At 55.8% G+C, this 121,292-nt stretch overlaps 10 protein-coding genes across 51 annotated transcripts in view; 5 read left to right on the top strand and 5 right to left on the bottom strand.

The window, feature by feature from the left end:
• The window catches only part of TPM3 (tropomyosin 3), a 20,259-nt gene extending 1,219 nt beyond the window's left edge, over positions 1-19,040 (bottom strand). Inside the window, exons 1-11 of one of the 23 annotated variants that reach the window (XM_048288630.1) lie at positions 17,661-19,040; positions 17,185-17,310; positions 11,565-11,698; positions 10,618-10,735; positions 10,302-10,372; positions 9,438-9,513; positions 8,333-8,395; positions 8,114-8,183; positions 6,266-6,344; positions 4,376-4,439; positions 492-612 (exon numbers count right to left, since the gene is read on the bottom strand). In XM_048288630.1, the coding sequence (XP_048144587.1) occupies positions 535-612; positions 4,376-4,439; positions 6,266-6,344; positions 8,114-8,183; positions 8,333-8,395; positions 9,438-9,513; positions 10,302-10,372; positions 10,618-10,735; positions 11,565-11,698; positions 17,185-17,310; positions 17,661-17,954 (1,173 nt within the window). In that variant the 5' untranslated portion in view covers positions 17,955-19,040 and the 3' untranslated portion in view covers positions 492-534. Of the gene's footprint in view, positions 1-491; positions 613-913; positions 1,449-4,375; positions 4,440-4,824; positions 5,617-6,261; positions 6,345-8,113; positions 8,184-8,332; positions 8,396-8,872; positions 8,949-9,437; positions 9,514-10,301; positions 10,373-10,617; positions 10,736-11,564; positions 11,699-14,929; positions 15,152-17,184; positions 17,311-17,660 lie in introns of those variants that run through there. The other 22 variants (XM_048288629.1, XM_048288632.1, XR_007200291.1 and 19 more) reach the window with 22 other exon arrangements.
• A 2,948-nt stretch (positions 19,041-21,988) lies between these two features.
• C29H1orf43 (chromosome 29 C1orf43 homolog) lies at positions 21,989-25,311 on the bottom strand. The gene is made up of 7 exons (XM_048289065.1): positions 25,160-25,311; positions 24,590-24,691; positions 24,280-24,388; positions 24,053-24,106; positions 23,609-23,775; positions 23,428-23,486; positions 21,989-23,056 (listed from the first exon to the last, which is right to left on the bottom strand). Exons 1-7 carry the CDS (start codon positions 25,226-25,228, stop codon positions 22,858-22,860), a joined length of 759 nt encoding a protein of 252 aa, XP_048145022.1. The 5' UTR covers positions 25,229-25,311; the 3' UTR covers positions 21,989-22,857.
• Positions 25,312-25,370: 59 nt separating this feature from the next.
• UBAP2L (ubiquitin associated protein 2 like) lies at positions 25,371-55,876 on the top strand. 13 transcript variants are annotated; one of them, XM_048288386.1, is made up of 29 exons: positions 25,371-25,438; positions 29,403-29,532; positions 30,101-30,178; positions 31,322-31,456; positions 33,851-34,019; positions 34,343-34,438; positions 35,146-35,191; positions 35,471-35,583; positions 37,153-37,227; positions 40,570-40,622; positions 42,088-42,173; positions 42,612-42,783; positions 43,640-43,841; positions 45,039-45,316; positions 45,599-45,771; positions 46,491-46,680; positions 47,283-47,337; positions 47,788-47,962; positions 48,143-48,215; positions 48,847-49,042; positions 49,149-49,237; positions 49,872-49,925; positions 50,511-50,592; positions 51,728-51,945; positions 52,045-52,150; positions 53,278-53,345; positions 53,628-53,825; positions 54,286-54,336; positions 54,840-55,876. In XM_048288386.1, the coding sequence occupies exons 2-29, from the start codon at positions 29,443-29,445 to the stop codon at positions 54,933-54,935; spliced, it is 3,417 nt and encodes a 1,138-aa protein (XP_048144343.1). In that variant the 5' UTR covers positions 25,371-25,438; positions 29,403-29,442; the 3' UTR covers positions 54,936-55,876. The 13 variants fall into 13 exon arrangements, with proteins under 13 accessions (XP_048144343.1, XP_048144344.1, XP_048144345.1 ...); XM_048288387.1 differs by lacking the exon at positions 25,371-25,438 and adding an exon at positions 25,592-25,676; XM_048288388.1 differs by lacking the exon at positions 25,371-25,438 and having other exon boundaries at positions 29,056-29,532; positions 37,153-37,212.
• Positions 55,877-56,682: 806 nt separating this feature from the next.
• On the top strand, positions 56,683-61,085 carry AQP10 (aquaporin 10). Of its 2 annotated transcripts, XM_048288402.1 has the most exons (8): positions 56,683-56,797; positions 56,958-57,160; positions 57,248-57,399; positions 57,534-57,579; positions 57,690-57,805; positions 57,900-58,050; positions 58,123-58,281; positions 58,370-58,503. In XM_048288402.1, the coding sequence occupies exons 1-7, from the start codon at positions 56,745-56,747 to the stop codon at positions 58,239-58,241; spliced, it is 840 nt and encodes a 279-aa protein (XP_048144359.1). In that variant the 5' UTR covers positions 56,683-56,744; the 3' UTR covers positions 58,242-58,281; positions 58,370-58,503. The 2 variants fall into 2 exon arrangements, with proteins under 2 accessions (XP_048144359.1, XP_048144358.1); XM_048288401.1 differs by lacking the exons at positions 56,683-56,797; positions 56,958-57,160; positions 57,248-57,399; ... (1 more) ...; positions 57,690-57,805; positions 57,900-58,050 and adding exons at positions 59,854-59,980; positions 60,076-60,213; positions 60,301-60,419; positions 60,501-60,718; positions 60,789-61,085 and having other exon boundaries at positions 58,259-58,281; positions 58,370-59,240.
• Positions 61,086-61,508: 423 nt separating this feature from the next.
• On the top strand, positions 61,509-71,577 carry ATP8B2 (ATPase phospholipid transporting 8B2). 5 transcript variants are annotated; one of them, XM_048288383.1, is made up of 27 exons: positions 61,509-61,611; positions 62,415-62,473; positions 63,112-63,225; positions 63,350-63,448; positions 63,598-63,659; positions 63,776-63,848; positions 64,227-64,300; positions 64,427-64,506; positions 64,715-64,873; positions 64,952-65,040; positions 65,114-65,310; positions 66,009-66,217; positions 66,392-66,435; positions 66,511-66,676; positions 66,746-66,934; positions 67,140-67,255; positions 67,409-67,573; positions 67,653-67,764; positions 67,889-67,994; positions 68,113-68,254; positions 68,341-68,524; positions 68,714-68,937; positions 69,231-69,314; positions 69,498-69,743; positions 69,830-69,968; positions 70,056-70,186; positions 70,279-71,577. In XM_048288383.1, the coding sequence occupies exons 1-27, from the start codon at positions 61,581-61,583 to the stop codon at positions 70,564-70,566; spliced, it is 3,582 nt and encodes a 1,193-aa protein (XP_048144340.1). In that variant the 5' UTR covers positions 61,509-61,580; the 3' UTR covers positions 70,567-71,577. The 5 variants fall into 5 exon arrangements, with proteins under 5 accessions (XP_048144340.1, XP_048144338.1, XP_048144341.1 ...); XM_048288381.1 differs by lacking the exon at positions 61,509-61,611 and adding an exon at positions 61,998-62,109 and having other exon boundaries at positions 64,230-64,300; XM_048288384.1 differs by lacking the exon at positions 61,509-61,611 and adding an exon at positions 61,998-62,109 and having other exon boundaries at positions 65,198-65,310.
• Positions 71,578-71,744: 167 nt separating this feature from the next.
• Positions 71,745-75,288, top strand: IL6R (interleukin 6 receptor). 2 transcript variants are annotated; one of them, XM_048288400.1, is made up of 10 exons: positions 71,745-71,882; positions 72,581-72,826; positions 72,907-73,030; positions 73,384-73,568; positions 73,650-73,810; positions 73,886-74,030; positions 74,115-74,158; positions 74,286-74,364; positions 74,455-74,563; positions 74,647-75,288. In XM_048288400.1, exons 1-10 carry the CDS (start codon positions 71,789-71,791, stop codon positions 74,834-74,836), a joined length of 1,377 nt encoding a protein of 458 aa, XP_048144357.1. In that variant the 5' UTR covers positions 71,745-71,788; the 3' UTR covers positions 74,837-75,288. The 2 variants fall into 2 exon arrangements, with proteins under 2 accessions (XP_048144357.1, XP_048144356.1); XM_048288399.1 differs by having other exon boundaries at positions 73,647-73,810.
• A 519-nt stretch (positions 75,289-75,807) lies between these two features.
• Positions 75,808-80,387, bottom strand: SHE (Src homology 2 domain containing E). The gene is made up of 6 exons (XM_048289064.1): positions 79,386-80,387; positions 78,635-78,761; positions 77,521-77,829; positions 76,923-77,073; positions 76,699-76,818; positions 75,808-76,302 (listed from the first exon to the last, which is right to left on the bottom strand). Exons 1-6 carry the CDS (start codon positions 79,767-79,769, stop codon positions 76,116-76,118), a joined length of 1,278 nt encoding a protein of 425 aa, XP_048145021.1. The 5' UTR covers positions 79,770-80,387; the 3' UTR covers positions 75,808-76,115.
• Positions 80,388-83,053: 2,666 nt separating this feature from the next.
• Positions 83,054-90,935, bottom strand: UBE2Q1 (ubiquitin conjugating enzyme E2 Q1). The gene is made up of 13 exons (XM_048288930.1): positions 90,561-90,935; positions 89,382-89,486; positions 88,977-89,081; positions 88,611-88,661; positions 86,605-86,745; positions 85,953-86,037; positions 85,461-85,521; positions 84,841-84,931; positions 84,690-84,748; positions 84,396-84,444; positions 84,130-84,225; positions 83,918-83,984; positions 83,054-83,476 (listed from the first exon to the last, which is right to left on the bottom strand). Exons 1-13 carry the CDS (start codon positions 90,843-90,845, stop codon positions 83,445-83,447), a joined length of 1,227 nt encoding a protein of 408 aa, XP_048144887.1. The 5' UTR covers positions 90,846-90,935; the 3' UTR covers positions 83,054-83,444.
• A 501-nt stretch (positions 90,936-91,436) lies between these two features.
• Positions 91,437-94,738, top strand: CHRNB2 (cholinergic receptor nicotinic beta 2 subunit). Its single transcript, XM_048288929.1, has 6 exons — positions 91,437-91,606; positions 92,130-92,275; positions 92,374-92,418; positions 92,740-92,849; positions 92,970-93,930; positions 94,484-94,738. The coding sequence occupies exons 1-6, from the start codon at positions 91,564-91,566 to the stop codon at positions 94,652-94,654; spliced, it is 1,476 nt and encodes a 491-aa protein (XP_048144886.1). The 5' UTR covers positions 91,437-91,563; the 3' UTR covers positions 94,655-94,738.
• Positions 94,739-96,749: 2,011 nt separating this feature from the next.
• ADAR (adenosine deaminase RNA specific) lies at positions 96,750-109,676 on the bottom strand. 2 transcript variants are annotated; one of them, XM_048288926.1, is made up of 15 exons: positions 109,585-109,676; positions 105,962-107,492; positions 104,483-104,669; positions 104,243-104,400; positions 103,685-103,826; positions 103,301-103,506; positions 102,933-103,089; positions 101,765-101,936; positions 101,080-101,173; positions 99,658-99,786; positions 99,424-99,557; positions 98,785-98,967; positions 98,236-98,348; positions 97,665-97,792; positions 96,750-97,368 (listed from the first exon to the last, which is right to left on the bottom strand). In XM_048288926.1, exons 2-15 carry the CDS (start codon positions 107,404-107,406, stop codon positions 97,128-97,130), a joined length of 3,489 nt encoding a protein of 1,162 aa, XP_048144883.1. In that variant the 5' UTR covers positions 107,407-107,492; positions 109,585-109,676; the 3' UTR covers positions 96,750-97,127. The 2 variants fall into 2 exon arrangements, with proteins under 2 accessions (XP_048144883.1, XP_048144882.1); XM_048288925.1 differs by lacking the exon at positions 109,585-109,676 and adding an exon at positions 108,686-109,529.
• Between the last annotated feature and the right edge of the window lie 11,616 nt (positions 109,677-121,292).

The following is a 121,292-nucleotide window of genomic DNA, read 5'->3' as shown; positions in this document are numbered from 1 at the left end:
AAGAAAGCTTGTGCCAGCAGCCCCTTCCCCACACGCTGCCGCAGCAATCCTTGGACCAGAGTGCCTGGCTGGGTGCAGCTGGAAGCTCTGTTACCTGGCTTGTGTGCAGCCCTCGCCTCTCCCACTGCCGGTGCTCCCAGTCAGCATGGCCACGGTGCACCTCAGCCAGAGCTCTAGGCAGTGGTTCACATGCAGGTGTCTCTGACTGCAGCCAGCTCTTCCCAGGGCTTCCACACCTCCACAGCTGGCACACGTGGCCCAGCAAGGCACCCAAGAGCAACACACACTTGGAAACCACCCCCTGGAACTACAGCTGGTTGTGCCCTCCTTCCCCTCAGCACAGGGCAGGGATGCCAAGCCCAGCAGCAGGGAGCAGACCGCCAGCCTGGAGGGCAGCGGGGCAGGAGCTGGGGCAGTGACAGGCAGAGAGCGAGAAGTGAGGGAGCTGCACCCTGCCCAACACTACAGGCAGCTGTGCAGTCAATTCTCACATGTTCCTTAAGCCAGGAGGAGAGCAGATCAGCAGCTAGTGCTCTAAGTAGGCTTTACTCCAAAGGTGAGCCCACCCATATCACTGGAGACATCCACACGCTGGGACACTGGACAGACAGGCTGTAGAAAAACGTCCTTTAGGTGCAGGCAGATTCCCAAAGCCACTCCCAACCTCCCTAGGGCCAGAAACTGCACAGGGAGAGAACAGCCTTCCTCGAGCATGAGCAACGGCAGCATTTAAACACTTCCTGCCGGCACCCAGGACACAGCTTCAGGCTGTGCATTTTGGCACTTGCTGTCAAATCTGTGAGATTTCCCAACCCATTTCTCTGCAGCTGCACTGGGGTCAGGCCTGGGAAATTACTGCTGTGCCCAAACCTTCACAGTTAGGACTCCCCTAGACAGGAATGTACTACAGGTATGCAGTGTCTCACAGACCACAGGGTCAGTCATTTATTGGTAGAAGCCATCATTGCATGCACCAGGAAATCCTACAGTCATTCAGCTAACAGTAAATTAAGTTGTAGCACTCGACAGGCAGCTTCAAGCAGACATAAGTCTAACTTCACCCCACCCCTCATTTGGGGGCTGCAGCTATTCTGGTTCCATGGAGGAGCCAGGCAGGACCCCCTGGACAAGCAAACAAGACTGCTCAAAAAACAGCCAAGTCTGGGGGTGACTTCACCAAGAATAGAGGTTACCTTTATGTATTAAAAAAAAGCTTAAATAAATTACAGGATAAATCCAAGTGCCTCATTAAAAAGCAGCAATTGCATAAAATTCGCAAGTCTGCCAGTCTTAATGATCAGATTTCACTGTGGTCCACAGCACTGGTGGTCGCAATAAGCTTGTTTAATGGGATTAGTGGGCCCCTTCTCAGTCACACAGATCATGCAGCGTTAACTTCAGCTCATTAGAGAGCAGGCGGTTTTTCTCAAGCTGGCTGTACAGGCGCTCTGCAGCAGCGACAGGATAAGGGAAGCAAGAGGAAGAGAGAAAAAGAGAGAAAGGGAAGGTTAGTAGAGCGCCAAGATGAGCACATCAAAAAAGCTGTCTCCACAACGTGTGCTTCTGAGGACAGCCTGGGCTATGCCCAAAGGTTTGTCTTTCTCTAACTTGTGCTTCAGCTCAGGAAGATCACAGAGGAAACCAAGTGTGGGCAGAAGTGAAAGTGCTGCCAAAGATGAGCAAAGGCAAAGAAAGGAAAAGGAGACACCAGAAGAGGAGCCTGCAGACTGGGCTGGGCTGGACCCCAGCAAGGACAGAGACCTGGGATGTGCTTTAAGCCGGTGGAGCACATTGCAGAAACATTGCCACGGCTGTATCAGAAATAGCTTCCAGAGGGAGCCACACCACACTGCAGTGGGACTGACAGGGTTTGAACAGCAGGACAGGCACACCCAGAAGAATGACAACATCTCATCCCTGGCCTGGAGGACCCTCCTCTGAAAACATGCCTGGTGCCACACTAACAACCCAGATAAGACCGAAGGCAGCAACTGCTTCAGGTACAGGACAGAGGAACTTTAGGAGCACAGGGTCCTCTTTTACATCTGCCCCAGAACAACTACATGAGCAGGGCACAAGCTGCCACTGCCTCTGCAGCCTCTCCAGTCCCTGTCCTTACAGCCCCACAGGGATCTAGCAGCCACACACATCCTCAAGGCTCATGCCAAGCACTCATGCTCGTCAGCAGCTCCACGGAAAGGGAGAACCAGTTTGGTCCCTTTCCAGGATCTGTCACCTCTCAGGGCTGGGTGGTCAGTGTCCTGCCACACAGCCTGTCAGCCACAACCAGCCAGTCTAGAGAACACATTCAGCATCTCTCCCTGCTCATTTGCATGGGCAGAGTGCTCCCAGCCTGACAGCTCCAATTCCTGCACTTAGGGGAATTCCAGGCAGTGAAAAATCATCTTCCAGCCTGGCAGAACTGACCAGCACCACCTGCAGTGACACACAGTGTGATGCCTCTGCTGCAGGACTGAGCCTAGAGCACAGCCTTGGCCTTGGGCTTCTCCTCTAATCCTTGTTGCACTGTGAGATCCTAGGAATCTCAGACATCCTCTGAAGGGGCGCTACACCATTCCTCATTGCTTTTGACCTCGGAATATTTTGCTCTTGAACAAGACCTAGCTGGGTAAAATTCCAGAAAGTCAAGTGTTTACATGGAGCAGCCAAAGCATGTCACTCTCCCCAGAGTCTCAGCTCAGTCCCTCCAGTGTAACACCTGCACACAGGGGGAAGCTCAACTTCAGCTTCACCCTCAGCTTCTCTCAGTCCTTGGGACCTGCTCTAACTGCACTCGCTCTGCAGGACAGGGCAGTAATGCTGACTGATCGTCCCTTCTTTAAAGCCACCAAGGGACCAAGGCACAGCCAGAGAAGCCAATGATTTCTGTCCTACCACAATCTGGAAGTTGAGGGAAATTGTGGGTACAAACCATCCTGGCCCATGGCTTGCACAACAGTTACTATTGCTGTGAGGGACTCTGGCTCCATGCTGGCTCTGAGCAGCCCCAATGCCAGTCCCCAGCCCCAAGCGATCCAGGCTGGTTCTGGGTCTCCCCAGCAGCAGAGGATGAGAGTGAACTGTGCTCAGTAGGACTTGGTGCAACAGCTCACAGCTTTCAAGTAAACATTCCTGCTTGTGGACAGGGACCTGATGATGCACCCACACAAGGTAGCAGACTGGAGTGTTTAGCATGACCCTTCCCAGACTTTAGGAACAGCTTCTCCACATAGAACACTTGCCCAGGTCTGCAGCAGCTACCCCATGTTTGGCCTGCTCCCTTCTCTGCCCAGCCCCAGGGCAGCCTCACCAGCTATCCCTGCCACCCAGGGAGCCCCAGGACACAGGGAGCCCCAGGACCTGGCCCTCCTGGTCAGTTAACCTGTGTTTGCAGCACTCCCATGTCACAGCACAGCTCACAGTAACCAGCCTACACAAGCCCAGCAATCCAGTCAGACCAGATGCCTCCAAAACCTCCCAGGGTAGACATTGCATCACCCACCCACATACTCATCCACCACCCAGATCGGATTCCTTGCGGATGAGCAGGGAAAGGGCCTGCCACAGCCCAGCCTTAGATAACATTCCCTGGAACACCACCGTGCAGAGCAGAGCCACCAGCTCCCCACAGCAAGAGTCAGGATGCAACCAGACCTCCCTGTGAGGAGAGAGGCACTTCCCAAGGGCAGGCTGCCACCTCCCTCCCACCTGCTAACAATCCCAGAAGGGGTGAGGTTGAAAGGGACCACTGTGGGTTATCTGGTCCAACCTCCCTGCTCAAGCAGGGTCATCCCAGAGCACATTGCACAGGATTGTGTCCAGATGGTTCTGGAGTATCTCCAGTGAGGGAGACTCCACACCTCCTCTGGGCAATCTGCTCAGTGCTCAGTTACCAACATAGGAATGAAATTCTTCCTCATGTTCAGGTGGAACTTCCTGGGCATCAGTTTCTATGTGTTGCCTGCACTGCTGCTGGGCACCACTAAGCAGAACCTGGTCCATCCTCTGACACCCTCCCTTCAGATACTGACAGACAATGATGGCATCCCTGTTGTCTTAAGAGCTGATAGTGGAACACTGGACTGGAAGCCTTCACATTTACAGAAGCCCTGCCCCTCCCACAGGATCCAGATCCTCAACTCCAGCTGCAGTTGGGTTACTGAAGAGTTCTGGGTTCTTGCTTTGTGCTTAAAAGGCACAGCTACCACCCCACATCCCAGGAGAGTCAGACCACACTTTGAAATTCCTTGAATGCTCCCTCCTTCCCTACCCAGACCTGCCACCAAAGATAGAGTGGGACAGGCTGGGGCAGGTGAGTGTGCCTAGATTATCCTGGCTGCCAGTGCAGTCATGTGGAGACCAGAAGGGCACAAACCTGAGAAAGCCACGGGAAGTGTCCCATTTCATCAGAACTCTGGTCACGAAGGGCTCTTCGGGCACTGTGGCAGATGAACCAATCCAGAAAGGAAAAAGTATTTGACCAACCACCATGAAGCAGCACATACTGTTTTGAGAGGCTGACCAGTGTTTATGATACCAGATCAACTAGCAACAGTGCAGCAGTGACACACGCCAGGCATTCACAGCCCACTGCCAGTGGCAGTGCTCAGTGGGAAGCTCCTTGCCACGCTCCTAGAAGGATCCTGCAGCCCTCAGCCCCTGCATGGGGAGGGGAGGGGAGGGCTCTGCAAAAGATTCCCTGGCTCAGATGCTCAGAGCCCTGCTGCAGTGCCTTCTCATTTCTGAAGCAAGAGGCCATACGTCCCTCCCCCTGGCACAGGCAGCACCTCGCACCCAACCAGTTCTGCCCCAGTGGAGACCAGCCAGAGCTCACACAGTATTTATTCGCTTCCACACCCTGACTAGAGACTATCAGGTGTGTGACCTCCCACTGCAAGCCAGCATTTGGCAACGGTGCTGGTGAACACTCCAGAGCAGGCAGGAATGAGGAGTGTCTTCAGTCAGGCACAGCTCCAGGGCCTCCTCCTGCAACCCCCAGCCTCCCGCTTGACCCCACAGGTCCTGTCTGCAGGGCTGCCATCACATCTGGGAGCCAGTAACACACCCCAAAGAAAAATCCAGTGTGCTAGTAAGGTCTGCGTTCCACCGAGGGTGACACCGGTTTGAAGGCAATGCTGAAACAGTTCCTCTAAAGCAGCAGTGGTCACTAGAAACCCATTTCTCAAAAGCAACAGCCATTTATACAAGAACTGTTTTCCTTAAAAAAGGTGACATCATGCTTGAGCAAGAGGCAAGAGAAACACAAAAGGAGCTTTATGGCTCCACACAAGATATGCAGATGAGAACAACATCCTCCCAGCTCCCCCGACACAGAAAGGGCAGCCCCTCAGAGCAGGCCGTGTCTGGCACATCGGGTCACACAGAGGGAGCTTTGTTTGGGAGCAAGTGCAGCAGAACTGAGGGGCTGCTGCTGCTCCTATCAAGCTTCAGTGTCTTTACAGCACCCGTTCCCAGGGATGCCTGTGCACAGTAACTGGAAAAAGGTACTGGAATTCAGAGTGAGATGAAGAAAGCGTGAATGCCGGGTGCAGATGCAGAACAAGCCACCAAGCAGAGAGACAAATCCAAAGTGGAGTTTGGAATCACAAGACTTATCTGTGTGAGACAGAAGGAGACACTAATTTTAAGAGAAGCTTCAGTGTTTGTGCACAGCAAACTCTGCTTAGGGAACTTTGGGACACTCATGTTAAGGCTCTTCTCTGTGGGGTGAGGACCTGGCCTCTCCTGGGTTAGTGCAAGGACCAGACGGAGCAGTTATTAGCAGCACCCACTGCAGATCTGAACACAAAGCTGAGGAGCAAAGTTGCAGAAACACACAAGTTCAGCTACTTCCACAGATCAGTTCATGATCTGGCCCATCTCAAGCCTGTTGTGGCAATTCCTACAGAATCCACCTGAGCACTATCCACAGCCTCTTCCAGAAGGAATCCCGAGACCATGGCCCAGTGGCTCCAGCAGACGACAAAGCCACATTTCCTGAGAAAGCCTTTCCCACTGGGAATGGGAATTGCACTCGAATTTCAGTCAGAACCCTCTCAGGCCAGCACAGCAATTGGTTACACATGCAGATCACGAGGACCTAGAGTTAGAAGACAGCATGCTGGGGCACCTTGGGCAGATCTGTAGAAGTAACCTGGACGGCACAGCGCCGTCGATTCTCCAACTAAAACCACAGCAAACCAAGCAAGCACTGGCGGTCCAGCCTGCTGAAGCAAGAGGCGAACGCCAGCCAGCTCATATTTACATGGAAGTCATGTCATTCAGGGCGTGGTCCAGTTCCTCACTAATTGCTTTGTACTTCAGTTTCTGGGCATAGAGCTCATCTAGAAGAGGTTTAGGAGGAGAACAAAAGGAAAACAATGAGGGAAGGCAAAGGAGTTCTTCCAACACTCGGGGGCAGGAAAAGCAGGATGGGATTCATGAACAGAAGAAAATGAAGTTAGATGCAGAGCCATCACGACTCCGTGTTCATCCCCAACAATGAATGGGAGAGTTCCAGCAGCCTGAGGACGGGTTGACCCACAAGTGCCTTCCAGGATTACAATCCAGCTCCAAGGGCAGCAGAGCCAAGCACTCAAACCACATCACCTTGTAAAAACAAGCTGTCCAGCTAGGTCAGCAGGAACCAGTGACAGGAGGAGCAGCAGGGAAGGGCAACTCCATCCACTTAGGGAGAAGCTTGCTACACCTGAGGAAAGCACTGATAATTGAGGTGCTTTGTTCTCACCTGTGTCTCAATGCAAAGACTGGCTTGGGAGAAGTCAGTCGTGTAATAGAGCTGGGCATCAGAGGAAATTCCCATCCTGCAGGACGAGGTGAGGTGGGGGAGCAGACCGGCCACACCAGTGTTCTCCATCAGATAATGGAGCAGACAGGCAGCTCTCCACCTCCGGGGAGGGGCGGGCCTGGAACTGTGCTGATGCATCCCTGAGCCCTGCAGAACTGGCACAGGCTGCTCCAGCTCTGGCTGCCTGGGCTATAGTACAGCTGGGCATGCTGTTAACAGCCTCGCAGAGCCAGGGAACTTTGTCAGTTGTCATAAACTAGGTCACTTCAGCAAGCAAGGTGGTAGACCAGAGCCAACTCTCAATCAACAGGTTTCAAGGGGAGCATGCAGGGATTTGGAAGACTTTTTGCAGTTCCAAATGAGAGCTTGTCCTGGATCATGAGGTGGCTCAGATTGCTGCTTGGCTGCATTCTGGAACAGCTCAGCTGACACCATTGCTATTTCTAGATAATAAACCTCCAGAGTGACTCCAGACAAGGGTGTTTTGTATCTCCAAGACCTGGCACTGAAAGACCACAAAGGCACACCTGCGGTCACGGTAGGAGGCCTGTAAGGGTTTTGGTTTACCAGCATCACCACTCCAGCCACAGCAATCTACAGAAGAATCTGGCCACAGCCCCAGATTTAAGGGAGGCAGCTGGAACCTTCTCCTTCTGTGGCTTGGGGCAAGGTTCTGCAATGGTTGGCTGCTTGACCTCAGGAGTGTTCCTGAAGAACTGTGTGAAGGAATGGGAGGAGGAAAGGAACCCACCCTTGGCACAGGCTGACTACCTTGTGCCTTGAAATGCTGGCAATTTAACCTTGATTCAGGACTCACACTGAGGAGTCTGAGTCTTCACGGGGCTGTTTCAAGACTCACTGACTCCTGTGCTTGACTCGCAAGATGCTGTTTGCAGTGGCCAGCACATGCAGGACGTTCTGCACGCAAGGATGTTATTGTGACCAATTCTTACAAGTTCAGGTGTTTCTTTCCTATGCCACTCCTAAATTAATTGGATTAAGCTGGAGCACAGGGATCTAGTTACATTCCTCAGGACATCACTACCAAAATGCACCAGCTATCTAGATAAGGCCAGGTGTCTGGACCAAGAGCTTGAGACCTGCTGCAGCTCCGTCAGGGAACTGTTTTTGGAGCAGAGACACAGGGCAGGACTCTTGCCAAGCCTCACCTTGGAGGCCAAGTCAGGTTATGCCCCAAGTAATGAGGAGCACAGCAGCCTCTCCGCTCTCCAGCTACATGAGAGATAGCCTTCCCTAGCTGCTCACTCAACACACATTACTTGGTTTCCTATCCCCAGAATGTACCTTCCAGATCATCAATGGTCTTCTCCAGCTTGGCTACAGAGCGTTCAGCAAATTCAGCACGGGTCTCCGCCTGCCAGACGGAAATAAGCCAGTTAGTGCAACAGCTCTACAGCAAAGGGCATCATGTCCGAGGACATGGAGTCTCCCACCCTCCACATCTCTTCGCAGTCAAGCTGAGGCCAGTTCACCCAGCTGGGCGATCCTGACATGGTCACTTACCTCTTTGAGTTTATCGGTCAGAATCTTGATCTCTTCTTCATATTTATCCTCTTTTTGAGAGTACTGTGAAAAAGGAGACAGCAGTCAGCAGCCCCAGATACCTCCCACCTCCAGAGAGCCCACAGCTACAGAGGGAGACATAAACTCCTCACTGCAGCACACATGCCCACAGAACCTTCCAACTGGGAGTTGTTCACATCCTTACCCATGTCCAACAGGACTGGGTCAGGCTGCAAGTCCCACATCATGCATGGAACACAAACTTGGGTGCAGAAAAATTCTCATCTTAACATTTTAGCAGCTTAAACATCCTGGCTGATGAAGTCTGCCCCAAGGCAGGGAAGGGCAGCCAGGCTTCCCGCACCCCAGCTTCCACAGCCCTCCAATGAAATACGTTAGCCCTCCCAGCAGAGCAAGCACAGCTCTCCTGGCTTGCTTAAGACTGCAGTTGAATCATTTCCACCCCAGTGGGTGCTCTGCTGTTCACACACCCTCCTAGCACCACAGCAATGTCTCTGGCCCTGGGACAGGCAGCCCTACCTTCTCAGCCTGAGCCTCAAGAGACTTGAGATTGTTGGTGACATTCTTCAGCTCCTCCTCCAGTTCGGAACATTTACTGTGGGGTTTTGTAAGGAAAGGGGGGGAAAAAAAGGAAAAGAAGAAGTGGGAGGGAAAGACAGGAGACAAGAAGTGAATCCACGTGCAGGGAAGACCAGGAAGTTCTTTAGGAGACTGTCTGAGATCAGACTGGATAGGACCCTGCTTTGTGCAGAAAGCAAGTTCCCTTTTTGCCTCCGAGCTCATGTTCGAAGTATTCTGCCAGCACATGCACGGGGCACAGAGCTGAGCAGTGAGATGTGGACACAGGTTTCTGCCAGACCTGGAGTCTCTAAGGAGAAGCTTCATGTTTACCGTGCTGTACGGAGGGAAGCTGTTCTGACGAACAGGACAGCCACCACCACTCAGACAGGGATATTTATGGGCAGAGAAGACAGAATGTTCCAGGAGACAGAGAGAGAGAGACGCAGTTAAGCTGAGGGGAGGAGCATAGTGAGGAGACCACATGAGTTCTGGTTTAATGGTTCAAGAAAAGAAAGGTTAGTACCTTTTCTTCGGCAACAGACAGACACTTCAAGTTCTGGTCCATCACTCTGATCTGCTCCTGCAGCTCCCGGCAATGACTGTTAGTGACGGTCACACAAGGGCACAAGCCAGGTGGGGGCAAGGTCAAAAGGAGCACCAAAACCACACCACCACAGAGCAAAAAAGGGGGTAGGGGGAAACACAAAAAAGTCATGGTCACAACATGCACATCTGGGCGGGAAGCACAATGCTGCTGCTGCTGCGTACACACCAACTGTGTTAGACAAGGCCCAGAGCACGGAAAGATCCTGACCAGCTCCTCAAGGGTCAGCTAAAGCATCCAGACACATGAAAGGGGCCCAAACACCAGTATTTGTGTCTCTGCTCTGAGCAGAGGAAGTCCAGATTCCCACTCAGCAGTGCAGAAGCCAGTAGTGGTTACTGCAAATACCTGGAGAGGCCCAGAGACCAGCCTCAGCCACAGCTCTGCCCTCGGCCACCCCATAAGCCACTTCAGCCCCTGGCCCAGGAGGCCTCTGCCACTTCAGGACAAGCACCGTGCTCTGTAGTAACGTGAACAATCTTGTGACTGCACGCACAAAGCAGCGCTGGTGAATGCTGAGGAGAGGAAGGCTCTCCAGCCTCCATGACCAGGGAGTGCCTCCATGCAAAGGGGGAGAGCATCTCTACCCAAGGCAAATTGCATCACAAACTCCATGTCCTGAGTGGAGCTAATCCTGTTCCAAGGAGGGGAGTGCTTTCATCCCTTTCCTTTAGGGACCTAAACCCACCCTGTGCTTCAGGCCTTGTGTAACAAGGTTAGCAATGCAGTGTTAGTTCCCATGCAGAGGCAGACGTGCCAGGTACATGCAAGCGGACTACTCACGACTCTGCGAGCTCAGCTCTCTCTTCAGTACGCTCCAGATCTCCTTCTATGATCACCAGTTTCCGAGCAACCTGGGAAGGAGAATCAGAGTCAAGAGGAAGGAGGACGGTTTTGTGCTTGTAAGCTGTGCACAGCACTGGATGGAATGAATGCCTGCAGGAGCCACTGGAGCTGTCAGAGGCTTTTGGCCAAGCAGAGCACTGATGTAGCTCTGCGGAGAGCCAGGCTCTGCCCCTGGGTTTGCTGTCAGCAGGAAGAGGCTCTTCCGGCCTTTCCTGGCCCAGGTCAGTCATACTAGAGCACCCAAGGGTCTCACCTCCTCATACTTCCTGTCTGCCTCCTCTGCAATGTGCTTGGCTTCCTTGAGCTGGATCTCCTGCAGTTCCATCTTCTCCTCATCCTTCAGAGCTCTGTTTTCAATGACTTTCATGCCTCTGCCCAAAAGCAAGCACAGGGAGGGGAGATGTGTAAAACAATCTTGGACAAGCCAGCACTGCAATGAGTTTCAGAGCATTAACAGCACTGCCCTGGAAGCACAGTGCTTCCAAATAAGCCATGACTCCTCTGAATGAAGAGGGTGGCACAGGAAGGCAGAAGCCCCCGGGCTGATGTGAATACAGCAACCTCAATTGCTTGGAATTAACTGTTCCTTGGAATGTTCCTCCAGCAGATCACCGGGCTCCCAGGCCAAGGGAAGTGCAGTGCTGCTGAGAAGAACAAGCCTGGCTGTCTTAGGGACTCGGCACAGCCAAGTCAAGCACTTTCCCATCTGGAATGCAGGAAGAGCCAAGTCTGTTTCTATGGCAGGCCACCAGCTGGGTCAGGCTGCTCAGCGTGTGCATGAGGAAGCACATCAGACAGCTGGAAGTGGACCACTCCCCTCTGAATCACAGGCCAGGTCAGGGGACATCTGCCAGTTAGGGAGCATGCTGGCAGAGGCAGATGGAAGAGAGGCTGCCCCACCAGCAGCTACCTTTACAAGGCAATGGTGTCCCTGAACCCATTTATTTCTCCTCCTTTGGAGGCGGGGATGCATGGTGGCACATGGCACTTCCTTGTTCCCTAACCTCAGGTTACAGGACATTCAAGGCCATCAGCAGCCTCGGGTTCATCAGCATTGTTTTAGCTGCTCTGCATAAGCAGGCACTGAATCCCACATCCAGCCTTGATGTGGGATCTCCTCCCCCACTCTGGGAAGCCCAAAAAGCTGATGGCACCAGACCCTCAATGTTTGACAGAGTGCGAGCAGGAGCCCTTGCTCACCTTTCACTCTCATCTGCCGCCTTCTCTGCCTCTTCCAGCTTCTGCAGAGCTGTGGCAAGGCGCTCCTGAGCTCGGTCCAACTCCTCCTCTACCAGCTGGATACGGCGATTCAAAGATGCCACTTCTGCCTCAGCCTGGAGGGAGCAGAGGAGGGTACTCAGCCTGTGCAGGCTTAGCAGCTCGAGTAGGGCAGCTGAGCTCTGCCATTGGGTCAGCAGCAGCACACGGGAGCCCAAAGCAAACCCAGGGTGCTTTAGCCACTCTCCCAGAGGCAAGCAGCACATTTAGCTCTGCAACACCTCCCACACGCTTTGTCCGCACAGCAGCCTTCCTGCAGGCTTCTCGCTGTCAGCCTGCGTTGCTCTGACAGTTTAAGCCATAAACACCAAGGAGATGACTTACACCAAGGGGTGCCTCTGCAGCTGCCGGGATCCTGCCAGGCCATCCATCATAGCCCTGTTTATCCACCACACCAGAGCGTGCTGACAGCTGCCACTTAGCAGAGAGTCACTTTACTGGTGTGATCTGGACATGAGCGTTTCTTGAGGCAAACCCTCTCACCAGCAACGTGCGAAGGATTAACAGGTTCAAGGATGTGCCAAGCTGTATTGAGTGCTGGCAGGCTGGGCTGGTCACAGGCACTGCCCAGCCTCGGGGCTTCTTGCAGCAGTGCCCACAGCCCCAGAAGAGAGCTTCCTTCCTCCCAGAGACTCACTAACAATCCAGAGAAGGCGCAAAAGCCTTCTCCAGTCTTGAGACAGGTTGAGGAGGCTGTTCCCCAGCAATAGCTGCCTTGGTTTCGTCATACACATTGGAAGCTGGTGAAACTACTCACAGCCTGCAGATATTTGCCAGAAATGTGACCACAAATGTGACTGAGGCTTTAAGGAACCAGCACAGATCAGAGGCCATCCCACCCCCCAACCACTGCAATCCATGTCCTAGTCAGCCTTCAAAGAAGCCACAAGGTACAAGCCAACCCCCATGGTGCTGTGCTGGCAATGGAGATGGTGGGGAACACAGACCATGCAGCTTTGTGCTCAGTTCATCACTCGTGTGGCAGAGCCACTTGCTTGTGCTCAGTAAGGCAATACAGCACTGCCCTCACCCTGTGGCTTGCTCCAGCGTTGAGTCAGAATGCAGTCAGGGCAGATAGAGAGGGGGGGAACTGCCCTTCAGTGCTGCTGAAAACAAAGCACCTCAAGGCCAAGAATGAAAATCCCTTCAGTGGCACTCCTTTTCTGGATCAGACCCAGACTAAACAGTCAACTAGAGACTTGCTGCAATCTTTTTGGGACCCTGGGGGCATGACCTGATTGGCCATGAGGCCCCTGCTTACAGCCGCATCCACGTCAACTCCAACCAAAGCCCAGGGGAGCCCGGATGCTTTAGGGACACTGACACCCCACCGGCCTGGAATCCCCAACAGAATTACGAAGTCAGGCAGGAGTGCAGCCATTCCAGGGCAGCATTGTGATCTTCTGCAAAGACCAGGCACATGCCAGACAGACACAAAATATCCCAGCTGCACATAAAGCATCCTACACAGACACACTGCTCCTCACCGTGCGCGAGGAGGGAGGAGCAGAGTGATGAAAGACACCAGTGTTAGAGTGGGGCCCAACACTGGTTGCATCCAGCTCCCAGAGGGGCTCTCCCTGCCGCGGGCACTGAGGCACTCCTGGCAGGTTCCAAGAGCAGGCTGGGAGAGCACAGAGGAGCTCCCATGCAGGTACACCCAGCTCTGGAGAAGCCCACACCCCTCTGGTGTCCAGAGGCGACACCCACCCCGATGAAAGGGGAAGTGGTCTGCCTGAAGAGGAACACAACAATACCTTAAACAGAACCAGGAAAGAGAGTGCCTGACGTACATATTTTCCCTATTAAAGGGGCAACCAGCTGTTGAGGTGGAGGACCTCCTCCTTCCTTCTCCCAGGCGACTGAGACACACCAGTACTGTGGGCCTCCACTTCCTGACCCTCTGAACTGCATCACTTAGCCCTGACTTCCTGCAGGCAGTTCTCAACCCACCCAAAAACCACCCTTAATTTTGAGGAAGTGCCTCTCCCCTGCTGCAGAAGAGCCCTTACATCTCCTGTTCTGCTGCTCCTCCCTGGATACAGATGAAACTGTCAGGCTTTCCCAGAGCACAGGGTGACACTTCCAAGTGACTTCCAGGCACCCCTGCTACAAAGTGGCACATTCCTATTATTCCATGGTTCCTTCAGGAAGGCAGCCCTGAACCAGGGAGCACCCAGAGCCCAGCAAATCAAGTGAGAAGCTCATCCAGGCCTTCGGGACTCACATTGCTTCCCCAAGAAATTCAAGAGGGTTCCCCAGGACCCGGGGCCAGCCAAGCCCTGGGCACCATACTGGGAGCACTGGTTCTCTCCCCTGAAGGAGGTTCAGGGAGCTGTGAGAAACACGCCTGTACCCGTGACAATACTGCTATTGCAAGGAGAATTCCTTATGTGGCTGCAAAGAAAGAGCCCAGCTGAGGCCTGGGAGTGGCAGGAGCTTCTGCCATGGGCCTGATCCATCCCCTGGCAGCGCCACAGCGCTGTCACGGACACGGGCTCGAGCACTGAGCGGGGCAGGGCTCAGCTTCACGCTTCGAACGCAGCAAAGTCACTGCAAATTCAACGAGAGTCACGCTTAGATTCGAGCCAGGACCTGCCCCGTGTCACCCCATCCCTGTCCCCAAAACGCCACCAGCCTCGCCTGTGTCCCAGGCCCAAGGGCGCCGGCCACCGCGAGGTCCTGCCCGTGTCACCCCATCCCTGTCCCCAGCCTTTCCGGCGTTCCCAGCCCGGCGGGGAGCGCGAGCGCTGCCAGCTCAGATCCTGCTGTCGTTGCTCTCTCCTTCCTTCCGCGCAATCCCAGCCCAGCCCCTGTGTTTCCCCGCGGCTGCCGGTCTCAGGGGCAGCGGAGAGCCCCGCTCGCCGGGATCCGGGCAGGATGCGGAGTTTGGGAGCGCTTCGGAGGGCTCCTGCGCTGGCCACATCCCGAGGGAGCCCGCTCATTCCTTCCATCTTACCTGCGCAGCTCCGGGCTCGGGGCCGCACAAGATGGCCGGGGCCTCCCCCTCCCCCCGGCCGGGTCCCCCCCTGCTGCTGTCCGTCCCGGGACACCGGCAACAGCGAAACAACGACCGGCCGATGCCCCCGGGCTCGGTGTCTGCTCAGCACCACGAGCCAGTCCCGGGGACCCAGAGAGAGCCACGGACACAGAGCGAGAGCCCCGGTCCCAGCGCACACTCCGGCCCGGGCCGGCATCTCGCCGGCACTGCCGCGGCTCGGAACGACCCCCGGCCCCGGGCGCGCCGCCCGTCCGGCTGTGCCCCCGCGCGGCGGCCCCGGCGGTACCTGCTCGCGGTTGCGGCGCTCGGCCTCCACCTCCCGCTGCAGCCGCTCCGCCCGCTCCTCCGCATCGTCCGCCTGCTGCTGCAGCACCTGGATCTTGCGCTTCACCGCCTCGATGGTGGTGGCCCCGGCCATGCTCGGTCCCTCCGCTCCAGCCCCGCCACCCCCAGACTCCGGGACCGCGCCCGGAACGGCCGCCGGAAGTGACGTCACTTCCGCCCCGCCCCGGGGGCGCGTTACCGGGGAGATGAGGAGCGGCCGCCACGCCTGGGGCGCGGCGGGGGCACCGGGACCAAAGGGAATGGGGGCACCGGGCGGGGGACACACACCGGCACCTGGCGTGAACGGGGCACCGCCACCGAGTGGGGGACACACACCGGCACCTGGCGTGAACGGGGCACCGCCACCGGGTGGGGGACAGACACCGGGACCCGTCCCAGTGGGACGGGAACACGCGAGAACGGGGCACCGGCACCGGGCTGGGGGGGATCACCGGGGTCTGCCCCACGGGCACCTGGGTCCATCGGGACCCGCCCCATATGGGCGTGGGGGCAGCGGGACTGGCCCCAGGCGGGTGGGGGAACTCCGGGACCGGGCTCATGTCACAGGGACCAGGCGCAGCCTCACAGGGCCCAGAGGACCCGCACGGCCCCACACGAGCTTCCCCGTCCTGCCCCACGCCAGCAGCCTCACACCCGCCCCGCTCCGTGGCCGGACACTGAGGAGCCCACGGGCTACACTTGGGCACGGCCTGGCCGTGGGTTCGGGCACTGCCAGCCCTGGAGAGCCCCCAGACCCTGCCGGGGCCCGGACCCCAGAGCCTTGCAGCAGATCCTGCTCCCTCCGTCCGCCCGGGGACAGGGCTGTGGCCGCCAGGCTCCCTCTCCGCTTCCATGTGCCAAATCCCAGTGGTGCAACAGCCTGAGCCGAGGCAGAAACCCTTCTGTCTCATGGCAGATAACGCTGCGAAGATCAGTGTTCATCAGAGCCGGGAGCTGTGTTCCTCGGCGTCATAAGGATCATGGAGCCCCCCAAGAGCTCAATAAACACATCGCTGAGCCCTGTTACTGCTCTCATTCCCCACGAAGCCTATTCGGCAGTGCTTCAAGCCTGTGGATAGAAGGGAAAGGCTCCGGGCTGCTGGCCTGAAATCCTCAGCAGCCAAGCAGGTAGATGTGGCAGGAGCATTTGCCTGGGATGGCACCTGTGGCATAGCGTGTTTCCAGGGATGAAATGGGGATCAAAAGGGCTCTCTCTTGGGCTGGAAGCACCTGGGAGGCAGCTCTGCTCTTTCATCGCTGCACGGTGCAAAATCCCCTCACTTCCCAGAGCCAGGAGTAAACTGGGGGACCCCATGGACCACCCTGGGGAGCAGCAGCCAGGAAAAGGGGCTCCAGGGGCACAGAGAGGGATCCACGAGGAAGCAAGTGGGAATGTGGTGACAGCAGGGGAAATGCCAACAAGGAGCAGAGGGAGGCAAGAAAGGTGTGAGGGAGGGAAAGGGCTCCCCGAGCTCTGCAGTGCCGCACTCGACACAAGCCAATTCCAGTGCAGGGCTGGCGACAGGGACCTGCAAGCAAAGCTGCAGGGTGACAAATGTCCCAGGGCTCTGGAGCTCCCGGTGACAGCCTGGCCTCCAGTGAGAGCAGCCCAGGTGCTGTGCTGGCCTCAGGCACTTCCCCCTGGGCGCGGTGGGAAAGGACGGCTCCTGCCTTCTCTGCGTCGGAGCTGGGCTGCATTGCCCCGACACTGGACCCTGAGACATCCCGGCCCCCCAAGGACTGCCAGGTCCTGACAGGTGATGAACGGGCCTCATGCCTCGTGACGGCCGGAGAGCGGCCACTGTGTGAAACCCTGCACCGCTCGCGCCATTGTTTTCCTGGAAACAGCGGACAACAATAGCCGGGCTGTGCAATGCCCATGCGCCTCCGCCCGCAGGGGAATGAGGGCTCCCCCTCCTCCTCCTCCTCCTCGGAACTCGGCTCCTCCACCCCTAGCCGTGACTCAGAGCTTCCTGGCGACTCGTGGACCCCATATCCCGCACTTGAGGGGCTGCTCGCTGCCCGGGTCTGCCCTCCGGATACCTCCTTCACAGGGGCACTCTCTGCTCCTAGACACCTACACAGTTTTACTGGGAGCACACTGGGCCGGGCAGGGGCCTTCCTGTGTCCCCAAGGCATAGGGAAGTGCTGCAGCCCCACCAGGAGGGCAACGAGAGGACGGCAGCGCTCAGCTTCCACCCTGCACCCCATACATACATCCGCTGCCTTCTTCTCTGCCAGCTCCAGCTTCTCCTGGGCGTCTTTCAGGGCCTCAGAGTATTTGTCCAGTTCATCCTCTGTCCCTTTTAGCTTCTTCTGCATGGCAGCAAGCTCATCCTCCAGCTGGAAGGACAGTGGTGTCACCACAGGTGGACTCCACTCTGAACCCCTGCACCCCAAGAGAGCCCTGCCTGCCCCATCCCAGGCTCAGCTCTGCCCCACGGCATCCCTCCTGCCCCATTCTTGGGACCAGCTCTGCCCCACAGTGTCCATCCCTTTCCCATATCCCACCAGCTGGCAGGGACCAAGCCCTGGAGAGCCCTCGGGGTGCCCTTGAGCTGTGGTATGGTGGCAGCTGTCGCTCTCTCATACCCCAGGCAGTGTCTTGTTGGGTCTGGGCTGAGCGTGACCCAACACAGGCAGAAGCCACCCCCCAACACCCCTGGGCTGGGGGCTGCGACTGCCTGCCCTACCTGCTTGCTCCGTTCCTCCGCCTGCTTCTGCTCAGCCTCCGCCTGCTCTGCCCGGTCCAGGGCATTCTCCTTGTCCAGCTTCAGCATCTGCATCTTCTTCTTGATGGCCTCCATTCTTGGTGGGACACAGGCAGCGGTGGGCAGCGGGATGCAGGACAGACAACAAGTGGGTAGCACAGCTGTGTTGCCTGTGCCCCACTGACCGTTTATCAGCTCTGCCCAGCACAGGGGCTTTGCCTTTCTTGGGCTGACCCGCCTCCCCACCTTCCCAAAAAGTCTGTGCTCGGGACCCATTGTGCATCCTGGGGGCTCCGGGTGGTCACAGCCTTATTTGGGCTCCCGAAGACAGCTGGGGTGTTATAAAAAGCAGCAGCAGGTCTGCGAGAGGGGGTCCTACATTGTCCCAGGTGCCCCTTCCCCCCATGCAACGGGACACCCTGGCTGGTGCCCCAAGCGCTTCCTCAGGATGTTGAACTGGGTCCGTGCAGCACTGGCACGAAGTCCCCGCCCCCCATTTGCCTTCCTGGGGGGGTTTAGGATGTTTTGGTGGCCCTGCCTGGGGGTGGCATGGAAAAGGGCAAGATCAGCCTGGCGCTATTTTGGGAGCAGGGGCTTGGCCGAGAGGGTTTGGCTCTGCAAGGGAGCAGCAGGGGAAACTGCACCCAGCAGCAGGGGCAGAGCCCCCCGGGAGCCTGCTGAGCCCCGAGCCCACCTCCGGCCATGCTGGTGCTTGGTGTTGAGGTGGAGGATGCTGTTGGCAGCTGGAGGAGCAGATTCCCCAGACGCAGGGAGGAATTCTCAGGGCAAGTGGTAGCGCTTCGTCTGCAGCCGAGGGATTTGCAGCCTCCTTGTGCCAGCCCAGAAGCCCCACTGGCCTCATAAACCAGGCTAGAATCTCCTATGGAAGAGACACACTGCTCCCACCCAGGGACAGATGTTCAGGGCTAAAGGGGTCAGCACCCAGGGACCTGGGGGACAGAGACCTGGTGGCAGCTCCTGGCACAGTGGACAGGGCACCGGGGGGGACAATGCCCACCAAGAGCCCTGAGCAGTGGCTGCACCTCCATAAATAACCCCCCCATGCCAGGGCAGTGGAGGCAGTGGTGGGCACGGGGCCACGGGCCTTTGTATTGTCATCATCCCTGGCGTGAGCGGGGGGACAGGTGGCAAGCGCTGACCCCGCTGCCATCCCAAACCTCCGCCAACCCCTGGGACGGCTCTGGGCTCCCCCTCTCAAGTCCCATGGAAATGGGCAGACAGGTTTTATTGTGGCAGTGAGGACTAGCAGAGGGTGCAGGACAGGGTGCAGAGGGCCCCCCTGCCTGAGGCAGGGCACAGACAGCATCTGGCCAAGTCGGTGCTGGGCATCCCTGGCGCTGTAAGAATATGTTTGATATTTAGTTGGTTTTCCAATAAAACAACCTAATATCAAACATATCAGACAGAGACAGGGGCAGACGGAGGTGGGAGGACCCGGAGCTCAGCTGCCTGTAAGAGAAAGAGAAGAGTAAGCCGAGAGCTGGGGCGGGGGTGGTATCCAGGTATAACCCCTGAGGGACTGCAGAGGCAGCACCCAGCCTCACCTCAGTGCCTGGAGCCTGCTGGGCTACTGTGCCGGTACTGGGGTGCTCGGGATGCAGTGCTGGAGCAGGAGGCGTCCTGTGGCTGGGATAAAGCCGGAGCAGGGCAGTGCAGGCATGGTCTCCTGGCATGGCATGTCAGGGCACACCATGACGTGCACTTGGCAGGCAGCGCTGGCGCCAAAGGGACCCCACATCCATCACCATCTTACCTGGGCTGGCGTGGGGGATTCTGCTGCGCTCTGGCTCAGGGGTCGCCTGGCCGCCCTTTATAACTGCGCTCGGCTGCACCAAGCAGAGGGACGTGGCCAGCAATAGCCCTGGCCCCGCACACGTGGCCTCGTTACCATTAATTACTACCCATTGACGTCCCCCTGCCCCCTCCATGGACCCCCGTGCCCTTGCCGCCCAGCACTGCCGGTCGATGCGGTCGATGGCCCCGCGCCGCCTGCTCCTGCCCCTGGTCACACTCCCTGTCATTAGTGGGGCTGTCAATACCGGGGGGCCAGCCCTGGCCTGCGGGCCCTGTGCCACCAAGGGGCTGCACATGACCCTGCCCAAGGACGAGCCCCATTGACACAGGGGAGTTGTGCCCCAAATCCCCTTGCTTTGGGGCTGCTGGAGCTCACTGGAGTATCTCTTCTGAGGAGCAGCTGGAGGGGCTGCCTGTCACCCTGCCGCATCCATGTTGAGGATGTGGCCCCACTCGTGCTGGGTGACAGAGGCAGGACCCCAACCCACACTGAGGCTGGGACCAGGGTGGTGGAGTCCAGCCAAAAGAGCACATGGGATATCCTGGAATGCTGGGAGCACAGCCTCCCCACACCACAGCAGTGCTTCGCTGCAGTGGGACACATCAACCTTGGGAATGGCACTGGGGGCCTTGTGGGGGCTCAAGCTTTGGGGGACCAATGAGACAGGACATGGGGGAACCAGAGTCCTGAGTGCCATGAGAAGGACAGGGGCACAGCCTGGCCTTGGGAGTTAGGGGCTTCAGCCCCCTGAGGTGGCCACACGATGAGGTGGCAGTGGGGACGGCAGGGACACACGTGGCAGCAGCAGTGCCAGAGCCGGGGGCGTGTGTGCGGCAGTGGGTGATGTGATGCAGCCCGACAGCCGAGCTAATGAAGGGCCATGGCGGGGGGTGCTGGCCCAGCGGCCCCCAGCCCTGTCAATAAGCAGAGCCAGGGCAGACACTGATGGGCCCTGGGGCTGGGAGACACCAAGGTCGGGCACAGGCAGCAGGGATGGGAGGTGGGGGACAGAGCCCTCCCAGCTGCGGAGCAGACAGGGATCCTGGGGTGCCTGGATGGCAAGTGGGGACAGGGAGCATTGCACACAGCCCAGCCAGGCTCCTCTCCCGGCTGCTGCAGGGCTGTGCCGCACGGGGCAGGAGCACCGTGGCACACGGCACGGCACAGCAGAACCTGTGCTGGGACAGGGACCCAGTGCGGAGCACCCAGTCTGGTGAGGCATGCTGGCCGTGCTGCCATCTCCTGGCGTGGCCATGGGCGAGACGAAGTGTGCAGGATCCAGGACACCGAGGATTGCAGGCAACATGTCTGGATCCCAGCCACAGGAACTGTGCTGGGCTGCGTCTTTCCTGCACTGCTGCCCTGGGCTGTCCCATGCCTCACATGCAGCAGATGCAGCCTGTTGCTCAACATGTTTTATTCTCAGTCAGGAGCTGGGCGATGCACTGGGCTGAGCCCTCAGAGCCGCTCCACATAGAAGGCTTTCCCCAGCTGGCGCAGCTCCTGCTGGTGCTGTAGGTGCTCATCCAGGAGGAGCTGGCACAGGGCGTCTCGGCGGATCTGCCAGGTCAAGGGGCTGTGCTGAACCCCCACATCCCCCTGGCTCACCAGCGCTGGGAGATACTGTCCCCCAGGACGTAGTGGAGCGGGACAAAGGGGGCACCCAGCCCTGGCAGCACAGGGCTGGGGGACCTCAGCTGTACCCAACCAATGCCCAGCCTCACCACTGCCTGCTCCCTGCCTGCAAGGTACAGCTCCAACTCCACACGCTTCTTCAGCCGCGACTCCATGATCCATTGCAGCACCCCATGGGACGATGCCCAGCACTGTGGGTGCTCCCTGGCCTCCTGCCCACAGCTACTGAAACACAGGGTGGGCAGGGCAGGGATGCAGAGATGTTCCCCCCAGTCTGCCCTGGGGCTCCCCATCGCCCACAGATGCCCAGCACGGGGGATTCATCCCCCAGGGCACTTTGCCGGCTCTACCTCTCCAGGAGCCTTGGTCCAGCATTCCCATTCGCCTGGACCTGCAAACAAAGAGCATGTTTGCGTGGCCTGGGGTTTAACCCGCACCAGGGCACACTGCAGCCCACTGTCCCCACCTGCTCCCAGGAGCCCCAGGAGAGTTTCCATCCTCCCAACCCCTGCCCCGCCTGACCTCCTCCTGCTGCAGTGAGGAGCTCTGGCTGTTTGGCCCTGCCATGGCCAGTGCCACAGGGACCCTGCGAGGCCACGGCGCTAACGGAGTGCCGCGGCAGTAACGGCACCCTGGTTACAGTAACAGCCTCGCAGTTACTGTCACGGTGGCACCGTGGTTACCGTAACTGCATGCCAGTTACTGCCACGGTGTCTCAGTTAACACAGCAGTGATGGCAGCATGCTGGATACCATTAATGTTATCCTGGTTACTTTGTAGCAGCTTCAGGAGGCGGGGAGGCAGCCTGGGATCGGGTAGGGATGGGCCCCTGCAGTCAAGAGGCCAGTGGCACGCATCCTACTTGGGCTGAACTGTCATTTTATTAAACAGTAATTAAAAAGTGCCGAGGTCTGTACCCTCCACTCTGTCGCCCACGCCACAGTGATGGGTGAGCTGCCGGCGCTGCCCTCAGCCTGACAGAATGCAGACTCAAGGTGGGGGCCACGAGCTTTCAGCCCCAGGAGCTCGGCAGATGCTGGCATGCGAGGCGCTGGTGAGAGTGGGAGCAAACACCCCCTTGGCAGGACAGACGGGACATTTAACACTGCTTTGTCCACTCAAGACATCCCCAAACGCCCAGGTGCAGGAGAATGAGTAGAAACCTCAGCCCAAAGCGGTAGCTCAGCCATGGTGCTAAGAACAGGCACCAAACTATTTCTACCCCATCCAGGCTCACAGGCAGGCTGGGCACAAAGGACTGACAGCAGGAACAATGACGTCACGGGGAAAAGTGTTCACCCTTCGGAAAAAACCAGACAAGTGGCTCCAGTGCCCAAGACCCAGATGGACAGGACGGACAGTGTTCCCGCCAGCTGCCGCAGGGAAGGACGGGCGGAGGGGAGTGCTGGCTGGGATCCATGTCTTTATAAATAAGCTCAAGCTCATCAGTTTATTCACAGGGTCCAAGACAGTGCAGGACACAAAGCCTGGAGTGTGATAAGCCTGCAGCAGAGAGGGCCATGGGGCTGATCCCCATGGGCTCAGCAGCTCCAGAATGGGCTCCTGGTGAGGGCCAAACTCCAGCAGCTGGAATGGAGCCCCCGCCGAGTGATGACCTCCAACGTGGTGTGAGGGGGAGATCTGAGAGCACAGCTGGTTCCTCTCAGTGCTGCCTGCACTGCAGCCCAGACCCGCCCAGCACACCCACTGCACCAGGCCCCCACACGCTCACAGGGTGCTCTCCAGCGTGTTGTAGTTGTCCTTGAAACTCTTCAGCTCCAGGAAGTGTTTGGCACGTTTGCTCTTCTGGCTGGAAGGCAAGTAGGTGACCTGGATGGTGGTGGGGTTGGAGACTTCAGGGGACAGGGTGAGGTCTTTCACTGCTGACTGGTGCTGCCGCTGGCTGCTGCCCCCCCGGGCCTTGGTCCTGTGGGCAGAGAAGAGGCACCATCACTGCTGCTGCCACCCCAGAGGAGCTGGTATCTATCTGCCTAACACGAAGCAAATCTGCTTTTGTGATGACAGCGCTCACTGACGTCTTGAAATCTAAGGCCAGAGGTTCTGTGCAAGTCCCTGACTCGAAGTGGTTGGGGACAAGCAGGAATGTTGACTGTGACCATGGAACAAACCAAAAACTGCAGTAACACATGGGCTGCATGGAAGGAGTGAACGCAGAGGGACAGATAGGCACAGAGAGCCCCTGTCTCAGATGATGGCTGTGCCCCAAAACCCATCACACCTCCCCACGGGCTCCTGGGGCCCAGGAACCCACCACCACACCTGGGCAGCAGCACTTACATGTTTGCCAGTTCATTCAGAGCTTCCTGGTACTTCAGATATTCAATTTTCCCAAAGACCTTGAAACAAACAGAAAAGACCATGGAACACCCAGCTGAACTTATGGCGTGACCTCAATCGTGGCAGCATGGCAGAGCACAGGAATGCCCTACGGGGCCAGCAGTGCCCCACCAGCACTCACCCCGGTGCCATAGCGGGCGCTCTCATAGCCATCCAGCAAGGTGTCAATCAAGGCTTTGCGGATGCCTTTGAAGGAGGTGCTGGAATTCCGCAGTTCCAGCAAGTAGGCACAGAAGTTCTTCCCTATTAAAGACTTTGGGTACCGGCCCTCTGCTTGAAATGGGATTTCTGGAAAAAGTCACAACACAACAGCTGAAGCGCAGGTAAAAATACTTGTGCTCATCCCTGTGGTCAGGAACTGCTGGCAGGATAAACTTCTGTCCATGCCCACTGCCTCCATTTGGCAACTGCCCCAGCACATGGAGCATGCCAACCCTCAGATCACCAGCAGAAGTGACTGCTACTCCCCAGTGACCGACTGGAGCCTCCCCATGGGGCTGCTGGCACCCTCCTTCAGGGTCTCTCTGCACCCTTCTGCTCCCACTCTTGCCCTTGGCTCCCTTACCCGATGTCCTGATTGCATCCAGTGCCTTCATCCTGTACAGGTAGTTATAGCAGCCTGGTAAAGGGAAAGCACAAACTGAGATCTCTGCAAACCTTGGATCCCTCCAAGAGGAAAAGGAAAACAGGAGCAGAGACACCATCTCATGTGACAGGACACCAACAGGAGCAGCCAAAGGTGTGACTTGGCCCCAGGGGAACAAGTGCGGGACGGTACCTCTGGGACGGTACCTGGTGTCTCCAGCTGCAGGAGCCGCCCGTCGTCCTCTGCCAGCAGCTGTGGCTCATACTTGATGTCCTGCACCCTTGACAGTCGAATGTCAATCTCTTCCTTTAAATCCTACACAGCAAGAAAAAAGCCAGCACGTTTACAGAGCACTCTGTTTGTGGGATCAAAAGGATAAGAACAGGCCCTGGATAAACTGCTCCCTCCCCACTGCCCATCACCACTCCGAGGTGGCAGCTGTGACGCTGGAGCAGCTCCTGCCTGTCCCTTCAGGCATGGATGGGCGCGTGGGAGTAGGGAAAGTAGGGTACCCACCTTGGGTGCATGCTGCCCCACAGGCACGTGGGGGCCACGACGGGACTTCATGGCAAAGCGCATGATCTGGCGTTTTACGAAGATGAACAGCAGCACAAAGACCTGAGGAGCCACAGGGGGTGGGGGTCAGGCATGAGCTGGGGGGGATCTCACAGCCAGCCTGTGCCCAGCTCCTCCGGCCCCGGCGAGCACAGGGGTCCCTGTTCAGCCCACTAGGAGCCCCACGGACACTCAGGCCAGCCCCACACCCTCCCAGTCTCTACAGAGGCTGCCACTCACGTCCTCTCCCCGCCCCACCGACCCCAGGAGCCCACGGGCACTCCAGCCCAGCCCCATGAGGGCCCTGAGCCCGACTCCGAGGGGCTCCCCACAGACAGTCCGGGACGTGTCTCACAGGAGCCTCACGGACTCCTCGGGCCCGGACCCACGGGAGCTCCACGGCCGCGCCAGGATCAGCCTCGCGGGGGCTCCACGGACTCGCGTGGTCCGGCTCCGCGGACACTCCGGGCCGCACAGACACGCCAGCCTGTCCCGCCCCGTCCCGCCCCGCCCTGTCCCGCCGGGCCTCACCAGGCTGCCGTAAGCCATGACCAGCACCACGTTGACCCCCGAGAGCCAGTTGCTGCCGGCCCCCGCCATGCCCGGCCCGGCGCGGGGCCGCACAACATGGCGGCCACAGCACCGCCCTGCGCCCGCACCACGTGACCAGAGGGGGCCTCGATCACGTGATCCATACGGGGCCGCCGCAGCGCCCCCGCGCGCGTCACGTGCTCTGCGCGGGCAGCCCCGCCCCGCCCGGTCACGTGCTGGGGGCGGGGTCGGGGGAGTTGTCAGTGCGGGCGGACCCAGGTAAAGTTGCGGCGGCGGCGGCGGCGGCTCCGGTACCGCGCGGCCCCCGAACCCGCCCCCACCGGCTCCCGCCGCCGCCCCCTGCCTGCCCGGCCTCGCCGCCTCCCACCCACCCGGCCTCGCTGCGTCCGGTGCCCCGGGGGCGGCTCTTGAGTCCCGCCGCCGCCGCCGCTGGGCCCCGCGCGGCCTAGTGGGCCGGGTCGTAGCCGGGGGCTGGCGTAGCGCGCGGCCGCCGCAGGTGAGGCGGGCGGGCGGGCCGGGTGCGGGCGGGGGGGGTGAAATGGCGGCCGCGGCCATGAGGGCGGAAGCGGCCCGAACTCGCCCGCCTCTCCGTTGCGGGCCTGGCCTGGCGCCGCCGTGGGGGCTCCCGCCCGGCCCCGCCGGCGCCCTCCAGTTCGGTCCGGTCTGTCGCCCCATTGTGTGCCATGGACTGGGCCGCGGGGTCGGGCGGCTCCGACCCTGCCGCGCTCTCGGGGCCCGCCCGTCCCCGCCGCTGCCGGCGGTAACAATGGGAGCCGTGCTCCCGCCCTGCCGGGCTCCTTGCGGGCCGCCAGGCCCGCTGCTGCCGCTGCTCTTCGGTGGCGCCCCGGGGGCCGTGGCCGGGGTGGTTCCACTGCCCACGTGAAATTCCCGGGCAACAGCGGTTCGGGGGTCCTGGAGGAGCCCCGGCCCGCGAGTGCCGCCCTGGTCCGCGTCCCTCCATCCCGGTCTGGGGGCTCTGCTTGTGTCCTCCGGCCCGGGAGACTCCCCAGCAAAGCTCTGCCCGTCGATTACCAAGTCGGGGTCTCTGATGGCATATCCGGGAGCATCTCCCTAAAAGCTTGTGCTTTGCATACACGGGATGACTCGGTTTGCGGCCGCCATGTCTTTGCTCCGGGGAAAAACTTCTCACATTGATAATCCTCTTTTGGGTCCTTGTTCTGTTCTGCCCCATGTTGCAGGAAAAGGTTTGCCCTCTCTGGCCTTTTCCTTTGGGGCTTTGGAGCTTTTTGCACATGTTAATTAAGCTTTGTCGGAAGGGGATGAAAATACCATTTTCCTGTATTAACACATCAGGGAAACTCAGACTGGGATGTGCCAGGGCAAGCGGCAGCCAGCAGCTCTGGCACAGCCACGGGACCTACAGATCATGGTTCTGAAACTGTAACTTATCTAACGTTTCTAATAAAATGAACAGTTTGTTACATTTTTGTATCCCCTCGTTTTCTGGAGACTTCTGGAGACTCCACACTTCACTTGTGTAGTTGAGGCTCTCCTCTTTAGGCCTGGTGGGTAGGCAGTGGTGTGGTCTGAGAAGGAAAGGGGGTAACAGCAAATATCTCATTTGATGCAGCATCTTTGACCTGAGGGTGTTGTAACCTGTAACTGTGAAACTTATTGTTTTCCCTAAGCCCTGTCCAGGTGCAGCACTGACCTGAAGTGTGAGTGCTGCTCCATTTAACCCTGGTGCTCCAGTGTGGACTGGTCACCACTCGCTTTGGCTGGAGCTGCCCTTTTTTCCTCTTGGTGCATGTGTGCAGGTTTGCTCTTTCAAAAGAAGAGGTGAAATGCTTTTGATGAGAAAATCTTTGACCTGGGAAACTTGCATGCAGCTGCAGGGCCAGCAGAGGCATTGGGACAGCCACGTTTTGCAGTTCAATGCTGCCAGTGAGCTGGGCTCAAGTTCCCCCACTGAGGAACAAGTTACCAGTAGCCGAGTCCTCTTTCCTCAGGGTAGCTGTGGGGTCTGCATGGGGACACCCCCTCACCTGACAGCCTCAGCAGAGTCAGGGCCTGGCTGAGGTTTGGATTGTAGATATTTTTCTTACGATTTTTTTGCATGTTAAAGGACAAGTGCTTGTGTTTCTGGTGGCAGTGATGCAGCTGGGCAGGGCGGAGCATGGCAGCTGCTGAACAATGCCTGGGCACTGCACAAGGTTCAGACTCTGTCTGCTGGACCTGTGGCCCAGGGATGTTGCAGGTTGGGTTCCTGCAGATGCACAGAATCACTTCCCTCTGGGCCTGTGGTTCTGCTGCCGGGTTGGTTTAATATAACAAGCTGTTTGTGCGTGAGACTTGGAACTGGAAGAAGGCAAAAATAAATATATGCCATGGGAAAGAAGCGTGCACAGAGGGGATGGCTGGGGATAGGAAGCTTTTTCTGCTCTGCCTTGGTAGAAGCCCAGGCTTGGTGCTCTTCCCCCATACCTCAGGGGCTCCTGGTGGCTGCACAGGTAGCTTGGATTGTTTCCTGATAAGGGACCTTGGCACTGTATAGCTGTAAAACTGTGGTGTTACGTTGCCATGAGGCATGGGTGGCCATGAAGGGAGAAGTTTGGAGGTTTTATGGGGAGCTGCAGGAGCAATTGCACAGAAACTTGCCTACAGAGGAAGGCCAGGCACTAGTGGGAGCAGGCATGGGGGGTGTGTGTCCAGTGTAGAGGCATTGTTAGGGCCTCTCTGCTCTCAGAAGGATTTCTTACCCAGTTGAGTACTTGCAAACTCCAACAGAAGATTCCCCAGCTTTTCCTGGGCTATTTGCTAATGCTGCTTCTGAGCTTCCCTACTTGGCACACAGCATTTCTCTCTCTGTGCTGCCCTGCTCGTGTACAGCAGTGTTTTGGATGGGATCCTGCAGCTCTGATTGTCTTGCTAAGCTTTTCTGCCTGCTCCTACGCTCTGTCTGTGGCCCCTTCCCATGTCCCAGGTGTCTGCCTGGGGCACAGCAGCAGGTCCTGCTGCTTTGGGGTCTTACTGATGAAATACAAAAATGTGAACTGTGTGATTATTGAAATTTCAGGGGCTCAGAAGCTGTGAGTCCTGACAAGTGCCGTGGGATGTCTCTCATCCTTTTTACCTGGAAGGCACTAGAGAGGATAAAACCTCTGTGCTAATCCCTTTCTAACACCCCCTGCCCTGAGGCCCAGTGTGAGGTTAGAAAACTCTGCTTGCTTTGGACACTCAAACTCTTCTTAGGACTTTTTGCCTCAAGCAGTTGTCTAACAGTGTTACTGGCTGTTATTCCTTGTAATTCCTTCTTGTTCACTTTTTTGGTATGTTTTTAATCCGGAATACTAAGAAAAACTTAATTTTTCCAGTTTGGGGGAATCAATTAAATAAGCAAAAATAGGCAGGGGCTGCAAGGGCAGGCTTTCTTTAAAACAAAAGTTCCACAGACCTGTAGCACCACTTATTGCTGGAGCATTTTTGCTTCCCCTGCCCTGCTTTGAAGGCAAGAAAGGAGAAGGGAAAGTAGCTGATGTATCTGAGGCTCTGAGATGCTCTGTTCTCCAAGTGAAGTTTCTTTGAAGCTTTTATCAAGCATTCCTGCTCCAGTTGATGGCCACAGCCTCAGCTTGGGCTCATGGCAGATGTGTGCCCACTCACACATGTGTTTCAACAAGAATTTGTTAACCTCTTTCCCTCAAGTCCAGGGAATGGCTTCAAACTGAAGGAGAGTCAATCTAGATTACCTGAGAAAGGTTTTTTAAGATGAGGGCTGTGAGGCCCTGGCACAGGCTGCCCAGAGAAGCTGTGGCTGCCCCGTGCCTGGAAGTGTTCAAGGCCGGGTTGGATGGGGCTTGGAGCAACCTGGGCTAGTGGAAGGTGTCCCTGCCATGGCAGGGGGGGGGGTGGAACTGGATGAGCTTTAAGGTCCCTTCCAACCCAAACCAGTCTGTGAGTATGATTCTACTTCTGCTCCTGGGGCCTGATTGCTCCCACGTGGATGCAGGTGATGCACCATTTGGAACACTCTGCCATGGTATGTGGTGTGAAACCTCAGGAAGTACAAGTGGCTGTTTTGTGTTGGGAGCACATGGTGCTGGCTGCCTGGCTTGCTGTGGTTTTAGGGAGGTGGTGGGGAGGGTTGGGGTCTGCAGCAGTCATTTTGGCTCTGTTACCCATGTGATTGTTCAGTCTCAGTGCTGCCTTTTGTTTTTGGTATCTAACAGTCCGTTCTCTCTTCTCCCCTGACCCACCACAGAGTTCAACCTTGTAAATACTGTTATTTGTATATACTGTAAATGATGACATCGGTGGGCACTAACCGAGCCCGGGGGAGCTGGGAGCAGACACAGACACAGAGCCAGACGCAGCACAAGCAGCGGCCGCAGGTAAGGGCAGTGGCCATGGGAAGCAGGTACCTTGTAGGTGGAGACCTGGCACTCCTGCGGGGTCCGGTGCTAACAGCGGGGCCTGACGAACTCCCCACGTGTCACAAGGTGCTGCTGCCAGAGCCAGGTTAATTGGGCAGCTGCTGACGCTGGGGTTTCCATGTCTGTGCCTCCAAGTGGGAGCTGCTGCTGAGATTTGGTTTTACTTCCATTTGTCCATTCCTCACACACTTTAATGAATGCAAGAAGCCACCTGCAGTGGGTCTTGGTGGTCTGGTGGTGGTAAGATCTGCTCCAAAACAGATACGGTTTGGGTGGCTGCTGCTCATCTGGTGCCATGAGGCCATTCAACAGTATATCCCTTTCTTCCAGACTCCTCTTCTTTCTCCTTTTTCATCTCACTTTCCCTGAAGTTTTCCTTCTCTGACCCTTGTTTGTACCTTCTCTTTGCTATACTGATTCCTTTCCAGAGTTTCCAGAGAACTTGGGGTAGCAGAATGGCCTTTGGAGGATGGTTTGGAAAATTGCCACTCTGACTATGCGCTCTTTCTCTCTCTGATTTCTTTAGGCTACTGCAGAACAGATTCGACTTGCACAGATGATTTCGGACCACAATGATGCTGACTTTGAGGAGAAGGTGAAACAAGTGAGTGTGGAAAATTAAGGTGAACTCTGACAGGAAGGCGAGATCAATATTGGGAGTACTGTGAATGCTGGGGGCATGGGAGGGACATGTGGCTGCTCACCTGAATTTCCTTGGACTGGCTTCATAAAGTTGTATCATAGCATGGTTTGGGTCAGCAGGGATGTTATATCCAGTTCCACCCCTGTGCTATGGTGATATCTTCCACTATCCCAAGTTGTTCCAAGCTTTGTCCAATCTGGCCTTGAACACTTCCAGGGATGGGGCAGTCACAGCTGCTCTGGGCACCCTGTGCCAGGGCCTCGCCACTATCACAGGGAAAAATTCCTTCCTGATATCCCATCTAACCCTGCCCTCTGACAGTGTGAAGCCATTCCCCCTTGTCCTGGCACTCCAGGCCCTTGTCCAGAGTCCCTCTCCAGCTCTCCTGGAGCCCCTTTAGGCCCTGGAAGGGGCTCTAAGGTCACCCTGAAGCCTTTACTTCTCCAGGCTCAACACCCCCAGCTCTCCCAGCCTGTCTCCAGAGCAGAGGGGCTGCAGCCCCTGGATCATCTCCGTGGCCTCCTCTGGACTCGCTTCAGCAGCTCCACGTCCTTCCTGTGCTGGGGCCCCAGAGTTGGAGGCAGCTCTGCAGGGGGGTCTCAGCAGAGCAGAGGGGTGGAATCCCCCCTTCACATGCTGCCCACGCTGCTGGGGAGGAGCCTAGGACAGCATTGGCTTTCTGGGCTCCCAGTGCACATGGCCAGGTCATGTTAACTCACACCCCCAAGTCCTCCTCAGGGCTGCTCTCCATCCATTCTCCCCCAGCTTGTGTTTGTGTTTGGTGTTGCCTTGATGCAGGTGCAGCAACTTCTGTCTTGCTGAACTTTTAGTTTGTTTCTACAGGTAACAGTGTTATCTGAGAAAAGGAGTTTGTAGGTTGGGTCATGGTGAAACAATGGTAACTCAAAAATTCACACCCTCAGTCACTTCTTGTTGAAGAACATAATTAAGCTGAGAAGGCTGGGGAGATTCCCTAGCCCTTCAATTTTTTGTTGAAGGGTTTCTGGTTTGGGATTCAACTTGCTTGCCTCCTGAGACATCCATAGAAATTTTGGTGCCATCTTGGCTTGGAACATGCTGACCATGGTGTTGTCTTCTCTACAGCTGATCGACATCACAGGCAAGAACCAGGACGAGTGTGTGATTGCTCTGCATGACTGCAACGGAGATGTCAACAGAGCCATCAATGTGCTGCTGGAGGGCAATCCGGACACGGTAGGATTAGGTCCTGTAAATCTGGTGAGGCCTAGTTCAGTGTAACTGCATATTTGGAGGTGAGGCATCCAGTATGTCAAGATAAGGAGAGCCACTATGACTGACTAGTTCCACAGGAGCATGCACAGTGTGACTGTCACCTGGCTGCTGAACGCTGCCCTCTGTGGGCTTGCACAGGCTGTGAGAATGGCCCTAGGCTTGAAGGAATAGAAGAGAAAATGCCCTAAGTAATTTCCTTTCTATTACTTTTGAATTCAAGCAGTTCAACAATAGTACAGTGCCATCTGTATGTGCTTTCACACCATTGAGTGTGAAGGAACTTACCTTTCCCCATGAGGGCTGAGTGACCTGCACTGAAAGGCAGGTGTGTGTCAGCTGTGGTTCCTTTCTGTCAGAGTAACGTGGTTTTGTGTCTCTGGCCCTAAAGATTCACTTCTCAGTGCTGCACCGACTGGCTTCTGTGCTGCTGCCTATGCCACGGTTTCGAGGGCCTTTTTGCTGTTTGTTGTTGTGGAGTTGGGCTTGGCTGCTGTTTCTCATGCAGGTGCTTGTCTCAGGCAAGCTGAGGTCAGCCAAAGAATGAGAGTGCTTGTTTAGGAGGAACCTTCTGCCTGCGTGCAGGGCGTCATTCCTTTTGTGACAGACAGCAGAGATGCAAGTTCTGTTACAGCCCAAGAAAAAGCCTACAAATGTCAGATCCTTCCAAACCGCTGCTGATCTCACTTATCCTCCTGGCAGCCTGGTTTGGTTGGAGCCAACTCAACTCTGAGTTGAGGGTCTAAATATCATTTTAGAATATTATGCTTTAGCTCATTTTTTTGCCTGTGATAAGCCCTGGGGGTATGTGGATGAGCTGGACATCTCAGACTATGTTTTGTGTATTGCAGCTGCTCCCCAGTGTCTGGTTCTCTGCTTGGTTTGGCTTCAGCCAAGTTGTGTACAACACACATGTGTGTTCCTCCTTGTCTTTAGAAAGCCCCTTCCGTTGACAACTGAATAAAATAGCTTTTGGAAAATCCTTTTAGAAAAGAGAATGATAGGGATGTGCATTGCTGAGGCACAGCTCAGCCACAACTATATTCTCTTCCACATGTCTTGTGATCAGTGTCTTCTACTCAGAGGACAAACCCCTGGTATCACAGCAATTTAATTGCCTGGAGAAACACATTGCTCATGAGAGTAGCATCCAGGACAGTGTAGCAGCACCTCCTTTATTGGATCAGCAGCACGAGGTCCTGTAGGGTAGGGCCATGGAGAAGCAGGCAAGGGAGCTGGCGGAGGAAGTGCTGGGCTGCCACTGCTCCAGCCCGGTGGCCTTGCAGTCACTGAGTACAGGCAGCCCTTGCACTGCCATTGGTCAAGCACCTTGGAGCTGCTTCTGGCCTGGATCCAGTTTGTGCAGCAATCCCAGAAAGGGGATTTTCTTATAAGAAACAGAGCTGTTAATTGCTTGGGTGCTCTGATGCTGAAAGCAGCTTACCTGCTGAGCTAGTTAGTGATAATGTACTGTATTTCAAACAGTAAAGGAGCAGGTATGATCTTAGCATTGGATTAGATTTGGTTAAAAAAATGTTTACTTGGAATACTGTAATTTTAAAGTTTATTTCTGAGCCAGATACCTATGGAGAAAGACTTTGGAAGCCTTGGGTTTGATGGCAGTTTGTGCCACTATGTTGTTGAGGTTTTTGTCACTGTCCCTACATGCTGCCATTCAAACCCAGCTGTTGATTTGTCTGCCAGTTGTGTTTTCAGGTGATTGTCAATGACTTAAGACTGTTTTTAATAGTTCCAACAGTGTGCAGCATCAGTTTAAGGGTATGAAACCACTGCAACTGTCAGAAAATACATGGGTGCAGGCCCACGGCAGTGAGCTGGAGGCATACTTAAATGTTTTGCAGTTGAACTTGCCTGTTGGATAAATTCTATGATGTTTCTCTCCATCTGAGCTGATGTTTAGGGGAGGGGTTTTGTTAATCACTTTGCATCTATGGAAAACTTACCCCAAATGTTGACTGCATATCACTGTGAAACATTTACCTGGGTTATTCTGAGAGCTCCTGGTGACCTGTGTGAAACGGCAGGCTTTTTTTCCCCTAAGCAAGGTAAATTTATCCATGCTTTGAACTCCAGAAGTATCATGCCCTCTCTATTGAAGAATTTTAGTAGATCTTTGCAGAAGTAGAATAACTCATCTCCTGTTACCTCAAACTGCATGCCAGTCAACTGTAGGAAAGCTTGGCTTGAAGGAAGATGATGTGCTGTGTGTAGGCCAATAGACTCCTTAAAAAAAAATTGGTCTGGAAACCGTTTTTGCAGAGACCCCCATTACATTCTCTGTAGCATGTTTAAGTCTTTGTGTACTTGCAGCTTTCATTGATCAAACTGTGATTAATTTCTTTCCCCTCTGCAAACCTTCAGCATTCCTGGGAAATGGTTGGGAAGAAGAAGGGTGTCTCAGGACAGAAGGAGAGTGGACAGACAGAACCCAGTGAAGAAAGCAAAGAAAACCGGGATCGGGAGCGGGATTTCAGCAGACGACGTGGTGGGCTGCCGAGGCGAGGGCGAGGTGCCACCCGTGGAAGAGAGTGTATGGACCTGCCCTTTATTAAACCCCAAACTCTCACCCCAAAGCACTGTGTGCTGCATAACAGCTGTCAGTAAAGCTTTTCAGGCAGACACATCTGTGAGGAAAACCATGTGTGTGTGGATCTGTTTAATGCTCCCCTGTCTGAGATGATTCTTTGGGTGATGCCCTCGCTTAACCATCAGCTTAAATCAAAAGTTCAGGGAGCATGTGGTGATGTGGTCCCCCACACAGCCACTGCATTTTGGGGTTTGAGGTCTGGTTTGAGTATCCCCCCTAAAGCAGGATGAGTCTTGAAATTGTCTTTGCATTGTTCTGTCTTTCAGTTCGGGGCCAGGAAAATGGGCTAGATGGTGGTAAGAGTGGAGGATCTTCTGGAAGAGGCACGGAAAGAGGGAGGCGGGGACGTGGCCGAGGCCGAGGTACACACGGGATGTGAGGTCCAAGGGGGTGGGAGGAGAGGAATGACATCAGTGTATCTATCTCCCATGAGGTTCCAAAGCCTCTTTTATGGGAGGAATTGCCAAACTGAAAGTATGCACTTGATGTTTCTGTTCTCAGGCTTACTTTTAGTGCCTACATGTTGCATTCCTATCCTAAAGATGCTAGAAACAGCACCCAGTTCTTGCATCCCATCTGCAGAGTTAGAAAAAAAATTGTGCTTTGTTACAGAGGTGGGAAGTTAAAAAACTCAAGGTTGACTATTTTAGCAGGTGGGCCAATGGCTATTAGTAACAGAACCTGCATCCTCATCATTCTTGCACATGTACCTGAGCACCACCACTGGCTTGGGCTTTAAATACTTGGGGCAGAAATTAATCTTACCCCAAAATCTGCTGCTTAGGAATTGTAGCCAAGGTCACATACTGCAGAAATCAGAACCTGGGGTCCAGTGCTTACAGCCAGCTGGAAAGCTCACCTGAGCCTGGAATGATGCATTGCTAATTGTGCTGCCAGCCAGCTGAGGTCACTCCCATACATGGAAAGATGTTCATGGCAATCCCATCAACCCAGGAAGATCCTCTCCACTTTCATATTCTGGGCATCAGAACTCTGTGTCTTGTTGAAGTGTTTCTTTCCCAGTGATGTAGAGCCAAGGGACTAGCAGTGTGTGTGTGTGTATTTACAGGTGGCTCTGGACGGCGAGGGGGAAGATTTTCTGCCCAAGGCATGGGGTAAGCTTCACTGACCCAAACCACAGCAAAAATATAAAAGTCTGTGCATGGATAGCACTGTTTGTGTCAGTCATTTCTGTTCCCATTTTCCTTTTTTTTTGTTGTTGTTAATAAGGCCCAAACTGCATCATAGTAACTTAAATTTGGGATGGCTGGTGTAGCTGAAGCATCTCTCTGCTGAGAGAGCTGCCTTGTGAGATGTGTTATGGTCTGAATAAAATCAATTCCTTTCAAAATGCTTTGACAGAGTGAACTTTTCCATCCTTGTATTTCTTACAGAACTTTCAACCCAGCTGACTATGCCGAGCCGGCCAGCACGGATGAGAACTACGGGAATAGCAACAACAACACGTGGAACAACACTGGGAGCTTTGAGCCAGATGATGGCACAAGTAAGTGTCTTCACGTGTGTGTGTGCTGGTTTGTGTTGAGTGGATTTTGCATCTATCCAGTTGCAATGAGGACATTCTAGGCAGGTCTTAGGCTCAGGGATGGAGGAACGGGTTGTTGGTTCAGAGATGGATTTCGGTGACCCTGACACTTTGCACATTGGAAATGGGAGCTGGATGACTGCTCCAGGTTGAGCTTGTGGGTGCTGTTGCCCAACAGAGGCACAGGAACACTCACCTCTATTTGTTTTCCTGTGGAAACCATGCTACTGTTTGGAAAAGTGTTTTTTGTAAACTGTAGTGTGATAAGCAGATCCCAGATCTCCCAGTGTTGGGTGCATCCTCCAGAGCATATTTCTTGGAGTCAGATGTATTGCTCTTGATTTTGATACTGGGAGCATTCTTTCTTTCATGGTCATCTTGCTCAAACCATGGTGGGATAGGACTTGGTTACAGAAACGAGCTGAAAGCAATTCTTCTGCCTTCCCACCGAGACACCTGTTTGAACCAAACGTGGGTGGTTCTGAACACCCAGCTTCCCCTGCACATTCTCCCGCATTGGAAAATTGTTGCTCTGGGTTTTGTTTCACGTACGCACAATATTGAGCCACAGGTGAACTCAGATTTTGCAGTGTGCTAATGGGACAGTCACAGTCCTTGACTGTAAGTGGCCTATTGGGAGGGACTCATTGGTGGTTTTGTTGTCTTTTTTATGGAGCAATCTTGCACCACTGCAAAGTCAAACTATTTTTCCACAATTACTGAATGTTGAAGTAAATAACACATCTTGGGTGTTAGAAGCATCCACACCTGTGTTAATGATGCTTTAGGCCACTTCCATACTTCTTGGTTTTGCTGAAAAACTGATAGGTTTGGAAAGAGAGAATTAAAGTCCCATAAACTGGGGTACCTTTTACTTCATACTGTTAGTGTCAGGGAGAGGGGTGGGGATGGTTCGTTTGTGTTTTCATGGATTTTGTTTGGGTTTTGGGTTTTGTTTGGTTTTTTCCCTTCTGAAAACAGCTGTTGTGGAAGGAGGGTGTTCTTGTGAAACACCAGCAGACAGAGTGATCACCTTGGCAGCTGAGAAGGGGTTTTAAATACCAGAGGGAGTAGTGTGGGAATGTGTTAGGGGCAGTGGGTGTGCTTGCCTCCTCAGAAAAAGGGATGAGAATGGACAAGCTCTGTGTGCTGGAAGTTTAACTGTCTAGTGGGAGCAGGTTTGTGCATGGATGGTTTTCTTTTTCCTGTGTTGGTGTTTGGTGGAATAAAGTGGGCTAGAGCGTGGTTAGGGGGAACTGAAGATTTTTCTAATGAACAGCTCAAATTTGCTCTAGTACTACAATACAGCTGTAAAGTTTATTATGCAATTCAACTGGTCACCTGTGTTGTGTGTGGTTGTTTTGTTTCCATTTTAGTAGCCACAGGCATCTCTTTAAATTAATAATATCCACAGGTACAATGTGACTGGTGTACATGGGGGCAATGAAACTCACCTTCACTTCTTTAAGTCAAAATTTCACCGGTTGTCTTTCTTTTTTTTTTTTTTTTTTTTGTTTTGTTTTGTTTCAGGACTTGATTTCATTGGGGGTGAGGGGTCAAATTATCCCCGAAAATTTGACACTGCTCCTGGTACGATACATCCAGGTGCACTAACTGCCCCGGATACCTTTACTTTATAGCTTTTTTTAAAAAATCTGAAATATCTGTGGATATGTCATTCTTCTCTCTCTTAATTTGTTCATTTTAATTAATATTTGACGTTTGTTCTGGCTGTGCTTTTACTAACGCTGACACCTTGAATGTAAATTGGGAGAGGCTAACACCAATTCCTGTGGATTATGCAAATTTTAACTTCAGCCATTGCTTCTCAATGCCAGAGCAGCTCTGTGTCCGCTGCACAGAGTATCTCACCCGAGGGCAGGAAGTGTGAGGCAGCTCAGTCATATTCCTTTTGTCTCACATCCTGAAAGCTGTGACTTGCTGTTGTCCCTATGCCATTCCCCTGGTCTCCCTGCTGTCCCTGCTTAGGGTCACAACACAGCTGCAAGGGCAGTTGGTCTGGCTGAACTCTCTCTGTGCTTTGCCTCCACTTACGGCTGCTGCTGGGTGAGCAGTGCCTAATGGCTGCTCTGGCTTGCTCAGACTGCCTGGCTGCTCCTCTTTGCCTCCCTGCAGTTGGAGATGATGTTGGATTTTGAGATGACAGGGATGCTTGATGGCAAAGCTGCTCCGTGCCTGGCCACTTGGTTTCCTGCTCTTACACCATTATACCTTAGGAGGCCAAGAGATGCCCGTGAGATATCAGTTTGCCTTATCTCTATAGAATTCCATTGGTGTCCATAATAAGGCCAACATCGTGTTTTAGCTGTCTCCTCCATCTAACCTGAGATCTTGAAGTTGAGGCTAAGGGATCTTCTAGAAGAACTTGCCACTTGACTCTTGAAGGAGGAGAAGTGTTGAGGCCGAGAGTGTCTCTTGCAAGGACCCAAAGGCAGGCAGACATGTGGAGTGCTTCTGCTGTGTTGGAGCATTTCCTGGTTCTCACCTCAGGGTTGTCAATCTTTAACTTCCCCAGGCAGCACAAGGCCATCTGCCCCAGCACTGCCATTGTGGTTTTGCTGCCCTTTGGCTTTGTTTGGATTAACATTCCTTCGAGGTGCAGAGTGGTGGCCTTTGGGTCTGTTGCCTTCCCAGTGCAGGGTGCCAAGCCTGGATCCAGTCCTTGAGAGGCTGGGGCTGTGGGAGGAGCAAGCTGAGTCTCTTATCTCCCAGCTTAAAACTAAGAAAGAGCATATTTGGGGAGGGATGTGAAAAACTTGGAGACACAAGGGGATTTTTTTTTTCCTTAACCACATTCATATTTGCACATGTTGTTGGCTTAATTTTATTTTCTCCTCTTTTTTTTTTTTTTTTTTTTTTTTTTTTGCTTTGAGGAGCTTAAAGACCAGCAGCTCTTTGAAGGGCTTTCTGAAAGCAGAGAGGAAGGCTTCCTGTTCAGAAGACCATCCTTCTGAAATGGTGTTAGAAGGCTCAGGGTATTGCTTGTGTTGCAGCTCTCCCCTTCAAAAGAGCTTGATGGAGAGTGATGCAGTTGCTTTCTTTAAAAAAACTTCCCATGCTGTGCTAGTTGGGAGCTTTCTGGAGAGTTCCTGGTGAATACCTGGTTATACATTGCAGGTCTTTGATTCTCCATCTGCCCCTTTGTGTGTAGGGAGCTCGAGCTGTGCTGAGTCAGTGTCCAGTATTTGAGGAGTAGACTTGCTGGGAAAGCCCTGTCAATGGCTGCTCTTCATCTGCAGGGTTTCCTTCTGCTTTTAGTGCTCCTTTGCTTTTCTTCTTATTTTCCCCAAACAAACAAGACTTAAGAGTCCTATGCTGTGTTCCTGCATGCACAAACTCTTCTTGGGGCAGCTCTCCTGTCTTCCTGCTCTCTGGGCCAGCTGCAGGTACATTCAGCTCCTACTTTACCTCTTGGGTAAGGCTTGGGCTAGAATGATCCTCCTGATCCATGGAAATCTGGAAAGCAGCCTTTGCACTACTGCTGTGAGGGCACCAAAAATCTAAGGATTGGGGAAATTTAGGTTTCTAAACTGCAGATGTGTTTGGCATTGAACGTGTTGATGGTTCTGGCTGTGGAGGAAGGGGTAGTGTGCCTTAAGACTCCTGGTGTTCTGGCAAGTGATATTGTATTAATATCTGTATTTCAAACTTGAATATAGAAAAAAGTAAATCCTGGGAGACTTCTTGAATTAGCCCAACTAGTCAAACAAAACAAAAAAGTAATGAAAAAAGAATAATTCACTGTTAGTTATTTCATGCACTAAATCCCCCAGTTCTAGACAAGTGGTTGTTTAAATACACACTTAAAGTCTATATGGGGAGATCTGTGTCCTGCAGAAGAACTCAGAATGTTCTCCTTCCCCACGTGCTGTGTTTTATGCTGTAAAAGAGCTGATACCAACTTGTTCCATCCAGTAAGTGTCTTTAGGATTAACCCTGTAGGCACTCTCAAATTTCGTTGATCTAGTTTGTGTGGACTGAAAACAAGCTGCACAAAATGGGGCTGACTTTATGCTCTGAGATTTTTGGGGATGTGAAAGCTCCTGCTCTCTTCCCAAACCGAATTTTAGTTGTTAAATGGAGTCTGAAACTAGCACATAATATTCAAAATACAGAGGTTAAACTGTGATGGAAATGAGGGCTGGAACAAGTTGAAAATGCAGCCAGGCAAAACTCTTACTTTCTGGTAAATTTTGCTCGCTTAAATTGCGCTGTGTTGGATTGCAGCTGAGATTTTTCCCAATTTTTTCCTTGGTACTTCAAGCTGCACACTTTGAGCATATCTCTGAAGCTGGTCACAGAAAATGCAGGAACTGCTTAGTCCCTTAAATTTTCTTTTCTGAATCGCATTTGCCTTTGCACAGGAGGTTCTGGTGGGCTGAGGTTTCAAGACTTTTTTTGTCAGGGGAAGGATGAATCATGGGAATGGCTCAGTTATCCTTAAGTTTTATAGAAACTTGAGGTTTACCTGGGTGGTGAGATCCTGTGCCAGAGCTGGCAGGAGGCCCATGAGGGAGGTGCTCTGTCCAAGCTGCTGGGGTAACACTGAGTGCTTGCGGGTGCACAAACCTACAGCTACTGCAGTACGAGGGGAAGTCAGGAAAGTGGCACAAGGAGGCTGGGGACGATGCTGGGACTTCCTTGCGGAGCCCAGCTCCCCTTTTGGGTGTTGGGAAGGGTGTGCATTGCCCTATCTGCCAACCCAGTGGTCCCTCTTTTTCAGCCCAGCCTGCGCCAGCAAGGCAGAGGCAATCCCATCATGGTACCGTGACCATAAAGCCTGGGTTGAGGTTGACTGCTTTAACTTGTCTGATTGGCAAATAGAAGTCCTCCTGGCTGCCTGCAAAGCTCCCCAGTGCTCCCCCAGCTGTTGGAGGTAGAGCTTTGATGCATGCATAACTTCTGTACCTGTTGTTGTCCTTGTAGGTGCATGGAGGGCGGCGACAGAAGAATGGGGCACGGAGGACTGGAATGAAGATGTAGGTATTTTCCAAACCCATCTCCTCTGTGCATCTGCCAGCATCTGCATCTGCTGTCCTGTCTGTACACACAGAGCTGCCAGGGCAGCTCAAAGCCCATTCTCCCCAAACTGTGGACAGAACCCCAGCCAGGCTCCCAGCTCTGGGAGCTATGATGAATAAGTAGTTGTCGCAGCTTCTACAGGATATGTGTAATAGAGCTTGTCATAGGAGCCCAAGACAAGAAGAGATCTCCTGGGCCATTGAGGCTGATCCTCTCATTTCCTGTAACTGCAAGATGGAATTCTTCCAAAAATTGGCCTGACTCCACACAGGACTCTTGCTCCACTCCTCTGGTGGAATGGCAGTTGGGGAAGGTTTGCCTTTGATCACACCAGCAGCAATTTCATGGTTTCATGCACATCATGTGCCTCTGCTGGTCTTTGTGATTTGGATGGAAAAGAAGCTCTTGACTTTACCTTCTGACATGCTCTTTGGTGTGTCTCACCACCTTCTCTACCTGATGTCTCCTTCAGGGGAGAATGGGCACTGTTAGCACCTCCTGTTAATGCCTATCTATGAGTTCCTTCTGAAATGGGCTTCAGTCTCTCCAAATCAAGGAAGGACTTCTGTTCCTGCAGATGGGAGCAGGGTTGGGCTTTTTTAGTAAGATTGTTAGTTTTGTGTGCTCATTTTGGCTCAGCCCACAGAATGGGCAAGCACAGGAAGCATTTGCTTTCCAGGCACCACCTGAGGGAAGCACTACTGCTGTGTTTGGAGATATGAGCAGCTTTTCTTTGTTCAGTCAGGTCTCTGCTAAAAGGGAGCCTCTGAGAGCATTTCTTCCCTTCAGTGTGTGTGAGGTGCTCCCAGGAGTTCTGGATTTACTTTTTAAACTCTGGCAGTTCAGTTTGTGGCAGCTCCTCAGTCTGGAATAGAAGCTGTTCATGTTCAGATATGTTCCAGGCTAAATCACAGGTCGTCACTAACCCTCCACCAATATTTGAGCAATGTTATTTTCCCTTCCACAGCTGAAGTAGATCTGTTGGTCAGATCATCCAAGTGAGCCCAGATCACTGGAAGCTTAGCTATGGGTCCAAAGTTTCTCCTTGGCTTTGCTACCAGTGCTTGCACCTACCTGTGCAGGGGCTTTTGCAGGTCTGTGCTGCATGCCATTGACTCAGAGCAACAGCCCAAAGTCCCAGCAGTCTTCGGGGATTTGTGGACTATGGGAAATTTGTAGAAGGATTTGAGAGGGTTTTTTTTCACTGGCAGGTGATTTGTGCGCTTGCCTGAGAAGAAACAAATGAAATAGAAGCTGATTCTGATGGGAGCCAAATGCTAGAGAAGTTTCAGTCTAAGCACTTGAATTTCTTGAGTTTTTCTGTGGCTCTTTGTCTCAAATGTTCATGTGCTTTGTGTCATAGGCACTGTTATGAGGTGCTGTTCTCACTTTTGGATTCTTTTTTCCTTTTTTATCTTTCAGCTGTCAGAGACAAAGATCTTCACAGCCTCCAATGTGTCTTCAGTGCCTCTGCCTGCTGAGAATGTGACAATCACTGCTGGACAAAGGTGAGAGCCAATGGTCATGCTGTTTACCTGGGAAAAGTAGCTCATGAGTCTTGGAGCAATTTGCCGTCTTCAACTAAACCTTACTAGCTAGCTAAAATGCAGCAGCTCTAAATGAGATGAGATGGGGTGGATTTAAGTGGAAGGGTTGACTTAGGGGTTTTTGGGTCTTAATCCTGGATTAGATTTTCCTAGGCTCTATTGCTGGTTCTTCAGGTTTGGGGGCATTTTGCTGTGTTAATGTAGAACATGGTTTAAAATCAAAGGCTATGCGGAGTCTTGCTTGGTCAGTCTGTCTTTGAGGTTGCTGCTGGCAGTTGTGAGTTAATGTTCTGCAGATTCCTTCAATTTGTAAAGTAAAAGCTGTGAGGCTGGAGGGGGAATACTGTTCTAGTGGAAGTGGGAGCTTCTGGTAACCTCAGTGGGTCTTTGTCTACCCAGAATTGATCTCGCAGTCCTGCTAGGAAAGACACCCTCTTCCATGGAGAATGAGTCAACAAACCTGGAGTCATCCCAGACTCCTTCCCTGGCACAGCCCCTGGTGTTCAGCAATTCTAAGCAGAGTGCTCTAACCCAGCCTGCTTCTGGAAACTCTTTCTCTCACCACAGCATGGTAAGGAGATGCTGGTTCTGCCAGTGGGTGTTTGGCTGAGGTTGCTTATCCCCTGTTGTTCTGTCTGTTTGGGTAATACAGGAAGTAAAGTCCTGACACTTGCTCCCTGCTTGGGGCTGGTAGAGCCAAATAATTTGCTAGTCTGCTTTAAAAGCAGTGGCCTGAAGTTCATTGTTCAATTTGAAATAATTGGGATAATTCCTCCCCTGCTGCCCTTGTCAGATTTGCAAAACACACTTCTTTCCTGCTTAAAGGAAAGGAAAAGCTCTTTTGGTCCAGGGCTTGCAGTTCCAACAATTTGAGAAACAGAACTGGTTGGGAACTGGTGTGGTATGGAATGCTGGCATCCACTGACAGGAGAAGGAAGGAGACATTGAGTCAGAGTCAGGGATGGGCATAGACCTGGGCAGATGCTGCTTTGTGTAACTTTAGCAGAAAGAAATAAAAATTGTTTACTTAATGGTGAGATAGTTGAGGAAAGATTTTCATATTAACTATAAAGGTAAGATCTCCTGGTGTTTCTCTTCTAGTGTAATTGAATGCATGAGAATAATTTAGTACATTTTTTAAAGATCCTGCCTGTTAATTTCCCTTGTAATCCTCCGTGGCACTGTACCATGGCATGGGTTGGGCAAGAGATGAGCATACCTGTGCTCACACACGGTGGAGGCTGGGAAAGAAACATGAGCCCTTCCTGCCAGCAGCGGGTGTGTGTTTGGAGCTCAAGAGTGTTAAGCTGAGGCACCCAGTGAGAAGCAGCAGGGTACAGTGTGTTTGGCCTTATGTAAGGGATGCACCTGTCCTCTGAGCCCAAGCCGTGGGACATGCTGACTTTTTCTCCTTGCTGAAATTGCAGGTGAGCATGTTGGGGAAAGGGTTTGGAGATGTCGGGGAGGCCAAAGGCAGCAGTACTACAGGGTCACAGTTCCTGGAGCAGTTCAAGACAGCCCAGGCACTGGCTCAGCTGGCAGCTCAGCACACCCAGCCTGCTGGGAGCACCACTGCTGCTTCCTGGGACATGGGATCCACCACACAGACCTCGTCTCTGGTGCAGTACGGTAAGGAAAAGCAGCGCGGCTCCCCAGAGGGGAGGGAATGTGTTCTCCCAGAACTGCAGGGCACGCTGTGGGCAGCGGTGGGAGGGGTTCAGCAGAGGGTCTGTTCACAACCAATTTAGCTGAGCTGAAAAAATTAAAAGAGCCGTGGGTGAGACTAAAATGTAATAGTGTGTGTGAGTCTCTCCTTGTTCCTTTTATACTTGTAACAGTTGAATCTGTCATTCCAGACAGTTTCAGGGCCAGGGATCTGGTGTTCCTGAGCCTCTCAGAGTGTGCAGAACTAATTCCTGGTGTAAAGCTGTGCCAGAAAAAGGTCTGAAAGGGCACCTCTGGAGAATAGCTCCCATATACAAACTCTTGTCAGTCTCCTCTCCCTGCTGAACTCATATTATCTTTTAAGGGAATTTTAATGGAATTTGCTGGTCAATGCCAGGAAGTAACTCTATCTCTGGGCTGGCATGAGGGAATAAATAGGGGTTGAGAGGCACTTTTCAGATGAGAAGCTGAGTTTTGCTGTGGTTGTGTGCTAGTGTCACTTCCTTCAGCTTGTGCTTGTTATAGGGAAATGGCTCTGGTTCAAATCTTGGCTCTGGTTCAAATCTAAGCTGAAGAAAAACTGAGCCCTGTCCTAGTGGCAGTCATTGTTGGCAGCTTCTGATCTTCTCAGACAAGAAGCCTCAGAGCAGAGTCACAGAGAACAGGAGCTACTTTTGAATGAACTGTGGAAAGGCTTTGTCGGAGGAGGAAGGTGGTGCAAATACCTGAGGGTAGGCAGCCCCAAGCAGTGATGTTGCTTGGAGATACCTAGTCCCTGCAGGGGAAGGAGAAGGCAATGGAATGCTGGAATGTTAACAGGGAGGGGAAGGAAGTGGCCTGCAGGACTCTGACATGCAGTGTCCCCACACGAGGGACTCTGAAGTCCAGCTTTTCTTGTAGAATGGAGGACTTACATCATGCAAACTGGCTTTGTCCTGTAGAGTTGGTGGAATAAACTGAGGGAAGAAGGGCTTAAAGAGGCTTGGCATTGATGGTGGTGAGAGCATGAGGCTGGGAGCAGAGATGCTGAAGTTCTCTGCTCTCTAACAGACACAGGATGAAACACAGAGGGAAAGGATTTCTTTTTCTTGATAAGTGTCAGGACTTGATTTATTTTTAAGGAAACAAACCCTGCTAACTCACCTTTGTCTTGTCCCACAGATCTCAAGAACCCAACAGATTCTTCCGTGCATAGTCCCTTCACCAAGCGTCAGGGCTTCACATCAACTTCAACCATGATAGAAGTGTTCATGCAGGAGAAGCAGCCTGTGGTGACTGCCTCCACAACCACGCCGGCACCCCCATCCTCACCACTGCCCAGCAAAACCAATCCAGTTCCCCAGATGTCCCCAGGGTCCTCGGACAACCAGTCCTCAAGTCCCCAGCCAGCACAGCAGAAGCTCAAGCAGCAAAAGAAAAAAGCATCGTTAACATCAAAGGTGCAGACCAATGGTGGGGAAGCAGGCATCAGATTGTGTTAGAGCTGCAGAAACATCCATTTGGGCTGCTGAGGGAAGGTCTGGCCTTGGCCTTCCTGCTCTTAGCCCTGGGTGTTTGTGGGGGTGATGGAGTTGTGTGCCTGCCTGGGTTGAACAGGGTAATTCAGAGGCTGCAAGCCTGTAACTGCCTTTGTGTGCTGGGAAACGTGGGTGCTGAAGTCATTCTCTGGGCTAATCACTGGGAATGACTGACCCGTTCTGTTGTTCCTGTGTCCCTTGCAGATTCCTGCACTTGCGGTGGAAATGCCTGGCTCCTCGGATATCTCAGGGCTAAACCTGCAGTTTGGGGCGTTACAGTTTGGTTCAGAGCCTGTTCTTGCCGAGTACGAATCGACGCCCACAACCAGCGCCGCCGTTAGCCAGTCTCAGAGCAGCCTCTACACCAGCTCGGCCAGGTGAGGACCAGCAACAGATTAATCCGCGCAGGCAGCTTTGGAAGGTCGCTGGTCCTGTGGACTTGAGTTGTGCTGCATACTAGTAGACCCTTTCTGACTGTGCTTTGGTCACAAAGGGGGGACAATGTATGCAACAGCAAAGCACAAGTTGCCAGCAGACTCATCGGGCAGCTCTGTGCCTCTTTGGCCTGCGGTACTTGCACAGAAAGCAGTTTTCCTGCTGCCCTTAAACTGTGTTGTTGGAAACACAGGAAGGGGATCCCCAGCACAACTGCTCCATGTCTCTGGTGAACAGATTCTGAGTGGTTTGTCCTTCTTTTTGCCTGGCAAACTGGGACACAGTGGGGTAGGTGTACCTACGGTGATGGCGCTTTGTCAAAGCGAAGCGTTTGTCTTCTGTTGGGCTGACCCTTAGTAACTGGCCAGTCCCTTGAGTGCTGGGACCTGAGTGGTGGCAGCTCATGAAGTGTTGCCTAAGGCACAGCAGTGTGTGAGGCAAGGCTGCAGCTGGATGTCCATGGTTGGGCTAGCCCTGCTCTCTGGGCATGTTTCTTGGCTTGGCTGCTTCATGTGGTGCTTTTATACTGATGCTTGGGGCTTTTTATCTTGAGTATTTGAAGTGAAGAGCCCAGTCTGGGTCGGCAGTTTACAGCAGGGCTGTTTTGGAGGAAAATGGAGGAACCCTTTTTTTTTTTTTTTTTTTTATTTACTTTTTGTAGTGAATCTTCATCCACAATTTCGTCCAATCAAAGCCAGGAGTCTGGTTACCAGAGTGGCACAATACAGACAGCAACATTTACCTCCCAGAACAGTGCTCAGGGACCACTGTACGAACAGAGATCCACCCAGACGAGGCGATACCCAAATTCTATCTCTTCCTCGCCCCAGAAAGATCTGACCCAGGCTAAGGTAAGAGAACAGCTTTGCTCACCCATTGTGCTGAGTGAGCCTAATGTGTGAAGTGTCTCAGGGGAAGCTGAGTGGCTTATCAAATGGTTCTGTGATCCTCCAGCCTCACTGTGTAGCTCATGGGCCCTCATGAGAGCTCTCTTCTGGCTGCCCCCAGCTGTGTTTCATGCCTGGACCTGGGCCACTGGGGTTAACAGCAGTCGAGTTGATTGCAAGGGTGTGTGTTGTGTCACACAGTTACCCTGCTAGAGAGGGGTGTGCAGACAAAGAATTTTGTTTTGTCTTAAGTATTTGGTTCTTGAATGCTGCACACCAGTTCAGTAACATCAGGTTTGGCTAATGAACTGGGATTGAGAATGTTGAGGCAGTCTAACTACCAGCAGCAGAGAAGCTTCTTGTACTGATTTCTCTAATATACACTTGGGGACCATGCTGGCATGGGGCTATACCTTGGGACTGGCCCCAGCACAGTCTGATGATACATGTTGGTAGCAGGATCTTTTCATAACTGTGGATGGATGTGGGAGAGAGGTGACATTAGCTCTGCCTCTGGAAATATGCAGCTGTAATGCCCAGTATTCCTTCTTTCTCTTCTTCCTCAGAATGGTTTCAGTTCTGTACAACCCACGCCATTACAAACCACACAGGCTGTTGAAGGTAAGAGTCTTGCAAGTACAGCAGGTGTCCTGCATCTCTTTTTCTGCTCATGTTCTCTGCTTTGAAGGAGAAGCTTTATCTGTGCTGATAGCAAGTCCTTTCCTTGCTGGACTAATTGCTGCCACTCAGTTTATTTGCTTCTCTCAAAACATTCAGCTTTCTGCTGATGGATGCTTGAGATCCTTGAAGGGTCACCTATGACAGTAATTTACTGTGTTTTGAGCGTGGAAGGCACCTCATCTGTAGGTCGTGAAGCTCTTTGCAGAGCTGATGGTAGTGTTGGGGTAAAGTGAGATGTAGAACACAATCATAAGTGTGTAACTGGTTGGCAGCAGTGAGGGAAGCCCCAGATCTCCCAGCTCCTCTAGCTGAGCACTTGCTGATCCTTGCCCTTGTGTCACCCTCTGGAAATTGCCAGTAGCTGCCCTTAACCCAGAGCTTTTTTCTCAGGTGCTACAGGCCCTGCAGTGAAATCCGATTCCCCCTCTGCTCCCAGTATTGCACCTCTCAACGATGGGGTGTCTGCATCGTCCTTGCTGACAACAGCCAGCCAACACTCAACAGCTCTGAGCAGCCTGAGCCACAGTGAGGAGCTTCCCAGTACAACCACTGCCCAGCTCAGCAGGTGAGTGAGTGGAGGGAGTGGATTTCTGAAGAAGCAGAACTAGAAGCAGGAATCTGTATCAGAGTCTGTCTCATGCAATGAGGAAGACTAAGATGACTCATCCAGTTTGAGCAGATGGGAAATGGGATGGTGTTGACTCTCTCACCTTGGTTTGACAGCCTTTTATTTCTTTTCCTGCAGTGCATTACCCACCCAGCAGAACAGTCTGTCCTCATCCACATCCTCTGGGCGAACATCAACTTCAACTCTTCTGGTGAGTCTGGGTATGCTCTTGCACTGTGTACCACATTTCTGCTCGACTTGGCAGGATCTGCTGGGGTGCCTGACCTTGGGGCTGTGGTGGTGATGGGAGCTGCCAGGCTGCTGGCTGTCCTGCTGGAGTTTGGGTGCTGTGTGGAGAGAGAGGACACGGGGTTATGTCAGAACACTGTCTGTGCATCTGTGGCTCAAGGCTGTTGATACTCTGCCTGTTTCTGACTGAGCAGTGCCTTCTTTTGAGCCTGTAGTAGCCCTTGAAGGTGCTGCAGTCACAGCCACATTCAGAGCAAGCTGGTAGTTGATGCATTGTAACCAAACATCTCTACTGCTGGAGTTCTTGCAGTACAGTTCCTGGGTATCAGCTTCTGCAGCAGAATAAATCTTCCTGCTGCAAATGTGGTGTCAAGCCCTGCTCCTCTCATCAGACAGATGTGTTGGGATGTAACCACGAGAGAGGCTTGTAAGCATTGGGGGTTGGCTACTGTCAGGAGTTTGGACTTAAGCCAGGTTCACTGCAGAAACTTCCAGATGCAGCCAGAGCTGCACAATGTTCTGTGTAGAGAGTGTCCTGCGGTGCCTTGGTTCCATCTTCCTGGTCCCCTGACTCTCCTCCCTTCCTTCCCTAGCACACAAGTGTGGAGAGTGAAGCAAGCCTCCATTCTTCTGCTAGTACTTTCTCCACCTCCTCCAGCACGGTGTCAGCAGCCCCACCAGCTGTCAGCGTTTCATCCAGCCTCAGCAGTGTCAGCAGCCTGGGCCTCAGCCTCAGCAGCAACTCCACCGTGACGGCCTCGACTCGCAGCTCCGTTGCAACCACGTCAGGTACTTTCCTGGGTACTGCTGTACTGAAGGAGGGTGTGAGGGCTAAGAGAGCGAGCTTTTGCTGTTTGTTTCACTGTGGAGCTTTTCTTTTCTCTTCCTTTTTCAGGAAAAGCCCCTCCCAATCTCCCTCCTGGAGTCCCACCGTTGTTGCCTAATCCATACATCATGGCTCCAGGGTTGCTACATGCCTATCCGGTGAGTGGAACTTTGCAGTGGTGTCATGCCACCAGGTCCCTCCCGTCTCCCTCTGCAGCAGGGAGGGATGTAGCATCGTGGAGAAAGCAAAAACTCTGACATAGCCTAGCAGGGCTGCCTTGCTGTTTTTTCCATGATATCCATGTGCCCATGGGGGTAAATGTGTTGTGACCACCCCAGAGCAGAATCTATGTGCCTGTTCTCTGCAGCCTCTCCAGCATGTGAGGAGCAGCAGCCCTTGGGCAGAGCACAGTGTGTGGAAGCACAGAGCTATGTTAGAAATGTGATGTGACAAAGGGCAAAGAGTCAGGGCAAGGATAACAATGGCCACAAAGCCTAAAGGTGTGTGTCACACCCTCTCCTGAAGGTGAGGACAGATTTTAGTCTTGAGATGATTTCCAGAAAAAAACTGCTGGCTGGCTTTGTGGTCTGGAGCACTTTCCTTTGAACAACTCACACAAACTTCCGGCAGCATCAACCTGCATAGAGCCTCTGGCTGCCTGCACCTGGTGGCTCATGTGGCTGTTGACCACCTACTTCTGGTTTTCTCTCACTTTTATCTAAATGTTTAATCTAAAATTAGTTGTCATTATCTATTCCGTGTCCCTAATGTCATCTCTGGCTCTTTTTCTAGCCACAGGTGTACGGATATGATGACTTGCAAATGCTCCAGACAAGATTCCCATTGGTGAGTACTGCAGAATGACAGGACACACCACTTCCACTGGTGCTGCTTGGGTAGAGACAGGTCAGCTGTGGGCAGTCCTGAAGAGCTGGCAGAATGGGGTGCTGAGTGGATGCACCTCTCCGTAGCAGCAGTGAGGAGTTAATCAGTTGTTCCTTGGCACGTGGGGAGCATGAGTTACTCATACAGCAGCATTCCTTGTGGAGCCAGGGAGCATGAGTTACAGCAGCAGTACTGTTATAAAAGATTCACCTCTGATCCATGACTGAGCCAATGAGTAAATACCTAATGAGAATGGGCTTTATTTAGCAATAGAACGTGTCCAATTTCTTGTGAAGCAGGGGCCAGGGGGAAGGTCCAGGCAGTTTAAGGACTGCATACCAGTAGACCTTATCTGGTTCTTCTCATAGCCAGATGAGGGGGATGGTACATGCTACAAAAACCTGGGGCTGCTGTAGGTTATGATCAGCCTGGATGTGGCTGGTATCTTGCAGCTGCAGTACAGAAATTCCTCTCTCTCAAAAGATACTGCCTTGTACTTTGGACAGAGCTGATAAAATGTATTTTCCTTTTGGTTTTATTCATCAGGATTACTACAGCATCCCATTCCCTACACCCACCACACCACTGACTGGAAGAGATGGCAGCCTGAGCAGCAATCCATATTCTGGTAGGGAAAAAGACTGTTCTGATTCCCATCCCATCAGGGTTTGTGCTGCTTCTAGTAGTGTCCTGTGTCTTTGTCCACTGGAGCTACATCTGCACTGTGCCTCCTGCACTGCTTTTGGTTTGGAGCATGCTTCTCACAGCTAAATTCTTGCCTTCCCTTTGGGCATCTGATTGTGTCAAGGTCTGATACTGGGAAGAGGTGGGCAAAGTAGGAGTTAATGGGGCAGTTGGAAAGGGAGCGAGGAAGGGCTGAAAGGTTCTGCAAGGCCTACTACTGGGGAACTGCTTTCCAGGTGGTTGTGAGGCAGGTGGTAAGCAGTGCTTCTCAAGTACTGAGAGTAAAAATACAAAGAAACACAAAATACGGAGAAATTACTCTTTTTTTCTATGGGACAGTCTCATGGAGAAAGCAAGTGAGAAATTTGGGACCTGTCAAACTCAACCCAAGAGCCCAGTGGGTGCATGATCTCTCACTGACCTTGGCAGGTGCGTTAATGCACTGCCAATCCCCAGTGGGCAGTGACTGTGCTGAGCTTTCACAGGCTTTAGGAATTGTTGCATTTTGAGGTTTGCTCTTTTTCCAGCACCACTTCTCCTCAACTTTGGCAGGAGCTGGTTCCTATGGAAGTGCTTTTGCCCAGCTGAGGCTGAAATGACAAGCTCAGAGCATGGCACTATGTGAGCTCTGAATTGGAGAGTGTTTGCATGGAAGAGCCAAGCAGGTGCTCATCCAGATCAGCACAGGGAGCTTCCCCCAGCCCTGCAGCCAAGCCCTGCACAGCCCAGGCAGGGATCTGGGTAGTGTTCAGTCCTGCTGCTGGTGCATGGAGAAGGATGAGGGAGAGCTCTAGCATCAGGCTCTGCTGGCAGGTTTATCCAGTGCCAGATTTGGGCTTAGCTACTGTGTATTCCTTTGTCTCTGTAGTCCTGTTAGGGCCAAGGAGCAATTAACAGTTTTGCCTTATCAGTGTACAAAGGTCTGAGGGTTCCTGAGGGCCACAGTCCTTGGCAGTGGTAGGAGGTGTGGGGGGAAGGTGAAGTCACTGCTTATCAAAAGACTGGGTCACCTTCGGGCTGTGTTGGAACAGGCCAGGATCTAGCATCTGTTCTTCACTCTCCTTTCACCTCCGTTTCAGGTGACTTAACAAAATTTGGCCGAGGTGATGCCTCTTCTCCTGCTCCTGCAACAACTCTGGCACAGCCTCAGCAGAGCCAGACCCAGACTCACCACACCACGCAGCAGACGTTCCTGAACCCGGCGCTGCCTCCTGGCTACAGTTACACCAGTCTGCCATACTACACAGGGGTACCAGGGCTCCCCAGCACCTTCCAGTATGGGCCCGCCGTGTTCCCTGTGAGTTTCCCAGAGGCAAGGCCTTGGGATTTCCCAAGGCAAGGGCAGAAGGGTGGCACAGCAAAGCTTCTCCTCACTCTGTTCCTCTCTGTTCTGTAGGTTGCTCCTACCTCTTCCAAGCAGCATGGTGTGAATGTCAGCGTCAATGCATCAGCAACCCCTTTCCAGCAGCCCAGTGGCTATGGCTCTCATGGGTACAGTACTGGTAAGAGACCCACAAGAGCACCTTCCACAGCAGCAGGGCTTGCTCCCAGTCTTACTGGCTGTGATAGGGAGTGCTGTCTTACAGCAGTAATAGAGGAAAAATGCCAGGGGTGCCACTCCCAAGTAGTTTGATTATCCTTAGAAAGGCCCAGGATTGTTCTGCATCCAGGTCTGGGGCAGGTTTGGGGGTTATAGATCACTTCATGCCCTCCTCTGTGTCCCACAGTCAGCTGTCTGGGCCCTTGGACCCCTATCAGAAGCTTAAGCTGCTGAATTGTTCGGTTTTGTTTGGGTTTTTTAACTGCCTATACGTGATTAACAGAACAGCAATTGTTCTGGATTTGAACTTGTTTCCCCCCAGTGTTTGGCAGACACCTTCTAGGGAAGTGTCCTTGATTCAAAGGTACAGGAAGGTCACAAACCTGCCGCCTGTCTTGGTACTTGGTTGGTGTGTGGCTGACTTACTCAGGGCTGCATTTGGCTCCCTCTTCCAGCCTTTAAATTCCTCTTGTCCCTTTTTTCACTGCATTAGAGCCCTTCAAGATACTGTTTTTCCTTTGCAAAGGTATTTCAGCTTTCACCTGATGCTGAGTCCTTCAGACTGCTTTCATTTCAGCACTTTTTCCAGGCATTAAATGATGGCTGAGGTGTCCTCTGGGCCACCCTCTTTTACAGACAGCTGACACCCTGTGGGGCTTGTGTTGTCAGTCACTGCACCAGCCATCCCAGCCCACAGCTGAGTTGCCTTTACATGCAATTGGCTGTTTTACATACAAGAAGCTTTTGGGCTGTTCTTGCTGCTGTGCCACACGCTGTGGGTTTGTTTCCCTGTCTGTCCACTGTGTTCCCCAGCTCTCCTCAGAGCTGCTGTTTTCCATGTGTTTCTCTGGATGGCAGCCAGCCCTTCAGCTGGTTTCTGGAGGCATTTTGAAACAGTGTGTCTCCAGATCAAAATAACTTATATGGGTGCTTTGCATGTGGTCATGCCAGGGCCTGGCTGCCCAGGCCAATCTGTCTGCAGACCTCTGACCACTGGAGCTCTCCACCAGGTCCTGCTGGTGTTGGCAGCAAGCAGCTTCTGCTGGCCCAGTGGCTGCTGCCTAACACCCACCTCTCCCTTCTCCCCAGGTGTATCCGTGACATCCAGTAATACAGGTGTGCCGGATATCTCGGGCTCTGTCTACTCCAAAACTCAGGTTAGTGTCTGTGAGTGGGCAGGAGTGCATTGCTGGGGAAGAGAAGCCAAGCTCTGAGACAGCCTCCCTGGGCAATGAGGTCTCTTCCCCTTGGATCAGTCAGCCTGGAGAAGGGAAATGCTTGACTTTTCCCAGCTTAGAGCAATTCCAAGTCCAGAAAGAGCCATAGGAAGAGACTCTGTCCTTTCTCTGTATCACATGCTGACTCTGGGCCTGTGATGTGTAGAGATGGGGAGGGGCACACTGCCAGCCCTTATTCTGCCATTGGCATCTCCTTCTTAGCAATCCTTCGAGAAGCAGGGATTTCACACTGGAACCCCAGCAGCCTCCTTCAACCTGCCTTCGGCGCTGGGCAGCGGCGGCCCTATCAACCCTGCAACAGCGGCGGCATACCCCCCCACCCCCTTCATGCACATCCTGACCCCGCATCAGCAGCCTCACTCGCAGATCCTCCACCACCACCTGCAGCAGGACGGGCAGGTAAGCGATGCCCCTGGTGCCTGAGCCCCTTGCTGGGGTATCTCCTAGGGCTCTTGCTCCCCCTTTACTCCCCTGGTCCCCCTCTCCCTCCCTGCCTCCCTCCCTCATGCTCTGCAGCGGACACACGCAGTGACATGCACACGCTCACACCTGCACATACACACAGGGCTGGTAAGAGGACGAGGTGAGAAGGAAGGCCTGGGGTGCGCTCTGCCAGGGTGGGTACTTGGCACAACCCCCCTGCTGCTGGGCTGCACCAGGTATGGCCAGGTAGTGCCCCCTCATGCAGACACATCTGGGGCACCCTGACCTCCGCCATCCTCAGAGGGGCAGCTCTGCAGGTCAGCACCAAAGGGGTTACTCGCCATAGCCACGACCCTGCAGGAGCTTTCAGGTCTAACCATGGATTTCTATTGTCATAGTTTGTCCCTTTATTTTACATATCCTGGTACTGCAACAGCTTCCATATTTGCAGATGATACTGTGCTGCCAACGCCAGCAGGAAGATCAGGTAATGAACTCTCTGAAAATGCATTGCACTTGCCCTGGGGTCTGCCCCGCCCCTAAGGCTCCCCAGGATCACATCGCCCCTTCCTTCTGCCCCGTGGCCCCGCGAGGCGAGGAGAGAGGCCCTCAGTCAGTATGTGCACACACACACCCACGTGCAGACACAACCCGCACCCACCCTTCCCTGTCTCCCCCCTCCCTGCTGCTCGGCGGCCGGCGCGAGCTGTCCGTGGGCCTGTGCGCCGCTGGCCTGGAGGAAGGAGCGGAGCCCAGGGAGGGTGCTGGGGCTGCTGGGGCACGGACGGTGCAGCTGTGCACTGCCAGAGGCAGCCCCTGCCCCAGCGCCGGGGAGCTCAGCTGGGCTGAGCCAGAGTGGCGGCTGCCAAGGAGCTGTTGTCCAAAGTGTCTTCTTCTGGGGCCGAGGCGTGCCAGCACTGCCCTGTGGAGTAGGCTGGGGGTGGTTCCCCTGCACTCACCACCTGCTTCTCCTTCTGCCCTTTCCCACAGAGCGGCTCCGGGCAGCGCAGCCAAGGTAGCTCCATCCCCCAGAAATCCCAGGCCAACAAGTCCGCCTACAACAGCTACAGCTGGGGCGCCAACTGAGGCCTGGGCCCCTCGCCACCACTTGCTTCCGGAAGAGAATCCCAGCGACCCCGATGATGACGAAGGATCCCAGGGAGGAGAGAGCCCTGCGGTGGGGAGCGCCCGGGCCCCCAGCCCCAGCAGGGCCCCGCAGGGCAGGCTGCAGGCACCTCTGCGTTGTCTGTCTTCAGCCACTTTCCTGTTGTATGTAATATAGAATTTGTATTTTTTTCTTTTTTTTTTTTTCCCCTTTTTTTTTTTTTTTTTCTCTCTCTGCATTCAGATCTGAACCGTTTGCCGTAGGGGCCTTTTTTGGTTTTTACTCCTTTCTATCCCCTCTCCCATCCTGCTGCCCCAGAACCTCTCAGATCCAAAGGAGTGGAAGCTGCGAGTCGCCTACAGCAAACCCCCTTATTATTAGGATTAAGACCAGTAATTGATATGAGCAGCATTGTAAGATTAATTAGTTGAAGTGTTTTTTTTGTACCGTGTTCTAAATTTAATGGATAAATGTGTCTTGTATATAAAAACAAAAACCCCATGCTGTCCTCTAGTTCTCTCATTTCTCCCCCCCCCCGCCCGTCACGGGGGGCCCCCCCCGGTATTTTATGTTCTCCATCTATGTCCCTCCATCCTCACGGGCCCAGAGTGCAGGTCCTGCCCTGCTTGCACGCTGTAAGTATCTTCTGCTTTTGGGTTGGGGATTTTTTTCTTTTTTTTTTCTTTTTTTTTTTTTTTTGTTTTTTTTTTGGGTTTTTTTTGTTGTTGTTTTGGGGTTTTTTTTGTTTTGTTTTGGTTTTGATTTGATTTGTGGGCTTTTGTTTGTTTGGTTTGGGTTTTTGTTTGTTTTGTTTTGGTTTTTTTCTATGCAGTCCAGATCTTGTATTTTTCAGTTCTACCTGATCCCTTCAGCTGCAGCCCCAAGTGGGGATTTACTGAAGAGAATAAAGATCACAAAGTGATGTGTGTATTTTTTCCACCTTCTCAGCCTCGTTCCCTATTTTTGGTGCAGGGGGTGGGAGGCCCTGGGCACTGGGGGCAGTGCTTCCCCCTCCCCCCCCAGCGTCTTGCTGATGTTTTTGTGCCCTCCTGTTGTGGATTTTTCCTTTGCCCAGCTGCAGCAGTGGGCAGCAGGATGCCAGTGCACAGATAATGCCACTATCCTACCCCTCCCTTCCCTGAGGCCCTCACCCTTCATTTCTGCCTCGTACTGTGCTCTGCCTGATGTCCCCACCAGTCTGGTGCTGCTGGTCCTCCTTTTGGAGGTTGAGGGGTGCTCCCCCTCTTCCCCCCGAGGCCAGCGGGACAGTCGGGGGAGGGCAGTGGGGCCACTGGTGCGGCTGGAAGCGCTGCCTGTCCCCGCAGCGCCTGCTCAGCTGCCCTTGACCCTGTGCTTCCCCTCAGCCTCCTCGCTGCAAGGTAAGGGGCTGCGGCTTTGGGGAGCCCCTGCGGCCCTGGGGGGCGGAGTTGGAGCCCTCCTGTGTTGTGTGGGGCTGGGGGGGGAGCGGCAGGGCTGCGCTGGCCTCACGGAGCTCAGCTGGGGGCCAGAGCCGGGCTGCTGCATGGAGCCCGCTACCCGCCAGCCCTCCCGCCCTGGTTCCGGCAGCACCCGCCCCCCACGGGGGCCCCGGGACACACCCAGGCCCGGGGTAGCGCGGGCACGGGGCCCGTACGGTCGGACGGGGCGGGCTCCGGCCCTCGGGGGGCACGGGCCGGGCCCCGCTGCCTCGCGACACCCGGCGGCGCTTTGCGGCCGCGGCGCTTTGCGGCAGCGCGGCCCGGGCGCGGCGGCGGGACGGGGGCGTGGGATCCGGCGGGGCCCGGAGCGGGATGAGCTTCTACGACGCGTTTCGAGGCTTCTTCGGCTTCCCGGGGCGCTGCAGGTACCGGGACCCCGCCCGGCCCGGCCCCTGGGTCCCCCCGGCCCCGCCCGCACAGACCCTGTCCCTCTTTCAACCCCCCGGCCCCCAGTTGCCCCCCCGGCACCGGCCCGCCCCCGGTTGCTCCGGGCTGTCCGGGTGTCTCAGTGCCGCGGTCCCGCAGACCACGGGACCCGCTGTTCGGCGGCGCGGCGTGGGACGAGGAGGAGGAGGATGGCGGCCCATCCATGTCGCAGCCCCCCCAGGACTTCGGCTTCGGATTCAGTCCTGGCTCGCCCCGCGGCGCCTTCGAGGAGCTGTTCCGGGACATGGGCGAGCTCCTGGGCGTCTTCGGGGGGTTCTGGGCCGATCCCCAGCAGCCTTTCGGTGGGTGCGGGAAGGGCTCAACGAGACGCTTGGGGCCGCTCAGAGCCCCTCGGCCTGACCGACCCCCTGGGCCCTTCTGGTGCCCAGAGTCCGCCCTGCCCGGCCCCGATGGAGGCAGCGCGGGGCGACCGCTGCGGGACTCGATGCTGAAGCACCCGGAGAGCGCCCCTGCCAGCGCGGCCCCGGGGAGCTCTGGGAGCGCTGGCGATCTGGCCCGGCCATGGAGACCCTTCTTAGGGGTGGGTGAGGGGTCTGGGGTCTGCCTCCCGCAGGCGCAACAGTGGTGGCCAGCTCTGTGCTGTTGCAGTGCTGCCCCAGTGTGGCGCTTTGCCTCCTGTCACTGGCGTCAGTGGTGCCTGGCTTTGTCTTGCAGCTGGAAGATGCTCACCGGGCTCCTCCTGGCCTCAAGGAAGATCAAGGTGGGTGCTGGGGCTGGGGGGTCTCTGCCCTCGCTGCTCCACCACCTGTGCTGCCACAGCCTCTGGGGCACATCCCCATGCTGCAGCCACCATCTCACATCTTCCCCCAGACCTGGACTCCCAGGTCTCCTCCGTGGGGCTGGGGACCATCCTGAGACCCAACGAGCCCAAGTCCCACTCTTACTTCCAGAGTGTCTCTGTCACCAAAGTGACTCTCCCTGATGGGGTGAGTGTCCTTGCAGGTGCAGCAGGGCTTTGGGAGACCTGGGGACACGGTCCCCGTGGCCGGGGAGTGTCTCAGGGCCTGGCACTCTGCACAGGCGGTAGAGGAGCGCCGCACTGTGCAGGACAGCCAGGGCCGCCGGGAGACAACAGTGACGCGCCGGAGGGGGGACCAGGCCTTCATCACCACCACCAAGGAGGATGGGCACAACAAGGACTACCGGGAGGACGTGGTCAACATGGATGACCGTGAGTGAGGTTTGGGGAGGACGCAAGGAGTGGACGGGGGCCCCACTGATGGAGTTCTCCGTGCCCTCCCAGAGGAGCTGGCACAGTTCGCTGGCACGTGGCCGCAGCAAGACGAGCTTCATGCTCCCAACCTGAGCGACCCCTCATCTGCGCTGGGCAGCTTCTTCCGACGCTGGTTCTCGAGCTGGTAGCTGTGCCCAGTCCTGACTGAGCAGCCCATATGTGCGACAGGTGCAGGCTGGGGGGACGCTGGACTTGCCAGGGCCGTCAGAGCAGGCAGTGGGCAGCAGCCTCTTCTCACCACCTGTTTTTGTTGTAGATGGGTTAGATCCTGCTGGGAAGTGGTGCCTGGGCTGGAGGCTGCCTACCCTCTGCAGTGCTGCGGAGCCACCGGGACCCCAGTGGGGGCCAAGTGTATGTGTGTACAGAGCAATAAAGTCTATTTATGCTGAACGGTGACCTGCCATGCTCCTTCAGACTGGAATCTCATGGGTTTGGAGGCAGATTCCCCCTGGCCACCAGGACGTCTCTGGGGGACTGCCTCAGGGGTGCAGGTGGTTGCTGGGTTCCTGTGCCTGCACTGCTCCCTTCTTACCTCCCTCTCCCATTTCATTGCCCGATGCTGTGTTAATGCCTCCCCTGGGCCACTCGAGCGCCTGGCCCAGCCCAGAGACCTTTCCAAGGCCTCTTTATTAGTGTTGACTGCAGCTGTGGCTTGGGTGGGGATGTGGCAGGGATTAAGGGGATTCCTGGCCAGGAAATACCTGTGCCTGCTCACCTGAGTGAGGTCTTAGCTCCCCATGGCCACTTGGGGATCAGGGTGCTCCCACCAGGCCTGGCCCTACTGAGGTGCAGCATCATCACAAAGTGTCCCTGGCCCCACACAGGACTCTGTTCCCTGTCAGGCGTCTGTCTCCCTTGGTGCAGCCCTGATTGGTTTAAAGTCTGCACGTTATCATGCACCTGGCTCTGGGGCTCATAAAATCTGCTGCAAATGAGATACCTACACCACCCTCACTGCTGCCGCTGCTGTCACTGCTGCTGTCACCGCTGCAGTCACCACTGCCCCTTACCAGTCAGCACTTATGGGCACCACTTCTTTCTTGTCAAGGGCCCGGGCTCTGCTCCGCATCCGGAGTCAGCTGGTGCGGGAATGCCTGGCTGAGCTGCTGTCCACCTTCGTGCTCATTGTAAGCAGGGCACGCGGGTGGGCTGGGGCTGATGGGGGGGCCGTGTGGGTGGGACAGGGCTGACGGTGGGGTGGTGGCAGACGCCAGGGGTCCCAGGGCTCTGCTGCTTGACCCTTGGAGTTGGAGGGGTTTGGGGCTGCCCCACACTCAAATGTGCAACTCAGCACTGCCTGTCCTCCCACTTGGACCCTGTTCCCACAGCATGGTCTGCCCTGTGCCATGGCTCTGGTGTAATTAGGGTGTGGTGGTGGGCAGTGTGTGCCTCCGAGCAGGCAAAGGCTGGGGCTCTGGTGCTGTTCTTAGCATTTGGGCTGCATCCCATGATAGCAAATGGTGTCCCTGTGGCTGTGTCGTGGCACCTCTTCCCCACCACCTCCCCACAGAAGCACTTTACTTAATTGCTTATAAGTTGGTTGCTTTGCCATCAAAACCATAAGTGAGAGCAGTAACCACCTCCCTGCCAGTCCCTGTCTGGTGTCCCAAGTATTGAGGAACAAAACCATGGGGGTAGCACCAGCATAGCCCTCGCCTTGCTGCCCTGCAGTATCAGCAATGGGAGGTTCTCAGCCCAGGGCCACCAGGGCTAAGGTGTGGCTACATCCCTCTTCTACAGATAATCACCCTGAGCGGTGCTGCACAGAAGATCACCAGCTTTGAGATGAAGGGGAACCTCCTCACCAGCTACCTGGCAGGCGCCCTGGCCGTCATGGCAGGCATCTACATAGCGGGAGGAATCTCTGGTGAGACAGAGGAAGGGGTCCCAGCTCTTGCTATCCCCTGGCACCGAGTCCCCCAGGACCCTCCACTCCCAGCCCTTCTCCCTACTCCATTGCAGGGGCCCACATGAACCCGGCGTTCTCCTTTGCCATGTGCCTGATGGAGCAGTTTCCCTGGTGGAAGTTTCCCATCTTTATGTTTGTGCAGACCTTGGCATCTTTCCTATCTGCTGGAGCTGTTTACATCCTCTACTATGGTATGGGGGAGCAGCATTGGGCAAGGGAACCCCACGGTGATGCTGGGCTGGCCAGGCTCATGGACATGCTCTGCCTCTGTCCCCCAGATGCCATCTGGCACTACAGCAACGGGACCCTTACTGTCTCTGGCCCCCGAGAAACTGCCTCCATCTTTGCCACCTACCCAGCTGACTATGTCTCCATTGCCAATGGCTTCTTGGACCAGGTGGGTGCCACTGTCAGCTCCCTCAGCCCCCTCCAATTGTGCCAGTCCCCATGGTGCTGAGCTGCTGCATTGTCCCTGCAGGTGATTGGCACAGGGGTGCTGATTGTGGTCATCATGGGCATCATGGACACCCGCAACAAGGCTGTCCCCAAGGGCCTGGAACCAGTGGTCGTGGCTCTGTTGGTGCTCTCCATTGAGTCTTCCATGGGGTCCAACTGTGGTTGCCCCCTGAACCCTGCGCGGGACATCGGGCCCCGGCTCTTCACCTATGTGGCAGGTTGGGGCCCGGAGGTCTTCAGGTGGGTAGAGGGAAGGGGGTGAGGTGGGGATGGCAGGGATGATCCCCAGCCCACTCTGTCCCGTCCTCAGCAGGGGCAACGGGTGGTGGTGGGTGCCACTGGTAGCACCACTGCTGGGGGCCGCCGTGGGCGCATTCCTGTACCAGCTCTTTGTGGCTTTCCACTACCCGGAGGAGGACAGCGACGTCCTGACAGAACAGGGCTCCATCGTTCTAGTCAACACCACCATCGACCCAGACATTGGGATGTTGCCCAAGGAGAAGGACACTGGGGGGACAGTGCCTGCCGGGTATCCCCCACCACCATGTGCCAGCAGCACAGTCTCCCCCACAGTCCCTAACACACCATTAAAAAAGTCTTGAGGGCACGAGGTGTCTTGTCTATGGATACGGGGTTGCAGGGATATGGTGAAGGCCGTGGCCTCCAGCCCCCCAGGGAGAAGGCCGGCCGGGCTGCAGGGGCACCCTCGCCTGGGGAGCACGTGCTGCTAGTGTGGGGGTGCCCCACTGGGATCTGGGGCTGTCCCCGGGGCCCCGGGACTGCCCCCTGGCAACCCCTGGGACTGTCTCCGGCCCCCCCAGGAGTCCCCCGGGAGGCCCTGGGGCTGTCTCTGGCTCCCCAGGACTCACACGGCTCCCCGGGACCTCCTGGAGCCGCCCCGCTGGCTGGGACGCGCCGGGGGCTGTAGTCCGGGCCAGCCCCGGGGCCGCGCTCCGTCGCTTCCCCGCGCCCCCACCTCACTTCCGCCGCCGACCGGCGCCGCCGCGGCCATGGGGAGCTGAGGCGGCGGCAGAGGCAGCGGCCCCGGCCCGGCCCGGCCCGGCCGCCCGCCCGCTCCCCATGGGCTGCGGGGCCGCGGGACATGGAGCGGTGCGCGGCCCGCCGGGCCCCGGGTAAGCGGGGCCGCCGTGGGCCCGGGTGGGTCCGGTCGGGCCCCGGTGCGGCCGTTGCCCCAGTAACGCGGCTGGGCGGGGCGGGAGCGCCCGGGCCGGGCCGGCTGCGGCAGCTCGGGCCGGGGCCGGGGCCGGGGCCGGGGCCGGGGCCGGGGCCGGGGCCGGGGCCGGGGCCGTGCCCCGGGAGATGTCCGAGAAGTGGCAGCGGGTCCGCGATCCCGGCGGGGCGGGCACGGCGGGGGAGCAGAAATGGGGGCCTGAGGGTACAGAGATGGGGGTGCAGCGGTGCAGCTGAGCAGGGCTGGGGGTTTGGGGGGCAGAATTTAGGGGGTTGGGGTGCGGAACTGGGGATCCAGGAGTGCAGCTAAGCAGGGCTGAGGGAGCAGAGATGTGATGGGGGGATGCAGGGGGGGAAGGGTCTGGTGACCTCGGGGTGCCGAGCTGGGGGAGCAGATAAGCCAGACGCGAGATGCGGAATCTGGGGCTCTGGGAGTACAGGTAAGAAGGGCTGGCAGTTCAGTTTTTGGGGGGTCTGGGTATGCAGAATTTGAGGCCTGGAGGTACAGTTAAGCAAGGCTGGGGTTCTAGGTGTGCAGGAGTACAGGTCCTGGCATGGGGGAGCACAGGGCCACATGACACAGCTGGGGAGACTCCCTGTTCCCTGCATTCTGGGATTCTGGGACTAGCTTGGCTCTCAGGATGCAGAGGAGATTGGGGTGTCAGAGTCCAGGGTCTTGGGGTTGTCCAGCTGCAGATGTAGGGAGTGTTGGGGTGCATGGGGGTGACAGGGTGCTGTGTTGCAGAGGAGGAGCGTCGAGTGCGAGCCAACGCGCGGGAGTACAATGAGAAGTTCCAGTACGCAGTGAGTGAGGGGGGACTGAACCCCCTCCCGGGGGTCCTTGGGCAGGTTTGGGGGGCTGGGGCCTGAATCACCCATGCGTCAGTAGCGGGGGGCATTACAGAATAGGTGTTTGTCTCTGAGAAAATGGTGCTGATGACATTACAGCCAACATAGCTGTGGGGCTGGGGGGGGGCACAGTGCACTCTATGTGGGAGATTCAGCCCCCCATCCTTGGCCAAGGCCCAGAACCCTCTGGCTCTGCCCAGATCCCAGCCTGGGCCCACATCCCAATGTGGTTCATGGGTCAACTTCTGAAGGTGCCAGGGGAGGGCAGTGCTCACCTTGACTTCTCCCCACGTTGGAGGTTATCCCTGGCTGTTCCAGAGCTGGCTGCAGAGAGGGGAGCAGGGGGTCTGGGTTGGGGTCACCCTTGTGGGGGCCAGGTGCTGCTGCTGGAGGAGGCTGGTCCCAGGGTACCAGCTGGCTACTGAGACTGAGGAATTAGCTTCCCAAGGAAGCTGCCAGGGGTAGCACAGGAGCAGGAGCCTGACCCCCCAAAAGAGCATGGTGAGCCACAGCCCCTGCCCTCTAGAGTGATCTTGGTGAGCTATGGGGCCTCGGCAGCCTGTAAAACCCCTTCTTGCCCCATCTGTCTCCAGAGCAACTGCATCAAGACCTCCAAGTACAACATCGTCACCTTCCTGCCTGTCAACCTCTTTGAGCAGTTCCAGGAAGTGGCCAACACCTATTTCCTTTTCCTCCTCATCCTGCAGGTGAGTGCAGTCCTTCCCTGCCTGGGCATCCAGGAGGGCTCCAAAGTGGGGAGGTTTGGCACCCTCGAGCAGGGGCAGCACGGGCCTGGCTGGTTCCCCTGTAATTCCTGTTCCCTGTCTCCAGCTGATTCCTCAGATCTCTTCGCTCTCCTGGTTTACCACCATCGTGCCTTTGGTTCTTGTCTTAACCATCACAGCTGTCAAAGATGCCACCGATGACTATGTGAGTGGTTCTGCCTGCGCCCCTCTGCCCGCTGGGCAGGGGGTTGGGATGCTGTGCAGAGGTGCGGTGTCCAGGGCCATGGCATTTGAGATGGCAGGGGGACGCAGGACCCCATCGCTGACACTGCTGTCTCTTCCCCCTGCTCCCAGTTCCGCCATAAAAGTGACAACCAGGTGAACAACCGGCAGTCTCAGGTCCTGATCGGTGGAGTGTGAGTGTCACGGGCACAGAGCAGTGGAGAAGGGGCCAGGGACCCTGCGGGACGTGGCACAGGGCAGTGGGCAGGGCAGGGCTCCTGCCTGACTACAGTCCGCTGTCCCTCTACAGCCTTCAGCAGGAGCAGTGGATGAATGTCCGTGTCGGAGACATCATCAAGTTGGAGAACAACCAGTTTGTGGCGGTGAGTGCAGCCCTGAGATGAGTATGGTTCCAGCTGGGTGGGTGGCACACAGGGACCACGGAATGGTGTGGTGCCGCTCCCGCTTTGCTTTCGTGCTCCTCCATCACTTCCCAGGGTGGGGACATTAGGGACTTCTCAACCTCGAAGTTGCATTTAGTTTGGAGAGTTGGAGCCCTGTTGGAGCCACGTTTTGAACTCTGAGGATCTGGGCACTTGGAGCAATGGTGGCTAGGCTCAGGTGCAAAGGACTCATGGGGTTAGGGACAGCCTTTGCAGGTGCTCCAGGGAGTTCCAAGGACATCCAAGGGCCAGGAGCTTCCCTGAGGAAGGCATTGGGAAGCCCCAATGTTGGCACGAACCTTCACAAGTCTCTCCCAGCAGGCTGACCTCCTCCTCCTCTCCAGCAGCGAACCCCATGGGTTATGCTACATAGAGACTGCAGAGCTGGATGGGTAGGTGCCCCCACTCACCTTGAGGAGCCAGGGAAGGCAGGAGGGTGGGAGCTGCTGGGCAGCATCTGCGAAGGCCCTCCCTGCCAGGCTGTCTCTAACCCACACGTGGTGCCTTCTTGCCTGCAGAGAGACCAACATGAAGGTGCGTCAGGCCATCCCTGTCACCGCGGAGCTGGGGGACACCAGCAAGCTGGCTCGCTTTGACGGTGAGTGCCTGCGACCAGCCCTCTGCCACGGGGCAGCCTCCACGTTCCTTCCTCCGTCACCCTGGCTAGACCAGGACCAGCCATGTGGCATTGTCATTCTGCGGCTTGAAGCGGATCTCTGGGGAGCCAGGGATGGTGCTGGAAGCTTTAGGATGGAGCTGGCCATATGGAGAAGGCAAGTCCCAGCTGAGCCATACTGTGCACCCAGGTGAGGTGATCTGTGAACCCCCCAACAACAAGCTGGACAAGTTTGGTGGGACGCTGTACTGGAAGGAGAACAAGTACCCCCTGAGCAACCAGAACATGCTGCTGCGGGGTTGCGTCCTGCGCAACACTGAGTGGTGCTTTGGCCTCGTCATCTTCGCAGGTGGGATGAGGCAGCAGCTGCTACTGTGCTGCACAGAGGGGAGGGGAAGACACCCCCTGATGCCTTCCCACTCCCCAGGGCCCGACACAAAACTGATGCAGAACAGCGGCCGGACCAAATTTAAGCGGACAAGCATCGACCGGCTCATGAACACGCTGGTGCTCTGGGTATGCAGAAGGGAGATCATAGGAGCCCCGGCTCTGACCCAGTTGGGGCTCTGATGTACTGTCCTGTCCCCAGATCTTTGGGTTCCTGGTGTGCATGGGAGTGATCCTGGCCATTGGCAATGCCATCTGGGAGCATGAGGTGGGCATCTGCTTCCAGATCTACTTGCCCTGGGACGAGGGGGTGCACAGTGCCTTCTTCTCTGGCTTCCTCTCCTTCTGGTCCTACATCATCATCCTCAACACTGTGGTGCCCATCTCGCTCTATGTGAGGTAGGGCAGGGGGCAGAGGGGCTGGGCACGGGGTGTATGAGAAATTAGGGGTGCCCTCTGGGGAGGGGAGACAGGGATGGAGATCCACAGGCAGAACGGTGTGTTGGGTGGGGGTGGGCTGCTCTCTTGGTGACTGGCCATGTCTGCCTTCAGGAACGCCCCGAGGCCTGAGGACCCCATGGGTCTCTCAGGGCACCCCCGGCTGTGTCTGTCTGGCTGCTCGTCTCTCCCTGCTCTGGCTGCACGCTGGCTATTTTGCTCTGCCCTCCTACAGCTCCCAGGCTCCTGCACTGTCCCATTCTCTCTCTCTTTTAATTTCTCTCTCTTTTCGTTCCCCAGCATGGGTTCTGTCACCCTTAGCCCCGAGGTAAGAATGTGTCACCCCCACCCCTCCCACTAGTTCATTGCTGTCTGCCCTGGGGACTGGGGAGGGGGTTCAGAGTGTGTAGGTGTGTGAGATGCCTAGGGAGCCCCATGGGCTGCCCCCTGGGTGCCTTGCCTCGGTCCCCAGCCCTGGCTTAGCGGTGGCTGTCAGCAGGAATGGGTTGCAGGCCAGCCCCGGGGAAGGGTGTGGGAGCTAGCAAACAGTGGGGGACACCTGGGGTGCTGGAGTGGCCAGGGCACTGAGGGTCTGGGGTGGGCATGTCAGGCAGAGCATGCTGCCCTGCCCCAGTGACAACCAGCCATCCTCCCTGCAGCGTGGAGGTGATCCGGCTTGGGCACAGCTACTTCATCAACTGGGACAAGAAGATGTACTGTGCCAAGCGCCAGACGCCAGCTGAAGCCCGCACCACCACCCTCAACGAGGAGCTGGGGCAGGTGGAGTACATCTTCTCTGACAAGACTGGCACCCTCACCCAGAATATCATGGTCTTCAGCAAGTGCTCTGTGAACGGGCACAGCTACGGTGAGTGCCAGCTGCCAGAGCCAGGCTGGGGCTGCCCACAGAGTGGGGGTGCACTGGCTCCCCGCCTCTGGGGCAGTCAGGGGACAAGGGGGCTTAGCTGGAGCATTGTGGGGTAGCAGCAGTTGCCACGGTGTTGGGTCTCTGTCGTGGTTAACTCCATACCCTGTTTTCCAGGTGATATGCAAGACATGCTGGGTCACAAGGCAGAGCTGGGAGAGGTAAGGGTGCTGTCAGTTCGGTGCCTGCCCACGCCAAGTGCCGCAGGGGAGTAACCCCATCTTTGCCCCTTCCAGAGGCCAGAGCCAGTCAACTTCTCCTTCAACCCACTGGCGGACCCACGGTTCCAGTTCTGGGACCCTAGCCTGCTGGAAGCCGTCAAGCTGGGAGACCTCCATGTGCATGAGTTCTTCCGCCTGCTCTCGCTCTGTCACACCGTCATGTCCGAGGAGAAGACTGAAGGTGGGCGTGGGGCAGGATCTGTCCCTGTGGGTCACACGACACTGTCACTGACCCCCATGCTGTCCGCAGGGGAGTTGTTGTACAAGGCACAGTCCCCGGATGAGGGAGCGCTGGTCACGGCTGCCAGAAACTTTGGCTTTGTGTTCCGGTCCCGCACGCCCAAGACCATCACAGTGCATGAGCTGGGTCAAGCCATCACCTACCAGCTGCTGGCCATCCTGGACTTCAACAACATCCGCAAGCGCATGTCCGTCATCGGTAAGGTCCTGGGCATGCCACGGGCTCTGGGGCTGGGAAGGCCACGTGGGGCTGCAGCATGGGGCTCGTTGTGGTGTGTTGGGGGACCAGTCCAAGGCTGGTGGGGTTGTGACTGTGGACGCATTGGCAGGTTGATGCCTGGGGGTCAGAGTGGGACCTGCTCCTGCACCCCTGAGCCAGGCATCTTGTCCCCTCCTCCCCACAGTCCGCAGCCCTGAGGGCAAGATCCGGCTGTACTGCAAAGGCGCCGACACCATCCTGCTGGAGCGGCTGCATCCCGTCAACCAGGACCTGACCAGCATCACCACCGACCACCTCAATGTGCGTGGGACAGGGTCCTACAAGCAGGGTGGGGAGGAAAGAATGGCTGCCCAGGAGCCTGAGCACTGGGCTTGTGCCCTGTCCTAGGAACACCGTTGGGGTCTGGGGACACCATCAGAGTCTGCCAGCACACCCAGCTCTGACCATTTGCAGGAGTACGCTGGCGAGGGGCTGCGGACACTGGTACTGGCCTACAAAGACCTGGAGGAGAGCTACTACAAGGACTGGTCCGAGCGGCTGCATCGAGCTGGCAGTGCCCCTGAGGCCCGTGAGGATCACCTGGCTCGGCTCTATGACGAGGTGGAGCATGATATGATGGTAGGTGGGCTGGAGGTTGAGGAGTAGGGGGTGGTTGGGGGTAGCCCTTACTGACCTCCCGCCTGTTTGGGTCCCCAAGCTGCTCGGAGCCACAGCCATCGAGGACAAACTGCAGCAGGGGGTCCCCGAAACCATTGCCATCCTGACGCTGGCCAACATCAAGATCTGGGTGCTGACAGGGGACAAGCAGGGTGAGGCATGGCTGAGGTGCTGGCTGGAGATCAGGATGTTTGTGGGCTGGATTCCACCTGCCTGGGATCCCTACTGCACTCTCCTGAATGGACTCTGGCTCAGCCCCTGGTTTCCCGTCCTCAGAAACAGCTGTGAACATCGGCTACTCCTGCAAGATGCTGACAGATGACATGACAGAGGTGTTTGTGGTCACCGGCCACACTGTGCTGGAGGTGCGAGAGGAGCTCAGGTGAGGGTTGGGGGGCAGAGGACACAGAACAGTGCCAGTGTGGGGCACAGCTGCGACTGGGGGAGCTAGAGGTACGGAAGGGCCCTGAGATGGAACCCCGTGCCCCCTCTCTCCTCAGGAAAGCCCGGGAGAAGATGATGGATGCCTCGCGTTCTGTGTGCAATGGCTTCTCCTACCAGGAGAAACTCCCCTCCAAGCTCACCTCTGTGCTGGAAGCCATTGCAGGCGAATACGCCCTGGTCATCAATGGGCACAGCCTGGTAGGACCCTGGGAGTGCCAGGCAGGACAAGGCCCTGTGCCCGTCTATGTACCATGACCCCGGCTGTCCCTCACTCTCCTTGCCAGGCCCATGCACTGGAGGCAGACATGGAGGTGGAATTCCTGGAGACAGCGTGTGCCTGCAAGGCCGTTATCTGTTGCCGTGTCACACCTCTGCAGAAAGCCCAGGTGGTGGAGCTGGTGAAGAAGTACAAGAAAGCTGTGACTTTGGCCATTGGGGATGGGGCCAATGATGTCAGCATGATCAAGAGTAAGGCCTGGGATCTTGGGGACCACAGGAGAGACAGGTCCCCCCCCTGCACCATCCTGGGGCCCGTGGGAGCCTCTGTCCTCACCCCTCTGTGCCCCACAGGAACAAAGTGCCCTTGCTGGGGGTGCTGCTCTCATCCCCTGTGCTCCTGGCAGCCCTCTCTTCACCCATCTCTCCTTCCCTCCACAGCTGCCCACATTGGGGTGGGCATCAGTGGGCAGGAAGGCATCCAGGCCGTGCTGGCCTCCGACTACTCCTTCTCCCAGTTCAAGTTCCTACAGCGCCTGCTCCTGGTGCATGGGCGCTGGTCCTACCTGCGTATGTGCAAGTTTCTTTGCTACTTCTTCTACAAGAACTTCGCCTTCACCATGGTCCACTTCTGGTTTGGCTTCTTCTGTGGCTTCTCGGCACAGGTGGGTTGGTGGCTTTTCTCACTGAGAGGTGGGGAGCGTTTTCCTGCAGGGCTTCTCGGCTCCGAGGCATGTTCTGGTCCTTGGACTCCCTATGGGGACTCATCCTGAGCCAGGAGGCACAGCCTAGCATCCAGCGTGCAGTGGGTGTGAGGAGCCTGTGGTCGGGGTGGGCAGTCCTGAGGGACTGGAGACAGCTCTCCTGTCCCTGCAGCTGTGGGCACAGAGACTTGGGGACTGGCTGGGGCACAGGGCGGGCAGGTCTCGTGCCTTGCTGAGTGCTCCATTCCATACAGACAGTGTATGACCAGTACTTCATCACTCTGTACAACATTGTCTACACGTCGCTGCCTGTGCTCGCTATGGGTGTCTTTGACCAGGTATGGCGGGGGATAGTGAGGGGGCTCCCTGGGTGTGTGAGGAGCCTGTCCCACTTCCCTTCATGTGCACCCTGTGGGAAGAAGGGCTGCCTGGGTGCCTGAGTCGGGCTGTCCTTGTCATTCTGTGGGCTGTGGTGGAGGCTGCTCCTAACCAGGGCTAAAGGGAGGTGCCCATGCCCCCAGGATGTACCAGAGCAGCGGAGCATGGAGTACCCCAAACTCTATGAGCCTGGGCAGCTGAACCTGCTCTTCAACAAGCGGGAGTTCTTCATCTGCATTGCCCAGGGCATCTACACCTCTGTCCTCATGTTCTTCATCCCCTATGGCGTCTTTGCTGACGCCACCCGTGATGATGGTGCCCAGCTGGCCGACTACCAGTCCTTTGCCGTCACTGTCGCCACCTCCCTCGTGATTGTCGTCAGTGTGCAGGTAGGGACATGGCTACTCGGCTCCAGTCCTTCGGGGCACCTCAGGCATCCCCTGAGCCCTGTCTCCTCCTGCATCCCCCCCACTAGATCGGGTTAGACACAGGATTCTGGACAGCCATCAACCACTTCTTCATCTGGGGCAGCCTGGCCGCCTACTTCGCCATCCTCTTCACCATGCACAGCGATGGCCTCTTCCGGGTATTCCCCAACCAGTTCCGCTTTGTGGGTGAGTCCCTGTGGTGCCCTATGCCCCCCACCCCAGCAGGGTGCTGCCTCAGCCTAGCCCTCACTGGACTCACGCTTCCCCCCCTAGGTAATGCACAGAACACGCTGGCCCAGCCCACGGTCTGGCTGACCATTGCCCTCACCACCGTAGTCTGCATCATGCCCGTTGTGGCCTTTCGCTTCCTTAAGCTGGACCTGAAACCAGAACTCTCAGATACGGTGAGAGTGCACGGCTGTGGGAGCAGTCACGGGGTCCTGTGTCTGAGGAGAGGTGGTTCCACAGGTCCCTGACCCTGGCCCTGTGTCCCCAGGTGCGCTACACTCAGCTGGTACGGAAGAAGCAGAAGACACAGCACCGGTGCATGCGGCGCGCGGGGCACGTGGGCTCACGCCGCTCCGGCTATGCCTTCTCCCATCAGGAGGGTTTCGGGGAGCTCATCATGTCCGGCAAGAACATGCGGCTCAGCTCCCTGGCACTCTCCAGCTTTGCCCCCCGCCCTAGCACCAGCTGGATTGAGACCCTGCGGAAGAAGAAGGGCTGTGAGGGCAGCAGTGTTGGCAGCCCCAGTGGTGCAGCCAGCAAGACTCTCAAGGTCTGAGGCTGGAGGGGGTCACATCCCCTCCAGTGCACCTGGGGGCTCCCCTCCTCTGCCCCTGGCCCTGGGGAGGGCAGAACCCCTCGTCAGCAGGGTCCCATGGTAGGAGCAGAGGTCATGTGGGGGCCAGCGCTGAGGTTTGGAGGAGTCTGGACTTTCACCTTCTAGCCAAAAAGTATACTCTTTCCCTCCCTGGGGTGAGCAGATGGATGGATGGATGGATGGATGGATGGATGGATGGATGTCATCACCATCAGCCCCCCCCCCCGTTTGCTCCTCCATCAGTATTCAATTCCACTGAGTGCAAACGCCCCATCACACATGAATGTATCATGCCAGAGGTGCAGGGCTCTGAGGGGACTGTGGCCTCTCCCTGCCCTTCACCCATGTGTCTTTTTTTATATAAACAAAAAAAGGGGAAAAAAGAGCCCCCAAAAAATAGCAGCCAAAAAAAAAAAAAAACCAAAAAAAAGGAAGGAAAAACCCTCTGAGTTTACAGAGCGACTCATTTCTTGGGTGGGTACAGGGAGAAGGGGGGAGGAAAGTCACCCTCTTTGTCCCCCCCGCCATAGGGTTCACCAGGACAGCGGGTGCTGGGTGGGAAAGGGGAAGCGTTCTGTGCCGCAGGAGGCTGGGTGTTGGCGGCTGCTGAGATTCACTCCCACACGTGGTCTTGCGTAACCCTCGGCCTCTGCTTCCTCCCTCATCCTCCTCCTTTCCAGCTCCCGCGGGACTGAGTGTTCCTGGGTTAGGGTTAGGGTTAGGGTTAGTGGGGCAGTGGGGGACCCCCGGCGAGTCTCTGGGGCTGTTGGGCTCCCAGGGACGCGATACCAAAGAGGAGCTTGTTAAGACGGGTGTCGGCGAGGGCTGGAGGGGATCTGGGGGGTTTTGGGGGGTTATTTCGGTGGAGGGGACGCGGATCGGGATGGATAATTTATGACGCGTTTCTGTCTGGTGGAATTGTATCCTTTTACGATTCCTGAGGAAAAAAAACCCCAAACAAGCTTTTTTTTTTTTTTTAATTAAAAAAAAAAAAAAAGAAAATAATGTTCTGAGCAGCTTCTGCCGTGTGCTGTGTCCGGGGGAGCCGGGCTGGGCACGGAAGGGGTCCGGTGGCTGGGGGCCGGTGTGGGCTGGCCCCGCCCGCCGCGCACGTGCCGCCCCGCCCCCCGCCCGGTTTCACAACCGCGGCCGCCGCCGGTGTTTTCGCAGCCGGGACGGGCGCATGGCGCGGCCGCCGCCGCCGCTTCTCCTTGGCCTCCTCCTCCTCCGCCTCCTCCTCCAGCTCGCCGCCGCCGGGCGGCCCTGCGGCCCCACCGGTGAGTGCGACCGGCCCCGGGCAGGGAGGGAGAGGCGGGTGGCCCTGAGCCTCTCCCGGTACCTGGGCCTCGTGGATCCGGGCACGGGGAGGGGACACACGCGGTTCCCTGCCTGCCCCGAAGGAGCTGAGCCGGTGGGGGTACGGGGCACCGCTGGGAGTACCGAGGGGGTGGGGGCCGGGGCTGGGGTGCTGTGTCCGGGGTGCTGGATGGGTGTCGGGTGCTGGGTGCTCTGTGCTGGGTACTGAGTGCTGTGTCCCGGGTGCTGGCTGGGTGTTGGATGCCTTCCCAGCAGCAGGAGCCAAAGGGAACAGCAGGTTCACGCTGGTCGTTGACCTTTGGAGGGAGCCGGGAGCGCTGCCCAGGCCTGACCCGGGCTGCCAACCAGCGCAGCCGCTTAACCCCTCTGGCACTGGACCCCCACCCAGGGACTCCCGGGACCACCAGTCCCAGTCTGCCACCTTCCCTGAGCTACGCTCTCAATACACAGCCCACCGAGTGTTCTGGTGCCCATTCCTATTGCAGTGCCAGGGGTCCAGTACCCCACTGAGGAACCACTGCCACTCTTCAGCTCAGTGCCCTGACCCCCAGCAGTCACTGGACATGGGGAGCAGATGATGGGGTGCCTTCCTTCTCCAGGGACACCCACTGGGCCTGGGGTCTCGTCTTCATCGCCTGGTCCCCTCTTGTCCCTCCAGGACTGTCGCGGGACACGGTGCTGGGCCGCCTGGGAGCCAACATCACGTTAACCTGCCAGGACAAGGTGCCTGCGAATGCCACGGTGTTGTGGCAAGTGGAGGAGCAGGGGTCAGCAGGGGGCTGGGCACGGCAGCTGGCGGAGGGTAACATGCTGCTCCTGCGGCGGCTGCGCTACGAGGACTCCGGGCGCTACAGCTGCTCTGTGGGGAGCCACCTGCTGCGCTCCCTGCGTCTGCTGGTGGCAGGTGGGTCCACGCTGGGGGGGATGTCCCTGGCAGCATTGCCTGTGATGGCCCCTGTCCCACAGCACCTCTCTGCCTTGCAGAGCCCCCTGAAACTCCCCAGGTCTCCTGCTACCGGCGGAGCCACGACAAGGATATATTGTGTGAGTGGCCACAGCAGGAGAGGCCATCCCCAGGGACACGGGCGATGCTCTGGGTGAAGCGGAGGTGAGTGCTGTCACTGCGTCCACCACGGGCTGGGACCGCAGTAGGACAGAACATGTCCCTCTCCATGGACCCTTTCCCTGGTGCCATCTGGGACTCCATGGCTCAGCATGCTTCCCTCCCTGCAGACCCTTTCCCTAGCAGCTACTGGTGGCTGGGAGTCCACAGCATGGGATATGTTTCTTCCCCATGGCCTCTTTCCCCAGTGCTGCCTGGGACCCCATGGCACAGAATGTATCCCTCCCCACAGACCCTTTGCCTGACACTGCTGGGGTCCCCACAGCATAGAACATGTCCCCCACAGCTGCCCCATGCCTAGAGCATGCTGCAGCCCTCCCTGAGCTGTGACCTCACAGGTTCGTGGCTGAGAATGGCACAGAGCAGCGGTGCCGCTACTTCTCCAAGGCACGGAAGTTCAGTTGCCGGGTGAAAGTGCCACCTGGCACCGATGACACCAAACACCTTGTGGTGTCCACGTGCGTCAGCAACAGTGCTGGTGGCTCAGCTGGCAAAGACAAGATCATCACCCTCAGCGGTGTCCGTGAGTGCTGCCCCTGTTGCTGGGGGCTGGGGTGGCTGAGGGTGCAGTGCCAGGCCCTGAGTGCCCCCCCTTCCCCAGCAGTGAAGCCAGACCCCCCCATCAATGTGACGGTGGAGGCACTGGAGAAGGCGCCGCAGCGGCTGCGGGTGAACTGGTCCTACCCCTCATCCTGGGACCCCCGTTTCTACTGGCTCCGCTTCCAGGTCCGCTACCGCCCTGAGCCTGCCCCAGCCTTCATGGAGGTGAGACCCTGCTTGCTGGCATGGAGCTGTTGCTTGTGCCTGGCCAGACTGTCTCCAGCCCTGTGTCCCCTCCAGGTGGATCAGGTGACAACAACATGGCTCGACATTCATGATGCATGGCATGGGACGAGGCATGTGGTGCAGGTGAGGGCGAAGGATGAGTTCGGCCATGGTGCATGGAGCGAGTGGAGCCAGGAGGCTGTGGGTACCCCTTGGACAGGTAGGAGGGAAACATGGGGCCCTGAGACTGACTGGGGGCTGAGCATGGGATCTCCCAGTCTCATACTCCCCCCTCATTGTGCAGATCCTAGGGACCTCACCTCTGAAATGGAGCCTTTCAGCTCACAGGTAACAATGGTCTCAGCCCTGGGAAGCATCACACACTCCTGAATGGGTGTCCTGTCCCCGTGTGGGACAAGGGGACACCAGGGCATGGGGGCTGACCTGTCCCATTGTGCCCCCCCACCTTTTGCAGCTCCCCATGGAAGATGGCACCTATGGGGTGACACTGCCCCCCGAGCTCTTCGGGGAGGACCATGCTAACAGTGCTGGTGGTGAGGAAGGGTTCCTGGGTTGGGAGTGGGGGGCTGGGACACCCAGCTCCCTTATCCTCATACTGAGCCCAGCCATTCTCTCTGTGTCAGGCTCTGTCATGGAACCCAGCACCCATCCTGTGGCATCCCCCTATGCCTTCCTGGTGACTGGGGGGAGTCTGCTCCTTGGCATTGCCCTGTTTGTCGGCATCGTGGTGAGGTGAGTGCGGTGAGTGCCAGGGGGCTGGTCTGGGGGGCTCTGTCTGTCCCCCCCTGACCTGGAGCCACTCTCCTCCCCTGCAGGTACAGGCAGATGTGGTGGACAAATGAACAGGAGAGGACCAAGCCGGAGGGTGAGGGGCAGCACATGCTGGTCCCCCTAGGCCTCCCCCTGCCCACACTCAATGACACCCCTCTGCTCTCACACTCTTCCCCCTCAGCCCCTGGAATGCTCCACATCACTCACTCAGATTATTCCTCCTCAGGGCAGTAGCCAGGGGCTGAATATGCTGGTAGGTTCTTGGGGGTTGGATGGGGGGTCCCAGGGCTGTGATGTGGCTCTAGGAGCAGTTCCCCCCCACTATCCGGTGGCTCTGTGGCTGGGACCAGCCTCTGAGGAGGGGAATCAGTGCCAGCCCCCCATGGAGAAGCAGCTGGGAAGGGCCCCCAGCTGGGTCCTACCTTCAGCACCGTGGCCAAGCTGGGATGGCTGGGAGTGACAGCGCTGGAAGCACGGCTGCACCAGAGCATGGGAGCTGGCCCGGGGCCGGGTTTGGGGGTCCCGCAAGGAAGGGCCTGGTCCCTACAGTGCCATGGGGGTTGGGGAGGGAGGGAGGGCCTGGCTGGATCAGCCCCATACCTCTGCTCCAGCCCCCTCGGGGCTCCTTTTTAAAGCACATGTTGGGGAAACCGGACAATGTTGCTCAAATAAATGCTTTGGATTTATACTGGAATGGGTGCTGGGAGCGGGGTAACAGAGGGGTTGCTGCAGCCCCCCCTTTTCCTGGGAGTGGCTACAGTTTGGGGGGCTGCACCCCCACTTCATTCACCCTCTCCCTTGTTGTGCCCCCTAACTGTGCTCCCCCCATGTTCCCCATGCTCCCTGTTTCACTGGTGCCTCCCAGGCTGTACCCCGTGTGCTGTGCACCCCTTCATGCCACAAACCCCATGCCCTGCACCCCCAGGCCATGCCTCCTGTGTCATGCACTGCCCACCCCATGCTGGGTTATGCAACACCCTGGGGAGCTGCAGCTGCACCTGGGCAGGAAACCACAGGACAAGGGGAGAGGGTGCTCAGGCACCCTGGGGACGGTGTTCCCCTTCCCTTCTGCTGGCCCCCTGCTATAAAAAGACTGGCAGGATGCAGATACGCTGGTGGGGAAGTGCCGGTACCCCTGGCCCCCAACACTGTGGTGACTCCTGCCAGCACAAGCCCCGTCCCAGGCCCCCAGGACCACTGCTCCCTCTCAGCCAACAAGTTTATTTTACTAGATCATTACAGGTCCCAGTCTCACTGCATGCCCCCACTTCGGGCACCTGGGCAGCCCTGTGACAAGTCGGTTCCGGCACAGGGTGATCAGGATTTGTCTCAGCAAAAGGGTGACAGCCTTGCTGGACCCAGGAGTGGGGTCCCTTCGGGACTGGGGACACGATAAAGGGGTTCTCACTGGACCCTTCCCGTGGCACGTGCCCATCGCTGTGGCCACACCCTATCTCATGCCACAGGGGTGGGGGTCGCAGGCCACTCGGCGGAGCGGGGGCATCAGTAGACGCTAATGCAGCTTGCAGTGGACGGGGTGCAGCAGGGCCATGTGCTCAGCCCCCTTGAAGGGCAGCTTCTCAGTGGAGTAGTAGTGCACAACTTCAGGGATGCTGGCGAAGACGCCGCTGGCCTGGCTGAGCGTGTACTTGTTGTCCTTGGTCTGGGCCACGATGATGTGGACGCAGCCCTGGCTGGTCCTGGGCGGCCAGCAGGCATCAGTGTTGCCGCCAGCCCCCCGGCGCCCGCCTGCCCCGCGGCCGTATCCACCCCTGTTTGTTCCCGTCCCGCTCTGATTGTTTCGGCTCCAGGGGCTGCACTTCCTCAGGAAGGAAACGCCACTGGCGCTCCCGACAATGTGCCGGGGAGGGGGACACGCCGTACCCCCCTCCCTCCGCCCCAGCTCCACACCAGGATGCCTGGGTCCTCCCGTGGATCGGGGGTGCCATCCCTCGGGATCTGGGCTTTGATGTGAACAGCCAGGGGGGACTCCTGCCGCAGCATCGCCCCAGGGCGGGGATTCGCCCCATCTCCCCAGGGTGAGACCCCCCCCCGGGGCAGGGATCCCCCTATTCTGTGGCCACCCCGACACTCACTTGAGTGCGATGGAGTACTTGCCGCTGCCAGTCTCGCTGGTGCGCACCAGGTAGCCGGCCTCCCGGCACGTCTGCAGCCGGCTCTCGGCCTCGGCCCGCGTGATGGCCCCGTGGTACCAGCTGTGGGGGGGACACGGGCAGGGGACGCTGAGCCGTAGCAGAACATTGGGCACTCCATCCCTCCTCGCCCCGTTCCCCACACGTGGATCGGCCTCGCAACTCACGGCTGCTTCTCCAGTGCCAGGGCAGGGTCCACCCTCTCCCCCTCGCTGTGCTCGGTGCCCGCCGGCTTCAGCATCTTGGGGGTCCAGCTCTTCTGGCGTAGATGCTGCCGCAGCGTCTCCTCTTTAGGACGCTCCGAGCCCTCAAACTGGACTGGGAGGGACAAGATGTGAGCCCCCAAAGCCCCACCTTCACTTTCAATCCCCATCCCTAGCTCCATCCCTGCCTCCAGCCCCAGCACTTTCCCCAGCACGAGTCCCATCCCCTTCTCCAACCACGTGCCTGTCCCCATCTGGTTCAACACCCCATCATGAAAAGGGACATCAGCTACATCAAGTTGTTCAGAGCCCCATCCAACTTGACCTGGCAGGCATCACCTCTCTGGGCAACCTGTGCCAGTGCCTTGCCACTCTCAGCCCAAGAAACTTCTTGTATCTAATCTAAAGTGCCCCTTACAGTTAAAAACCATTGCATCTTGTCCTCTTGTGAAAAGCCCTGCTAGAAAGTCTGTCCCCATCCCTGTCCCAGTTGCCATCCCCATTCCCAGCCCATGCCTGTCCCTCCCCCCATCCTCATTCCCATCCTGTCCCTGTCCCCTACCTGACAGTGCTTTGACAATCTGCTCCTTCTTCCACTCCCAGGGCTGCTCGTATTCCCCTGCCGGGCGCTCGTCATTCTCAGGCAGGCGCCCATCACCAGCCCTCACCCTGCGCTCTGGGGTCCCTCCAGCCACCCCCTCCCCAGGCTCATAAGGGGTGTCGTAGAGCTGTGGCCCCTTCCCTGCCACCTCCTTGGCCCCCAGCCGCTTGGCAAGATCTGATTTGGCACCGCCTTCCCCAGGCTCTCCAGGACCGTCCAGCAGCAGGATGGCTTTGACCAGGGGGTCCTTGGAGCCACGACGACGGATTTCTGTGGGGAAGAGGGATGGTGGGTCAGGGATGTGTCTGTGTGTCCCCTGAGACACCCCACGCCCACTACCAACCCTCAGTGAGGGATGTGCACTGGGGATTCCATGCCAGCAACGCCCCACTGGGAGCCCGCTTGGGTGGAGCTGGAGCAGGAAGGGGCCCATCCTCACGGCGCCTGGTCTGCTGTCCAGCCCTGAGGCTGCTGGCGCCACAGGCACAGACCCAAGCCAGTGGGGCCAGCTGGGCTCCATGGCAGCAGGATGCTACACCCCAAGCTGGAGCTCAGCTGCACGGGAGGCCACCCCAGGGCTCGCCCCTCCCAGCCCCCTGCTTCTCCCCACGGCGCCAGTCTTTGCTTTACAGCCTGGCCTGCCCCGCACGGAAAAAAACATCAGCAGCAAATCTTTTATTTCCAGCTTCCGGCCCAGTCAGTTCCTGTTGTTGTGGCCAGCTGGACAGTCGCCACGCCAGCAAGGGTGTCGCTGGCTGGGGGGCAGGGCCATGGGGAACTCTTGGGGGGTGGTACCCTGGGATGACTGGGGGGCATTGAGGGCTTTGCACTGGCCACATGTGCCCGTTGGATGATGGCAGCAGGTCATGGCAACGGGCGAGGGGCCGGCCAGCACAGGTCAGTGTCTGGCCTTGCTCCCACTCCTTATCTGGCCCTGCGCAGCCGCAGGAAGCGGCAAGCAGCTTTCCTGTTCCCGGAGCCTCCCGCACCTTGTGGCTCCAAGGGCAGCCACAGACTCCCGGCTGGGGAGCGGTGCCAGCTGCGGTGCTGTGGCATGGCTCAACGTGGCACATACCTGTGATCATCTGCTGGGCATCATAGGGCTCCATGTACCCATCGTTCTCCCCCAGGCGCTCGGCATCCCGCTGCCCCTTGGTTCGTTTGGCGTCGTAAGGGTCTGCGTAATCCTCCAGGATGATGACCTGAGCAGAGAATAGGCATCGCTGGCTTCAGGGGGCTGGCAGGGGTCCCAGCAGAGGTGGCAGAGAGCCAGGCAGGGAACAGGGACACTGGGGTCCCCAGAGAATGATGGCAGCTTATCTGGGGTAAATGGAGCCATGCCACAAGCCCAGAGGATGCACCCCCAGTGGCACCGTTGGGTGGGGACAGCCCAGACCATTCCTGTGTACCTCAATGGTGGGAGAGAACCTGGGGGGAGCTCTGGGACACTTCTGGGAGACAGCAACCCCCCCGACTGGCTCCCAGTCCTCCCAAGGCTGTGCAGGGGTGAAAGTCCAGCTTCCCAGAAAAGCTTTACATCAGCCTTTGTTTAACCAGCAGCTGAGCTCTGAGGTCAGGCTGGCATGGGACACGCGGGCCATGATGAGGATGCCCGACGACCCCCCCACCCCCACACGGGTGATGAAGGGCAGTTGGGATGAAGGCAGCTTTGAAGGAATTTAAAGACAGTGGAGCCGGGCAGGATAAAAGGACTAAGTCAGCCAGGCTAATGAGTCGGAGACCAAAGCAGTTAAAGCTGCCAGTGCTTCGCGCTCCTCACATCTCCCCCTCCGCTCCCGGCTCCCGGCTCCCGGTCCCTGCCTTACCGTCTCTGTCTTGGGGGGCTTCCCCTTGTCCTGCTCGGGGGCAGGCAGGCAGGCAGGCAGGGGTCCTGGGTGCCCCTTCCCGTTCTTCTCGGGAGCCTCCACCTTGATGAGGCGGTTGATGTAGGTTTTGGGAGGTCCCTCCGCTGTGCCCCCCTCCACTCGGGAATTCTTCCGCATCTTCCCGGTGGCGACCTGGAGTAGACCCTGCAGGTTGTCCCGTGACAGCCGGCTGCCCCCCTCCTTGCCCCCCCCAGCCGCCCGGTAGCCCCCCAGCTCAGCGGTTGAATTCTTGCGGCTCTTCCCAAGGCTCCCGCTTCCCGGCCGAGCTCTCTCTGAAACCGTCTTCAGGTTGGATGGGAACTCCTTGAACCACTTGGCCGCCATGGAGCTGGGGAGACGCAGGGTGCCGCAGCCCCCCCGGGGCTCCTCGACACCCCACGGCTGCCCCGCCGGCTCAGGGTCGACTCAGCCGGGGGGCCCTGGGCAGCCGGGCTGCCCCCAGCCCCGGAAACGGGATCCTCTGCGGACTGGGGCCAGCCCGGGAAGGGGGATGCGGGCCGGGGGACCGGGGCCTTCGTGGGGGGCTCCAGGCGTCCTTCGCCCCGGCGGGGACAGCTGGAGGGTCCCCAGGGGTGCCGGCTCCTGGGGCCCGGGCAAGGAACCGCGTGCCCTCGGAGGTCCCTTGCCCCGGGGAAGGGTCTCGGGGCGGGCCGGGGTATCTGCTCCAGCAATGGGTTGAGTCGGGGGATCTCGCCGGGTGTCGGAGGAGCCCGGCCAGGGCAGTCCCAGGGAGGTTCCAGGGGTCCGCTGCCCCTGGGGACGGGGCCCGGGGGGGTCTCTCCGTGCTCCGGAGGGCCCGGCCGGGAACGGGCAGCCGGGGGGTCCCGTCGCGGCTCCTCGGCGGGACCCGTCTCCGGGGGCAGCGGAGCTTCGGCGGAGCGTCAGGCCGGCCCGGGGGGCCCCATGCGGCGGTGACGGGACGGGACGGACCGGGACGGGCCGGGCCGGGGCCGGAGGGGCCGGAGGGGGTGGCAGGGCCGGCGCTCCCCGCCCAGATCCGGAGGGGGCGGCCCCGGGGAACGGCGCGGCAGCAGCCGGGCAGGCAGCCGCGGCCCCGGCGGGCCCGGGGAGCCGTGGGAAGACACGGGAGCCGCGGTGGGAGTCCCGTCCCGGTGGGGCTGAGAGACCTCATGACCCTGCCCGGCTGATGAGACGACCGTGCACATGGATCCCACAGACGGACTCTGCGTGTGGACCCCGGGGAGAGACTACAAGGACAGCACAGACCTGCGTGCGTGGGCCCCCTCCACAGACTCTGGGCATGGACCCTAAGGATGAGCCTGGACATGAACTGTATGCTCCCTGTGGATGGGGACTGTGCACAGCCCCCCCGTGTGCAGCCCCCTGGCACAGCCTGACAGGGCACAGGCACTGACTGTGTGCAGCCAGTGCACTCTCTGCCGCCACGGCCGTGCCTCACACCACACCGGCCAAGTTCTACGTCTGGCCGTGTCACCTTGCCGGAAAAGCCCGGCTGAGCCCGGTGATTCGGCTTCCTGTCGGGCTGCAGTGCCGGGGGGCCCTTACAACAGCAAACCTTTCCCCTTTGCAACTGCATGGGAAGAGGGGAGGGCTTTATGGCAAAATTGCGCCCATAGCCCCCAGGATGGGAGTCTGTGGCAGAATACGGGCTCCTTGTCTACAGGGGGAGGTGCTGGGTGCTGGCAGCGCTATAGGAAGTGATGGCAGTTTCCTTGCTGGTGCTGCTGGGCAGGATGTGCCTTTGCAGTGGTGTGATGCCACTGGCAGGCTGGTGCCCGAACTGACAGTGGGATCTTGGCTGGCTTCAGCTTTGCCTTTTTGAGGCCTAGGAAAACTGCACTTCCTCACAAGTAAACGCGAGTGCTGGTTCCTTTTCTCTCCTTGGCAGATTTCAGTCCCCCTCAATTTTTATGGGGCCTCAATAGGACACGCACACAGGCAGCACTGTCTTGGTGGCTTTGTGCTGCAGTGGTGTTCGCACCAATGTTCCACGTGTCTCCTTCGGGAAGTCTTCCCCCATCCTTGTTCTCTGCCAGCTCCTGCAGATGAATGCTTTGGGAGAACCTTTGGCAGTGGTGACAGCACCACACACCTGCTTCCCTGAGAAGTCAAGCTTCCCTGAGCCAGTATGGAGGCAATGAAGGCCAAGCCTGGCTCAGAGTGGGATGGGTCCTCGCTGGGGCAGGTGTGAATAGACAGGACTGGCAGATGGCCTGCTAGACACCTGCTCCTGCTGCACTTTCAGCCTCGACGCTTGCCAGGTCAGCATTCCAGTGACGGAGTGTCCTGCAGGGCCCTCTTCAATTCTCCTGCTCATCCCAGCCTTACTGTAAAGCTGCCATGATTTGGGAGTGTGTGCCATGAGCTCTCCCAACCAACTTGGAGTACCCAATCCCAACCCAACCCCATCACTGGGCTCAGCAGAGCAGCCCCTGCTTCACCGAAGAGAAAGCCCCACAAGTGTTTTAAACCTTCATTAACCGACTTAACCCACTACCCAGCAGGTTCCTGAGCTAAAGGTGGGAGCTGAGTGCAGCTACCTCTGCCTCTCCAGCCCCAGGTACTAGGAACAGGGTTGGAGAGGACCCAGAACCCCGACAGGTGCTGGTCTGGTCTGGAGGACATAGGGCAGAGCTATTCAGCATCACAAATCCTCTGGTGCTTCAGCAAAGCACTTAAAAATAGTCCCCAAGCTGAGGCCAGAGCCACTCCTGCAGCCATCAGCAATCCCTCTCCTAACAGCATCTTTTTATTCCAAGGCCCTGAGCAGGACAGGGAAGCAGCTGCTGAAGCAGATAATGGAGTTCTTAGGCTCTTTGATTTTCTAATGACTTTTATTCAAACACAGTGAATTAATACGCATGGTTCCATCTTTGACACTAGTGCGTCAGTTCTGCCCTCCAGACGAGGACATGGCCCAAGTTAGAGGAGCTCCAACACCCAAATCTCCTTCCAGCAGACTCACAACAGGGCCGTGGATATTCAAGACAACAGGCCACAACTGCAGCAACCCCATCCATGGAGGGCTGGAGTACAAAGGCAAGCAGGAACAACAGCTTAAGGAAAGTAAAGTAAAACCCCATAGAACGGGGTGTTCACTGCCAGAACAGGTCCTGGTCAGGGATGGGAGGACAGAGCAGTGCCCATGCTCCACTCCCTGCAGCAGCTTGCAGCCACAGCACAGGAGGGACAGGGACAAGGGGCTCAGCCTCCCCACATGGCTAGTGGGGAGAAACAGGACAAAGCTCAGGCCTCAGCTCATCTTACTGTTCGGCAAGAGGACAGGGAGAAGTGTGGGGTGGGAGCTGGCAGCCCTGGGATACACCCACAAACCCTTCATCCACTGCAGGGGAGAGGACAGCCTCACAGATCTTCCCCTCTGTGCTTTGAGTTGTAGGTCTGCAGTTTATAGAGAAAAGCTGGGTTTGCCCAAGGAAGATGGGGCAGAAATCCTGCTCCCTTAATGCCAAAAAAGAAAAAAGGGCTTTTCCTCTTCCAAGGCAGCTGCTCCAGCTCTTCCTGCAGGGCTTGGGCCCACCACAGCTCCTGGGACCAGGGCTGCAGCAGGGTTTGCAGGGTACAGCCCACCCAGCAGGAGCTTGGAAAAATTTGTTAGACCAGCATTCTCAAATTAACAAACTGTAATTTTTCTCCAAAGATACATTTTCCATACACATCCATCATACACCGTAACAAAAAAAAGCAGTGTACATGAAATAAGAAAATAAATTAAATCCATAGCATAGGTAAGGAGGATGCTCTAGACTGGAGTAGAGTCAAAAGTTTCCAGCAATACAAGAGGCTCAAGAGTTTGTTTTAACAAGAATGCCTGCTAGCATGGGCCCATCAAGTGTTCTGGGTCAGTCCAACTCCTTAAACAGTTATTTAGAGTTTTGAACAGCCAGTATTGTCCTGCAACAGGCAGAGCTATTACATCCTGGGAGAAAGCCAAGAGGCATCACTAAGATCCAAGTAGAGCATCCAGAAGATATTCAGATTGGTCCTGCAGCATCCACATTAGCCATCCTCCTTGGGCGGTGTATACCAGCCTGAAATGAGGAGAGAGATCCGTGAGGGAGGAAACTGCATGGGCAACAAGAATCAGCACCTGGAAAACCTGCTGAAAGCAGCCAAGTCCCACTTCCAAAGAGCCACATATCCCCGATTACTGCGGGCTTTCCCTCTGGCTTACTTCGCAACACCACACGGGCAATCACAGACTCATTTAGGTTGGAAAAGACCTCTCAAACCATCAAGTCCAAGCAATCAGTGACGTGCTGCCTCTAGTTACAGCCACTGGAGCCCAGCACTGGGCAGCAGAGAGGGCAGCAGCACTCTGCAGCCACACTGCATTACAGCAGCTGCCACTGCCGCTGCCACCACTTCCAGGTCACCTCTGCACTTGAGGCAGGCTAAAACTCGAGCGGCTTGTCTGGGGAGCCCAAATGAGCAAGCAAGGGGAAATGCAAGCCCTCTCCCTCAACCCTTACCATTCTTCTCATGGATCTGAACCAGGGACTTGTAGGACTGCTGTGCTCTTGTCAGGCTGTACTGGTTCTGCAAGGGAAGGCAGGGAGACCATCAGTCCAGCAGGAACCTTGGGGAAGCCATCCCACACACCCTTCCTGTGTGGCCAGAGCTGGCTGTGCCCCCCTCTGCCACCCCACTGGCACCCACCATTCTCCTACTGTCCAGGCCCTACCTTGTTGGCTCCAAATTGTACTCGCGCTTTCCCTTTCACCAGCGTTGCACTGATCTGCATGATCACCGACTCGATGGAGTAGGCACTACTCCAGCCCTGAGGGACCAAACACACGGTGAGGCCAGACCCACCCAGAGACTGTGCTCCCCGTGCAACCAAAGGGCCTTGCCCAGCTCTGCCAGGCAGTGGTACAGCAGGAGCTGTCAGGGATACGGGGTGTGGCAGGAGGAACAGCTCCCCCAGTTCCTGCAGGGACCTGCACCCACCTGTTTCGTAAGCAGCTCCATGCAGATGGCACCGCCACCCAAAACATACCTGGGAAGGAATCAGACAAAGTCACTGCACAGATAGATGCAATCGTACCCACCCACTGCTCCAGAGATGAAACACCTTCTCTGATTAGTTCTCTGATGAAAAAAATATGCTAAAAACTCCACCCTCCCCTGTCTGCTTCCCAATGACAAATTCATGTCAAGGAAGTCACAGGATTGCACAGCACTGGATAAACCCAGTGAAACTACTGCAGAAAGCAGCACTGCAGAGCAGAGACAGATACTCACCCCCCTGACAGCACCGGGGATACAACCCTTACAAATGGTGGATCAAAAGGAAAGTTATCCTGGAATGAGAGAAAGGAAGCAAAGCCACTGAGAAAGGTGTTCTCTGATGCCTCACCGAGTCAGGGATCTCTCTAGAAGGGGGGAGCCTTACTTTAAAAGAGAAGTTGAGGAGGATGAAATCTGTTCCTTCTTTCTCTTTGAGGATTTGGAGATCGTTGTGCAAAGCGCTGTCCTCGTCAACCCTGTGACAGGAAAAGCCCAGAGGGTCAGTCAAGGCTGTGCACCTCAGGTCAGCCGTGCTCACTGCCACCACACCCCAGAGCTGCCCTACCTGCACAGCTGGGCAGTCACATGGGGCCCTCAGGCTCTCACTGAGGGCAGCGACAGCACGGGCTGCCAGCATTCTGCTTCCGGCTTGCAGAGAAGACCATCACACCCCTTTTCCATGCTGCCAGCTTAAAAATAAAGGCTGCCTGGCCCACGGAAAGGGCAGCACTGGTGTCTGGAGGGTGTGAAAGCTGAGGGTTTGCCTGCTGCACCTCTTTCCGGACTCTAGGAACAGCAGAGACTTGCAGAGTCCTCCAATTACCTCATCTTGTCTGGAGATATCATCTCCTTTTTGTCATGGAGACAGCAAGCCAGCTGCCTGAGAGAGGCTAACCCAAGGTCTGCTTGGTGCTCCCCTGCCATGCTCATGTCCCCTCTGCTCACAGGGACAGTCCCATCACCAAAACCCACCACAATTGCATGATCCCAAGACAGGCCACCTACTTCAGGAGTTTGACGTTCCAATCGTACAGGCTGTCATTCACTAGTTCAACTGCATAGTATCCTGCAAGGAGAACACAGGTGGGTCACTGCAGGGGGACACTGAGAGGGGGTTGCGTCATCACCCAGATTTCAAATCCCCTGGGTCCTGCAGCACAACTTCGCTTGGGACAGTCCCTCCATGAAAGCAGCACTTATCCGGGACAGTCCTGAGGGCAGCAGTTTCTTTCTCTGAGTCCCTGGGCTCAGGAAAGGAATAGGAACACCATCCCCCCGAAGTCAGATAGTTCTCCAACCCACAGCATGCTCCTCACTTCCACCCAGCAGTGGCAGGGAACAGAGAGAGTAAGGTGGCTTTGTTGATTCTTGACAGAGCCACAGCCATCAAATGCCAGAGACCCTCCCCCTCAGCTGAGCAGAACAGCCCCAAGGCCCATTGGGTACCCCACAGGACGAGGAGGAATCCTCCTCCAAGGAGCTCCTGGCAGCACTCACCGCCCTTGAAACTTGGTGATCGGTAAATATCCCTGAGCTCCTTCATTAGCCAGTCAGTGGCCTGCACAGACCCAGACACTGCACCCTGCAAGGAACAGGGAGGGGGAAAGTTGTATTGTTATGCTGCACCCACCATGGCTATTGCTCTATGAGGTCAACACCTGAGCTACAACTCTGTCCAGCCTCTATACCAGACCATATCCTGCCCATCACGTCTCAGTCTGCCCCTTGCCCCAAATATGTCACCTCAGGCAGCAGAGCTGCAGCACAAACACCTCTGTGTCCTCTCTACTGTCTCTGAATCTCAGCCCAGGGGTACAAAAGCACAACCCACCAGCCACCTCCACAGCCTCAGGTGATTGTGGGGGCACAGCTCCTGGGGGCAAAAGGGAGCCCCAGATCTTGCTGCAGGAGGACCACCCCCTGTGGCACCAATGCCCTGGGGGCAACCCAGTGCCCTCCCTGAGCTGCAGAGGCAGTTCACAGACTTCTCTGCTTCAGCCCCATCAGCCCTAGGGAACTGGTACTGCTGTACCTTTGGCTGGGGACAACCCCTCTGATTTAGGGCTGGAGGGCTGGCAAGGGCCTCCATCACTCTTGCCCTTGAGTCCCTCTGCTTCCCCAGCCCAGCTGCCCACTGGGTGACACGTACATTTAAGTAATCTTGCCTCTGGTTCTTTTTTATTTTCTCTAAAATGGCCAGGTTTTCTTTCCCAATGCCTTCATCCTCTGTCTTCCTCCCATCTGCCGGCTCTTCCTCTTTCATCTCATAGTGGTCCAAGTCCTCAGTGTCCTGGAAAGAGAAGAGGAAAGCTCAAAGAAATGTGCCTTTTCTCCTCCCTGCTCTGGGTACTGAGCTGCCCTGACCCAGGAAGGATTCCTAGTGCAATTCTTGCCCAAGGAAGCCCCAGCTCCTGATCTGAGGTACAAATAGAGTGGAAGACGCAAGGCCTGGACATTCCACTGGACTCACACAAGCTCTTTGTTTGCTGGATTCTTCCCTGCCACGTCTCATGCCTGTTCATAACGAGCCATTAATATCTCACTCCTCAACGAGCCCCATGTAACCGAGTGGCCCCGGATCTTGGCACACCTGTGGCTTCAGCAGCCTGCCCTGTGCTGCTGGATGGCTGGAACAAAGTACAGCCCCCAGCACAGCACTGCCAGGCCACCCGGGCCCCCTTCGCTAGCCAAACCCCAACATGGACACCAGTCACCGGCACCACAGGAACAGACCCTTGCACCCAAATCCAGCTGCACACCATGTTAGTCCCTCAAGAAGAGTGGGTATTTCACAGCATGTCTGGGGGCTCTCTGTAGATCAGCTCAGCACACTCCAAGTGTGGTACCTGACCCCAGAAGAGCCTCTGCCCCTCACTGTTTCCCACAGTAACACACGGCAATGCAAGACCCTGATGGCAAAAGCCAGTTGCAGTCATCTGGGCCCATGACAGAAGTCTCTCCCCATGCACACAGGGGTCAGCTTCCTGGAAATGGCTGTGGGTATGCACTGCTCCAGCGCTGGCACTAAACCCTCTGAACAAGTGTTTACTCTGGCTTCTCTGGTCTAGCCGTGGCTGTTGAGCAGCGTTTTGGAAGGGCTTTGACATTTTTAGATCCACACAGGAAAAGAGATCCTCCTAGAAAATCCCTCGAGTAGATTAACCTGCATAATGAATCTCTGTGCCAGGGCACAGCTCTGCTGCTCCACTCCTCCACACAGCTCAACAAATCCCACTTTGCTCTATGTGAGTGTTCTCCCTTAGAGAACACATGGCCTTAGCAAAAAGCACAAGGGGGAATGCTCAGCTCCTGGGGGTTTATTTTTCAGCCCACAGGAGTGGAGGCCTTGCACACACTGATCTGCCATGAAGCAGCAGATTTGCAGATTCACAAGGTTATGCTGGTGCCAGTTTAACCCTCCCTCTTTTCCCCGCAGACCCTGGCAAAGCGCAGTCTTAATTTAGCAAGCAATTAACTTTGCTAAAACCCCCCGACTGCTGGGGTGCTGCTGCTCAGTGACCTGCCCCCAGGCTCCACGGCACTGCTGACTCAGTGCCCGTGCTGCTCGCGTGTGTGAGGCATTGCTGAATGTCACCATGGAGATTCAAGATTATTCCACCCACTTCTAGAGATCTCCAAACTGCAAACCAAACAACCAGAGCCTGTGGGTTCTGCAGCAAGGTGCCCTCAGCCTGCAGTGAAGTGTGGCTGCCTCCACCACTCCTGGCAATTAGCTCACTTGCACACTCAGCCACCTGACCTAATCCTCTCTGTGGGAGTCCCGTGCAACAGTGACTTCCCCGCCAGCAACAGCAGCCCGGAAATCCCATCTCTCACTCAGAAATTGCAGGCTCTAGAGAACAGCATTATTGTCCAAGCAGCTCTGCTCACAGCTCATCCACTTGCCTTTGGAGGCCATGGCTACACTGCTCAGCCTCTGTGCTCTCCTGGGGTTTGTGAATATGAGGCAGCCGGCTGTGCCTCAGCATCCTCAGCATCAAAATGCTGAGAACTATCCAGCCTTTGAGCCAAATTTCCCTGTCTGGATACCACCAGCTTGTCCCAGGCAAGACCCCTGTACCCTCGCACCTTTCAGCATCTTTCTCCCCGTGCTCGGCTTTCCGGCTTATTTCCTCACACTGAGGTGGCACTTACCTCTGGCATCTCTTCATCTTCCTCTTCAGAGGACACCTCTTCCTGGGTACTCTGTGGGAAAAGAAGGATAGAGATGGAGACTGTGTGGTCAGTGTCCTGAGAAAATGCTCTCCTGCCTTCCCAGACGCTTCCAAGGTGAGGTCAAACAGGGATATACAAAGCAGAACCAAATTAAAAGCAAGGAGTAGCTGAGAGCCTTTACAGAAAACAGCACCAAGGCCCAGTGGAGCAGGCTGGCATCAGCCAGGACAGGAATCCAACCCCTCATCCACTGTGCTCCTCCTCTGGTAACCCCTAGAAGCCTCCACAGCAAACATCAGGGAACTTGTTTTCTGAGCTTTGGAAGCCTTCTCCTGAGCCACTCACCTGTTCTGCCGGCAGAGGCTGGTCCAGCATTTCAACATCTGGATGTTGGGGGAGGTTGTAGAGTTTGCACAGGTCAGAGATTATTCGCTTCAGGTGCTGCAAAAGCTGTCCAGAGAACAGAGGGTCAGGGAAGGGTGGGGACCTCCATGCTGAGCTGAGCCTCAGCACTGCAGCCAGTGAGCAAAGGCCCCAGGGCTGCTCCTTCCTGCTCCAAGCAGTGGTAGACATGGGTGCAAAATCCCACCCCAGCTTCAAACAAAGTCAGAGAAGCTCATCCCAAATATCTGGAACATTTATGAGACCAGAGGCAATCCCCACCTCGGGCAGCTGGGGACATGCAAGCAGGGAGTTACCCCCCCAAAGCTGCCAGCCCTCCCCTCTCCCAGGCAGTGAAGCGTATCTCACCAACGTATTTCCTTTCCTGACTTCCACCAGCCTCTCCAGGATAGCTGCCAGGTTGGGATCATCTGACTCCACAGACCATATTGGGGGAACAGCTGGATAAGACTCCTGGAGAGGAGGAGAAGGTGGTGTTGGTGGCATGGAGGCCGTTGCAGTGCACAGAGCAGTGAGCCAGACGGGGTGGGGGCTGCAGCCCAGCATCTTCTGCAAACAGATCCCTCTGGACCACAGAGATCAGGCCACAGGTGACTGATCCACCCTCCAGCACAAACCTGGGGCTGAGGGCAATACAGACCCCTGCTCTGACCATGCTGGGCTGGCTCTGTGGTGTGTCCCCCGGCCCAGGGTGTAACACGGAGGGAGGGTGGTGGCATTTCGGCCAACCCTCTGGTCGTGGGGCGATTGGTGGTGGGAGGAAGTTGAGGCAGGACACTGAGAGCATCCCACATTGCCCACAGGCTGCTCCCCTCGCAGCTCTGCACCAGCAGTTGCAGGAGAACCCGGCAGCACCCAGGCAGGCACCTTTAACCCAGGACAAAGCCTCTAGCACACTCCCAACTCGCCCCTCTACAAAATCGTGGTCACTGGCCCCATTCAGAATCTGCACCAGGCGCTATCCAAGCCCTGCTGGCCCTCCTCGCCTGGAGACACAAACCAGTTGTAACTTGTGATCAAAGAGGGCATCAGCACCCCAGCGCCAAGCCACCCAGCACCAAGATCCCTAAAGCCCCGGTGCGGATGAGCCAGAGCAGACAGGAAGAGCCGGCGCTGCTGCCGCAGGTGCCTCTTCTCCAGGCAGCTCAGGGCCCCCCGGGAAATCCCCCAAAACAAAACCGGGGGAAGCGGGGAAAACGGGGCCGCAGCCTCGTACACCAGGCCACTGGGACGGCGGGAGTGCTGCCGGGCACTGCCCCCCGCCTTTTCCCTGCGCCAGCCGCTGTCCCGACGAGCTGGCGGGAAGCTCGTACGGCGCTCCCGCAGGCCCCGCGGAGGAGGGGCCCGGGGCAGCTGCCCCCCCGCGCCCGGTAGCCGCCGCCAGGGGCGTTGGGGCCCGGGCCCAGCTCACCCTGGGCCCCAACGGCGGCAGCCCCGTAGGCGCGAAGGGAGGGCCCCACTCGGTGCCGGGGCCGCCCTTGCGGTGCCCCCGCGGAGTCTGGGCCGGCCGCACCCCCTGGGCCTCACCGTGATGTTGCAGTGAATACGGACGGGTCCCGGCGGCGGCCCCCGGGAGGCGGAGGCGCCGGCTCGGGCGCCGGCCCCCGGGACGAACTCGCAGCTGATCTCGTCCGGGCAGGCGCTGCCGATGCGGAACCGCTCGTGGCCGCGGTGAAAGATGGACTCGAGCAGCCGCAGCTCCCGCCTCAGGAGCCGCCCGGCGGGGGCCGCCGCCACCTCGGCCCCGCTCCGCCCGGGCCCCCCCGCCGCCGCCTGCGCCCTCGCCGCCTCCTCCGGCCCCGCCCGCTGCATCTTCCCATGGAGGGACCCGCTCCGCCGCCGCCGCCGCCGCAGCCCCGGAGCCCGCCCAAGATGGCGGCGGGACGGCCCCGCTCCCGGAAGTGCCGTCACCGGAACGGGCGGAGCCGCCCCGCCGGAAGCATCTCCCGTCGGAGCGGAAGTGACGTTTGGGAAGCCCCGGGGAAGCGGGGCGGGGCCGGCGGGGGGGCAGCGGGGGAGCCCCGCCCCTGCCCGGGAGGGGCCACGGGGGGAGGGGGCACCGGGCACGGCGGGAGCCCCGCGGGGACGGGGCTGCCCAAGGCCCGGCAGTCCCGGCTCTGAGACCCCCCCCCCCCTACTGGTGTCCGGCGGAGCCGCGGGGGCTCCGGTCCCGGGTTCCACCCGCTAACTCTCCCACCGCTCCGCCCCCCGCTCTGATCCCCGCCCGGGGCTCCGCCGCCCCGCTGGCACCGTGCAGGAACCCCGGTGGAGCGCAGAGCTGGGGGAGCTCAGAGCCCTCCGCCGTGTCCCCGGGCCGCGGCGGGGCGGAGGCGGGGGCGGCCCCGGGGCCGCTGACGGCGGCGGTGACGGCGACGGAGCTGGAGCACGGGGCGGCCCCGGCGCAGCGCCCGGCACCGCCTCCCGCCCGGGGCCGCCCCGCCCGGGCCGCCGCCGGTTCCAGCACCTCGGACAGCGCCCGGTCGGGACCGTGGACAGCGCCGGGTACCGGCGGGGGCACCGGGCCTCCCCCATGGCGCTGCTCCGCGTCCTCTGCCTTCTCGCTGCCCTCAGACGTAAGTGTCGGGGGCTATGGGGGATGGCACCGGCACCGGCGGGGAGGGGACCGGACCGGGCCCGGGGCTGCGCCTGTTGCACGGGACAGATCCGGAGTGGAGCCGGTACCGGCCCTTCCAGCGCTCCTCGACCCCCCCGGGGCTGTGCGGCCGCCCTGGGCTCCGGCTCTCCGAGGCGGTGCCGGGGGTGGGCAGGGACCGGCAGGAACAGGGGAGGGGGTGCCAGGAACGGGCAGGGAACGGTAGGGACAGGCAGGGGAGGGCAGGGAGGACCCCCCAGCCCTGCCCAGCTGCTCGTCCCCAGTCATGGAGCCCCTCAGAGCTCCCACCCTCCCCCCGGCCCTCCCCGCTCCACAGCCGACTGTGACACCCGCACCCCATCCCCGTGCCTCTCGCCGTTCCTGCTCTCGGGCTGCAAGGCACAGAGCCCCAGCCCGGGTACAGCCTCTATCCCGGGGGGTCCCCCGGCCCTCGTGGGGGGCCCTGCCCGCCGCCATGGGGCTCAGGCTCCGCCATGCCCCAGGGAGCCTGGGTACGGATACAGAGGAGCGACTGGTTGAGTATCTGCTGGACCCTGCGCGCTACAACAAGCTGATCCGGCCGGCGACCAATGGCTCTGAGCTGGTGACTGTGCAGCTGATGGTGTCGCTGGCACAGCTCATCAGTGTGGTGAGTTGGCCAGGACTCTACTCCCCAGCCTACCAGGCAAGTGAGGGGGCCACAAACCCTCCCAGCACCCTGAGTGACTGGCCCCCCTCTCTCTGCAGCATGAGCGGGAGCAGATCATGACCACGAACGTCTGGCTGACCCAGGTGGGCACCCTGGACTCTGACGTGGCCCTGGGACCCCCATGTCCACCCTGCTCCAAGACTCCACCCTGCACCCTGTCCTGGGCCCCCATGCACTGGGAACCCCCATGTCCACCCTGCCCCAGGACTCCCCAGCTCCTGCCTTGAGACCCATCCTTATCATAGGGACCCTCCCATACACCCTGTGTGGGATCCTAATGTCCACCCTGCCCTGTCATAGCCCTCCATAAAGCCTGTGTGGGACCCCTGTGTCCCCCCTGTCCTGACCCACCCCCTTACCCCAGGCCCCCATCCTGTGGCTGGGCTGATCCCGCCTGTCCTCAGGAGTGGGAGGACTACCGCCTCACATGGAAGCCTGAGGACTTTGACAACATGAAGAAGGTCCGCCTGCCCTCCAAGCACATCTGGCTACCCGATGTCGTGCTCTACAACAAGTAGGTCGTATTTTGGGGGAGGTGCCATGTGTTCCCCAACCCCACCCAAGGTGGGGGGCCGTGGGGTTGTGCTGCTGGGGCTGACAGCATAAGGACTGACAGCACATCTCTTCACCCCAGCGCTGATGGGATGTATGAGGTCTCCTTCTACTCCAACGCGGTGATCTCCTATGATGGCAGCATCTTCTGGCTGCCGCCTGCCATCTACAAGAGCGCATGCAAGATCGAGGTGAAGCACTTCCCCTTTGACCAGCAGAACTGCACCATGAAGTTCCGTTCCTGGACCTACGACCGCACCGAGATAGACCTGGTGCTGAAGAGCGAGGTGGCCAGCCTGGATGACTTCACACCCAGTGGCGAGTGGGACATCGTGGCACTGCCGGGACGGCGCAACGAGAACCCTGATGACTCCACCTATGTGGACATCACGTACGACTTCATCATCCGGCGCAAGCCGCTCTTCTACACCATCAACCTCATCATCCCCTGCATCCTCATTACCTCCCTGGCCATCCTTGTGTTTTACCTCCCGTCTGACTGTGGCGAGAAGATGACACTCTGCATCTCTGTCCTGCTCGCCCTCACCGTCTTTCTCCTGCTCATCTCCAAGATCGTGCCACCCACCTCACTGGACGTACCGCTGGTGGGCAAGTATCTTATGTTCACCATGGTGCTGGTGACCTTCTCCATTGTCACCAGCGTCTGTGTCCTCAACGTGCACCACCGCTCACCCACCACGCACACCATGCCACCCTGGGTCCGCACGCTCTTCCTCCACAAGCTCCCAGCGCTGCTGTTCATGAAGCAGCCGCGGCAGAACTGCGCACGCCAGCGTCTGCGCCAGCGCCGGCACACCCAGGAACGTGCTGCCGCCGCCGCTCTCTTCGTCCAGGCTGATGCCCGCACCTGCACCTGCTACGCCAACCCTGGTGCTGCCAAGGCCGAGGGGCTCAATGGCTATCGGGAGCGACAGGGGCAGGCACCAGCCCCCGCAGCTGGCTGCAGCTGCGGGCTGGAGGAAGCAGTGGATGGCGTGCGCTTCATTGCTGACCACATGCGCAGTGAGGATGATGATCAGAGTGTAAGTTGGAGTGGGCAGTGTGCATCTGGGGGTGGGCAGTGCTCAGGGATGGCCAGAGCTGTGAGGTGCAGGCAGAGCTGTAGGGTGCAGAGTGTGTCCTGGCTCATGGCTACACCACAGGAAGTGATGTGCACAAGCACTAAGGGTGTCCCTGCCTAGCCCCGTGCCCAGTGAGGCCCTGCAGCTCCTGCCTGAGTAGGGGGTCCAGCACTGATCCCTGACCCACCACTGCAATCCCAGGCTGAAGCAGAAGCAGCTGCTCTGGAGACCCAGGAGGCTCCTGGGAGGCCTGGCCCTGCATGGCACTGTCAGGCTGCAGATTTTGCAGAGCTCCCCGCGGCTCTGCTCACTGGGGAGGTGTTTCCTGGGCTCAGCAGTGCGGGTGACAGCAGGGGGAGTGAGCCCCGTGGGGCCCAAAGCGGGCTGGCAGGCAGCTGCAGTGCTGAGGGAGCAGATTCAAGGCCCTGAGGATATGCCGAATTCCCAGGTGGGGCAGTGTCAGGCAATACCTCAGGCCCCAGCCTGACCCAGCATTTTCCCCACCCCCACACAGGTAAGCGAGGACTGGAAGTACGTGGCCATGGTCATCGACCGCCTCTTCTTGTGGATCTTCGTCTTCGTCTGTGTCTTTGGCACCGTTGGCATGTTCCTTCAGCCCCTCTTCCAGAACTACACCACCAACTCCCTGCTGCAGCTTGGCCAGGGTACCCCCACTTCCAAATAGCATGGGGAGTGGCCAGTCCCAGGGCCAGAGAGCTGGGTACTGGGCTCAGGCAGCCCCTGCAAACCAATAAATACTTACACAGGACCGGGTTGGTTCCATCTGGTGTAATTTCATACTACACTGTGCTCTGCAGGCCAGAGAGAGCAGGATGCAGCTGGAGCTGGGGGGGCTCTGGCTGCCTGTGACCAAGGTAAGAGGCCAGGAAGGCATTATCTCTGGAAGAGTAAAATCCCAGCTGCTGAGGGAGTGAGCATAGGAGCATAAAACCAGCTCCATGGGGACATGCCCAGCTCTTTCCTCTGCTCCTGGGAGCACCAATTGCTCACTGCATCTCCTGTCAGGCCATGCGGGGCCAGAGCCCCAGCCTCAGCGGGCAGCCCTTGGCTCCTGCCGGGTGCTGCCAACCCCTGTGCAATCTCTGGGGCTCCCAGGAGGTGACAGAGCAGGAGCAGAGGCACGGGGAGGAGGATAGGGCTGCTCAGCTCTGGATCCCCGAGCTGAGCACATGGACCAGGCAGGAGGAGGCTATTTTTAGGTCCTACCTGCAGGCAGAGCCAGGGCAGCAAGTGCCAGGGGCTGCTCCAGCTCCATCGTCTTCTGTTCCACTCCAAGTTCAGTGCACTGGAGCCAAGAGCAGGCACAAGATGAGTTGCACAAGGAAAAGGAAAACAGTTAATCAACCCAAGCTGGGAGCTGCTGGCAACCAGGCCCCACCATGGGTCACTGGGCTGGCAGCTGTGGCCAGGCCAGCAGCACTTCCCACACTCCCTTGGCCAGCAGGAATTGCCCTCATTGGGGAAAGTTGAAATGGAACGTTTGCTATAAATACCACTAATCCCTGGGGCTGGGGGGAGTGGCATTGGCAGGGCCTGGCAACACACAGGGCCAGGGGAAGCTGCACGCTAGAAATTAATTTAAATCCCAGCACTTCACCCAGCCAGAGAAAGCCCAGCTGCTGCTCCTGGAGCTCCTACTCTCAGGGCTGCACCCTGATATCTAAATGTTAAGAGCTTTGCTCCTACAGCAGCCCCATGCCAGGGTCTTATCCCACTTCATCCCACTTCTGTGTCTCCTCTGCTGCTGGTCCAACCTCGAGTGAGTGCAGAATGGGGGGGATTCTGCTGCACCCTAATGGGGAGTGGAGATCTGTGAGCATTGGGATGGTGTGGGGAGCACAACAGGAGCCCCCATTGCCTCAGGCACAGCTCCCTGAGCAGCTGCAGACAGAGGAGCCCCCCCAGCCCTGCTCTGGACTGGCTGCCAAGGCAGCTCCTATCCCTCACAGCACTGCAGGGCCATGGGTGTCCAAGGGCAGTTGCAGGCAAGGGTGAACCTGTGGCAGCTGGACTTCCAGCAAGTGGTGACCCTGCTTGGCCCCAGCCCGGCTGACTCTGGCTGTCCTGTGGAGATCCATGGCCAGAGCCGGGGTCTTGCTCCCAGCCTCAGGGCTCCTTGCTCTGGGCTGCGCTTCCATGCTAACAGCTCTTTGGTCTCTGTCTCATACAAATAGTGTCAGCTCTAATCCTAGGCAGAGCCAGCACTTGCCTTGCACAGAAGGGGCTGCTCCAACAACACCCAATAAACTTGCTGTTGGATGGCAACAGCATTGCTACTTCTCACCTTCCACCACCATGTCCAGCCTCTGGTTCAGCTCAGATGCAAACGGACACAGGACAGGGCCTGGCAGCCACCGCTGCCTCCAGAGACTGGAGAAGAGACACATCCCATCCTAGAGCTAGCAGTGAGGGAAGGAGCTGGGAGACCTGCCTGCACATTTCAGAGCCAGTCCAAGCCCTCAAGGGCTCAGCTCTGCCCAATGAGCCCCATGTTTGAGGCAAGAGGCTCAATTCCAAACTCTACCTGTCTCCTTTCATCATTTAGCAAATACTAACTCATTTCTGTCCCTCTCCAAACCCCACCATGGGCCCCCTCTTCACCTCAGCAGGAATTAACACACCCACAGCCAACAATACTGAAACTTTGTTTTTTGTTACTAATTTTGTTGTTATGCTGGTCCTGCTGCTGCACCCTGCAGAGGTCAGTCCTAGCTCGGCTGGGCTGCCAGTCATCTTCCAACAAAGACACAGACAAGCAGTCAAAGAGCCTGATTTTTTTTTTTAATCTCAAAGGAGAAAATTTACCTTAAAACCTGCCAGAGGGATTTGCAGTACATGGTCCAAAGGTTTCAAGCTCACAGTCTTGAAAATTCCTCTGGTTTCTCATGCCTTCTTTTAAAAACAAAAAAAGGGGGACAAAACAATAAAAAAGCAAATGGGGACTGAGCCTGCCCTTGCTTAAAAAGAAGGAGAATCATTTACATGCACATTTTAAAAATGTAGGGAGAAGGCAGCCGGGCCTATGAGGAAACTGCTGCACAGTCCCAATTCCACTCCAAAAACTTGGTGAAAGAAGGATGAGCACAGCCATGCATACGCCTGCGCACATTCACCCCCACTCCTCACAGAGTGCTTCATTACGCATCAGGGACAGAGAAACTGTCTTCCTCTTGGGGTTTGCGAATCCAGCTGCCATAGCCCAGCTCTTCCAGCGTGCTGAAGAAGCACTGCTTGGCTGCCTGGTATGCTGTGGCTGCCTCTTTGGCATCCGAGTACACAGAGAAGCTCAGCAGGTCTTTGCGGTTGTTCTTTGCACAGAGCTGCTGGAACAGGGTGAACATTTTCCTCTTGGACACACGAGACACCTCCAGCTTCACACTGAGAAGGAAGACAGTGGCAGCAATGAGGGACAGGACACTGAGAAGAGCCAAGAGGACCAGGGGGCTCAGGGAAAATCCCATGGATTTCTGGGAGGAACCGTGGGCTTGGCAGGCTGAGCAACATTCTGTTTTCCTTCAGGAGTGCTTGCTTACGTATCTTTGAAATTCCTCCCTCCAACCCTCCCCGTGTGTAGGGTGCTGTAACAGTGCAGAGTGTACTCCCCACCTCAGAGCTGTCCCCCTTCCCCCAGACAGTGTCAGGAAAAGGCAGTGTCAGGAAAAGGCTCTTCTTACCCATCTACTTTCCCTTTGGTGCCATCCAAGACTTCAACTTCGCTTTCATCAGCAAGACACCAATTCACCGATGACTCCTTCGTCTTGCCCGTCTGCCTTGCAGAGTCATACACGCTGACTCGCCCGACCTGCACAAGAGGGTTCCTTAACCTGGTCCTGCTGGGGGAGTCTCTTGCCCCTTTCATCCCTCACAGTTCCAGCTCACCACAAACTTTCCAGAGCCACAAGGATAAAGTTCTTACTGAGTTGAAGGCTACAGAGGCAACTCTAGTGTCCTTTTTTCCAGACTAAGACATTGCCAGTAACCCCCAAACTGTGGGGCAATACAAAGAGGGCAGGTTCTTGGAGTTGTGCTGTGTAGGGCCGAGAGCTAGACTGGATGACACTGTGGGTCCCTTCCAACTCAGGATATCCCTTGATTGTATGATTCTGTGTTTCTGGTCACTAATTCTTGCCCCTGGCTGGAGGGCTGCTGCGCAATGACCCCCTCTGCAGAGCGCCTCGGGCACCCCCAAACCCGCTGGCAAAGGATGTGGGACAGAAAGATGAAGAGGTGCTATGGCTGCAGTACCTCAGGATGGTTAATGTGATATGGAGCCTGGAGCTTTTCCTTCAGCGTGTTCCCATCCCTCTCCATGCGGCAGCAGATGGCACGGGTCAAGTGACCCTGACTGTACAAGTAACCTGTGGAGACAGAGGTGAAGGTGTTAAGAAACAGGATGACACAGGTGATGGATTGGCCAAACCCCAAGAACTGCAGCACTGCTCACAGGCTCCCAAAAGCCTACAGCATGTGGATCAGCATAGCTACATGTATCCTGGGTGTGTAAGACAAGGGTTTATAGACTGCAACATTTCTCACCAAAGACACAAACACGCAGTTTTTGTCTCACTCTCCTAGATCACGTGTCTTCTAAAAATCCAGAACTTTGGAGGGAAACCCATTCTACACACAGTCTAAAATCCATAGACTCCCTTTTCATTTTCAAACAGCTCTGCCAAGAAAGACATTTCAGTCTGTTACTCCTACACCCTCCACAAACTTTGCCATCACACGGGGCAGTGAGACAAGTTGTTACTGCATCCCAGCTCTACCCAGAAAGGACAGAGGGTTTCGCACCGAGTGTAACAGAGCGGAGATAAACTGGCTCCAGGAAGTGTGACAGCAATGCCCCTTGCAAGCCAAGTATATTCCAGCGTAAGATTTTGTCACTGCAGGACATGGTTCGTAACCGTTCCCCATGCTGGATCCCGTCCCATGTGGGCACAATGTCACTCGACTCCACGGGAATGGTACCTTCCCCTGCATAAGAGAAGAAGAAAGCTTTTCTGTATAATGTCAGATATTCAATAAATCAAAACCCCCTCAGCAACTGCACAAGAAACTTCTGGATACCCAGAGTGAACTCAGAAGTCTGACACCAGGTTCAGGACACACTCTGGCATTCAGTATTGGGTACTGATGAGTAATTTTCAACATGGCTGAAGCAGAATGGAACACTGCTTGAAAGGGAGGGCACAGAGCTAGGAGCTTTGCATCAAACTTCAGCTGCAAACTTCATGAGCGTGACAGTGAAACAGGCAGAGCTGGGAAGGGAAAGGGACTCTCTCTAAAACCTTCCATCTACCTCTTTTGGTTCCTGAATGCTTCAAATCCCACAAGAGCACACAGAAAGGGGTAAGGAAGCTCTGGAGCACCAGAAAGGCTCAGAGGAGAGGACTGAAGCCACCCAATCATGGAGGGAGTGATTGCACTCACCATTCTCCACCTTGGTCCGCAGTTTGCCTTGCTTGGGGTTCTCAAAGAGAGGCTGGTGCTGGGGTTGCCCCATCTCGTTTGCCTGATCACTGCAGGATTTATCAAAGAGTGCTCCGTCTCCACATGGTGCTGTGCTAGAAAACAAATCCTCCCTGGTTAGCACTGACTGTAAAGGAAACAGCCAGGGGCATGACAATGCTGCTGATGCCAGTCATTCAACCCCTCCCCACAAACCTGATGTAGAGGTGAAAGGTAACACTGCTCTTTATTTTGAGTTTCTTTCCTCCTGCTTGCTCAAAAATGCTCTCTTCCGCAGAGGAAGGATTAGACGGGTCATACTTCATCAGCTCACTGTAAAGAAACCTGAAAATAACACCATCCTGTCAAAAGGCTGCTCTGCTTCTCAGACAAGGAGTGCTTCAACTGACAGGCAGGGTCCCACATCACGCATGGAAGAGCAGAGACCAAGAGCTGGGGCTGAGGATGCTTGGGAAGCCAATGAACAGTGCTTGATGCACAAAAAGGGCAAAAAATCCAGATTTTCTGCCATGCAGAGGACAAGCAGTAGAAAAGCAGTATCCTGTCCAGGAAGCAGAGGGAAGCACTGGCAGGAGAAAAGAAGGAGCCCGGCTGGGTGCTGCTTGCATGCATCTGATCCCAGTGTGTAGAAGACTTCAAGGTTGTTAACCAGAATCTTTAGTCAGCAGCAAGTTTGCATTAAATGTAAGCAACCCTGCAGGCAGCTGAATTCAAGCAGTATTAGAATGAGCCCATGATCTGTTTACAGTCATGGGGACTTTTATGGCTGCTCTGGCCAGGGAAAACCCTGAGGTCTCCAACATCGTCTCAAGGACTAAAGAAAAACTGCAGCTTCCCAGAGAGTCCTTGAGCAGAGCCTGTGCAAGGGACTGATTTTGCAAGGAGAGGCAGAGTTCACTCTGCTGTGCCAGAGCAGCCACTGCTGTCAAGATTAACAGCTGAAACAGACAGTAAGCAAGATGCAATCCTGATTCATCACTTCCCAGGGACCTGCCCTCAATGTTTTCCCTTGCTGAGAAATGCAGAGCACAGTGGCAGCACACAAAGGCTTGAAGGAAGCAGCTGATTTTTTTGTTCATAACTGAAGGACAAACATTAACCAAGCAGTCCAGCTTCATCTCACTTCAGGTTTCAAAAACTAAGAAGTGCCACAGTGGGGAAGGGGAGGAGAGGATTCTGCAGTTTAGTTGGGAAAAAGGATTGCTGACTTATCAAAGCAAACAAATGCAGTATGTTTTCCTGAATCCTTCTACACCCAGACTCAGAAAGGCCAGGAGACCAAGCCTGCAGTGGCTTGGCGTGGCAGGAGCTGTGCTCAGGCTGGAGAGCACCCTGCACATCAGCCCAGCAGGAGGCTTAAGTACATCAGATGCAGCCCTTGGGCTCCTGGCAAGTCTCCCACTCAGTACTTATTTGGGCATCATTCAGGCATGGCCCCTTCTTATCAGAAATAACTTCCATCTATTTAACAACACATGGGTAAACAGTGTCTGAGGATCACAGCATCTCTCAGCACAGCAAAGAACTAGGGGTGTGTTTCAGCTGCACCCCTCCAGAATGGGTGAGCAGGTCCTGGCAGGCCCCTCTCCTTTTCCTTTGGGTTTCCCCTTTTCTCACCTCACAAAGCCTCTTCGAGAAATGATTTCTGCATGACAGTCATTTACTGTCTCCCCCTTCAAGCTTAGCTCCTCTCCTTTCACACAGCGATTACCTGAAACAAACAAACAGAATTAAATAATAGGGCAGGTGTCAAAGTCAAGATGGCTTCAGAGACAGAGGGAGGAAGTCTTAACTCTTGGGGCTCCTGAGCAGCAGCAGCAGCAGCATCCTGCCTATTAAATCATTATCACAGGCAGTTAAGAAAGATAAAGGGACACCACTTTAGGGACAGATAGATTTAAAGTGCCATGAATTTTGGGGGACTGTACCTTCTCGAGGGCTTTTCAACCCATCCCTCCTGGTAGAAGCCTGGCAGCAAAGTAGGGGAGATAAGGTAGGCGCAGCTGTGAGGAACTGGGGGGATCGTGTGCTGTAGCACATGAGGAACCCATGCTCTGATGCACAGAGTAGCACGCAGCAATGCAAGCAAAGATTAAGAGCAATACAGCTGCAGGCACATTCGCTTTGTTCTCTCTCTCTCTCTCTCTCTCTAACCAGATCACTCATGACACCATGTGAGCCCTGGGAACGTTTTGTGCCCTCTCTGAAGAAGCCTACAGCAACAGCCATTTCTGAGCTGTGGCTGACAAGGAAATCTAGCATGGAAGTCGGAGTTCAGTGTGCTGGAAGAAGCTGCTCATACCCGTTCCGATGCTGACCACCACTCCCAAGCCCGTGTTTCCTCTCCGCATGATGACGGCAGCCAGGATCTTGCGCCCGAGCAGGCTGTGCTGGATGCGGGCAGTGAGGCTGTTGAAGCGCTGGTGGCTCAGCATGGCCATCTGATCGTGTAGGGTGCTGCCGCTCACAGGGAGCTGGGATGGGGACACAACAGCACAGACCATGAGCAGGTCACACCGCACAGCTCAGGAATGAGCTAACCTGAAGCACAGCTTTCCAAGCAGAAGGCAGAACACAGAAAACTTTGAGCTTTGGGCAGTGCCATGTCAAGGGGTGGGTGAAGTTCTTCTAGGTATTTCTGGGAAAACCTCATCCAAGGCTGTGAGTTCTGCTTTGGCCGTATCAGAGGCAGCAGCAAGCTGTCTTCCTGGCAGCAAGTGACATGGGCTGAGGAATGGCCTCCTCAAAACGCCAGGGAAAACCCCAAGCAAGAGGGAACAAAACCATCCTGCCCATTTCCAGAGACTCAGCCAAGGAAATCTGTTCCTGGCTTTGGAGGAATTCCTCCTCTAGCTGCCTGTGAGGAGAGTGCACAGTCATTCCCAGTGCAGACCAACTCACCTCCTCCAGCACTGCTGACTGACAAATCCTCCCTGACAGCTTTGCTATTTAGAGCCCCAGCTGCTGTACCCAGTTGTGCCGCCTGGAATGAGGCTTTTCAGAGATCACAACACCCTTAAGTGTGATTTAAATCAGCCCAGGTTTGGGACAGTCATCCTGACACAATCAGGGCTTTGCGTTTATCTGATTCATGAATTTTTTGAGCTGGCACACAATTGGAAGACATAATAATTGAAAGAATTAAAAATAAGCATATTAAAAAATTAAAAATAGTAACATAATTAAAGTAAGTATGTTCCTACTCAGGAACATACTACAGGAACACATTCCAGTAGCTTGTAGAAGAATCTGACAACAATTTAGCCCTAAAGCAGAGGCCCATAGGACAGAAGGGTATGCCTGCGCCCTGAGGAAACATCTAACCCACTTCAGGAAAACCACATCAGATTATCTACAGCTGCAGAGAACAAAGGGATCACAGTTGATTCTGAAGGCATTTTTCTGCTGGAGTAGAAGGAGGAGCATAGACAGGGCTACAAACACAATCCCAACTTTGGCAGAAGATTTACCTCAGTGGTGTTCATCCCTTCCATGTGCTCAGTCTTCTCCGATTCCCCAATGAGGACTCGGAGCGCTGCATCAGCTGCCTCCTGCTTGCCCTGCTTTTTGTTGTGTGCAGTTACAGCTGGGAACCAGCGGCCTCCAACTTTTGCCTGATAGACAAACCTATAAAGAAACCAAGAAACCTGTGGATTTCAGTTCGGTTTTTACATTCTCTAAGTGGAGAGAAGAGGGAATCAGAGGGACAAGGTTTGGCAGAGGCAGCAACTAGCCCTGTTGCCATCTCAAAAGGCATCGGCAATTTTGAGCTTTCTGCCCTTTTTCTAGGACAACAGCAGCAGCACAAAATTTCCTTCTCCCAGATGCTGCTACTTACTTGGGATCATGGGGAGGTCCTGACTGGTCAATGAGTTTGAACTCTGCAGCAAACCCATTGGAACGGGCATACTCCAGCAGGCCACTAACAGGATTGACGTTAAGATACTTGATGAGCTCCCCTACACCCTTCGTTTTCACCACCTTGGATTCATCTGGAGTGCCAATATTGTGCATGGACTGGTCACTGTGGGGCTTCACAGCAGGCTAGAGCAGAGTTAGACAGGAGAAGGATGTTAAACACTGAGCATTTAGCACAGGCCAGGAGCAGCAGCAAAGCTCTGCTCCCCACAACCTTGTAAAGTGAAATCCAGGAGAATAGGAAATAAAAGGGGGGGAACACCCGATTCAAAACACTTGGGTCTTATAAAGAAACCCTTTATACCTGTTCAGGCGAGACATGGGGTACAGACTCTCCAGAAAGAATCTTCACAGCAACTTCTGCTGCCATTTGCTTTGCTCCCTTCTTGCTGTTTCCTACCACAGCAGGGAAAATTTGGTCACCCATTTTCACACAGTAGCTGAACCTGACAGGACATTATAGTACATGAAAAGCGTTAACCATAGGTGTCTCAATCTGGTTATTATCCCCGTCTCCCACTTCCAGGTGTATCCTTCTGGATTATCTCCAATTTATCTGTAATTGTAATCTATTGTGATGGCCCTAAACACTCCCAGTAGAGCACCGCCAGGTAGAGTACAGGACTGGAACCCACTCCTGCTCTGGTAGAAGAAACAGCGTCCTTTCTCTGATAAAGGGCATCACTTTGGGTCTCTTTCTGGAACTAGATGTCTTGGATGAGCCATGCCCAGAATCCTTGGATAAGAGGAGCACTCAGCTAGGTCAGTGACAAATCCAAGGATGTGGGCAGCATGCTGAAGGGGAAGGACAGTGAAGAAAGAGTTTCCATCCTCCCTCAAAGCTGACAAGAATATGCCATACCTAGGATCATGAGGTGGGCCTTCCTGAGAGAGCAGCTGGAATTCAATTATGTTCCCTGATTTTTGACCATACTCCATTAATATGCTGATAGGGTGCTTCCCAGGAAGCAGGCTGAGGTGAGCTGCTGCAGATGGCAGCTCTGGCTCCAGCTGCAAAGGCTACAGCAAGAAGATGGAGGAAATCAGCGTCAGACTCAACACTGTTTGAGCAGCCTCGCAAAGTAAAGAAAACGGGACTCACCAATTCTGGTTCTGAGCTGTCAGAGGGAAACTGCTCTTCACATTTAATTCCACCATGCCTTCCGTTCTCCGCTTCACTCATCAGGACCTTCATTGCATTAGCTGCTGCCTCCTGTTTAGCCAGTTTTTTGCTCCCTGCTTCTGCTGGTGGGAATCGGCGTCCATTAATCACTGCCTGGAACTTAAACCTTTGAAAGAGAAAATCAAAGGGGTAAATTGAGAGGCAGAAGTGTGGTCTTCTCAGAGTAAGCAAGGCTGCTCTTGGAATTCAAGGGAGAAGAAACAGCAACTTCCTGGCTGGGAGAGTAAACCCAGGCTGCCATGTGCAGAAGACAAAAATACCAAGGGTACCTGAACAGCACTGCATCTGGGCCTTGTTTCATTGCATTTCCAGAGCTGTTCACAACAGAGGAGCAGCTCCACATTTTGTTCTGAAGGAACAGGATGAATTGCCTTACTCCACCACAGGTGCCAGGAACAGGTAATGCCTGCTGTATGCAGGCAGCAGCTCTGTTGTGGCTCCTGCCCAGGAATAAGAAAGCTCAAAAGCAGCGTGCACTGTTTCATTTGCATCTGGTCATTTGGGGTCACTCCTCCCTCTGGCGTTCTCTGTGGCTATCCAGAGCATTCACACCATCTTAGAATGGTGCCACCTCACAGAAATCTCTTGCCTTTGACATTTCTGCCTCCCCCATTCCTGTGAACTCTAACAAACAAGTTTATCTTCCATCCTCCAGCCCTGGAAACCCGCTTCCAAGGAGAGTGGGTCAAACCAGATCTGGAGCGGGATTATGGTGCTGAACCTATTCAGATTCCTTCTTAAAAAAAACCAAAACAACAAACCCTGGGACTCCATCTTTAGAAATTAGGCCAATTTTCCTGTCTAGCGAATCTATTGACATACTCCAGTGTGGCACATATGGTGCTTTTCACGGTCTCGCTGGTGCTCAGTAACAGCCACGATTCTGCAAGGGGAAACAGGACTCCAGAGACTGACTTGGCCAACTCCAGTGTCATACCACATGCTCAGCTCACAGAATCTGCTCTGACCTGCTACAACACAGAAACGTCCAGAGTGGGGCCACCTTGCCTAACTTAAGACACCTGCACCCACTTTGTTCTGGGCTCCCTTTACACCATTTCCAGGGTGAGAGCATCTTGAAAGGCAGCTTAGAAATACCAGTTTCCCCCTATATGATCAAACTGAAGGCAAGTAATTGAGATGGGACCTAATGAAGAGATTAATCCCACCTTCACTGCTCAGAATGAGGAGCAGGGTTGCCACAACTGGGCTACCTGGGGTTAAATTTTAGCCTTGTTTTATTTTTTAAGCTGATGCAAGGAATCAACTAGGCTAATCCTTCTGAAATGAAAGAAACATTAATAACAGGCCCCTTCAAGACAGCTGAGTGGGTGAACTTAGTTGAAGTGAAATCATTTTAAGGAAAAAGAGCTCAGAAAAGGTAGGACATTTTGTTACCGTGGCTCATGAGAGGGTCCATTCTGCTCCAGCATGATGAAATCACAGTGTTGGTACGTGTACTGGGAATATTCAGTAAGGCCACTCACTGGGTTCTTCTCCCGACAAGCTATCAGTTTCTCTACAGGCGTACATGGAAAAGTTTCGAACTGGGCAGCATAACTGGGGGAAGCTTGAGAATTCATGATGCTTTCTGACTTATCAGGCTGCTTGTTGATAGCATTCAGATTATCTGGGATATCATCTGTGGTCCACTTGCTGTTTTCCGAGTTATCATAATTACTCAAACTGGAGAATTCCAGCTTAGTGTCCTCAGATGCATCTGCTTCTGTGTCATTGACATTTCCCTGACAAGCTTGCCCCAAAAGCTGCTGCCCATTGACTACACTTTCTTCTTCTGATGCCATCACTGCTGGTGAAGCTGCAGTCATCTCCTGGGGACATGGAGGGACAAAGGAAGAGGGAAGACCCGACTCAGGAGGTTTGGGATCTGCCATCTGCATTACTGTGCTGGCCTTCAGCCTCATCTGCATCCTCTTGCGTTTCCTGTCTGTCAGGGACCATCGTGGTGGAGTTGCGTTCTGCTTGTGGACATCTCCCAGCTTTTCCAGAGCGCTAAGAAACGCGTTAACGTCCTTGGCCCTTGAAAACCCAATGTTTTTGGCAAGATTGAGTGCCGTCGTTTCCACCACACTGAACAAGTAGTTGCAGATTTTCTCCTTTGTCTCAGCCATGTCTGGGTCTCCTGAGCCAAGCGTGCTCCGCTCACCTCCTCTGCTCTCACAAGCCAGATCTGTGCAACTGGCACTGCAGTCAGCAGGGCTTCTTTCTCTCCCTGAGCTGAGGCTGGCAACTCTCCACAGCGGCGGTGTCTCTTCCCCTTTGTGCAACTTGCCTTCTCTGAGGAGTTTATACAAAACACGGTTGACCTCTTTCTTGTGAGTTTTAAGTTTACGTGCGAGATCATTAGCCGTGCAAGTCCTCCCCTCCCCAAGCTGCCTGAAAACAGTCAGAATTTCTTGTTCATAGTCCTGCCCAGCAAGAGACAGTCTTTGGAAATTCAGCCTCACAGCATCAGAATCTCTCCTTGAGTTCTCCTGACGATGGTACTGTGGAGGGCAATACCGAGGCGAAGTCTCAACCCACGGATGCTGGCTGGAGAACCTACTCCCTCCAGCCCTGCTGAAGCTGGGCTGACATCTGTCTGCAGGAGCCGGTGCCGCAGCTCGCCTGCCTCTGGTGCGCGACTCCTTGTGTGATCCCCGCCCCTGCAACACAGAGACTTCAGCGTCCTGCTCTGTTAGGAACTGCTGGTGTAAAAAGGTTTCCTGATTAGTTTCTTGTGAGGTACGAGGGTGGTTAAAAAAACCTCGATTAGTGCTGGGGCAGTTATGTCTTGACTGGGTAAGATACGAGCCTCTGCCTCGCCCAGCGCCTCTAATCATAGCGCACTCCTGGGACACACGTGGGAACCAGGCTGCCGATGAGCCAGGAGAGGAGCTGTCACTCACTCACTGCACACTCTCCCGCCCTGAGGAGAAAAAACACAGGAATTCAGAACACATTTACACAACGACAGGATTCCGGAAATGCAGTTTAAACAGCTTCTCAGCTACTGAGGCATTTCAAGTATCTTCTCCCTTGTCAATTTTTTTTCCCTACTTTTCTAGGAGTGTAAATTAGTCCCATAAAAACAAACAGCAAACTTTGGCTGCCCAGCAGAAAACCAGCAGCCCCAAATTGCAGGTGAAGTCAATCACGAGAAGCAGCTTTGTCAGAAGCAGCCCTCTGCTCCTGTTAGACTTGATTCCAGCACAGGGCTGGGTGGCCTGTTCAGGGTGCACTCCTGAAACACAGCAAGCTCCACTCCAGAGAGGGGGAGAGAGAGAGAGAGCAAGAGAGAGAAGAATCTCAGACCTACTTTGCAGTCTGAGAAATGGGGGCATGAGGAGGTGAAGGAGTGCAAGGAGGTGAGCTGGAGCAGCTTGTGTGGTCGCACAGAACAGAGCTGCAACAGGCTTGCAATTATTTTCAGATTCATGGCCAAAACGCTCTGAAATCCCAAGCGTCTTTTTCTCCCTGGGCACTACGTGGTCTGTAGAGGTAAAACATCACACGACAGGGGAATGAAAGCAATAACAGGCAGAGAAATTGGATAGGTGTGCAGCTCGCAACAGCATGACAAGTTTGTTTGGATTACAGCCCAAATTTCACTGTATCACACATAGTTGTGCTGCCCTCCTGGGGTACAGGATGCAAGACTAAACTATTAATATGCTTTTTAAAAGTAAGGAATCCAGCCCAGCATATTCTAATTCTCTGATAACACTTCCTGCGAAACTGAGAGGATAAAGACACGGAACATGATACACACTGCCGGGTCCCCATTCTGCCTGCTCCTCCGTGACCTCCTTAAGGCACCTACCGTCCCAAAGATACGTTTTCCCGATGCAAGTCTCATCTTTAAAAAGCTCCCCATCTTCACCAAACACACCTCAAGGCCAATTTAAATTGTCTTTTCGTTAAACAACTGCACTCGGCTGCCACCACCGGGACTTGAGTCTGAGTGCAGGGAGGCTGAGCGCAGCACGATGGGTTCCCACCTCCCCAGCTACGAGGGAGCCCTGCTGCTGCCCCCTGCTCAGTGACCTCGTTTTACAAGTGCTACCTGAGCCAAGGGCAGGGCAGAAACAGGAAGAAGGCTTTTGAAAAAAACGCTCTTACCTCAGTCTCATCCGTACGCTAAATTATTTTATGAGAAAACACAGGGGAAAAAAGAAACCCCGACCCGCAGGACGGAGCAGCACCGAGCAGCCGCCAAGATGGCTCCGAGCTCCCTTTCAGTTTCGTTTCCCGCAGCAGTCGCTCCGCCCCGCCCAGGGAGCTCGCAGCGGGGGCTGGCCGGATTTCGGGCTTTCCCAGACACGCTCTCGGCTTTGGGAGCAATCGTGAGGTTCCTCACCAGCGGCGGAGCCTGGGGCGGGAAGGCGAACCCGGCAGGGCGGCTCCTTGCCCCGGTCCCTGTGGTGATGCAGCCCCGTCACTCACGAGCTGCCGCCGGGACCGGGTCCTGGTCCGCACAAGAGGAGCGGCTGCTCTCCCGCTGGGAGAGGGGCTGCGGGAACACCGGTCACCTTCAGCTACACCCGCAAAGGGGACGCAGGGAGCACGGCAGGACGGCTGCCACCCGCACCCGTGTCAAACCACGCTCCCGGGCCCGCGCATCCCCGGCAGCAGTGACGGCACCACGAGCACGAGGGCGAGGCCCCCGAGTCCGGAGCGCACTGTACGGGAGGGCGGGCTGGGGTACACGCGGCGAGCACCGGGAGTCGAGGAGAACGTTTTATTCTACGCGTCCCGCCCTATGGAGCCCGGCCCCGACAGGGCCCTTGGGGAACCAGGACACGGTCACACCGCACTCCGGAGGCCCGCGGGGCTGCCTGCACTGGAGGCGGCACCGCGGCCTGTACGGCCCGGGCCCAGCAGCCGCTGCAGGACACGCGGGCCGAGAGGAACCGACCGGGGCCCGGCAGCCGCTGCAGGACACGCGGGCCGAGAGGAACCGACCGGGGCCCGGCAGGGCCCGAACCCGGCCCGCGGCCGCCCCCTCCGCGCCCCTTTACCTTGCCGCTGGCGCCGCTGCCGGCGCATGGTGATGACGCACGCGAGCCCCCTGCGCCTGCGCAGGGCGGAAGGTGCCGCGCGGCAGCCATCTTTCCTCGGGGCAAAGGGCGGCGGCCATGTTTGCTGCGGGCAGCGCGGGGCTGTGCCGGTGCCCGTGGCGGGGGCTGTGGCTGTGCCGGGGGCTATGCCGGGGGCTGTGGCTGTGCCAGGGGCTATGCCGATGGCTGTGCCGGTGGCGGTGGCTGTGGCTGTGCCGGCGCCGCGGGCCCAGCGAGGCCCAGCTCGCCCGCTCCGCTCCCCTGGCTGGAAGGCAGCGCCAGGGCCGCTGTGTCCCAGGGCAGCACCCGCCGCACCGGGAGCGCTCGCCTGAGGCGGCGGCGCGCACCGGCGCTACTGCCCACGCGCCTCAGATGCCGTCCCCGCACCCCGCTGGGCCAGCGCGTGCGCCCTGCTCGTCGCCGCGTGAATCGGTGTCCCCGGTGCGCCGCCGTGCCAGGGTGTCCTCGGGACTAGGGGGCTTCTCCCCTCCTCGATGGCCTGCCCCCGCGACCCGTGGGACACCCATTTCCTATGGGCCCTCCATCTGTGGTGGGGTTCTGCTGTGTCCTTTGGGGCCCCCTTCTCCCTTGGAGCTCCCTTATCCCCCTGTGGTCCTCACCGTGGGCTCCCCCAGCGGGGCTCCTCTTTTTCCACAGGCTTCCCACTTCCTGTAGGACTCCCCTCATCCCCATTTTAATCCATTATTTTAATGCCAGAGGTGCAGCAAGTCACATCCCACCCTGTCCCAGGTTCTTTCCAAGCAAATGGAGACATTCCCTTCCCTAATCCCAAACCAGGCACAGTCCTTGCAGCCTGTGGATCCTCACTTTCCCAGGCAAACACCATCCGGATCGTGTGAGTTGGAAAACTACCGTCAGAGAACAGATTGTTCCTGTCTGCTGCTCCACCACACTCATCAATAGCCGTGTGTCATTTGCCATCTGGCGCAGGGATCCCAGCGGGCGCCGTCCAGGAGCTGCGCCGGCACTGCCGGGTTCACACAGCTCGGAGGCTGTCTGGCTTGGAGCAGCACCTGTTGGGCAGTGGGCACTGTGGTGTTTATACTGGTGGGTATGGATCACAACCCAAAGGCTTGGGAACAAGCTATTATTAGATGCATGTATGGACCAGCCGTGGGGCTCGGGTTCTTCTTCCAGGTAACAAGTGACAGGACAAGAGGAAGTGGCCTCAGGTTGCACAAGGGCAGGTTTAGATTGGACATTAGGGGAAATTTCTTCATGGAAGGGGTAATCAGGCACTGGAACAGGCTACCCATGGAGTCACCATCCCTGGAAGTGCTCAAAAATGGAGTGGGTGTGGCACTTGTGGATATGGGTTAGTGGTGGCCTTGGCAGTGATGGGGAATCAATGGCTGGAATCAGTCTTTTCAGTCCCAACAAATCTGCAATTCTATAATTCTGCTGCTGCAGCACAACCAGTGAACAGCTGTCACATCCAGGACCATCATCTGGGAGTCCCCAGACCCTCTTTGGCCATGTGGTGGGTGTGGAGGGAGCTGGGAGGGATGGGCATGGGTTCTGGATGAATTTTAGGGGTCCATCTGCCTGCATTTGTCCATGAATGGACAAAACATACAAAGACAAGCTCCTCAGAGTACCCTGGTCCTCACCAGCAGCTTTGTGTGTCCCAGTGGAGTGGTAGCTGTATGTGCCTTCAGGTGAGGACCCTATACCCACCGTGGCCTCTTCCCTGCAGCTTTCCAAAGGCATTTCAATGAACCTGGTGTAGTGGCAGGGTGTGGAAATGGTGAGTCAGGCCCTAGAATTGCCTCAGAATAGACTCAGCTGCTGCTCGTGTTCAGTGGAGGTCATGGATTGTTCAGGGTTTGGGGGTTTTTTTTCAGATGATGTCTGGATTTAGAGATTTTGGGGATTGTGTGTCATAGTGTGGTTTTGGTGTGGGTTTTATTTCTGTAATGGAGAGACTCCTTGCCTAAAAAAGAACCCTGCATACTCACTGAAGTTGTCACATCTTTGTTCCTAGGAGGATCTGGGAGCACAAAGACTCCTGCCTGGGATGAGGCTCGTGGCAGACCATCAGACATGGGGGCCACAGTCCACATAAACAGTGTCTCCCACCCACTGCACTGAAGAACAAATGACTCCACAGCACACAGAGCACACAACTACTGACTCCTCAATCTGTTCTTTTCCTTTTTTTCCACTCCATTTTAGTTGCTGGTGATCACTCCCAAGCTTTGCCCCAGGCTCGGTGGATGTGATTCATCTTGGCTGCTGTGAAGATGGAATGGGAAGGTTCCAGCACTGCTGTCCACTGCCTTGGTGTGACAGGCTGCTCATGAAATCATGTGTTGCCAGCACTGTGGGGCCATGTATCCTTTTGAATTGCAACGCCCTATATGTGACAAACAGCCACTTCATCCGTACAAGCTCATTCTCCTTTCTCCTTCTTTACGGGAAATTGGCAGACTCCCAACCTGTTTCCATAGGAACAGGCTGGGAGACCAGGAGACCTCCAGCTGCTGAAGTCCCAGCATTAACACAGCCATGGCCATAAGAGAAGCTCCTGCAGCCTCTGGAGATCGCGGTCATTGGAAAACGAGTCAATTTGTGGTGGAGATAAGGAGCTGATAACCAGCTTACCTGATGCTGCCTGGCTGATTTTAGTGGAGGATAGAGAAAGTTCCATTACTTGCCCTTGGATGGTGGGACTCATCCTGCTCCCCTGCTTTTTGGGGACTGCCCCAAACCTCCCACTTTCCCTGAGCAGAGGCTTCCCCGCAGGATGGCAGCATTCACTAAACCTCCAGCGTCAGCCAGAGATGCCTCAGGTGTCTGCTTTGATTTGCTTCCCTCTTATGAAATGAAAAGAGAGGAAATAAATTGTGGCACAGCTCCCCCGTCTGACTTTCTGCTCAGATGCCAGTTCTCAGCTCAGGCTATTGTTCTGCAGAGTTTCATTTTAAACTCCCTTATTACACACACTAAAATATCACTTCCTTGCTCTTGCAGGCAGCCTGTGCCTACAGGAGAGATTTGCACTTCTTAATCAGCTGATGGTGGTTTCTAGGGGAAGGAAGCCCTGGGAGTGGTGGTTTATCACCTGCCGTGCTGGTGTCTCATCTTCTCTGCCCCAGGGCCATGCTGTGCTCTCACACTACTGGTAAGAGTTGCAATTAGGGTTTGGCCTCCTTGCAGACGTGCCCATCAAACACTCCAAGCTCCTCATATGTGGAGTGAGGAACTGGGCTGAGCTGGTTCCCACCTCCTTCCAAGCGTTGCACTTTCTCCAGTCTGGCTGCAGATGTACAGCTGGGAACCGACATGGAAAATCTCCATAACTCCAGAGCATCAGTTCCCCTAGGAGGGAAAAAATGCTTTATTTTCTTCTAATGGATTTTTATGGTAGCTATAAACATGGAGTAGATAATGCATGGGAGATGGTGCCCCATTCTGAGCCTGCAGCCTTGGTATGGGCACCAGAGCAAGGAGCTGCATCCCAGAAAGGAACTTCTCCTCCTGCTTTGCTTCTATTGCTCCCAACAGACAGGTTCCCACGTGGGGAAGCAGCAGAGCTATCCAGGGAATTGCACAAGCTTTTGCCTTGCTGCTGAGCGAAGGAGTGAACCTGAGCTTTGGTACAGCCCCAGCAGCTGCCATGTCTGTGGCCACAAGACATCAAGCAGGAATTACTCATCCTGAGAGCTCCCAATGTGGAGCAGAGGGGAAGGGGAACTCCCTACACCTCTGTCTGTGTGATACTCATCCCCTCAGGCATCAGTGTGCTCCAGGGAGGGACAGTATGCTCCCATGGCTCAAAGCTGCAGTGGAGCCCAGCAGTGAAAGGCAGGTGGGCCTGGCACATCTGCAGCAGAAGGAGCCGGCACGCTGACTCCCACGGCAGCTGCAGTGGTGGGAAGCAGCATGGTTTTATTCTGTCTGGTACAAAAGGTACCCTTGAAAAAAGGCAGGAGAAGGCAGACTGTGGCTCAGCCACCTGTATGGCAGGACATGCCACGTGAGCATGGCCTTCACTTTAAGTTCTTGGATGCTCAGGGACTCTTTTCATGTGGTTTTAGAGCCGTCATGGCATGTAGGGTCAAATCTTCCCTGGAGTGGGCTCCTTGGGCTCCTCCCTCCCAGTGTCATGATGGCCAGGGGCTCCTTCAGCTTGGAAAGGAGCTGTGGGGAGACTGGCTGCTCAAAGCATGCTTCAGATGTCCATCTCTCTTGGGCTGGTCAGCCTCTCCCTTACCAAGGTGTTGACTCAGGTGACGGCCAAAGCATTGCTGCAGGAGGTCAGACAGGGACCCTAGACAGACTGCAAACCACCCAGCTTGTTCTTGGAGGGGGACTAGCGAGGAGAAGAGGGTTCTTTTCACTGCTCTTAGCACATCTGATGCAGTGGTTCCCAGAGTCAATCAGCTGAATTAATGAATCCTTCCTAAAGCCAGATTTCAAAGATCTTCCTAGTACGTGTCAGTTGACATGGCATTAATACTCCCTTCTGTGACCTTTACATCACCATCCAAGCCCAGGTTCTCCTTTTTGTCCTTTCATATTTAATCTTAAATCTGATTTATCTGCAAGAGGGCTTTATCATGTGCTCAGACAAATCTACAGGATTTCACAATCCATCCCTGAGGCAGAGCCATGGGTGGGAAAAGCATTGACCTGAGAATAATGCACCCTGGACAGACCTCTCCACTACTACTCCCTTGCCACTCATCACCACTCCAGTACCTGATTGTTACCTGTGTTGCTTGAGGTACTTGCTGACCCCTCCTTTTTCTTCAATCTCGGTGCTCAACAAACTCTGGGGACTGCCCGAGGCAGCAGCCACTGCTCTCTATCCCTCTTTATTTATGTGCTATTGAGCACAGAGAGACTAATGGACAGGGAAAAGCCTGGCACAGCTGGGTCTCCGAAGGACTTCCTTGCATGTCGGACTCCTTCATGCCTCCCATGAGATCCCATTACTCCTCTTTCACTGCTTTTTCTTTATTTGCTGCAGATCTTCTTTTTTTCATGCGGCGCAAACTGACTGCTGCTGGAGTCAGTGCCATGTGCTGATGGAGACACAGGAGGGTTGGCTGGAGGGAGTAATGGATGGCAGAGGAGATGCTGGTTGCAGATCACAGGGACATGTACAGCACTGTAATTGGTTGGCTTGCACAGATTTCCTTCCAAACAGCATTTTTTAATCTAAAAGAAAGCAAGAAACTGGAACATGTCTTGCTTCATTCATGGCTTCCCTGGAGGCAGCAGCTGCACGTTAAGGAAAAAAGAGAAGGAGGAGGAAAAAATAGTCAGAAGCACCAGGTGGCTGAATATCTTGCAGCTTAATTGATTCCTCTTTAATTAGAACAAAACCTGTTGCACTCAACCAGCATTCAGTGCCAGCTTTGGAGAAAGCAGCATCTTCCCTGGCCCTGTACCAGCACAGCTTGGCATGGAGGGAGGAGAGGAACCTTAGGGAACCATGCGAAGCTGACAGTGCTTCTTCCACACCTGGGAACTGGGGCAAACTCCAGCTCGTACAACTTTCTTCAAGGCAGCAAGAGCAGGATGAAGGGGAGCCAACCATGTCAGTGCCTGTTGCACACTGAGCTGCAGCAAGGGGCTTGGCTGGGATTAGCTGGAGTAACTGAGACTTCACAGGGATTTCTGTGCCTGTGCCTGACCTCACTTGGGAATTGCTCACCACTTCTCCCACAAATCCAGTTATTTTTAAAATGGGAAAGAGCTCAGCTTCATTTGCAGTGAAATGGCTTCTCTGCTTTTTGCCTCTTAAATTTTGACTGGATGTCCAAACCCTTGCATGGCTGCAAACCCACCTGGCAGGGCTGTGTTTAGCTCTGGGGCCCCAACATAAGGACATGGAGCTGCTGGAGAGATTCCAGAGGAAGCCACAAAGATGTTTTCATGGCTGGAGCACCTCTGCACTGGAGACGGGCTGGGAGTTCAGCCTGGAGAAGAGAAGATTCCAAGCAGACCTTAGAGCCCCCTCCAGTGCCTAAAGGAGCTCCAGGAGAGTTGGAAAGGGACTTTGGTCAAAGGGCTGGAGGTACAGGACAAGGGGGAATGGCTTCCCACTGCCAGAGGGCAGAGTTAGATGGGATACTGGGAGGGAATTCTTCCCTGTGGTGGTGGAGAGGCCCTGGCACAGGGTGCCCAGAGAAGTTGTGGCTGCCCCATCCCTGGAAGTGTCCAAGGCCGGGTTGGACAGGGCTTGGAGCAACCTGGTCTAGTGGAAGGTGTCCCTGCCCATGGCAGGAGGTAGGACAAGATGAGTTTTAAGGTCCCTCCCAGCTCAAACCAGTCTGTGATTCCATTCAACCAGGTTCTGCACTGGCTGGTACAGGTTAGGTGGCAATGTCAAACCTCATCCCCTGCAGCACCTGGTCACATCTCAAGTGCTTTTGGCAATGCCACCTTATGGTTTTAATTCTTTGGTCCTTGTGACATGTGCAAGGGTTTCCCCTGGTGCAGGGTGGCTGTGGGGGCTCTCCTGTCCCCTCACAGCTTCTCCCCAGCAGACCCAGGAGCTGCACTGCACTCCTGGCCCTGGGCTGCTAGTTCTACTGAAATATCAAGGATGAAGTGACAACTTGTCTGCGGGTTTTGTAGGAAAGCCCCCACCACCAACTGGCTTGTGACGGCTGCTGTTGTTCCAACACAGTGACTGCTCCCCAGCAGGAAACCCCAAAATAATCATTTAAGTAGCAAAGTGTCATTTTCCAGCCCATCCCTGCTGAAAAACCTTTCTTATGGTGCGAGCACAAGGCCAGCAGTCTCTGGGAAACCAAGATGACTTCTTCCATCCATTTAACATGTAAAGAGACACAAATGCTATTAACACTAGCCTGGCCTCTCATCAGGCAGCCCCATCCTTTGTGGGTGCTCCCAGGAATTACAGGGAGAGAAGAGGAAGCTGATATGCAAACACTGTGGCTGAGCAGGAAGCTCAGAAGGTAAAAAGCATCCTGCCAGCTCTTTCATGCAGCCCCAGCCCTGCTCTCAGCACTGGGCAGGGGACCTCGCAAAAGTGGCATTGTCACAGGCTCCAGCGGTTAACTAATCCCATTGGAATGGCCTGTAGCCAGAGCTGGAGCATCTGTCTGGGCTTATGAGGGCTCAGGAGCTGTTTTCAGGGTGCTAAGCTGTTCAGCTGATGTTACCCACACTGCTTGGAAGGCGCGATCTGGCCTGCAGACCTCACACCGCTGCACTGACAATTAACAGTAATGAATGAGCCTGTTGGTGCCAGGAATCCCAACGCTGGCTAGATGAATTAGCAGCGGAGCAGCCTTAATTTTACCTTGGAAAAGGAGCATATCCATGATGGAAATAGCTACAGGACAGCTCCCCACCTCATTTTATCTCTGTAGCAAGTGCAGGAGAGGGTTTCCTGAATGTTTTTCTTCCTGGGTTCAAGAGCTGGGGGACCTGATCTGGGTTGCCCAGCTGGAAGCCACATCTCCTCCTCCGTCACCACCCACCCCACCCCCTTGTAAGCAAAAGCTTCTCTGCAGGGAGTGAGACTCCCAGCTCCTGACTGGGGAAATGCCAGCATACAGAGGTCGTAGCTCAGCACCAAAGCAGTTGCCTGCCTGATCCAAAGCCCCTGTTCCCTGCCTCCCCCTCCCTCGCCCCCAGGAGCTGTCTCCCACATCCTTCTCACTCCCAGCAGGCAGATGCTGATTCAAACCTGTGCCCTGTGGAGCTGTTTACTTGGATTTTCCTCTCCCTTGTGGAAGGCCAGTAGTTCCCCACTGTTTATAAAAAGTTCTACCTGTGAGGGACTGTTTAGCAAAACAATAGCTATTTTCTTTTCTTTTTCCCTCCCTTTTTTTTTTTCCTCTTTTCCTTGGAAGTGCACTTCGCCTCCTGTCACTGCACATTCCAGCGCTGCTGCGGGCACATTGCATGGGGCTGGGTAAAGATGCCCAGACCTTCACACCAACGGCATCCTTCTCCTTCCTCTCACTCCTGGGACTGGGAAAGTGAAGGGCAGATGCAGGGAGGTGGAGATCTATGCTATTGTTATTATTACCTTTCTCTTTGGAGAAGCTTTAATCCTGAGCCATTAATAAAAATGGATTTCATGCTGCACATAAAGACTGAACACATTTTGCATTGCCTTCATGGGCAGTATCAGAACTACAGCTGCCTTTGTACGGTGGGGCTGTGCTGCACTAAGCCATTAATACTGGAAATTAAGCTCCAAGGATTTAATGACCTATCAGAGAGTCCCCCAGACTGCTGGAGGTATTTTTAGGATTTAGAGGTATTAGCTCAAAACTAAAAAAGCCCCATCTATCGATTCATCACAATTCAAATACTGCCCCTCACCTTCCTCCTCCTCCTTCTCTGCTGGCTCCACAAAACCCATAGCCATGTTTAGCTAGGGGAGCTGTTCCTGTTGGCATCCTCCTAGCCCACATATGGGGATGGAATTTGGGGCACCAGACCCTCAGCCTGCCATCTTCAGAGTGAGCTGAAGCCAGCAGTGCCCCATTGCCAGGCTCTGAGCAAGGCTCAGAGTGGTGCTCATTGGGAAAGGATCCAGCTTCCCCTTATCTTAACCAATGAATTAACTTTGGGAAAGTTATTTGCACCCCAGACAAATTTTATCATTGTTTATTTAGAGGTGAGGGATGAACTAGAGGGAGTAGCCCAGCTCTGATTTTGAGCAGAGTTGGGTGAGCATGGAGAACCTCAGTGCAGAGCCAGAGGAAAGAGCATCTGCCATGCCATCAACCTCCTACACTCCTTTCTTGAGCCACAGCCCAAGAACATGGGAACCAAAAATCCTTTTTGGGAGCAGGTCTGGAAAACCTCTCACTGCTCCCATAAAACAAGGCATCTGGGGGTTCCCCCTGGTTTTGCAAAGTGCCAGCAGCTCTTGGCATGGGGGGTCCAGAGATGTAATCCTAGTCTCAGCTTCCCTTTGCACAAGGGAACAGGGATGTATTCCCTTCACTGGGGTCTTCCCAAACTGTGCAGATGGACCCTGAGAAGCACAAAGCTGCTTCCTGAGGATGAACAGGACAGCTCAGCACCACCGAGGGGAATCACTGGACCCAGCACACCCCTTGTGGCACCAAGTCTCACTTTGGCAAGGGGTCCCTGTGTCAGGAATGCCTCCAACATTGCTCCACTGTTGGCCCCAGTGGCAGAAGGAAAAGAGCTCTCACGGCTTGTGGAACAGAGGGTCTGAGGCACTGGCAGCAGTACGTATAGATCATATATTTGTGTGTGTAACTCTGCACAGAGAGCTGCATCCTTACACACCGCACAGGTAAATACTTCTAGATACTGACCTCTTCAGATTAAAGTCCAAGGCACTTTTTACAGTGAACAGGTTAAAGCCATAGTTTAAAACATGCCTGTTTCTGGGTACAGCTCAGGTTTATGGCAATGCTGTGGGGACGGGCTGTTGTCATATAGGCCAGTCCCCACTCCTGTCCCCCAGCTGAGAGACTGGCCCTGAAGGAGGAATGTAAGCCTGGGGCTGGATCCTGACCCCAGAGACATGCAAGCAGCTCCCACTGGCAGGTGCATCGGCAGTGCCGAGACCCCAGCGGGGGAAGAACACTTTGGGCGGAAGAAGGAGCAGAGCTGGGTGCACAGCTTGCAGCACCCAGAGCACCAGGGCCCCCAGCCAAGAGCACCCACTGGGCAGGTTGTTCTGGGCCCTGCCTGGTGTCTCGTGGGGCTCTGAGGTGGCTCATCCCATAGGGAAATAACTAATGCCATGGAGAAGCTTTTTCTCTCTCCTGCAAAAGCCCCTCTCTACAAACTTGAACACTTTAGATATCTTTTGGGAGGGAGCTCAGAGTCAGGTGGGAAGAAGCTCAGACCAGTACAGAGCCTGGCAGCAGAATCTTCCCCTTCCCAAACTGCTGAGCAATCGCCGCCACCGCCCCCCCCAAACATACCTGGTGGCCATGGCACAGGGCTCTGAGCTGGCTGGGAGATGCTGGGCAGGAGAACCCCAAGGGAGAGTGGTGCAGAGGACCAGGAATCCCCATGGGAGCCCCAGACCTAGCTGGCAGTAGCAGAGGCTCAGCTCTGGTCTCAGAAGAACCAGCCTCTTTCCTCCATCAGAGCTGGTTCCTGCAGGGAGATTTCAGGTCGGGGGTCCAGCAAGGAGCCTCCAGAACTCATGGCAGCTCATTGCTGCTAGGGCTGTGCTGGGTTTGACTGTCCTGGAAGGGTGAGACCTTCCACCAACACAGCTCTGACAGTGGTAAGAGTGACAGCATGGCAGTGACTGCAGCTCTGATCAGGAAGGGCCAGTGTAGGGACTTTTAGACTTTCTCTGGGCAAAAGCAGCAGGAATTGGTCCCATAGGTGCTGCTCATTTCCAGGTATGTCATGCTCTGTGTGTGAAGACTGGTCAGGACGAAGTGTGGCTGCCAAAGAGCAGTTTAAGACTTATGATCCAGTAGGGATCAGGTCCAGCAGCTCAGGGGTTGGAGGTAAGGAAGTGATGCTCTCTGAGGCTCAAGGAGTCCATAGAATCACAGAATCACTGAATCACAGAATGGTTTGGGTTGGAAGGGACTTAAAGCTCATCTCGTTCCACCCCCTGCCACGGGCAGGGACACCTTCTATGAGAACAGGTTGCTCCAAGCCCCATCCAACCTGGCCTTGAACACTTCCAGGGATGGGGCAGACACAACTCTGGGCAGCCTGTTCCCAGCTGGAAGGCTGAGACAAAGTAGTCCCTGCAAACTCATCTCATTTCTCTTTCATGCTCAGGGTTTTGTCCTCCTATGCCATCAATACCCTGCAGTTGAGCAAAAGCTGCAGCTCCCCAGTGCAGGGTGTGAAATGTGAACTGGACATGGCCCAGTCTCTTCTCCCAGGTAACAAATGAAAGGACAAGAGAAGTGCATGAAAGTTGTGCCAGAGGAGGTTTAGGTTGGATGTTTGGAAAATTTCTTGTGTGTAAGTGTGGTCAGGCTCTGGTACAGGCTGCCCAGGGCAGTAGTGGAGTCCCCATCCCTGGAGGAATTTAGAAGATGTGTGTGTGGCACTTGGGCACATGGGTTAGTGGTGGGCTTGGTGGCGCTGGGTTAACAGTTGGACTTGATGTTCTTAGAGGACTTTTCCAACCTTAACGATTCCATGATTCCATGAAAATATGCTCCACACCACTGCTTCCTCAAGAGCCTCTGTCCTGGAGGAAAAGGGGAAATTTGAGTGGAGCCCCTCTTTCAGCTGGAAGAGACAACCTGGGGGGGATGGCTTTCCAGAACCTGGGAACAAAGGGGAGCCTGGCCTTTCCCTAGGGAGAAGCAAAGCTCTGGTGCCATTGGGCTACACACAGATCCAGACCTGCTAGAGGTCAGCTTCCAAGTAATGGGAATGAATACAAGGGGGATAAAGGATAACGACTCAGGTTCTGCACCTCTCCCTGCCTCCCTGTCCCCCATCCTCACTGGCAGTAGTAGCTGTACTCAGAAACAGACATTTTTGGCAGCAGCCTGGCATTGCTGCCTGCTAACAACCATGTTGGGTACAAAACCATAATTGAAAGTTACCATAACCATCATAATATAGCAATATATTTCATAGTTAAAATAAACTATTATGCTTTCCCCTATCATTAAAAAAGAAGCGAGCAGTACAGAGGCAAGATGCAAACCCAGGTCAAAGCTCCTTAAGTCTGGACA

This window comes from Corvus hawaiiensis, chromosome 29, assembly GCF_020740725.1.
Source record: "Corvus hawaiiensis isolate bCorHaw1 chromosome 29, bCorHaw1.pri.cur, whole genome shotgun sequence".
Lineage (NCBI taxonomy): Eukaryota > Metazoa > Chordata > Aves > Passeriformes > Corvidae > Corvus > Corvus hawaiiensis.
The sequence above is the reverse complement of the archived record's forward strand: the minus strand, read 5'-3'. Positions and strand labels throughout refer to the sequence as shown.

What these genes read in the sequence shown, in the direction of transcription:
- ADAR (XM_048288926.1), bottom strand. Translation starts at nt 107,406, where the DNA reads ATGATTAGAGGCGCTGGGCGAGGCAGAGGCTCGTATCTTACCCAGTCA. An exon ending in ACCTTTCACCTCTACATCAG is followed by an intron (nt 99,558 to 99,657) that starts GTTTGTGGGGAG and finishes TTTGTTTTCTAG; the next exon opens with CACAGCACCATGTGGAGACG. An exon ending in ATCACATTAACCATCCTGAG is followed by an intron (nt 97,793 to 98,235) that starts GTACTGCAGCCA and finishes CCTCTTGTGCAG; the next exon opens with GTCGGGCGAGTCAGCGTGTA.
- ATP8B2 (XM_048288380.1), top strand. Translation starts at nt 62,013, where the DNA reads ATGCAGGGGGGGAAGGGTCTGGTGACCTCGGGGTGCCGAGCTGGGGGA. An exon ending in CAGGTCCTGATCGGTGGAGT is followed by an intron (nt 63,660 to 63,775) that starts GTGAGTGTCACG and finishes GTCCCTCTACAG; the next exon opens with CCTTCAGCAGGAGCAGTGGA. An exon ending in TCACCACCGACCACCTCAAT is followed by an intron (nt 67,256 to 67,408) that starts GTGCGTGGGACA and finishes GACCATTTGCAG; the next exon opens with GAGTACGCTGGCGAGGGGCT.
- C29H1orf43 (XM_048289065.1), bottom strand. Translation starts at nt 25,228, where the DNA reads ATGGCGGGGGCCGGCAGCAACTGGCTCTCGGGGGTCAACGTGGTGCTG. An exon ending in TCATGGCTTACGGCAGCCTG is followed by an intron (nt 24,692 to 25,159) that starts GTGAGGCCCGGC and finishes GTGGCTCCTCAG; the next exon opens with GTCTTTGTGCTGCTGTTCAT. An exon ending in GCGCCCGCTATGGCACCGGG is followed by an intron (nt 23,487 to 23,608) that starts GTGAGTGCTGGT and finishes GTTTGTTTCAAG; the next exon opens with GTCTTTGGGAAAATTGAATA.
- SHE (XM_048289064.1), bottom strand. Translation starts at nt 79,769, where the DNA reads ATGGCGGCCAAGTGGTTCAAGGAGTTCCCATCCAACCTGAAGACGGTT. An exon ending in GATTGTCAAAGCACTGTCAG is followed by an intron (nt 77,074 to 77,520) that starts GTAGGGGACAGG and finishes TGTCCCTCCCAG; the next exon opens with TCCAGTTTGAGGGCTCGGAG. An exon ending in CTGGCACTGGAGAAGCAGCC is followed by an intron (nt 76,819 to 76,922) that starts GTGAGTTGCGAG and finishes TCCCCCCCACAG; the next exon opens with CTGGTACCACGGGGCCATCA.
- IL6R (XM_048288399.1), top strand. Translation starts at nt 71,789, where the DNA reads ATGGCGCGGCCGCCGCCGCCGCTTCTCCTTGGCCTCCTCCTCCTCCGC. An exon ending in GCGGCCCTGCGGCCCCACCG is followed by an intron (nt 71,883 to 72,580) that starts GTGAGTGCGACC and finishes TTGTCCCTCCAG; the next exon opens with GACTGTCGCGGGACACGGTG. An exon ending in CTGCCCCAGCCTTCATGGAG is followed by an intron (nt 73,811 to 73,885) that starts GTGAGACCCTGC and finishes TGTCCCCTCCAG; the next exon opens with GTGGATCAGGTGACAACAAC.
- CHRNB2 (XM_048288929.1), top strand. Translation starts at nt 91,564, where the DNA reads ATGGCGCTGCTCCGCGTCCTCTGCCTTCTCGCTGCCCTCAGAC. An exon ending in CGAACGTCTGGCTGACCCAG is followed by an intron (nt 92,419 to 92,739) that starts GTGGGCACCCTG and finishes GCCTGTCCTCAG; the next exon opens with GAGTGGGAGGACTACCGCCT. An exon ending in GTGAGGATGATGATCAGAGT is followed by an intron (nt 93,931 to 94,483) that starts GTAAGTTGGAGT and finishes ACCCCCACACAG; the next exon opens with GTAAGCGAGGACTGGAAGTA.
- UBAP2L (XM_048288386.1), top strand. Translation starts at nt 29,443, where the DNA reads ATGATGACATCGGTGGGCACTAACCGAGCCCGGGGGAGCTGGGAGCAG. An exon ending in CTTTCTCTCACCACAGCATG is followed by an intron (nt 42,784 to 43,639) that starts GTAAGGAGATGC and finishes CTGAAATTGCAG; the next exon opens with GTGAGCATGTTGGGGAAAGG. An exon ending in ACCACTGCCCAGCTCAGCAG is followed by an intron (nt 47,963 to 48,142) that starts GTGAGTGAGTGG and finishes CTTTTCCTGCAG; the next exon opens with TGCATTACCCACCCAGCAGA.
- AQP10 (XM_048288401.1), top strand. Translation starts at nt 59,136, where the DNA reads ATGGGCACCACTTCTTTCTTGTCAAGGGCCCGGGCTCTGCTCCGCATC. An exon ending in TGTCCACCTTCGTGCTCATT is followed by an intron (nt 59,241 to 59,853) that starts GTAAGCAGGGCA and finishes CCTCTTCTACAG; the next exon opens with ATAATCACCCTGAGCGGTGC. An exon ending in CATAGCGGGAGGAATCTCTG is followed by an intron (nt 59,981 to 60,075) that starts GTGAGACAGAGG and finishes ACTCCATTGCAG; the next exon opens with GGGCCCACATGAACCCGGCG.
- UBE2Q1 (XM_048288930.1), bottom strand. Translation starts at nt 90,845, where the DNA reads ATGCAGCGGGCGGGGCCGGAGGAGGCGGCGAGGGCGCAGGCGGCGGCG. An exon ending in ATCACCAAGTTTCAAGGGCG is followed by an intron (nt 85,522 to 85,952) that starts GTGAGTGCTGCC and finishes TTCTCCTTGCAG; the next exon opens with GATACTATGCAGTTGAACTA. An exon ending in TACAATTTGGAGCCAACAAG is followed by an intron (nt 83,985 to 84,129) that starts GTAGGGCCTGGA and finishes CTTCCCTTGCAG; the next exon opens with AACCAGTACAGCCTGACAAG.